The sequence below is a fragment of the Ceratotherium simum genome, chromosome 12 (genome assembly GCF_057802395.1).
Source record: "Ceratotherium simum simum isolate JZ-2026a chromosome 12, ASM5780239v1, whole genome shotgun sequence".
Lineage (NCBI taxonomy): Eukaryota > Metazoa > Chordata > Mammalia > Perissodactyla > Rhinocerotidae > Ceratotherium > Ceratotherium simum.
Genome location: NC_141911.1, coordinates 44,457,798 through 44,601,976, shown reverse-complemented (window position 1 = coordinate 44,601,976; position 144,179 = coordinate 44,457,798). Strand labels below are relative to the sequence as shown.

At 37.5% G+C, this 144,179-nt stretch overlaps 3 protein-coding genes across 8 annotated transcripts; 1 reads left to right on the top strand and 2 right to left on the bottom strand.

The window, feature by feature from the left end:
- Positions 1-31,365: 31,365 nt before the first annotated feature.
- On the bottom strand, positions 31,366-42,387 carry MGARP (mitochondria localized glutamic acid rich protein). Of its 3 annotated transcripts, none has more exons than XM_004426487.3 (4): positions 42,248-42,387; positions 38,115-38,218; positions 34,123-34,216; positions 31,366-32,208 (listed from the first exon to the last, which is right to left on the bottom strand). In XM_004426487.3, exons 1-4 carry the CDS (start codon positions 42,327-42,329, stop codon positions 31,775-31,777), a joined length of 714 nt encoding a protein of 237 aa, XP_004426544.3. In that variant the 5' UTR covers positions 42,330-42,387; the 3' UTR covers positions 31,366-31,774. The 3 variants fall into 3 exon arrangements, with proteins under 3 accessions (XP_004426544.3, XP_087293727.1, XP_087293728.1); XM_087437601.1 differs by lacking the exon at positions 42,248-42,387 and adding an exon at positions 41,965-42,208; XM_087437602.1 differs by lacking the exon at positions 42,248-42,387 and adding an exon at positions 41,626-41,937.
- Positions 42,388-49,638: 7,251 nt separating this feature from the next.
- On the bottom strand, positions 49,639-59,697 carry NDUFC1 (NADH:ubiquinone oxidoreductase subunit C1). Of its 2 annotated transcripts, none has more exons than XM_087437603.1 (5): positions 59,614-59,697; positions 54,238-54,501; positions 53,565-53,668; positions 51,671-51,754; positions 49,639-49,789 (listed from the first exon to the last, which is right to left on the bottom strand). In XM_087437603.1, the coding sequence occupies exons 2-4, from the start codon at positions 54,302-54,304 to the stop codon at positions 51,695-51,697; spliced, it is 231 nt and encodes a 76-aa protein (XP_087293729.1). In that variant the 5' UTR covers positions 54,305-54,501; positions 59,614-59,697; the 3' UTR covers positions 49,639-49,789; positions 51,671-51,694. The 2 variants fall into 2 exon arrangements, with proteins under 2 accessions (XP_087293729.1, XP_004426543.1); XM_004426486.3 differs by having other exon boundaries at positions 51,675-51,754; positions 59,614-59,696.
- Positions 58,704-137,320, top strand: NAA15 (N-alpha-acetyltransferase 15, NatA auxiliary subunit). Of its 3 annotated transcripts, none has more exons than XM_014784510.2 (20): positions 58,704-59,024; positions 87,166-87,250; positions 90,053-90,157; positions 92,373-92,530; positions 93,369-93,503; positions 94,744-94,897; positions 98,803-98,922; positions 100,739-100,834; positions 100,990-101,096; positions 103,633-103,705; positions 106,256-106,425; positions 107,564-107,716; positions 108,476-108,604; positions 109,726-109,939; positions 119,042-119,235; positions 123,857-123,965; positions 125,930-126,028; positions 132,087-132,230; positions 133,227-133,324; positions 134,548-137,320. In XM_014784510.2, the coding sequence occupies exons 1-20, from the start codon at positions 58,971-58,973 to the stop codon at positions 134,746-134,748; spliced, it is 2,598 nt and encodes an 865-aa protein (XP_014639996.1). In that variant the 5' UTR covers positions 58,704-58,970; the 3' UTR covers positions 134,749-137,320. The 3 variants fall into 3 exon arrangements, with proteins under 3 accessions (XP_014639996.1, XP_087293726.1, XP_004426541.1); XM_004426484.3 differs by having other exon boundaries at positions 58,705-59,024; positions 132,084-132,230; XM_087437600.1 differs by lacking the exon at positions 132,087-132,230.
- Positions 137,321-144,179: the final 6,859 nt, after the last annotated feature.

The window sequence follows — 144,179 nt, the reverse complement described above, 5'->3', positions numbered from 1 at the left end:
AGCCAGATGGCCTCAGAGGCAGCTAGCCTCCCTCCTGCCTTATGTTGTTGCCTTGAGCTTGTCTCCAGTCCTCCATCCAGTCTGCTATGACTAGGAGAGAAGGCTTTGTTTCACATGAGGTGCATGCCAAGGGGCAGGATAGCTCAGATAGGAAGCAACCCTTTAGTTCTTGTTCTAGGATGGAGCTCTTGAATGTACAAGTCTATGCCCTATGGAACATATACGTATGTATCCACACTAGTTACATGTCTCCTCCATTCTTCTCTTTAGCACCTTTCATTCATTCATTTATTTATTCACTCATTTATTTGTACTGTCATTCAACAAAAATACATGAGTCCTCTGGTGTCTTTTTTTCATTTTAACAGTTGACTTTTGCATTCTTTGCCTTTACAGTGAAATAATGAAAAGCAATAAAATCTGCTGATTGATACAAACCATCATAAATGTTTGTTTTAATTTGTTTTTTGAACAGACTGAAATGAATGTGATGCAATGTTAAATAAAATGTATGACATTAACTCTGGGCCAACAAATAAATGTCATTTTGAAGAACACTATGATATCAGTTTTGACTCAAAACAAATCTAGTAAATAGGAAAAAATACCTCCTAATCATATTTAAGATAAGACATAAATTAAAGGTGTATTAATACCACATGGAGGACTTTGTTTTTCAGACTGAAAAATACCTAGAATATAGATTTCATAAATTTTAAAAGTCTGACCTTTCACTGTGAATGCTAAAAGGAAATTATAAACCTAGTTATAACTGCTAATGCCATTGGCTTTCCATTAGAAACTAAACTATTATAATCATTTAAAAATAGAAATGTCACCTCTTGGAAATCTAGGTAAAATAGTCTAATGTCTTTCTTTTTTTTAAAGACAAATACTCTAAATTAGGCATAATTTGCATAAATAGAATGATAAATAGCATAAATGGTGCCTTCATTTCCCCCTCCCACCTACCCTCTCAGAGGCCCCGAGGGTACCCTGTGCAGGCAGTATTCATGCTCTGAACCTATTCACGCTGCTTCTCCACATCCAAAATTGGAGGTTCAATGCTTCAACCCTTCAGAGCTCTGCTGTCTTAATTAATTAACACATTAATTAATGTGACAAAATGGGTGTTAACGGGTGTTAAGGTGGTATGCTCTTCAGGTAAATTATTTGCTCTTAAAATAAGGCTCTTCCAAGGACAATGCTTTCACCCAAAGGAGCAAAACTTGCTATATAATTTGTGGGGCCCAGTGCAAAATGAAAATACAAGGGCCCTAGTTCAAAAATTATTGAGAATTTCAAGACAACAACAACAGTAGGACGTTAAACCAAGCACAGGGCCTTTCTAAGTGTGAGGACCCGTGCAACTGCAGTTTGCACGCCCGTGAGACCGGCTCTGCAAAGCAGTGAAGTCAAGTTGGAATTTGAAGCAAGATGGCAGCCCATCAGGGAAGGTGGTTTGGATGGGCAGTTCTCTTACCATCCTTCAGATTATACCACATAGGCAGCTCTGTGTTGAAACCACTTATAAAACTATGTTTACTGGGGTAGAGAAAAGACTAAAGCTCTCTGATCACTAGGATGTAGGAAGAAAGAAGAGTCAAATAATAGAAAAACAGAGAGGCTAAATAGTGTGCCCAAGGTCACATAGTCTGTAGGGTTTGAGCCAAAACTACAGAACCCCTGCTCACTCTTCTCTACCCCTCTGCCTGCCTCCAGCACCTCAGCGTCCACAAGGTTTGGAAACAGGAGAATGGCTTATTTATTTTAGTTTGTTCAGATCGACATTTGGACCCATTGCTTTAGGTGTATCTGAAAAGGTTCCTGAAGGTTGAAAACAACATATTGAACATATTATTTGAAAATGTAACTAACATAGTGTTTGAAAATAAATTTATCTTAGTGAAGATGGTTGCACAACAGTGTGAATATACTTAATGCCACTGCGTTGTAACCTAAAAATAGTTAAAATGGTAAATTTTATGTATATTTTAGAACATTAAAATAAATAAATAAATAAATACCCTAGATTTCCCAACTTTTCAGACACCTACTACGTGTATTGACATTGAAAGACACCCAATGTATTATTGAGTGAAGAATCATATTATTCCACACTATAGATAGAATGTATCATTTTTATACATAAGAATACTAAAATGGAAGGTAGAAAGGAGCAGGCAGTTTCTTTTCAGTTCACACACTTTTGCATTATTTAAATTGTTTACAGTGAGCATATATATTGCTTTAAAAATCATTTTTGAAAAGATATTTCTATTTTGGGGGAAGAAAAGAAGAAACAAATATATCAGAAACAGGCCTCATGGTCAGGAGTGGAGAGAGCCTGAGGTTGCAGGTCTCGGGCTGCCTGACTGGCCGTTGTTGAACACTCTGAGATCTGTTTCATTACTGTGAGCACAGACCAATCCCCTGGGTTCAGAGGCATGCTCTAAAAATAACATGGACCCTTAGGTTTGGAAGGGACCTGACCAATTATCTGGTCTAATTTCCCACCAGATATACAACTTTCTACACCTACTTTATCTCAACTCTGACCCAACAGCTTCCTACCCATCCTGTTGCTATGTTCTAATAATTGTTAGAAATTTCTTTCTTGGCCGGCTCCGTGGCTTGGCGGTTAAGTGCGCGCGCTCTGATGCTGGCGGCCCGGGTTCGGATCCCGGGCGCGCCCCGAGGCACCACTTCTCCGTCCAACGCGAGGCCGAGTCCCACGTACAGCAACTGGAAGGATGTGAACCTATGGCATACAACTATCTACTGGGGCTTTGGGGGGAAAAAAATGAATAAATAAAATCTTTAAAAAAAAAAAAAAAGAAAGAAATTTCTTTCTTATAGTTAAAGAAATCTGCCTCCCTATAGCCAATAATTATTTATTCTAATTCTGCTTTTAAGGGCATAATAGAAAAGAAATTGATTGCATCTTCTATATGCAAGCTTGCTATTTGCCAGCTGCCATGTCTATCCTTTTCTTTTTTTCAAGCCCAATGTCAAATCTTCATGTGATCCTACCCTGTTTTAGTTGCTTTTCTATGGACCCAGTTTATCTCTCTTTAGATGTGGCACTCCTGAGAGTAATACTTTGGATGTAGTCTGAACAAAATCTAGTAAACTGTGCCTCTATTATGCACCATAAGATTATATTAGCTTTTTTAGCAGCCACATCATGCTGCTGGTTCTTGGTTAGTTCACAGTCACCTGAAACTCATGGATTGCTATCCAAGTAGTTTGTTTCCCTTCTGTAAAAATTAAGTTTTTTGAATCTAAATGCAGGCCTTATCTAGTTTTTCTACTTAATGTCTCAGTCTATCAAGTTCATATTTGTAAGAATGTAACAAACTTTGTCGGCTTCTTTCTTATCCCAAAAATTATTAAAACATATTCACTGTGATTTTTTTGAAAACCCATATATATAAATAAAAAGAAGAAACTAAAAATTGCCAGTTAATCCATCATCTTGACCTTATTACTATTAATATTTTGATATAAAGATAAATAAATAAATAAATCCATTCCCACTGCTTTCTATTTTTTCCTAATAATTGGATTATATTATATACATCATTTTATAACTTTGTCTCTTCACCTATTAATATGTTTATAACTCCTTTTCCATGTTAAATATCTTCCCCCAGCAGGTTAAAAGACTGTCTTCCATCATTTATTTATTCATTCAATCTACCTTAATTTATTTATTCAGTGACATGGTCCTGGATATTTGTTTCTATTTTTTTCCATATTGTAAATAGGACTTCAAAGACTATCCCCAAACTTACATTTTTGTGTATATGTGTGATGATTTCTTTAGAAATTATTCCTAGAAGTAGAATTGTGTAAAAAGGTAAGCATTTTTTAAAGTTTTGGTACCCGTATTAGTCTGCTCAGGCCACCATACCACAGACTGAGTGGCTTAAACACAGAACATTCTGGGGCCAGCCCCGAGGCTTAGCGGTTAAGTGCGCACGCTCTGCTACTGGTGGCCCAGGTTCGGATCCTGGGCTCGCACCGATGTACGGCTTCTCTGGCCATGCTGAGGCCGCGTTCCACATACAGCAACTAGAAGGATGTGCAACTATGACATACAACTATCTACTGGGGCTTTGGGGAAAAAAAAAAAAGGAGGAGGATTGGCAATAGATGTTAGCTCAGAGCCAGTCTTCCTCAGCAAAAAGAGGAGGATTAACATGGATGTTAGCTCAGGGCTGATCTTCCTCACAAAATAAATAAATAAATAAAAATAGAACATTCTGGAGGTTAGAAGTTCATAATCAAGGTGCCAGCAAATTTGGTTTCTGACGAGAGTTCTTTTCCTGGCTTGTGGATAGCTGCTGTTTCCCTGTGTCCTCATGTGGCCATTCCTTTGTGCACCTGTGGAGACAGAGAGAGAGTTCTGGTGTCTCTTCCTCTTTTTATAAGGACACCAGCCTTATCAGATTAGGGCCCCACCCTTATGACCTCATTTAACCTTAATTACCTCCCTAAATGTCCTGTCTCCAAATATAGTCACACTGAGGGTTAAGGCTTCAACATACAAATTTGGGGGAACACAATTCAGTCCATAGCAACACTTTTTTTGTCAAATTGTGTTTCAGAAAGAGCGTACAAATTTATACTCCCACTTGCAGTGTTTGAGAGTACCTACATTACACTCTCACCAGGAGTTTAGCGTTTAAAAATCTAGATTATTTTGAAAATGGATTTTAGGGACCTCCAGAGTTTAATAAATGTTCATAATTGTACAAACAGAAGGTTCAACTAAGGGACTTGGGTCAGGATACCCATTTCAATATTAAATGCTTTATAGACTCTCAGATTCATTTCCTTGCCTTTGGGTTCCATAACACCTGCAAACCTTGATGCATCTTAGGGCCTGGGAGGCACCCATACCTCATAACTCAAAAAAAAAGCTTACCTGTGCACATACGTACTTTGCTAAAACCCTGGTGGAAGAAGTGCCTTAGTGCAAGGTTTGGAAAAGATGGAAATGAATTGCTGAGAAGGAACTAAAAAGTATTCTGGTAGATGAATTAGGTGGAATATTGAAAGAATGTGAAGGGAGGGGTCATCTTGAGTGCTGGGATTGAGAAGAATTCTTTGATATTGAGTTCTATAACCTTAGGGCTCTTATCTGATCACACCTGCTTTCCCAATCCCTAGTGGCAGCCAAGCTTTAAAGGGCCCTTTTTTCACTCAAATTGACCAAGGAAATGATGACCCTTTCTCTGTGTGGATCTCCTTGCCAGACAAGAATAGGCCGTATATTCCTAACTTCCAGACAAGAATGCAATAGACTTTTTTGTGTACACTGAAGTCCTGTTACAGACTGCAGAAGCTTAGCCGCTTACAGGAGAGGAGAAAGTACAGCTCTGCTCTGGTCTTTGCTCTGCTCGCGTTCTCTTCACTCCGAGGTACAATGGCTTCACATTTCTCTCCTAATGGACAAAGCCCAGGTGGAAACGGAAGAGCAAAAAGAACTTGGAAGTTACTTTATCATTTACATTTAAGAACAGCTTTACTGTTTTTATTTAAAAAAAAAATCCATGCCCATTTTAACAAATTCAAATACAGAAAAGTGTCAAGTACAAAGTAAAAAATCATCTACAGACTTATTACAGGGATAACCATTGTCATAATCATAGACATATAAAAATAATTTTATATAAATGAGCTCATATATGTATCTGTGACCTAACTTTTATTCAACCATAAGCATGAAATGCTTTTTTTTTTTTTTTTTTTGTGAGGGAGATCAGCCCTGAGGTAACATCCGTGCTAATCCTCCTCTTTTTGCTGAGGAAGACCGGCTCTGAGCTAACATCTGCTGCCAATCCTCCTCCTTTTTTTTTTTTTCTTCCCCAAAGCCCCAGTAGATAGTTGTATGTCATAGCTGCCCTTCCTTCTAGTTGCTCTATGTGGGACACGGCCTCAGCATGGCCAGGGAAGCGGTGCGTCAGTGCGCACCCGGGATCCAAACCCGGGCCGCCAGCAGCGGAGCGCGCACACTTAACCACTAAGCCACCGGGGTGGCCCTGCATGAAATGCTTTTGAGTTAGTAAATTCAGAGGAGCATCATTATTATTAATGATTGCATAGTATTACTCTGAATATATATATCATAATTCACTTAGCCAGTTCTCAACTAGGTCATTTCTAATTTGTGAAGGTACTATAAACAATGCTGAGATAAATGTCCTTGTGCATGTCTTTCACTACCTTTACAAATATTTAAATGATCATGTCTAATGTCTTTGGGGTACACAGCATATTAAAGATTATGAAGTCATACTCAGAAGAAATTGAAAATATGTACAGCTTCTCTATTCTCTATTTACATCTATAGAAAGTTGTCATCTCTACCCTCCTGTAGAATACAAGGACCTTGAAATGCTTTAATTTTGGTCACCCCCTCATTCTCTCTCTTTTCTCTCATGATATTGTGTTCAGAATTTTGAGTCTATCTTGTTATTGTTTTTACTTTAACTTTTTTAATTTGAAAAATTTCAAGCACACAGAAAAGTGAAAAAATAGTTCAAAGAACACCTGTATACACCTCACCTAATTTATCATTGTTAATGTCTTCCCTCCCTCCCTTTCATCTCTCCCTCTTTCTTTCTCTTAGAGATATTTCTTACTTTTATGCAACCTCAGCAATGCATTTAAAAGAACATTTATTATATTTTACCCAAAATTTCTAGATATTACATGGCAAGAAGTTTTTCAGGTTATGTAGTTGGCTGTACTGCCAGAAATGGAAGTCCTATATTTATCAATTTGTTTTCTGCTTTTTTCACAGAGCAATACATAATTTTTTTGTGGTTCCACAGAAATAATTGGATGCAAACTGGCTCTTTATAGTAATCTGAAAAATAATTTAAAATAATTAATAAATCATTTCTTCAAAAGCAATAATTACATTCAACTTTTTCTACATGTGACTTGTGTGGTAATATCATTCATCAGTATTTTGCATGTCTATTTATACTCTATATATTTAATCTTATTTTCATAAAAATTCTGCCCTCTGACCTACATTTTGCTTAATTTTTTTTTCTTTCTTTCTTTTTTTGGTGAGGAAGCTTAGCCCGGAGCTAATATCCATTGCCAATCCTCCTCGTTTTGCTGAGGAAGATTGGCCCTGGGCTAACATCTGTGCCCAGCTTCCTCTATTTTCTGTGGGACGCCACCACAGCATGGCTTGATAAGCAGTGCGTATGTCCGTGCCCAGGATCCGAACCTGCAAACCCCGGGCCACTGAAGTGGAGCAAGCAAACTTAACCACTATGCTACCAGGCCGGCCCCCATGTTGCTTAATTTTTAAAAAGAAATTTGGAGTATGTTGCATAGAAAAAAATAGACAACCCCCAAACTGCATCATGCTGTATTTCTCAGACATGGAAAAGATGCAAGAAGCATCCCAGGCAGAGGTTCTTGCATACACCAAAGGCCTGTGAAAGAAAGAAGCAAGGCACATTTTCTAGGACTGGAAAGAAGGCCACTGTATTGGAGCGTAGTGAATGAAGGGTATGCAATTAAGCTGTAGAGGTAGATGGGGGTGACCCTCAGGACCTTGAAGATGATGTTAAGGATTTAAGTGTGTCTTTTAGGAATAATGCTAAGCTACTTGGGGTTTTAATTAGACTTGTATTTGAAAAGATGACTCTGACTGCAGTGGGAAGAATAGTCTGGAAGGCAGAAGAGTGGGTATGGAAAGACCAGTAGAGATTATTGCAATAATTCTAGCAAGAAATAATGGCTTGGAATGGGGTACTGGCAGTGGTGATGGAAAGAAGTAAAAGAGAAAGAGAATAGTTAAGAGATGATCTTGCTAAAGTGATGAGCAAAACATTTTTGAGGATTCACTTGGTCCTGTAATGGGATGGAAAGTCAGCTGACAAATAGAAAGTTCCCTGCTGTGGGAGCCAAGGAGGCTCCATGCTTGGACCTCCTTTCAAGGAAAAACTTGCTGTTCAGCTGCAAAGAATTATTCACCTTGGCTTCCAAGCTTAGGCCATACTCTTCCTGGGCATCCCCAGTCAATGACTCTGCATGGCATGGCTACTAGATCTGATCACTTCTGCCCAAAGCTGGACTCCTCTAACAGGCAGTCTGAGCTGGATGGGTTGGCTGAGACCTTATCAGATCTGCACTGGCCTGAGGCTCTCTCTGCCCCATCCTGCTTCCTCCTCCTTTTCCTTTTACAAGTGTCAAATCTGTATTATGGTCTGAAGGCTATCTCTACCCAATGCTGTATTCTTCCTCTTTATCTTTCATAGGTTTTATTCACCAATAAATCTCCTAACTCGATCTCATTATCTGCTTTCCTTAGGACCCTACTGATACATGTGCCAAATAATGAGGTTAAGGATATCTGATGAAGGATATCTGATCAACTATGACATTATCTCCACAAAGGCCCTAACAGCTAGGCCATAATTCACTAATTGTCTGCTAAATTTTCTCAGAATATTAAGCAACCAGACTCTCCCACGCGTCTGAGGAGTGCTGCATATTGTTTTGGAGTAGCTGTTTGGAGATGCAGAATTCAGAGGGAGAAGAGTGCAGAAGAGACTTGCAGACATAATATTCTCTTCAGGCAGAAGGAAACCTATGAAAAGAACGAGCTTAGGCTTGATATAGTTCACTGTGAATTGTGTAATCAATTGGTTTACTACTCCTGATATCATTTAACACTATATAACCCAGACTTTGGACAATGTACTTTTGAGCTGCACTGTAAGAACGATGGGGCCAGAATTCACACCTGTGTATGCGGGTCAATTTTCCTCTGAAAGGAAACTATGTTCCCACTGTCACTCAATTTAGGAAAAAGTTGGTTCCAGGACAGAAAGAAGCTGGGGACTTAGAGAGGTGGGCTGTGGCTCAGAGGAGAGAAGGTCTTCCTCCTCCCTTTAAGACTCAACAGTTTCTGGATTCTGAGGCAGAGGTGCAGAGACTAGAGTGGTGAAGCAGGTTTTGGGGGCACAGAGCAAGCTGTCCCAGATCAATTACAGTAGTGCAGGAGCCAGGCAGGGAGCTAAGGTGGCCAGAGACCCCAGGGCAGATCTGGGATTGAGCTGTAGTTATAAGTTATTTTCTGTGTTGCATTCCCTCCTTGAGCCTCCTGTAAAACCATGGCTTAAGTTGTGTTATGGAGAATTAGCTAAAAGTTGTGCCCATATTTGGGCAAGTCTATAAAAGAAGCCCAACGCCCAGATTGTATGCCCATGTGAACCTCATCCCCATTCATGTCAGAATTTAGGGGGCCCAATGAATGATATTTCTGTTTCCTGCCAAAATATGGAACCAACTGAGAGAGAGATGAAAGAGTAAGGCAGCAGGAGAGCAAAAATATCACCTTTATTGCCATTAAAGGCAGTTGAAGGATGTGGATTAGGTGTGTTAGCCAAGTGGGTTACCTAATATTTCACCCCTGAATTGAACTTACCTACCTCATCATAGGCAGTGCTGGACAAGCACGTGGAAAAGCTAGCAGATTGCATGCACCCTGCAGGCAGGCAAAGCTCAAAGAGAAAAGAAGGAGGAAGAACTTGAACATGCTCAGCTTCTTCTCCCAAACTCTCCATTCAAATACCACTCCTTCCCTAGGGACCAGAAAGTGAAGGGGGCAGAGAACAGCTAGGAGTGTTAGACATGCAGCCAGAGCAAAGGAGGTTTTCCACTCCCCAAATGTATGCAACAGTGAGTATCAAGGCTAATCTTCATGAAAATTCTTGATTATAAGAGCATAACTGGTGATTTGCTGAAATGAAGACGAGAGAAATGAATATATAAAAATTTATGAATTATGATTGATTTCATTTTATACTCATCAGTAGAACACCCAATAATATAATATAATGTTATATAATACAATAATTAAATAATAATTAAATTTATCGTTAACATTTTGCCAATTTTTAGTCTTATTAAAAAACATAGCTTGGGCCGGCCCCGTGGCTTAGCGGTTAAGTGCGCGCGCTCTGCTGCTGGTGGCCCAGGTTCGGATCCCGGGCGCGCACCGGCACACCGCTTCTCCGGCCATGCTGAGGCCGCATCCCACATACATCAACTAGAAGGATGTGCAGCTATGACATACAACTATCTACTGGGGCTTTGGGGGAAAAAAATAAATAAATAAAACTATAAACAAAAAAAAAACATAGCTTTACACATATTTTAATTTTATTACTCTGAAGGTATATTTCTCAAGGTTGGAGGATAGAATAGATTTTATTAAACAATTTGTCCACTTGATTTATAATCTATACATATGTAGACATATGGCATATGGGCCTCCATTTAAATTCTTGCTCTACTTTCCTGACTTAGCCTCAGATGCTTGCAGCCCTGTTGGGGCAAGGGATGGAGGGATGGAGCCTGTCCTGGTTAGTTTACCATGTGGGAGTGCTTTTGTACTGACAGGGCTTTCTAGGAAAGAGAATGTACCTATTCCCTGCTTTTGTGGCAAAATAAACAAAATCTGCTATGTGGAACTTGGCCAATCGCATATGTCAGAATTGAGGGGGCGTAAGCATCCCCACTCCCCACAATATCCAAGGAATTCTAAGCTGGCAGGCAGGGCACGTCAGCAGGAGTCTCCTGGTGGGGAGTTGTTATTCACAGTGAGGTAAATGGCAGTGTTGGGTAGTCCATCTAGCCTCCAACAGGACCCCAGATAAGCTAGAGGGGATGGAGGCCCAGTCTAACCCCTTGGAAAGAAAAATGACAAAACCTAAGCATATTATGAGTATCCAGATCCAATAAGTTTGTAGTCAGGAGAGATTCCACTTCCAGCAGAAGATCCTGGTGTCTAAAGCAGACTCTGCCCCAAAAGTTTAGGCACACACACTCCAGGCAGACATAGCAGGTGATTGGGAAGGGTGCAGCTTAGAAGTGGGTACTAGGGTCCCAGAGCTCACCCAGGAAGTGTGGAAGTGGCAGAAGTATAGGGCTAATAACAGTAGAATTAATCCCAGATACCACCCAGGGGTGAAAATGGGCTCTAGATATATAGCCTGTCTTGGTCAGGACTGTCTCCAAAACTGGGAAGTTCCTGGTTATAGTGCTGCATTTGGAATAGCAAGGACTGTCAAGCACCAGTAGTTGGCTGCGGGGGAGCTATTTATGACTAGAAAGTCTTTCAGCACCCATCACATACAGCATTCAAATTACCCACTCCCACAAAACATTAGTTTTGAGCAGAAACAAATAAATTCTGGTTCACATTTTTAAAATACTCAGGTTGCTGAGTGCAAGTACCCTGTAGGGGTAGAAGCAGGGAGACCGATCAGAAGACCGCAGCAATAGTCCCCATTATGACCAGTGCTCGCTGGTGTCTTCACCTACAGAGGCAGTACTGGAGATAGAAGGAAGAGGGACAGCCTGGTAGAGAAAAGAAGAGGAAGTTACAATAGGAGAAAGATGAGAAAATTGCCAAAGCAAAATCCTTGGGAAGAAGGGTGGAGATAACAGCAGAGCACAGGGAAGGGCTGGCTTGGGCATTTTTTGTGGTCAAAATGAAGGCAGAAATGTGGAACAGAAGGATGAGATACATAAGATTTACTCAACTCCTACTATGTGCCAGGACTGTTTAAGGAGTTCCATGCCTCTTAACTCATTCAATCCTCCCAACAATCCCCTGTGGCAGGTATTATTATCATCTTCGTCTTACAGAAGAAGAAACTCAGTCACTGAGAGGGGGCCTTGCCCCAGATCCCATAACTAGCAAGTGACAGAGTTGAGATTTGAACTTGCCCCCACACCTTGTGCTCTTAGCAGCATACCAAATCTCTCGTCACGCGGAGGCTGGTAGATTAGATTTGATAGTGGAAAGAATTGCAGAGAATGATAAATTATGCCTCCCAGGAAATTTGCTTATAATTGGTTATGGGCCTCCAATAAACAAAAAGGAACTGTCTCTCACACGTAATCCCCAAATACAATGCCTCTCATTTAGGAGCATTTGAAGAATCTGGGATATATTGCGACTAACACAATATTCTTTTTTCGTCCTGGCCACTAGGGGGAAGAGTGGAATGTCAAAAAATTTAGATTATCTTCCACCCGTTCTCCATGGCTAATAATTGTCTTAGTTTTTTCCCTAACATTAGCAGTACACAAACCTTCTTTATATTTTTCACTTGTGAGAGATCATTTTCGAATAAGACTCATTAAGCATCTGTAAACATTTTTCTCCACTTTCTAAAAATAATTGTATTATGCTAAGTGAAAGAAAGTAGACACCAGAGACCACGCATTGTATGATTCAATTTATATGAAATGTCCAGAAAAGGCAAAGCTCTAAAGACAGAAAGTAAATTAGTATTTGCCCCTGGGTAGGGACTCAGGGGAATGGAGGTGACAGTAAATGTGCATGAGGGATCTTATCGAGTAAAGAAAATGTTCTGTGGGAGATCAAAATTGGCCACCCTGAAATATATCTCTTTACCTTGATTATTTTCTCTGACGAACATTTGACCTCCCCAAAACTGCCTAAAGGAATTTAACTCTGGGTGTAGACAGACTGGCAGGGTCCTCACTAAGCCCACTCTTAACAAAGTTCTGTTTACCAAATATTTACATTTGTAAAGGTATCTCCTTCTGTGCAGTGGGAAGAGGAAGCGATGACCTTATCTGTGAAAACTCTTATCAGGACGGAAGAAGAAAACTTAAATCTACATACTCTTGATTACTATAATTCCTGTCTCTCCAGCCACATTCTCTGTAGGTGGCCCTGCAAAGCATTGTCTGACAAACATTTACATTTCCCTCTTCGTGTAAATTGTCTTCTTCCCCTCTGAAATCCCAAAACACCACCCAGCCCCAACATCCTCCTTTGTCTTTAGCTGAAGATAGTACTTAAGACGAGAATCTCTGCTATTGTGTTGAGAAACTCAGTGTCCCTGGTTTCTCCCATGTATACATGTTATTAAACTTGGTATTATTTTCTCCTGCTAACCTGTCCTGTTAATTATTTGGCTAGCCAGAAGAACCTTAAGGGAAAGGGCAGAGGGGGATTCTCCCTCTTCCCTGACAGTTCTAAAACTCGTATATGGTGATAGTTGCACATGTAAAATAGTAAAATAATTATACTAAAAATCACTGCCTTGTATGCTTGAAATGAGTGAATTATGTGATATGTAAAATATGCCTCAACAAAGTTGTTGAAAAAAAGAAATGTAATATTTTATAAATCAAACTGAATAAACCCTATGGATTCAAAAACACTGAAAATTTAAGTTTACATATGCATAGAAATGTCTAGGAGGATAGTCACTATTCACAGTGATTAACTCTCAGAAATGCTATTGTGGGCGAAAACTGGGAACTTTTTTATACTCTATGTCTTTCTGTATGATTTTGGGGTCAATAATTAATTAAATATTTAATTAAAAACATTTTTGAGCAATAGGAGGTTCAAATGTATAAAATGCAATGGAATTATAAGCAAGATTACTTTTGGATAGTGAAATATGGCTTATATTTTGTCTTTCTACATTTATTTTCTAATTTAAAAGTGATTATATATTACTTTTACTACAAAAACTGGAAAGAGCTTACTATAAAACAAAAAGCCAGGAAATATTCAGATAGCTTTTTTATTTTTTATTTATTTATTTTTTTAAATAATTTTATTTATTCATTTTTTTCCCCAAAGCCCCAGTGGATAGTTGTACGTCGTAGTTGCACATCCTTCTAGTTGCCGTATGTGGGACGCGGCCTCAGCATGGCCGGAGAAGCAGTATATCAGTGTGCGCCCGGGATCCGAACCCGGGCCGCCAGCAGCGGAGCGCGCGCACTTAACCGCTAAGCCACGGCGCCGGCCCCAGATAGCTTTTTTAAAAGTCATCTTTAGCACAGTGTTTATTGTATTTCATATATAACGGGACATTTTTTAGCTCAGCAAAGGCCTGGAGCTTAGACACTTAGATAAAAAGAGGTAACATCCACTGGCATTTGTGCTTGGATGCTGTCTCGTGAAGCTGGATTGTATTTTATTCTCATTTTTATTTGAATCTACAAATTTATGCTGGGATGGGAGAAAAGTGAGATTAGGAATTGGAACGTAGATCCTTCCTTTTAAGCTTCACTTTTGTTAGCGCATGTCTGATGGCAAAGATAGCTATGGGGAGGCTGGCAAGAATCAGGTAGTTAAAATGACAATGGGAGAGGAAAATCCTGGAGAGGAAATTTACTAAAGGGGAGGAACAATCTGAACCACTGACCCAGGCCTTTCTGCAGGACCTGAATCATTGGAGGCAGATGTTGACCTGGGGCACAGCGTGTAGCTGAAGCAGGAATTTCTCCCTACCTGGATGCTATGGGATGCCTTGAAGAAAATGTCTGCATGTGACGAATTAGAAGAGCATATTGAGAAGGCCACTTCTAAGAGTGACACTAAGCTCCAGTCACACTGGCAGAGACCAGTATCAGTAGCCACGGAAATGGAGAACAGGGCACCAGGACTAACAGAAATGTACCTTAGGATATAAGCCTCTTGAAGAGTAGGACTTTTGTCTCTTTTGGCGTCTGCTTAGAACAATGCCTGACGTACTAGGCACTCCATAACTGCTTACGGAATGATGAATGAATGAAAGAATGAATGTCTGAGTGGGATCCCAGCCAGGCCCTTAGCCTGCGATGCTGTCTGGGTTTCAGCACCACAACAGGTGTCCTGGCAGGGAGGGAAAGGCCCTGGAGGCCACGGGGAAGGGCAGGCGAAGTCTGAAGTCAGTGATCAATGAGTCAAGCATGATTTACACATAAAAGCAAAACTCTTCACTAGCTGATTCTAGAAGGTCAAGGCTAGGGTGCTCTGTTATCCCACTGAGGACCAGGAGTGATTTAACTGACCTCTCTGCTCATGTGTGCCCTCCTGCATATGTGACTCTGCCTAAGAGAGCAATCTTTCAGCACACAGCACAGAGGGGGTTCTAGACAGCATATATATGCCAAGTTTCAGAAACAGAAATGATCACTTTGTGTGGTCCAGAAATGCAGCTGTAATCTTGCTTAGAGTTTTTGGTTTTTGAGGGGAGTGGGGAGGTGGGAAGAATGTCAGGAAATATCCTTTAAAATAATGATATTAAAAAAATTATCTCTTAAATGGGTCACATTTATAATTTAATGGTTAGGCTGTAGATGTATGTATTATTCTTCCTGAAAAATGAGGATTTAAGTTCAAAAAGTCTAATAAAATGCCTTATTATATATTTCTCTCTTCTGAACCAAGAAAATGCCCAAGAATGTCATAATTGTCATAATGTTTTATTGCCTAAAAAAAAAGGGAAACTTTTTCTGATTGAAAAGTAGTACAATGCAATCCAGATGACTTAGCTGAGACAAAGAGTAGCCAATAAAATACTTGACTAATGGCAAGAAAAGTTGTCTCTAGGTACTGGTTGGTGTTCTGATTGCATAACATCCACATTCTAAAAAAAAAAAAATTAGTTCATGTGAAAGCATGGACATGCTTGAGGCATGAAGACAGTAGTAATTGTGTAAAGGGACCAGAAAGGTGATAGTCCTGTTCATACATGTCCCTACTCTGTGATTGTTATGGATATACTCCAAGATGTTAGAGCTTCAGGTAGCACTGAAAATCATTCAGCATACACTGTGGCATACACTCTAAAACAGTAGCAGTGCCTACAGGAATCACCTGCAGACCCCAAACTTCTTAGACTCTGGATGCTCACCCTGACTGCTGCCTTCACCTGGAATACCCACTGACCCAAGTCCCCACTTCTTCATCTGGCTAACCCTACTCATCCTTCACAACTCAGGTGAGTAATTGTCTTCGTCAGGAAGCCCTCTGTAACCATGATTCACTTCCCCGCTTGTCTTACAGGCACTTATAGCTATAAGAATAGCTTTCACATTTCTGTGTCATAACACTTTTTATAGTATATTTTGTTTATTTGTCTTTCTCCCTGACTAGAATGTAAGCTTCTTAGTCTATCCATGCACCTAGTACAATGGCAGTACCATAGTAGGCAATTCAATAAATGTCTATTAATAAATGTTATTCAGAGCCTTGAAAAGTGGTGAATTTGTTTGACCAAATAAAAGCCGTTGCTTAGAGAGCTCTATCAACAACAAACCTCGATGATGCAGTTTTCAGTGGTCATTAAAAGAAGAAAAAATTGAGAAGCACTGTTCAGTTTTCTTTCAGTTTCTTCTTTCCAAAAGGACACTACGAATTCACTATGGCTTAATTTTTATGCTCAGAAAAATCTAAGAATGAGGATAATCACCTTTTTTTTTTCCATTTTCAGCAAGGGTTCTTGCTGTGTGGAAAATGACTAGCAGGAAATTATAACCAGGTACTGCTCTGCAGAATCTGGACCCTTTCTTTCTCTTCCAAGTTCAGGATGGCACATTCCCAATTCCTTCTTGACCACAAAAAATAAGAATCTAGCCTCAAATCTGCAACACCTATGGCTATGGAGAAAAATTGTTCTTAAATTTCCATTTGATGGAGAAATACAGATGCAGAGCAGCATAACCACTGGTTTCTGATCAGTCAGCAAATCACAGAACCTGTAACAGACCCCAGAAGGGAATTGTGGGGAAGACTTTGGTCCTATAGGCCAAGCAACCTCAAAATGGAGCTGAAAGATTTTACCATATTAATTATAAGGCAATCAAGGGACAGATTTTTATTTTTTAGTCCGATCTTTTTTAAGCAATTGTAAAAGATGGCAAGCATGTACTTTTCTTGGGATACTTAGCTAGGGCCTTATATAAGTATTATTTGTCCTAAAGTCAGTTAGATCTTTCTTTATCCCCATCCCACATTTTACATTTCTGAAAATAAAGCAGGAAATTACTTCAAGAAAATGCCTGGAAGAAAATCAAATATTTTCAAACCACGCAGAGAAAAGGAATTTTTTTTTTAATTAAAACTTGCCAAAGGGGAAAAAAAGCAAATAATGTCTAATTCTTAAAATCCCAAAGAGGAAAAACCCAACTCTATTATTGTGATATATATGCCATCATGATTAGACACTCCTTTCATTGAGTTATTTATCGTTTGTATCTGGGAACACACCAGGACCCTCTCTGACCTCCTACATCCCAGCAGTCCAAGGAGGGGGAAAGGCAACTTCTCGTCTGTGTTTTCTGGCCATGGAGAATACTTTGGCTGTTACTTACAGCTCTGCTTCCAAGTCTGTAGTGACTGGGGAAGTGCCTGGCTGGTTTTATCTTTTCTGAGTGTGGAGGATGCAACAGATATCCAGAAATACCTTCCAGAAAATGCCATTTATTCCTGTTTTCTGGGTCTCCTACAGAGTTCTCTGGGACTCAATGCAGGGAGGCAGAAAAGGATTCTGTCTATGATTTTTCCTAAGTCCTAGGATTTCAAGATGTAGAAGTGAGGCTCCTTCTCATCGTAATTGAATGAATTCTCATTTTCTGCATTTCTTTTTCATGTTAAAGAAACATAATATTTGTGCTCCTTTAAAACTAAAATTACGACTGAAATCAGTGTAGTGAGTGGTTAACTTTGAGTGGAAGGTTTAAAGTACTAGAAGAGTTTATATTTAATAAAATTACTCATGAATTAATTATTGCTTCTTCTTTCTACCTGTTTTTACCTTTTCCTATATTCATTTTCACAGAGTACAAATGTGATTTATTGCAAGTTACTGTAAATACCTTTTGTAGTCCAGATAAGTAAATACTAGAAGTGAATAACAACAAATATAAAATTACATTTCTTTAATCATCATTAACTAACTTTGAGTGCATATGTGTCCTGACACTATTCCGTATACTGCGGAGGAAGGCTAAGGAGACCTTTTCTGTCCCATGTAGATTGTAACCCAGAGACTCACATAAGGACTGATATCCTATTATACTATTTATCCACCATAAGTCAGGCATTACCTTTGAGATGTTTTTCCAGTAGTACTCATGAGTTTGTGCTGCACCAACCACCTTCTCCTAAGTGGCCCTTTCTTTGACTAAGGGCGTACATTTTTCTTGAAGTCTTATAGTTGGGAATTTGAGTTTTGTTCTTGGAGCAGAGCAGAGATAACTAGAAGATAGGGGGTACTAATTCACAAGCCTGACCTGATTTCCATCACCCTCTACCTGCTGGAAGGGAGCTGCATGCAGAGAGTAACATGTTTTCCAGTTTTAATTGTGACAATTATATATCAGCGTGTGACACTAAGCTCTAACGAATTGACAAAGATCAAATCAACAAATACATAGTGCAATATATGATGGTATATGATAAATATATAATGCAAGTTTATTTTATTTCTTTTGGGGATAATGGTGAAAGGAAGAACAGAAATAGATTCAAGGGAGAAAATAATTTATTTTCAAATATACAGAATGGCCTCTGAAAAGGCCAAGAGATGGAAAGGAAATGGAAACTATGGAAATGATTTTTTAAAAATAAGGAAACAAAAGTACCTGATAGAATCATAGATTGTGAATCAGCAAAGAAATGATGGATAATGAAGGCCATTAGGACAGAGCCCACTGGGGGAAAATGCTGGAGCCTCAGTCAACACCTTTAACTTTTTTAGAAGGGTATTGTAGAATTTTTGAAGCCTAAAAGACAATAGATGTGGCATTCGAGAGAAGGATTTTAAAATCAGTAAGAAAATAAACCACCTAGAATCAACTAGATTGATAGATAAGGGTAACACTCTATTTATGGAAGAAGACCTATGGGAAGTTAAGAGAAAGAAACAGTGTAATTTAATTATTAATTGTAGGGCAAGGGGCAGAGAATAAGTCAAAATTCCTCAGACATGAAGTCCATGACTTGCCTTACTCTTCAGTAGGACTCTGGGCACTGTAGCATTACAGAGATTTTAGATCAGATGCCATGTCTGCCTTTAAGACAAACATGGGTTCCCAGCCTGCTGGCAGCCATTTACTGTCAGACTAGGTCCCTTATGACAGCAAGGATTCTTCCTTCCACCCATTCTCAGAGGCACAGTGATAATCTCAACTCTTTAGAGTCAGAGGAAACTTAGAAGACATTCTAGTTCAATCTTCTCACTAACAAGTTAGGAAACTGAGGTCCGAGAGAGGATACATGATTCGTTCAAGGTCACACAGTCAGGACAGTGCTGAAGAAGAGTGAAACCCAGGCTTCCAAGTTCACCATGTGCTATACGCCAAATGCATTCTTTTTTCTGTTTCAGGAGGGCAAATTAGCTAATATTCTTCTTGATTTTGAAAAGAGATAAAAAGTACAGTGTTAAACATAAACCAGTAAGGTTTTCTCACTTTTACCTAACATTTTTGTTTCAAAATATTTCAAACATGCAGAAAAGGATAGAGAATAGTATAATGAATACACATGTACCCACCATCTTGCTTTGGAATAACAACATTTTGCAATTTTTGCTTTACTTTTTTTTGGGGGGGGGGGAAGATTGGCCCTGAGCCAACATCTGCCAATCCTCCTCTTTTTGCTGAGGAAGACAGGCCCTGGACTAACATCCATGCCCATCTTCCTCCACTTTATATGGGATGCCGCCACAGCATGGCCCGACGAGCGGTGCCTCAGTGCGCGCCTGGGATCTGAACCGGCAAACCCTGGGCCTCCACTTCGGAGGGCGCGCACTTAACCACTTGAGCCACCGGGCCAGCCCCGCTTTACATTTTTTTAAAGAAATAAAGCAATAAAAATATAAAATCCCTTGTGTATCTTTCTCCGAGCTCATTCCTCTCCCTTCCTCCCCGGAGGTAACCACTACTCTGAAATTGTATGCATCACCTCCATGCATATATTTATAATTTTATAATATGCATAGGTATCTACAAACAACAGAATATTTTTCTTACCTTTTTTTGGGGGGGAGGAAGATTTGCCCTGAGCTAATATCTGTTTGCAATCTTCCTCTTTTTTTGCTTGAGGAAGATTAGCCCTGAACTAATGTCTGTGCCAGTCTTCCTCCACTTCATAGGTGGGATGCTGCCACAGCACGGCTGACGAATGGTGTATGTCCACGCCCAGGATCTGAACTCATGACTCCCGGGCCGCCAAAGTGGAGCGTGCTGAACTTAATCACTACACCATGGGGCCAATCCCTCTTATTTTTAAGTATAAGGCATCATACACTACATACAACTTGCGTTTTCCACTCAATATTAGATTTCTGAGATTTATCCATGTTGATACAGGTAGTTCTATTTCTCTCATTTTCACTGCCTTATACTACTCCCATTCTTTTTTTTCCCCACTGCTTTTCTGCTTATACAAATAAAAATGTATAGGGCCAGCCCCGTGGCTTAGCGGTTAAGTGCTCGTGCTCCGCTACTGGCGCCCAGTTCGGATCCCTGACACGCACTGACTCACCACTTCTCCGCCATGCTGAGGCCGCGTCCCACAGACAGCAACTAGAAGGATGTGCAACTACAACATACAACTATCTACTGGGGCTTTGGGGGATGAAAAGGAGGAGGATTGGCAATAGATGTTAGCTCAGAGCCGGTCTTCCTCAGCAAAAAGAGGAGGATTAGCACGGATGTTAGCTCAGGGCTGATCTTCCTCACACACACAAAAAAAGTATAAACCTCCAATTTTTTAATTCATTATTGATTACAAGAAAAGTTGAAATAATAGGTCCTAAATTTCCATGGCACTTAATGAAAAATGTTAAGAAGCTATTGAAACAAGAGATTTTGAGAACTTCAAACACCAAATTAACAAGTATCCTAAAAGGATAATATCTAAAAGAAAAAAATATAAAGATGAATATTATATTTGCATACCAGTTACCAAAACTTTAAATGAAATCTATATATTTTTCTTATCTTGTCAATGGAAAATTGGTATTCTTCGTTTGTTTACTAAAAATGGCCGAAAAAAACCTTTCCAGTAATATTTCAAGGTTTATTTCAATCAGCAAGTACATTGGTTAAAATGTTTGCTGTGATAAACTGTTTACTTCAAATTATAAATTATGTTTGTTATAGGAGGTTGATTTTGCTCAATAACTTTGTCATGTTTAACCACTGACTATCACCTAACTGATAATGTAAAACATTAAACTTTTCTTATTAATGTAACTATATAATTAATATGTAATGTATATATAATATATAGGGGTATTTCTCTTTATAAATAAGTTCTTTTCCTAGAAAAATAAATAAGGGACTCAAATAGATTAACTTTAATATCCATGCAAAATCTCAAGTTTTCAGGAGACAACTGTATCAACAAACCATGAATTATTTCTCCACTTTCTATTGATACTCATTTAGATCATTTCCAATTTTTTCACTATTACAAACAGTGTTTCTGTGACCATTCTGGTACATATCATCTTGAGCACATGTGAGAGTTTCCGTCGGATATATACCTAGGAATGGAATTGCTGGGTCACAGGATGTGAGTATCTTCATCTTTACTAGATACTATCAAATTCCTTTCCAAATTGAATCTACCAATAAGCATTAAATATACAAACACATCACTTAATATTATGAGATTTTTGAAAATTTTGCAATTCTGATGGGTATAAAATTTTTGCATATTATTGTTTTTTTTGTGTTTCATTGGTTACCAGTGAAGTTGAGGATCTTTTCATATATTTATTAGCTATTCAGCTTTCTTCTTCTATGAATTCTTATCCTGTGTGAATTTCTACTTAGGGTGTCTCTCTTTTTCTTCTTTATTATTAGAAATTCTTCAAATATTCTGGATTCTTATACTTTGTTGGTTTTATATCTTGCAAATATCTTCTGCCTGTGGTTTATCTTTTCACTTTCATCATAGTTATTTTTGTCATATAGAAGTTTTTTACATTAATCAAATTTATCAGTCTTTTCCTTCTGTTTTGTAATTTTGTGTCTTGAGCTATCCTTCCCTTTTCTGAAGTCATAGAAATATTTTTTTCTAAAAATTTTAGAATTTTTATTCTCATTTTTAAATTGTTAACCATTTGGAATTTTGTGTGTGTATATTATGAGGTAAGAGGCTAATTTCATTTTATTTTTCATATGGATACCCAATAGTCCCTGCACCACTTACTAAAGAGTCATCATTTCCTCAATGATTTCTCATCAGTCACAACACTCCTTTCCACATATGTTCCGGCTTGTTTCTCAGCTCCCTACTCTTTTCCATTGGCTATTTGTTTATCCTTCCACCTATACCAGCTCTCTTAGTTGCTATAGCTTTATAAGTCTTTATATTTAGTAGAGTAATTTCATAGACACACACATAACTTCCTTCATTTTTTAACCATATATTTTTAGCCATATATTTATATTAGACTGAAAACTATGGGGACTTGACTAGATGAAACTCATCCACACAAAGATATTCCACAGAGTCCTGATGATGGGCAACTGCATGCACTGACAAGAGTATGAGAGATTCTGCTTCCAATTAATACTGAGTTGTAAGGAAACAGGAAATTGACTTTTAGGGAGAGGCAGGAAATATTACTATAATCAAAATAGCCAATAGGTAAAAAAGAATTAAGATGACACTGGGAACCCTGCCTCACTACTGCTGTTTTCATGGAAAAATCTTTTGAAGTGAGTTATTGTCAGACAAGAAATGCCTTTGCAAGAACTTATATAAGTTTTCATATCAACTTTATTATATTGGCTTGATTTATGAATGAGTTTTAAGGAATAGTATGAAGATATTGGGTGTTTCTGTTCAACTTTCAGCTTAGGAGAAAGACAGTCACTGGTATGAAGAGTCATGTTTAAATACTTGGGACACAATCTCTTCAGGAACAGTGAAGCTAAAATAATGTGAGATGGCACATGTAATTGCACTGGAATCTGCCTGCAGCTACAGTTCTCATGTAAATTGGTTAACGTGGTGATGCTTGTTCTAAAGCTGAAAAGGCTTCCCAGAGCACTGTTGAACCAAAACTGTATGTTTGCTCTCTTTAGCTTATTAACAAAGACCTGAGCGAGATATCTATAAATGTAATGCTTTCTAAAAAAAAAAAAAGTAAAATGGCAGGAAAATTCCATTCAGAATAACAAGTGGGCTTTGTACTAAGAGAAGAAAAATATAGGCTGATTTTTTATGGAAAAAACACATTTATATTTGGGAATTTCTTTAGTTCAGTTTCCATACAATCTAAGAAAATTCTATGTTTACATTAGAAGTTATAATTATTTTAGTGAAGTTAACAATCTGAACTTTTCTCAAGATTTACCTCTTGGAATATATTTAGGTTGAACCCCGTGAAATTGCTGTTTTTGTAGGTCAAAAATGGCCAAATACCAGAGTTTCATAGAGTTCAACTCGATAAAACAGGCCATAACTCCCTGTACCTCATAATTTCATTAAACAAATGTTTATTGAGAGTCCTAATATGGTCTTTCTTCTCAGGCAGCTCCTATTCTATTTGGTGATTCTAAAATATAAACAAATAATTGGAAAACAGAATGATAAATGCAATAATAGAGTAAGGTAAAGAATGACACAAAGGAAGATGTGATAGATTCAGCTCGGTCAGGTGAGGAAGGCTTTTGCAAAGCAGATGAGGTTTGAGCTGAGTGAATAGAAAGAAGTTGAGCCAGTTGAGGGATTGGGAGTGTCTTTCCAAGTGGAGTAAACTCTATGTACAAGATCTATGAGGCATAAAACAGAACGGCAAGTCCAAGTAATGAAGCTGTTAAATCATTTAGGCTGTGTGGATCATATGGGAGGGAAGGTGGCTGGAGGCTACAGGAAAATAGGAGTAAGAACAGAAAATAAGTTTGGAGGGAGTTTGGCCAGTTGTGGTTTGTGGAGAGCCTTGAATGTTGTCCTACAGACTAAGAATTTTGGCTATAAAGTAACAACAAATTTAAATATCCTCAATCAGATAATGGTGGGCCAGTGAAGAGTTTTAAACTGGGAGGTAACATGATCAAGTACCATTTTAGAAGGATAACTCTGTGAATTGAACAATTAGGGGGATTTGCTAAGTTGCTACAGATGTGAGAAATTGAACCAAGGTAGCAGTTTGGAGATTGAGAGGACTGTGAGGAGAGAGAGATGGTGGTAAATTCAAAAGGGCTTAGTTCCAGAATATTTTGCTAATATTTGAGTTCTTTTTAAAAACGTAACATTTTCTTTATTGAAAGTTTATATGACTAAAATAACTGGGTTGAGGCTTACATAAAACCTGTTATTCTAAATATCTTAATAATAGAATAAAATCACTGCATGATTAATTCAATTATCATCTAACCTAAAGATGAATTTTAAAAAATCAGTTTAGAGGCCGGCCAAGTGGCGCAAGCGGTTAAGTGTGCGCGCTCTGCTGCGGTGGCCCAGGGTTTGCTGGTTCAGATCCCAGGCGCGCACTGAGGCACTGCTTGTAGAGCCATGCTGTGGCAGCGTCTCATATAAAGTAGAGGAAGATGGTCACAGATGTTAGCTCAGGGCCAATCTTCCTCAGCAAAAAAATGAGGATTGGCCTCAGATGTTAGCTCAGTGCTGATCTTCCTCACAAAAAAAAAAAAAAAGAAAAAATCAGTTTAATTAGTTATTCTATTTGGTTTCTGGTTGAGACATAATAGACATAACCGCAGTCTTCATAGACTCTTCCACTCCAAAGGAAGATTCCTTTTCCTAGTTCTAAATGAAAGCATTTCTGATATGTGAGGAGAAAGTCTCTCTTTTTTTTTTTTTCTTTTGAGAAGGATTAGCCATGAGCTAACATCCATTGCCAATCCTCCTCTTTTTGCTGAGGAAGATTGGCCCTGGGCTAACATCCCATCTTCCTCTGCTTTATGTGGGATGCCACCACAGCATGGCTTTGATAAGCAGTACAAAGGTCCATGCCTGGGATCTGAACGCATGAACCCCAGGCCACTGAAGCAGAGCCATGAACTTAACCCCTATGCCACCTGGCTGGCCCCAGGACTTCTCATTCTTAAAGGGGGAGTAATAATACCCACAATCTTCTCATCTTCATGTCACTTGATAAATGAAAAAGCTAATTTTCTCTTCAATCTTCCCCACCCCAGAAATCACTATCCATAAGAAATAATTTCAAAAAATAAAAGTTAAGATTTTATATTAGTTTAATCATTAATTTGGGCAATGATGGATTAAAATTATATCCATCTGAAAAATTCAAATAATAATATTTAACTTTCCAAATTCCTCCAACTTGTCCACTAAAAACTTACCACAAAAGTTAAATAAAATAAATCTTTTTCTAGAAATTGCTTTACAGGTATTTGTTACTAAAGAAAAACATTATATAATGTGCTTTATTATAATGGACAGCATTGCCTCTGGTCAACAGATGCTATCTGATGGGACAAATACTTGGCACAGAAATTACTAACACATTCAGAAACTAATCTTGTCTGAATCCAGCTTCAACTCTCAAAGGCTGGCTGTGGAATACACTGTACTTTGTAATAGAAAATTCACGTTAAAAAAAAATAGACAGAGTAGTTATCTCAGATCCATTGTTCAAGACTACTCCATACAGTTCTTTCAATATTAAAGGAATATTTAAATTTCATGGGCATGAAAAGAATTGAGCTGGTTGAGGGATTGGGAATGTCTTTCCAGGTGGAGTAAACAGTCATTGATTGAAGGTGTAGTGCATTTTTCTAAACTTCGTCTTTCTTTGTATCCCTGTCTACATCAAAGAGAAGTAACTTGGATATCTGATTCTGCTGCCAATTTTTATCTTTTGCAATGGGTTTTACATTCTACGCCCCGTACTCTATTTATCCCACTTTGACTATTTAAACGTACATTTTTTATTTTATTAAAATCAGTCAATGGTGTAATAATAAAAATGCTGCTTATTGAATACTGTTGTTAAACTTTCATTACATTGGTTGTTAAAGTCGAAAAAGGTTAAAAAAATATAGGTTGCTTTTGGACTTGATAGCTGCTGCTTCTAAAGTTTGTTTTAAATAAATATTGAATTTTAAAAGGAGAAGAAATCCCTCTGTATGTATGCAGTCACATTTGGCATTTAGTAGTTCTAAAAAAATTTCGGAAAAGTCAACAATTGGCCGGGAAGTTAAGCCAGACAAGTTCTGGATCTGCTGAACTAGAAGAACTAGCACAGCTAATTCTTTCTTCATCCCTGTTGAGGAAGGTGAAGTGCAACACCACCAAAGCTAGTCTGCACCAAAGTCGAAGTTAAGTTTTATTTCCTAACTATCTTAACTACATATTGCTGCTTACACTACCCCAACTTCATGGCTTAATACACAGCCATCTTATTTGCTTACAATTTTGTGGATCAGCAATTTGGTCTGTGTTCAGCTGGGTGGTTCTTTTCTGATTTTGCCTGGGGTCACTCATACGGCTGCAGTTATCTGGCATCGAGGCTGGAGTTGGATGGTCTAGGATGGCCTCACTCACATGTCTGGGATTAGTGCTAGCTGTAGGTGGGGCCTCTCTCTCCATATAGTTTGTCATTCTCATGGAGGTTACCCCAGGCTTCTTCACACGCCGGTCTCAGGATCCCAAAAGGGTGAGAACTCTCACAAAGTCACTTCCACGGCGTTCTACCAGTCAAAGCAAAGTACAAAGCAAGCCCATATTCGAGGAGACAGAAAAACAGTTTCCATCTCTTGATGGGAAGAGATATAAAGTCACACTTCACAGGAGTGTGCATACAAAGGTGGGAAGAATTTGTGGCTATTTTTTCCCCTCTACTACACAAACAATGGCCCCAAATTCAGAAACAAAGAGAAAAAGATTGATCAATTTGATTGCATAAAAATAAAAAATCTCTTGTATTACAAAAACACCATAAATAATGTAAAAAGATAAATGACAAAATTGAAAAAATATTTTTAATTTATATCATAGACAACAGTTTACTATTTCTATTATATAAAGAGCTTCCAAAAAACTGAAAAGGGAAGGACTGACAATACTATGAAAAATGTGCTAGAGATATGAACAGTTTGCAGAAAAAGAAATATATGTGGCCCTTAACCATATGAAAAAATGTTCAACCTCACTCTAATAAAGGAAATGCAAATTAAAACTACACTGAGATATTTTTCGTTTATCACATGAGCAAAAATCCAAACGTTTGACCATATGCTCTAACAAGAAACAAGCAATCACACACATCGCTATTTTGGGAATGCAAATAGTATGACTTCTATGGAAGGCCTTTTGCAATAGCTGGCAAAATTACATATGTATTTGAGCTAGCAATCCCTCTTTCAGAAATCTATCCCAATGATACACTGGCAAAAATACAAAAAGACATATGCGTGAAGCTATTCATTGCAATGTTATTCGTAATGGCAAATACTAGAAACAACTCAAATGTCCATCAATAGGAGACTGGTTGAGTAAACTCTGGTACCCACACATGGAGTTCTATGCAACTGTGAAAGGTAGTGAGGAGTATCTCTGTGTACTACAATCAAGTGATCTCCAGGTGCATAGTTAAATGAAAAAAGCAAGGTGGAGAAATGTATGTCTAGTATACTACTGTTTATCTAAGAGGGAAGGGTAACAAACATATATATAGCTTATACAAAAAAAAAGGAAGGAAAAGCAAACCATAAAGTTTTATAGTTTTTATAGGGAGATGGAAGGAATAAAGACAGAAGGTAGATTTCTCTGTATATGTCTTGTTTCATAGATTTGACTTCAGAACCAAGGAAGTACTTTACATCGTTACTAAGAAATTTGAAATAGTTTAAAAAGGCAATCCCTCAAAAGCAATATGAAACTGCGATTTAAGTTGTGGCGTAACTGCACAGAGAGGAACAGTTCCAAGTGACTTTAAATCACAGTAATTTAACTGTATGTACACTACAGATAACAAGTACTCCCCAAAACAATCCTGAAGTGTTTTTAATAAGTATATTATTAATGATAGAATTTGTTATTTTGGGATTGCTATTTGTGTTTTGTGGGATAAATCACTTGAGTAATTATGTTGGTGTCTTTGAGATCCAAATTTTGGAGTGGAATAGGAGATCGATCAGGTTAAATAAAAACCCTGTGGTGCTAACTTTGAATTGGAAGTATCAGCATGAATTCCCAATATATCTTATCTTTAAAAAAAAAAAAAAGTACTTCTTAGCTCTGTCTACTAAAAGGCCTTAATACAATGACCCACCAAGTAGCAATGGGCACCCCATAAACACCCAGATTGTACTTTAAGTACTTAAATCCTTAGATACTTAAGTACTTAAATCCTTAAATACTACTACAAATACATTAAAAAAGAAGCAGGGGTCCTTGAAGAAAGTGCTGATCCCAGGTCTAGGGTAGGATATTTACATCTTATCACACCAGAAAGCAAGGAAGCTACCCAAGACTACTAGGGTTATGTCAAAAGGAATCAGAAGCCCACTTGAAGAATCTCCCATTTGTCAAAGATGGAAAATTTGAGCGTTAATAAGGATAATAACTGCAATTGGACTGAAGCACATAAATCATGTTTAAATTGCTGAGTTCACAATGATACAAAAAAATAATGTATTGGTCGTCTACGGAGGATGCTAGGGAGCTATCTCATTATTTTGAAAACTGGAAATAAAAGGAAAAATCCAAGTATTTATTTTGTCTTTCCTATAAGAACTGTACCTCCGTGCAACCAAATAGTTGGTGAAAGAGGTTCCTCTTTATAGAATTAGTCCAGGTAATAAATAAACAATGATAAAATTACAATATCACTATTTTACAACTCCTAATGAAATAAGATCAACGGATCAACGACTTCTAACGTCACAAAGAGAAAGACAGTCAGATATTGTGTGTCTCTTGATGGAAGTGTGAATACCACCTATTAAGTATTCCTGCCAAAATAATAAAACTAAATCTGATCAAAACTCTAGATCTCAATACCAGCTTATAGGCAGTACAGGGGAGAGGAACACGTTAAAATTAAACAAAAAATTACACGTGGTTGCAATAAGCAAAACCCAGACTGTGAAAAATTCTACAGATCAAATGACCCGGTTTATTCAAAAAATAGAAGACAGATCGAGGGGGAACCTATAGAAAAAGAACTTAAGGATATATTGACCAATTGCAATTTGTGGACTTTAATTGGATTCTGATTCAAAAAACAAACTAAAGGGAAAAAGAAACCCTTTATGAGACAGTAGAGGAAATTTGAGCCCCGAGTAGTTAGTAATACTAAAGAATAATTATTATTATTATAATTATAATAATAATTATTATTATTATACATACAGGGAGTGAAGGTGGTAGAAGTTAAGTGGGTGGGACTACGAATACAAGATTTGCCAAGAGTTGATAATTGGCAAATCTGTGTGTAGGGCACATGAAAATTCCTTATACTGTTCTCTCTACTTTTGTTTGAAATTTTCCACAATAAAAAATTAAAAAGAAAAAACAATGTATTTAAATTATTTTTTTAAGACGAGGAAATTCTTCTTTTTGAAAGACTTCTAGTGGACGTTATTGTGGCTGAATAAAATACCTAGAATTGTGGTGATTCATCCTGTGTTTATGAACCCTTGGCTTATCCTGCCAAGGATAAAGCCAAAACATTCCTGATTGTAGAGCAGAATAATACAAATAACCTGGTTCTTGACAACCCAGCTACAGAATAAATCAGCCCTGGAGCTGCCCGACCTCTGGATATCTAGTTAGATAATAACTCTCTCTGTTGTTTAATCCATTTTGAATTTGTTTCTGTTATTTGCAACAGAAACTATCCTAACCAAAACAATGGAGAAAAATACATTTTTTGGTATGTATTAAGATCATAAGAGTGGTACTGTATAATGTTTCTGCTCTGTTTTACAGAGTGTTTAGTAAAACAGCATCCCTTAATAGACTTCATAACAGACTTATGAGTCTATTGCAACATCGGTATTGAGACAAATTCAAAACAAATCCAAAGAACCATCCTGTACCTTCGTCACCCTGTTCTGCAATGATTAAGTACTTGTAATTACTGTTTTTCTGTACCTTTCAAATTCCAGAGGCATTGAGCCAGCTGGTGTATCACCATCCACCTATATTCAGTCCCAGTTTACCATGGGTGAAAATCTTAGCAATCACGCTGCTACAGAAAGCCAGGGACTAGCAATCCTCCACCTACCACCAGTGATGGGTCCTTGTTGCCTTGTAGCTGGAGAGGGATACAATTCCACAATCCAATTCTTAGAGTCTGCTTCCTAGGACCACATCCAGTACCAATGATATTAGGTGGAGTTCCCTTGAAACAGGAATTTTTGGGCAAGTGATTTATTGAAGGAGGGCCTCAGGAGAATAGGAGGAGGAAAGCAGGATAGAGCAGGGGAGAAAAGCTAAGCAAGGATGTAATTGCAGCTGGAAACCAGCTTCAACTTAAACCCTGGGGAGCTCTGGAGCAGGAGCTGTCCCACAGAGTTGGCCTCACCTGTACCACTATGGCAGTCAGTCATGGTTGTGAGTGGCCTGCGGTAAGGGTGGGGATGGGGTGTGTGTGTAACACTCACAGCAGCTAGAAGTAAATGTACTGGCTCAGTTAAGGGCATCTAGGCAGAGTATTGACAGCATCCACTACAACTTCCCAACTTACTCCAAGTAATAGCCCAAAGCTTACTAGACCCTGCATGATCTATCCCTGCATAACCATTCTCTCTCTCTCTGAAATCATCTCCAACTACTCTCCCTCTTTTTCACTCCACTTTAGGCACACAGGCCAATTCTCAAATTGCAATTCTCAAATTGCAATTTCTCAAATTCTCCAGCATATTCATGCTTCAGATCCTTGCACTTCTCAGTTCCCTCATCTGGAATGATCCCCACCCCTACCCCACCCACCCATGTCCTCATGACTGGGTCCCTTATGCATCCTTCAGGTTTTTACTGACAAGACATCTTCGTAGTAAGGCCTTCTCTGTCTGCCCTATCTAAAATCACAACTTCCACCCCTAGCCACACTTATAATCCCTTTACTTTCATTACATTCTTTTTAAGCACTTATCAGTACTTAACATACTATATAGTTTTCCTATTTATCTTGTTTATTATTTGGTCCTACTCTAGAACATAAGCTAAAAAGGGTAACAATTTTTATCTTTTTTTTTTTTTTTTTTAAATCTCAGCACTTAAAACAGTGCCTGCTAGGTTACAGGTACTCAGTTAATATTTGTTGAATACATGAAGGAATGAATGAATGAATGATTCCTAGCACAAAGTGAAGTCCTCAATAAACATTGCTTGAATTGAACTACACTGAAATGGAAAATATCAGCACAGCCCCCATGTAATAGAGATGGGAGAAAAGACATATATCACTATATGCAGAGTTCTCCATAGATTATATGTTTTCTTTGATAATGCTGCAGTGGTCATGTGATGTTATGTATGTGTATGCTAATATATATAATATGTTATTTATATATATAAATATTAGCAAATAAAAATAGAAACACTAAAGATTTTCCAATTTTATTTGTTGGTTCAAATCAAAACATAGGAATATAGATTTACATACATTAAAGTAACGTAAAGGTATAGCAAAATTAAAGTGAATGCAGGTTGTATAGATAACTCAATTCCTATGATATAACATTTAAATCCAAAGATGAAACTCTTTAAGCTCTTTACTGCAATGTCATATTCTGATCTCAGAGAGTAGAAAACTATTCAGACATGTAAAATCTCAAACCTCTCAATCCTGAACTCTATCAGTAGATACCAAAAATCTTCAAGGCACATTAACATTTTCTAGAAAAAAAAGCCTTTTTAAAAACTAAGATTACCAAAACTACAAAAGCATCTCTCAGAAGCTCTGTGGCATTTTTTGCTGAAGCGTCAATCAGCATGAGATTAGCCTTGAACCTAAGCGGCCTCAGAACCAACACCGGCTTCTTCCTGTAAATCATCCCCAGCAGAGGATTCTGACTCAATTGGAGAAGTTTCTTCTTCTAGTTCAGCATATTCACCAGAGCTTTCGTTCTCTGTCGTACCTTTATCATTATTGATAGCAACAGCTTCATCCGGAGCTGCACTCATAACCTCTGAGGCCGGTTCAGCGCTGACGTCTGCGGTTTCCCGGGTCGCTGCATCTGTAACCTCTGGCCCAGTTTCGGCGCTGACTGCGGCGGTCTCCGCCGGAGCAGCCTCCACATTATGTGGACAGGCTGAAGCCTCTTTCATGACTGCAACCGTAGCATCTGGAATATCTTCAGCATCTACCACCTGAGCTTCCACTAAAGACACTTCAGGGGCTTCTGCACGTGCTTCCTTGACTCCTGCAGGGTTCTCTTCTTCACCTTTAAGATTTAGTCCATTAAGCAAAGTATTAATTTAAAGAGCATAGGAATACAGTGGAACACTGTGCAGTCATTTAAAGAAATGAGACAGATCTATATGTACTGATATGACATAGTCTTCAAGGTAGACTAAGTGAAAAAAGCAAGGAAAAGAGCAATGTATACAGTATGGAACTATTTGTGTTTAGGACAAAAGGAGGGTAACATATACCTAGATAGTTATATTTGCAAAGACTCTCTTCAGGAGGATACAAAGAAACTGGTATTATTGGCTGCCTCTGGGGAGGGAAAATGGGGAATCTGCTTTTCTGTAAGCCCTTTTGAACCTGTTGAACTTTAAAAAAAAATAATTTACATATATTATTTATTCAAATACGAAGAACATGAAAATAAACAGCCAATCTGTCATGAGAAATAGCATGGAAAAATAGCCAACTTAGCTGATAACTCTGATGAATCACTAATCCTCTCTCAACCTCAGTTTTGTCATCTGCAAAATGGAGATATTGACAATATTTACCTCACAGAACTATTGTGAGGATTGATTAAAATAATGTGTTTGAAAAGGAGTTTAAAACCAATGAAATGCTATATTTTATTGTTATTATAATCAGCCTTCTCATAATTATATTTAATAACATTTATTGATGATATTCTGTTTCTTATTGTTGTCATGACTAAAAGGTTAAAACCGGTCCAACATTATCTCTGTCCCTAAATAGTGATCATAGTAACTGATAATAATGGCATTTATAGTTGAGATGGAAAAAAGTATGGTTTAAAGCAAGCATTTTAAGGCAAGAAATATACATTAGGGTGAAAATGTAAAGTTTCTCTTCCTGTAGTTGTCATTTTATCAGTTAGATTAACTGAGAGACTCAATAGACTTAACTGATTCTAGTAATGTCAAATGTACTTTGGGCAAAGACATACAGGTGGTCTTAGCCAAAACTGAAAGAAAAAATAGTTTTATGATTTTAAAGACTAATGAGGGGGGCCAGCCCCATGGCTTAGCAGTTAAGTGCGCGTGCTCCACTACTGGCGGCCCTGGTTCGGATCCCGGGCGCGCCCCGACTCACCGCTTCTCCGGCCATGCTGAGGCCGCGTCCCACATACAGCAACTAGAAGGGTGTGCAACTATGACATACAACTATCCACTGGGGCTTTGGGGAGGAAAAAAGGAGGAGGATTGGAAATAGATGTTAGCTCAGAGCCGGTCTTCCTCAGCAAAAAGAGGAGGATTAGCATGGATGTTAGCTCAGGGCTGATCTTCCTCACACACACACACACACACAAAAACTAATGAGGGGGGCCGGCCCCGTGGCTTGGTGGTTAAGTGAGCGCGCTCCACTGCTGGCGACCCTGGTTCGGATCCCGGGCTCGCACCGACGCGCTGCTTCTCCGGCCATGCTGAGGCCGCGTCCCACATACAGCAACTAGAAGGATGTGCAGCTATGACACACAACTATCTACTGGGGCTTTGGGGGGAAAAAATAAATAAATAAAATCTTTAAAAAAATAAATAAATAAATAAAAATAGAAAAAAAAAAAAAAACTAATGAGGGAAATGAAATGTCAAGCTGCTGAGAGAGAGACATACTAAAATTATGCCTGCATGAATGGAAGCCTGAGGAGGGGGAAAGTAATATCACCACACAAAGAACTCAAAGCCACTGGTCAGCAGTACAAATGTAAAATGTTTTCATCTATCAGATGCACTCATCCAAAACGTATAACAATATTCTTTAGGTTTTGGTTAGGCTTTTTTTTTCTGAAGGAACTCCTATCCAGAGCCATTCTGGATTAAGTTAGTAAAAAAGCCAAAAGCAAATAATAGTCATTGACTAAAATGAACTAAGACTAAGATGATGGAAATCAGTGCCACAAGGGAAGAAAATAATAAATTCACTTTACCTTGAAGTGGATGTAACTCTGCTTTGGTTTTTTCTTTCAGATTTGTTATATGTTCCGTGTGTTTGGCTTGCTCTGATTTAACTGTCTTGTAAGTCTGAAAGTAAATGTGTGCTTAAGTTTATTTCTTGAGCTCTGAGGTTCATGATAAAAGGTATATACAATTCAAAGAGGAGAAATCAACGCACACCATCTACTCTTTTGCTTCCCCTTTGGAAACCTTTGTCATTAAGTAAAATACTTAAAAAGGGAAAGAAACAAATGCTCAAATAGAGTTCCAAGATAACTAAAAACACACACAGCAGAGAGAAAGATGAAGACAAAGAAGAAAAAAATAAATTATTCTAGAATCAAAATATTTTGACAGGCATTTACAAATATCCTCCAGCTTTTATCCCAGAGAAAAGGAAATTTATGTGCACATGAAAACCTGTACACAAATGTTCATGGTAGCTTTATTTGTAATAGCCAAAAACTGGAATCAGCCCCGATGTCCTACAACAGGTGAATGGTTAAACAAACTGTGGTACATCCATAATGTGGAACATTACTCAGCAATAAAAAGGAATGAACTGTAACAATTTGGACGAGTCTCCAGGTAATTATGCTGAATGAAAAAGCCAGTCTCAAAAGGTTATATACCTTATGATTCCATTTATATAACATTCTTGAAATGACAAAATTATAGAAATAGAGGACAGATTAGTGGTTGCCAGTGTCTAGGAGGAAGGGAGGGGAGGGCAGGAGAGAAGTGAGTGCAATTATAAAAGGGCAGCACAAGGGATACTTGCGGTGATGGAACTGTCCTGTATCTTGACAGTGGTGGTGAATATGGAAATCTACACATGTGATAAAATTGCCTAGAACTAAATACACACACACACAAGTGCATGTAAAACTGGTGAAATCTGAATAAGGTCAATGGATTGTATCAATGTCAATTACTTGGTTGTGATATTGCATTATAGTTATGAAATACATTATCACTGGGAGAAATGAGGTGAAGGGTATATGAGATCTCTCTGTATTAGTTCTTATAACTGTATGCGAAACTCAATTATCTTACAATAAAAATTTTTTTAAAAATCTTCCAATATGACATATTTATAGACCCTAATGAAGATTCCTTAAGTAAGTAAGTCATTAAAAGCAACAATATGACCTGATCATGGGTTACTTGAGAAACAGAATTGGAAATAAAGCTGTCTTAGTCATAGATACAATGTAGGCTTCCTTTTATTTCATATCCAAGTAATCGTCTCTGGCCTGTATTCATATTAGCCAATGGTATTTTAAAAATGAAAATCTCACTAGCTAGATAATATTGTTTATATTATCTCACCTTTAAAAAAATGTTGGTAGTGATTTATCTCTTAGTGGTAGGTTTACAGATTTTTAAAATTTGTATATTTATATATAGTATTTCCTAAATTTTTAATAAGCATAAACCAAGCACCTTATTAAAAAATTGTACTATGCAAACTACAAACCATTTTATAGTATGTTAAAATTAGACTCTGGAAATGGAAAATCCATAACCTCAGGGGTGGATGCAAAAGTGGCCCTTTAATAAACCCCTCAGGGTTTGGTGAATTCAGTCTTGAATCATCTGACTTTGAAACCTGCAGGGCAAACAGGATCAGGAGGAATGACAATCAACACTTTCGTATCAAAGCAGGGAATATTTTCCTAGTAGGGTGGGAGCTCCTGACAGCTTGCAGGACCAATATGCGAAGTCAGCATCCTCAGATCTCAGTACACTAAAGCCAAACCTGTTCACATTCCTGAAATGACCATCCCAGCACAACATCCCAAGGGACATCAGTCTTATTGTTCAAGGGGCTAAAACACAAGGTGAGAAAAAGGACTGCTTTAGGCAGAATCAAAGAGATGACAATATTAGAATAGTTCACATTCACTTGTGGCCCAGAGAATCTAGCTTTTCCAAACCTAACATAGTCAAGCACAGAGTAGAAGAAAGGCCTATTAGAAGAGACGGTCTCAAATTCAGACGTTGGAAGTTATTTCCAAATGACATTATTTATTAAATGTAAGCATTTAAAATATACCACAACTTTTATAAACCAATCTGAGATTACATTTTAAATATACTCAGACACTCAAAAAATTGAAGTGACCTGGGCTTTCCTCAGATTCTAAGAGGCCCCAGTAATAAAAGATTTTACGTGGAAATGAAAAACTGCTCTTGGCTACTGAGCATCTATGGATTCAATTCAGGTAAATCTAATACAGAGCTTATTTTAGTACAGGACGAGGAAGGGAAGGGGACTAGAATACAGGTTTTCAAATGCCCCACATTCTGTATTTCCTCCTATAAGTAGCCTAAAATTCCTGGGAATTAAGGCTTCCAATATTCAAAATTAAAACTACTTAATCTTAGAGGTAGAAGGGGACTTAGAGATCATCACCCGTCCAACTTCCACTCTCAGCGTGAGAGAATGATGCCAGATAGGGCTCTCAGGAGGAGCCAGTTTAAGATTGCTTTTGCAAAGAAAGATTTAGCAGACTGGAGAGTTTCATGTCTGGCACCGTAAACACAATTAGGGGTATAGTGATGTCCAGATGCAATTCAGTCTTCCAGTGTCCCACATAATCACATGGCCTAGTCCAGTCTCTGTTTTTCCAGTGGCCTATATCCAACTGTCATAGCCCTGGGCAGCGAATTCAACAGTAAGCAATAGAAAGCTGCTAGAAGCAAAGAAAGCTGGGTAGGCTCATAGATTAGTGGAGGACCAGCAAAGGAAGGCCGGTAGATTAGTGGAAGACCATAAAATGTGACATGTTTGAAGTTTCTTGGCTTCTTGAGGCTCTCAAAATTCTGAAGATTAGAATGTGTATTTTGGTTTGGCCACCTACATAGTCCTACAAACTGCTCCTAGTTATGACTAAAAATCCCTTCATGCATATTTCTGTAGGGTCAAACCAAAATGCAGTGATTGTGTACTCTTATGGTTTCTGAAGAATTTATACTTATTCTACTTTTATTCATAATGAAGATTAGATTTTGATTGAGAAAGATTATGGCAAAATGGGGAATGATTTAATAGGCTTATCTTATTTAACTCACAAATGTTCCGTTGTTTTTCTCCAAAATCAGACTATTAAAAACTTTGTTTTATAGTGATTACCTGGGGGGGAGCTGGATAGGGGGACCAGGGAGGAAAAAATTCCTTTAATTTTATATATGTCTATTTTGAATTTTAAAAAAATTATGAATAAATATTACTTTTAAAAAATAATAAATGTATATAAAGATATAAAAGTAATAAAAACTATGGCCACACTAAAAAGATCGGGGGGAGGGAGGGAGGAATGAATGGGTGGAGCACAGGGGATTTTTAGGGCAGTGAAACTATTCTGTATGATACTATAATGGTGGATACATGTCATTATACATTTGTCCAAACCCATAGAATGTACAACACAAAGAGTGAGCCCTAATGTAAACTATGGACTTTAGTTAATAATAATATATCAATATTGGCTCATCATTTATAACAAATGTACCACATTAATTCAAGATTGTTGACAGGGGAAAGGAGGAGAAAGGCTAAGAGAAGGTATATGGTAACTCTGTACTTTCTGCTCATTTTTCTGTAAACCTAAAATTGCTCTAAAAAATAAAATCTATTAATTTTTTTAAAAGTTAATCTTTCAAAAACAATTCTTATTAAATGTCAATAACAGTACCTACCTTACAGAATTGTTGTAATTATTAAATGAGCCATGAGTCTGTCATATGATAAACACTCAAATGTCAGCTGTTATTATTTGTATATATAATAACATCGTTTTTACCGAAAATCACCCATACTTAGTGGTATTAAGAAATGCTGATTTTATACTTAAAAAGAAATCTTCATAATCTTGTATATTTAATTAATCCCATGTCCCAACCTTGACATTGCTTTGAGTTTTACCACAGGTTGTAAAATATATGAATTCCTGAACACTACGGTTATTTAAACACTTACATAATATCCACCAGCACTGACTGTGACACCTACAACCAGATAATAGATCATATTTGATCCAGATGATCCAGGGAATTTGTTAGATGATATCCAGCGAAGAGATGCTAGGAAAACAAGTTGAAACACAGTTAGCTCCACCACTTAAAACTATTTTAAATAATTACACCTTTAAAAAATTTTCCCTTGAGGGAACCTAGAATCTAGTAACATCAAGTGATTTTAGCTTAAGGGAATGCAGTATTACAAGGGAGGGTAATAATTCCGCTTGACATTTTCCCAATCTAATTTGATATGTACTTATGAAACCTGTCATCTTGATGCTTAGCATCATGCTTCTCTTGGAAGGAGTGCAGATGTGGGTAAGGAGAAACGACAAAAGCATTAAACAATTTTAACAGTCAAATGAGATGCATATTAGCAAAAGAAATCCATTTACTGTATGTACTGACCACAAAATTCAGTGGAAAAGATTATTTTTCCAAAAGATGAATTAAACACATTTGTACTTAAAATTTGTATGTTAAATAAAACATTTGTGTTGAAACCCAACACATTTCTATAAATCTATATTACAAGTGTAGATATAGGAAGAAACTTTAATTTTTCTAATATAAAACCTTTAAAAAGGTGCAGATATACACTTTTTTAAGACAAATGGTTGCAAAAAGGTCATATCTGAAATAGAAGTACAATTCTGTACAAACTAATAGAAATAGATAAAAGTACTGTGTTATTATATTTAAATATATGTACTCTGTAGTGCTAGAATTTGTATATAGCATGTGCCCTAGAATTGAAATTTTTCTAATAGACTAAAAGTTAGAAAGAGCTTAAAGTTCATATAGCTCAATTCTTTATTTTAAAGAAAAAAAAGTAGAGACATTTATTCATTCAATAAATATAGTCGACCACCTACTCCATGTTTGGCATTGTTAGAAGCATCAAGAATGTAACTGTGAACAAGACACACGAGGTTCCTAACCTCAAGTAGCTCACAGTCTGGAAGGAGGGAACAGACGTACAAATAATTGTAGACAAATAATTGCAATGCAGTATGACAAATGCTGTAATAGATGTAAGTAGAAGCTGCAACAATAGCGTGAAAATACTCTGCTAGTTGGCTCAAGGTAGCTGTCACAATTGAAGAGACATGACCTGGGTTTTGAAGGAACGTAGCAGTTCGTCAGATAAATAAGGGAAGGGAAAATTGCACTGGAGGCAGAAGGCACAACAGGTGCAAAAGCAAGAGAGTTGTGTGACTGGGAAAGTGCAAAGTAATTTGATGTGGCCTGACATAGTATGGGTGCGGGGACTAGTGAGAAGTTATGATTTGCAGAGGGCAAATCTTAAGATATTTGCACTGATTACAAACCTTTGTAGTAGTAATATTGGAAAGATTTCATATATATGTTCTTAGTTTGGATATAAATGACCATCTCTTGGAAAAAATATTTTTTCCCTACAAATGTGCCCAAAGAGGCTATGCTAAGAGGTTATGGCTTTGACTTATAGTGGGGCTTTTGTGGGTTTAAAAATACATCTGTTATTAAATAGGGAATATGTAGCTTTCATAGTTGTCAACCAGACATAAATATCAAAAAGACTTTTTTAATAGGAAGAAATAAAGAAAACTATCAGAGATTTAAGTAAAGACGTACATACAAATACAATTATGGCAAAATTATTTAAAAGAGCAATGAAATGGGAAATATTCAGTAAAGATTAATTAGACAAATTTTAGCATATTCATACAATGTGAAACAAATAGACAAGATAATTTTTGCAGAATATTTACTTACGAGAGAAAATATTTACAATATATTAAGTGAAAAGTTACAGCAAAATAATCTATATGGGACTAGCCTAGATTTGTGGAAGCAATGTGTATAAGGAAAAAAAAATGCACGAAGGAAAACAAAAGTCTGGAACACTATATATACTAAAATGTAAATGGTGGTATTCACTGGGCGGTAGGATAACGGATGACTTCTGTTTTGCCATTCTGTGTTTTTTCCAATGATCTACTATGAACCTAAATTATTTTTTCACAAAAAAGTTACATTTTAAAAGCAAAAACCAGGGAACATTTGACGAGGCACAGTTAAAATTTTATCCTTCAATAAAACTGAAACAATTTTATTTTTCATCAAAGTAGAAAGTACCAATAAAAGGTTAATTAATGCCCATTACTGAAGCCAAATTTCCAGTCAGTCACAGTTTTTAAAATACATAAATCAGCGCTACAAAAAAAGTAATTAGGGGGTGGACCCGGTGGTGCAAGCGGTTAAGTGCGGGCTCCGCTGCCGTGGCCCAGAGTTTGCCAGTTCGGATCTCCGGCCTGCACAGACAAACCGATTGTCAGGGCATGCTGTGGCGGAGTCCCATATAAAGTGGAGGAAGATGGGCATGGATGTTAGCCCAGGGCCAGTCTTCCTCAGCAAAAAAAGAGGAGGATGGGTAGATGTTAGCTTAGGGCTGATCTTCTCCACGGAAAAAAAAAAAAAGTAATTAGATGAAAATTAGAGAAAGACCAGTATTGCTACAACCAGTATTGCTAACTGTTTGAAATTTTAAACTACTTTTCTTTTGCCCCAAGTTGGGGAGGAAATTATTTGAAACACGTGCAGCTACAAAAAAAAGTGTGTCTGTTTGTGCGTGATGACTGGGGCGGGTGGGGGGGGGCGGGATGCGGACAGATAAGGCGAAAGGTCACGGTCAGGGGGCTCATCTTTCTCCCCACCCCGCCCCCAGTAGCAACAGCTCCGTTATTTTCAGAAATTTAAAATGAATGGCTTCTACCTGTCCCATCAGTGAAAAATTTGCTCTATCTTACTCGGTATAAAGACCAAGGAAAAAGAAGACGCCTCATTTCTGTTACTTGTGAGGCAACTTCTTCCCACCAGCATTTTAAGAGAAATATATAAGCTAGTTGGACAGACCTTCCTTCCCTCCCAGCACCACCATCACCCCCACAGGCCTAATCAAAGTGAAAAAGACTGCCCATGGAATTTTCCGCAGGAGTCTTTCTCTCTCTCCGGCTCAAAAGCACGAACTGGGCTAAAGATACATCACAAGCTTTAGGAAGTGAGGCGAAGTGAAGGGAGACCTCCATGAGGCTGTCTAAGAGCCGCCCCCCTAATCAGGAACAGACGAGAGAGGAGAGACGGACGAGGACTAGAAAAGAAAGGGCTGGGGCAGAACTGCACCGGCGGCGAAACCCCGTCCCAGGGCGCGGGCCGCGGGGATGGAAAATACCCTCATGCTCACACTGTAGCACCTACGATGTTCCAAGCACTACGCCAGGCGCTTTCGCACATGTCAAGATTTATTTAATAAGCTTCCAGCTCATACTGCAACTTCTCCTCTAGAAAATTTCTTAATGCGCTCCCTTTTCCCCATGCATTCGCAAATCTAAAGGTGATAGATACGCGGACGACAGAGCCAAGCAACTGGAGAGCTCCAAGTGTATCTGCAGCCCCTCAGGAAGGAGCTTCGAAGGCCGCTTCCTCACCGGGGCACGCCAGGGCTCAGGCTTGTGGGCTTCAGGCTGCTGAGCCTTGGCCGATTCCTGAGTTTATTTACTCAAGAGCATGTACCCAGCGTCTGCTGGGCGGGCACTCCCTCCTGCACCTCGCCTCGCTCGCTGATCAGTGTCCATCTTCCCACCCATTCCTCTGCTTCCTCACGAAGCTGGAGAGCGCATTAGTCCCTATGATATAAAAGTGGTAAGATACACGTATGTTAGCCAGGCACTTTCCTAAGCGCTTTTAACTACATATTAACTCATTACAACTCACAGCTATTATTGTCCCCATTTTACAGATGAGGAAACTGAGGTGAAATCACTTGCCCAAGATCAAGATTCGAACTCAGGAAATCTAGTCCGGATTCAGAAGCCGCGCTGGAAAGGTTCCTACTTCCAAAGTCTCCAAGAACTTGGGCGCGTCTTCCCACGCGACTCTTCCGCATTTCTCCCCCCGCTCCCCAATTTCAGGCTTCTGCTGCTCCGGGTCGAGTTTGCCCCACCGGGTGAGGGCGGGGACAGGGGCGCCCGCGGGATCCGCGCGCGAGGCGCCCGTCATCGTCAGGCTGGGACGGCGGGAGAGGCGCCCGGTCCAGCGCCTGGCACTCACCGTCATTCCGCAGCGGCGCGGGGCTGAGGGGCGCCCTCAGAGGCAGCGCCAGGGTCTTGGAGACCGCCCTGCGGAGATACATCGCGCCGGCTTCCCGCAGCGCAGCAGCCTCTGTAGCCCCGCGCGGCGGCGGGGCGCGGTGAGCCCGGGCGAGCCCCGCCCCGGGGAGGGGCGCCGACCCCCGCCCAGCCCCGCCCGGGCGGCCCGGGGGAGGTGGGTAGGAGTTGGTCGTCCTCACCATCCTCGGCAATCCAACCTCCAGGCTCTGTTGCTTTCTCCCGGGTCCAAGAAGCTGATGGCGGCATCTCAGAAAAGAGATGGAGAACCGAGGAGGCGCCGTCACCTGCCTGTCCCGTACTGTTCCACTGAGTGGAACTCCTCAGTGTAGGGCTGGAAATGTTTCGGGATTCGCATCCGGAATAAGACATAGACATGATTTATCATGCCGTGTGAAATGTGAACCCAGTTTATCTCACGCACTCCGTTAGCTTTCCAAGGAGCGGAATGGGTAGCTGGAAGTTTTCTGGAGATGGAGCCAGGAGAGGGTTATCCTCAGCCTTACATTAGTGCACTGGGTGATGTTCAGAATCGTAAGAAAATCCCCAGGCAATGGTTGAATCTCTAGGCAATTCACTGCTACAATGACTTTAAATATAAACCCCCAACTGCTGAATAATCCTTTTTTTTTTTTTTTAAAGATTTATTTATTTATTTTCCCCCCAAAGCCCCAGTAGATAGTTGTATGTCGTAGTTGCACAGCCTTCTAGTTGCGGTATGTGGGATGCAGCCTCAGCGTGGCCGGAGAAGCGGTGCGCCGGTGTGCGCCCGGGATCTGAACCCGGGCCGCCAGCATCAGAGAGCACGCACTTAACCGCTAAGCCACAGGGCCGGGCCGGCCCCCTGAATAATCCTTAATGGGATGTGAAACTAGTATTTCCACATCAACTAAAAATGCTAAACTATTGGTTTCTTCTCCTAGATTTCAATTACTTGCCTCATTGTGGCTACAAGAATTTGTCATGGTTTGAATATGGAAACCAATAATTTATGCTTATAACATTTTCTGAATGATTAATCTTTGAAAGGGACCGTTTCCTATTATAATAGTCCCTCATGTGTGTTTGGCACTTGACAGTTCATAAAGCCCTTTCACAGATACTATCTCCTTTAATTCTCATTTCAACCCTGTGAGGGAGGTGGCAATTCTTCCCTTTAGCAAAGGACCAGGTGGTGGGGAGGAACGTCCAGGGACTGATAGTCATGATTTTTTTCTAAAAGACATGAACATAGTTCTTCTAGTTCCAAGTTCTCCCGACATGTTAGAGGCAAAATATTTGCTCATTTGCTATATGACTCAACATTCCTCAGGGGTTCTAGTACTGAACCCAATTCTAATAATATTTAACATATTCTCATTTGAAGGTACAAACCAATGGTCAGGACTGGTTTTTTGATACTCAGAGTTGCTTGCTATTCCTAGTGATTAAACACTTAACAAGAGCAATTAGGTAATCTGTAGTAAATGAGAGGTCATGTTCAGACTTCCAAGCAGCACAAGAAGGGGCTAAACCCAGACCCTCCACCAAGAAGTCAGGTAGTCCTGAAAGTAACAAAACACTCATTAGTACACTTGCTACTTTTGACCAGCATCCAGTACACCTCCCCGGCAATTTACCATTACCTGTCTCACTGGTTGTGTAGAACATTTAAGGAACTGCTAGCAGCTAGGGCAGATTGACAAATCAAACCAAACCTGTCTGGAGCACTCCTAACCACTTCCCGTTTGGCGCTACCCGATTTAAAATTTAAGAACAAACAAACAAATCTGTATACTGCTAGGCTCATTCTTTCCCAGATGTACTTAGGGCTGCATTTTGTCTTGGTTGCCAGGGAGAGGAAATAGTCAAAGGCAGTAAATGCATTTAAATGAATTAATGTATGCATTATGCTGTTATTTAATGTGTTGGAAGCTCCCCTAAAAAGGATTCTTTTGAGTAAACATTTGTAAATGATGATGGCTCCCAGGACACTGTTTTAGGCTCCTCTTCGGAATTTAGTTGTAGACTCAGGGTCTTCTGGGTCACGCCAGGTTCCATAGCAGCCACCTAATCTCAAATTGTCTGTAAGTATCTGTCAAAATGCCTACAATATGCTGGGGACCGTGCTGTATGCTGGGATTGGTTATAATTTATTTCACAAATATTTATCAAGCATCTAATGTGTTAGGCACTGTTCCAGGGCATTCTTCAATGAACAAGATAGGGATTTCTGCTATCACTCACAGAGGTGATAGTTTCAGGTTAAAGAGACATGGAACCAACATCTTTTCTCAGGGGTAGCTGCCAAGCCCACCATCAATGGAGTCAATGATCACAAAGAAATCTCTGACTAGATATTAATAATTAATGTAATTTAAGGGTTTTAGTTAAAACCAAACTGGTTTAAACAATGCAAAAATAACACACATGTATATAGGGCTTTAAAAACTTTTCCCAAAGTATTGTCACATCTATTTTTGTACTTCACCCTCTTAACAATCCTGAGGAATAGGCAGAGGAATGGTTATTATCCCTATACTACATATGAAAAAAATTGAAGTAGTATAATATTGTGGTTAAGAGCATTAGTTTGGGAGTCAGATACCTGGTCTGAGTAAAATGTCGATGATTCCTTTATTGATGGGGTTGTTTTGAGCTCTAAAGCACATTAGGTATGAAATGTGCTCAGCTAGTTGGAGGAGGTAGTGCTGGATTCTGCCTTTCAGCCTAAGCCAAAATCAAGTCTCCCTTACTAGGCTCTGCTGCCTTTCAGTGTGCACATGACAGGATCCATTATATTCCACCATCTTTTCAGATGGCAGGGTCCAGTGGGGAGCTTATCAGGTCCCCTGGATGTGGCCATTCCAGCTGGGAGAGGCAAGAACTGTGAGATAAATAGTGCCACTTCTCCAGATCCCTTTTCATCATGCCTCTTGGATCAAAGGGAATTTTCTACCTGTTCTACTGCACCTGTAGGATATGTGTCTTGCCATTTTGATGGCAAACTCTTTTCACATCTTGATGAAACATTTTCCAAGAGAGGACATGCCTGTGGGTTGTCAATTCACTCTGTAGCAAGCTGTTTCTCCCGAACCCGAGAGAATTTTAACATTAGGTCCCTGCTATGAAAGACTGTGAGGCCCCAACAATCGTTTCCCAGCTGTGAGTCATATTGTTTATAATGCTGCCCTTGAGCACATCCTTGACATTTTTCTTGGTTTTGTCAGGAAAACAAGAATCTAGGGTCAGAGGTTTCTTGGCTTGCCTATGATGACCTCCACCTAATTTTGATTGTTGACAAAGATGATATTAATTTTGAAAACATATTGTAAGGGTCCTCTACTGGCAGTATTAATTATACTTATTCAAAGCTTAAGTGCTATATAATTAAAAGCAATTTTTAAAGATTGAGTGATTTCCTAGGCTCCACAGAAAGCTAGAAACAGCTTTGTTTTTCTTAACACTACGTTCTTAGGCTATAACCTGTACTTTCAACAGATAAATATGGATATAAAGTGAAACAATTTAGAAGAGTATCTAGGAAGACAAATTGGCAAGCAATTAAGAAAGTCCTGATAGGCATCCTTTTGATGACCTAAAATATTTAGATAAAATGAAGGGGAAAGGGTAATCAGGATGGTAAATTATTAAACTATTTTTGGAGGTCACTAAGTACTCTCCCCATCTATTCACTTTCCCTTCTGTAGTAAAACAAACATGATATTCCCTAACACTTCTATATTATTTCCTAAGGCTACCATGACAAATTACTACCAACTTGGATGGCTTAAAGCAACAGAAATTTATCCTCTCACAGTTCTGGAGGCTAGAAGTCTGAAATCAAGGTGTTGGCAGGGCCACGCCTGCCCTGAAACCTGTAGGGGAGAATCCTTCCTCGCCTCTTCTCCGGTGTTTGCAGGTAATCCTTGGCTTGTGGATGCATCACTCCAACCTCTGCCTCCATCATTACATGGTTGTCTTCTCTGTGTGTCTCAGTGTCTCTTCTCTTCCTATAACTATACCAGTCATATGGGATTAACGGCCAACCCTACTCCAGTATAAACTCATCTTAACTAACTACATCTGCAACTGCCCTGTTTCCAAATAAGGTCACATTCTGAGATACTGGGGGTTAGGATTTCAACATATCTTTTTGGGGGACACAATTCAACCCATAACAACTTCTTATACTTGAAACTGAGTTCATATAGCCTGTTTTCTTCCATGGCAGAAAGAAAATAATTCAAATGACTACCTCACAGACACTAAATCTGAAAGAAGGTCTGCCTGATATTGACCTAACAAAAACCTTGACTGTAGGGGCCGGCCCACTGGTGAAGCGGTTAAGTTTGCTTGATCCGCTTCGGTGGCCCGGTTCGAGCGCCTGGATCCCGGGTGCAGACCCACGCACCGCTTGTCAAGCCATGCTGTCGTGGCGTCCCATATAAAATAGAGGAAGATGGGCATGGATGTTAGCCCAGGGCCAATCTTCCTCAGCAAAAAGAGGAGGATTGGCATCAGATGTTAGCTCAGGGCTGATCTTCTTCACCCATACAAAAAATTGACTGTATTTGATATGAAATTTTGCCTGCATCCTCTTTTTCATGGAAACTCTTCATCATTTGACCACAGTTCCTCTTGGGAATTCAGAATCAGAATGATTCTTGTTCAGTACGGCTACTTTCTTGAACTGATATCAACTCAGGAACTATTGACTGCAGCCTTCTCTTTACAATGTGGACTGGGGAAGAGGCCTGTGTGCAAAGGAAATAAAGCAGATACACAGACAGCAGAGCCAAGAGCAAAAGTCTTGATGACATTTGAGTTCTAGGACCCAATTATTCCTGGGCCCAGGTACACTCCTGTTCTTGGGGTCTGTGAGTCACTCCATATCCTCCAAACCTCTTTTTAGCTTAACATAGTTTCAGTTAGGTTTCAATATTTAATTTCGAAAGCATTTTTTACCAGTGCCACAACTCTATGAGGTGTTACTCATAGAATGAATCTACGTCTGTGCTGTCCAATATAGCAGCCACCAGCCCCATGTGGCTATTTAAATTAATTAAAATTAAGTAATATTAAAAATCCAGTCACATTAATCACATTCCAAATGCTCAATAGCCACATAGGAGTAGGGTCTACTGTATTGGATAGCACAGACAGAACATTTCCATCACTGCAGAAAGTTCTTTTGGACAGCCTTGGTCTTCACGAATGGCTCCCCCTGGAGTTATACACGAAAAATCAAGATGAAAGTCCACACAGGGTAACTATAAGCTTAAGGCCTGACACACAGTAGAAATTGTTTATTAAAGTTATATTTTATTTCCAACTGAGGCTATGAGTTTCCAGAATTTCAAGTGTCTCAGAGTTTTCTGTTCCCTTTTGGGATATGAATTTTTAAGTGTTTCTTTTAGTGGAAAGTGCCTTGAACTGGGAGTTGATACCTGACTTCTTGGTCTCTATTACCATGTGACAATATTAGTTTCCTACTGCTGCTGTAACAAACTTAATGGTTTAAACCAACACAAATTCACCATCTTACTGCTTTGTAGGTGAGAAATCCGACACGGGTCTCACTGGGTTAAAATCAGGGTGTCAGCAGGCCTATGTTCCTTTCCAGAGACTCCAGGGGAGAATTTGTTTCTTTGACTTTTCCATTCCTTGGCTTTTGGCCCGCTTCCATCTTCAAAGCTAGCGATGGTCAGTTGAGTTTCTCTCACATTGCCTCACTCTGACACACTCTTGCGCCTTCCTATTTCACTTAAAAGGACCCTTGTGATTACATCAGGCCCAACAAGATAATCTAGGATAATCTCCCCATCTCAATGTCAACTGATTAGCAGACTTAATTCCATCTGCAACCTTAATTCCCCTTTGCCATATAACCTAACATATACACAGATTCCAGGCAGTAGGACATGGTCATCTTTGGGGGTTCATTATTATACCTACCACAGTGATCTCAGGCAATTCACTCTTCACCTCAGGTTTTGCATTTGTGAAATTACGAGATTGGTCTATATGACCCCTAAGGTCCCTTCCAGCTCTATCAGCTAGGACTCCAAATTGAAAACATTAACAGTTACTATTTATCTAGTCTTTCAATGAATTTGGATTACGTTATTATTCTGAAATAATGTAACTCTGAACTTATGTTCAGAAGTGACTTCCGAAGACAGTGGCTCATGAATCTCCCAGAGTAAGTGCTGGCCACAGCCCAAAACACACACAAAATCAATTATAAGGTAATGAGCTTTTCCACTTAACATCTGAATGGAGACCAAATAATGAATTTTTAAATGTATGGTACACTAACAGTTTAAACTACAAGTTAATGAAGTGGCATATAAATAAGTTTTAACTGATTCATAAAAAAGGGTTTTGATGAGGGATAAATGAAGCGTATTCTAATTTGTGTCTATTAACTCTCATGCTCCTCCCCTCTTTTTAAATTTTTATTTATTTTTTTGTGAGGAAGATTAGCCCTGAGTTAACATCCATTGTCAATCCTCCTTTTTTTGCTGAGGAAGACTGGCCCTCCTTTGCTGAGAAGACACATGCCCATCTTTTTCTACTTTATATGTGGGACGCCTGCCACAGTATGGCTTCATAAGCAGTGTGTAGGTCCACACCCTGGATCAGAACCTGTGAACCCTGGGCCGCCGAAGTGGAGCATGCGAACTTAACCACTACGCCACTGGGCTGGCCCCCTCCCTTCTTTTTTTAATTTTTTTTTATTTTTATGTTTTGTGAGGAAGATCAGCCCTGAGCTAACATGGTGCATCGGTGTGCATCTGGGATCCGAGCCCTGGCCGCCAGTAGCGGAGCTTGAGCACTTAACCACTACGCCATGGGGCCGGCCCCCCGCCTTTTTTTAAATAGTCAGGAGTTTGCTGATCATTGGGTGAAAGTCATACTAGCAAAAAAGGACAACAAACTTCGTGTTGCCATAACCAGTGAGTAAAAACAGTCACCCAAATGAAAATCGTTCAAATTCAAGGAAATGGAGTCAGAAGAAACTGTGGTAATAGGATTCATCTTTACTTTCTGACTTACCAAAACGCCTCCTCTAGCGGAAACAGTATTTGGACTCTTTTGTATTTTGAGTAATAAAGTAGTTCTATCACACCAATACACTAAAGAATAAGTGTTTTCATTAGACATTAAAAGTTGATATAAAGAGTAAATTCTTCAGCAGTGATTTTTTAATATGTCTCCTTCACAAATTTTCTTACCATGTTCTTAATTACCACTGACCCTATTATCAGATGATATCTCCCACATTGAAATATATCTAATAATGTACCTTAAAATTGACATTTTCTATACATTGTCACAATATACAAAATCTGAAGAATACAGAAGTATTTTTATTTTTTAATTTAATGATGCAAAACAAATGCTGACTGACATATATTCACATAACTTTCTCTTTCACATTTACAACTCAACAGATTGGTGAATCGAGAGGAACTGCTATAATCACTTACATGGAGCACACCTATAACGAAGAGAAAAAAATTAAAACTATAGCATTAACCAGTGGAAATAATATTAAAATTAGACCATTCTGAATAATTCACCTTAGAGCATCAAAAAAAGTCTAAAAAACAAATCCACAAAGAGTATCAACCCCTTATTTTACTTAAGTTTTAGCAAAAAATATTTTATCTGATCTATAAAAGGGGAGCAAAAGCATCTGGTTTTGATTTAAATACCTATTTTATTTTTATCTTTTGATTGGCTGAAGGAAGTAGTGAAATGGGCAAGGTGATATTAATAGAAAAAAAGAAGCAAAAAATTTGGATAATCAAACCCAAAAGAGCTGAGTTTGAGAGTTGTTAAATATGAAAAAAAGTGTACATTAGTGATTACTATTTTATTATCCAGCAGATATAAATTACCTACTTTAATCAGCTTAATCCATGAAAGCTGACATTTGGAGGAGTGATTTTTCACTTTACAAAAGGATTAATATAGGATTTCTTTAAAAGGATTTTCAGAAATACACCATATACATACATATAAAATAAACTCACTCACTCTCTTAAATCACAGACCATGCAGAGTATGCTATCTTGTTCACAGCTAGGTTTTACCAGAAATTGTCAAATTGGGTGTTAGTTGTAGTGACAACCATAATCAAATGAAAATGCAGTAAAAAATTTAACGACCTACTACATTTATCCATTCTACAAATATTAAACTCCCAGTTGGGCCAGGCACTGGGCAAGTTGCTGAGTACATGATGATTAACACAACAGACAGGATTCCTGCTCTCATGGAATTTACACTCAAGTGTGGTATATGACAAACAGGTATTAAGAAATACATACACAAATAATGATAACTTGTCATAAGTGCTATGAAGACACTGTGTACAGCACCACTAGATTTAAGAAAATATGATTTGGGTTTCATTCTTTCTTTTTGTTTGTTCTTTTCTTTTCTTTTTTTTTTGGTGAGGAAGATTGGCCCTGAACTAACATCTGTTGCCAATCTTCCTCTATTTTGTACGTGGGACACTGCCACAGCATAGCTTGATGAGCGATATGTATGTCCGCACCCAGGATCTGAACCTGTGAACCCTAGGCCGCCGAAGCAGAGCCATGAACTTAACCACTATGCCACTGGGCTGGCCCCTGGGTCTCATTTTTTTTTTTGTCGTTGTTAGGAGATCAGCCCTATGCTAACATCTGCCAATCCTCCTCTTTTTTTTTGCTGAGGAAGGCAGGCCCTGGGCTAACATCCATGCTCATCTTCCTCCACTTTATATGGGACGCCACCACAGCATGGCTCGCCAAGCAGTGCGTCGGTGCATGCCCCGGATCTGAATTGGCGAACCCCGGGCCACCGCAGCAGAGCACACGCACTTAACTGCTTGGCGACCGAGCCGGCCCCTGGGCTTCATTCTTAAACACAACTTTCTTTGAACATAGTCCAAGTATAATGATCAAAAATGATTATGCTGGGGCCTCCGGTGGCGTAGTGGTTAAGTTCTCGAACTCCACCTTGGTGGCCCGGGGTTTGTGCGTTTGGATCCCCAGGGGCAGACCTATACACTACTTGTCAGGCCACACTGTGGCAGGTGTCCCATGTATGGGGTGGAGGAAGATGGGCACGGATGTTGGCCTGGGGCCAATCTTCCTCAGCAAAAAGAGGAAGATTGGCAATGGATGTTAGCTTAGGACTAATCTTCCTCACACACACAAAAAAAGATCATGCTAAAAGATGCTTGAGCCAAGGTATTAAAAATTCATAATTTGTCACAGGAATATAGGTGCTAAAAAGTACAAACCTAATTAAAAAAAACTCAAAATACATTATTTAAAAAAAGGCCAAATTAACTTGCATAATTTATTCATCCTATAAAATTACATACTTACTATATTAGTATTTCAAAAGTTTATTCCAACCCATTTCTTCTTTTATACTCTAAAACATCTTCATTATGTTGTTTGATGAGCTAGAAATAGGTAACAGTTAAAATTAGAAATGTAATCTTCCCGGCAAGTTAAAGAGGAGGAGGCTAACTAATGATATTTATATTTTGCAAGAGGAATAAGGATAGATTAAAAGCATTACAACTATTCTAGTTAGAAATAAAATGCTAAGAGATGCAAAAGTCCAAAAAACTATGAATAGTATATACTTGTTCACCACAATCTGACATACTAAATTTGAGACGGCAATCCTTAAAAGTTTAAATTCAACTTCTGCCAAATAAATTATTTCATTCAGTGGGTAATTAATGTAATGGAACGCCTTACCACAGAGGGGCTAAACCAACACAAAAAGGCAGAACTTGGTTATTAAATGGGGTCCAGGCTGGTTGGTGGGTGTGTATTATACTTCTAACGTTAGAAGTTTGATACTGTGAGTGAATGACGAACCCCACCGCCGAACTATATGTGTATTAATTAGATGTCATGGAGGACAGCCACTTTCTTGGAACCACTGTCTGACAGAATATGCAACCGGAACAATGGTTGATATAGAGTGACATTTGTTGCAATCAAAGATCCAATTTCAATCAGAGTTCTCAGTAGGAATCAAGATTTTCTTCAGGAAATCTTGAAATTAAGAACATATAAAATTTCACTATAACAAACATTTTGAAAAAGAATTAGCTAACTGTTCTTAAGTTGTAAGTGACTTTGAACGTTTCTTAGTCCTTCCCACGTCAAAGAGCTGACCACTTTAATGAGAAAATCCAAAATAAGAGATCCAAGAGTTGGAGGTGGGGGGCAGTGGAGGAAGCCTCAAACCCATTAGATACAAAACAAAAATTTTAAATACTAATGTAGCACAAATAACTTTGAGTCAATTTTTTTAAAACGTAGATAAAAAAACGTATCTGCAGGCAGTATTCCACAGTGGTCTATAGTGTAGCTCTGAAGTGAGGGAGAACCAGGTTCAGCAAACTAATTTCTGCAAGTGTTTTTTTTTTTTTTTGTGAGGAGGACCAGCCCTGAGCTAACATGCCATGCCAATCCTCCCCTTTTTTCTTGAGGAAGACTGGCCTTGGGCTAACATCCGTGCCCCTCCTCCTCTACTTTATATGGGAGGCCGCCACAGCATGGCTTAGCAACCGGTGAGAGCCCAGGATCTGAACCTGCGAACCCAGGGCTGCAGCGGCTGCGCTCCTAACCGCTACGCCACCGGGCCAAATCCTTCTCCAATGTGTTTTCTTCCTCTGCACAAGGTTAACTTGTACAAATACCGTTAACTTGTACAGACACATACCGTCGTTGAAAAGCTTAAATGAGTTTTTACATGTAAAGTATTTGGCATACCATAAAGACAAAAAAAAAAAAAAAAAGGCTGCTACACACTAACTACAATTCCAACAATGTATTTATACAACATTGATTAAAATCTTATGTTCTGTAAGTCTAATGGGATTTAATTCGTATAGCTTGTTCATTGATGGTTTGTCCCTATGGTATCTGAAAAAAGTGCCTTCATAAAACCCCAACCAGCCTCCATCTTCATTAAGAAATGAAATAAATGATAATTAATCCGTAGTAAAACTGCCCTTCATGACAAACCCATGCTAAGTAATAATGAATGACAGAAATTCCAGTCTCATCATGTTTTACCGATGCTGCTGAAATCTTAATATTTTTTAGACCCTGGGATTTCCCTCATGGAGAAATATTAGCAATTATATAAATATCCTATTGTATGGGAGATCGGCTCAGCAATATTCACTGTCACACGTATTTCTCCTCCCCACTGTGCTGGGGTCGCACGACATAAGGGAGTAGACTTACATAGATCCACAAGAAGATGGAGGTGCCCAAGGTCAGTCCAACTTTCAGCCAGTCAGGTTGGCCATGCGGCGGCTCCCGAATGTAAAACTTGGACCGCGCTGAAGCTGGAAGAGGACAGAGTCTGTAAATCTATAACTTATCGCCTCGTAGGAAAAACCTAACGTGTATTATCGCTTTTAATTCTCTCTGCAACACTCTCTTCCTTAAACAGCCAAGGAAACAGAGGTTCAGAGAGGTCAAGTAAGTCGTCCTGGGCCACCGGCAGAGCCTGGCCGGTCGTCCCTGTCCTCCAGGACGACTTCAAAGCCTCGCATCCAGGCTCCTGGGGACCCTCTAGACGACTCGCGAGTGGGCGCGTAGGAAGCGCCCCCGGAGGGTCTCCCTTCCGCAGGTCTGCAGGACCCAACCTGCAGAGGGGGGGGTGGAGGAGGGACCCAAAGACCATTCGCAGAGACTAAGAGGAGTCGGGTGGCATTTGGCGGAGGGTCGGTGGCGGGTGATGGGGAGCTGGGAGTCGGGGGTGGGGGCAGGCGTGGGCTCGGGGACGCGGGCCGGCGAAGGTCACTGCAGGACGAGCCCAGGCCGCAGTCGCTCCCTGGCCCCCCGGGCTGGGTTCGCCCTGGGAGGGGCAGGCTGGGATGTTGGGTCGGCCTGCTCGAGGAGGGACACTCACAGCCGCTCGGGAGCCTGGCCGGGGCCAGCAGCTTGGACAAGGGGCGCACCAACGCGGACGGCGCCATCTTGCCGGGCCGGGCTCCGCCTCCCCGCAGCCCTGCCCCTCCGGTGTCGGCGCCCGGCCGAGCGCCCCCTGGCGGCCGGAGGCACGGGACTCGCCGGCTCCGCAGCCGCGCTCGTGGGGGTGTTAACTCCAAGAATCGCAGTCAGGGCGAGGTACTCGAGCTCCCCTGGTCTCAGTCCTCAGTCTCTTAAGTGGGGTCTGGAAGGAAATGATTAAAAGAAAAAAAGAAAAGGTCGTTTATCCACTTCTCTGTCCTCTAATAGTTTATTTCAGATCCCCTTCCCAGGGGCTCGCCTGAAGAGATTTACTAAAATCTTCCTACATGAGCCAGAAAACTGAAAATGCAGTGTCGTGTTGTATAATAACTAGCATTTTGATTGGATTCTGTGTTCCAGGCACTGAGCACTAATGTCTCATATGGTTTATATGCATTGTCTCATTTCATTTTCACAACGACCGCGTGACATGCCGTGATTATCCTCACTTTACAGATGAAGCTCAAAGTAGACAAACCATTCATCCAAAGTGATATATTATACGTTATATTTGAAAAGATCGCTTACAGATCCCAAAGTCTGTTTACACACACTACTCATAGTAAAGCCTCACAACCCTGTGAGGAAAAGAGAATCCTCGTCTGTATTTTAGAAGTGCCCTGACTGGCTCACGATCACACAGCTGGGGGCGGTGGGATTCAGACGGAGGTCTTCTGACCCCAGATCTAGTGATCCCCGTTAGTCCACCCAACAGGCTTGGACAGTCCCCTGAGGGACAGTCCCATGAGTTGTAGAGCAGGGTTCAAAGTGCCAAGCTCAAAGCACCATTCCTGCTCACCACTTTTTAGCTGTATGATTTTTAGGCAAATCACTTAACCTGTCTATGCCTCAGTTTTATATCTGTAACATAAAACCTATCCTGTAGGGTTTTGGGGAAGCTTAGAAACTGTCTGGTAGTTGTAAACAACTTGTTTTTGCCTGTCAAAGACATTGTACTGGCCAATAGATTTTATCTTTCACGCCTGAGCCAGATTTTTGTGCATTCAATTCTCAATTCAATCTGATGTCTAAAGACCATGTAAAAATATGTATAGATAAAAGAGATAATAAATTGTAATACTTGAACTCTCATCCTTTAAACATAATGCAGTTTAGGTTTATTTTAAAAGCAAAATAAATGTCAGCAAATCTCTTTTTCCTTCTTTATTTTTTTTAGCAATGTTATTGAAAAAAAATTTTGACCAAAAATTATTGGCCAAAGAGTGAAATAATTGTATTATGCTTTCTGGTTCACTTTTTATGTAACTAATAATAGATTGCTAAACCGTGAGTCACTTTATAGTTGGTAACCTAGTTTAAGCCTCCTCGACTCAAGCTCAAGTAAGCAAACCACCCACTAATAAGCTGACTCAGTTGTTGGTTCTCAACTTCTTGGCTTCTCATCCACTCAGCAACCTGTCAGTTGTATATCCTTTCTACACCATCCCTTGGAAGATTGTCCTGACACAGCTTTTGCTAGTATCCAACAAGTTGGAACAGAAGCCACATTTAGTCAGAGCATACAGAGCCAGTAAGCAAATTACTAATTTCAGTACTGCTGTTGGAAAAGTGTGTTTTGTTCTTTTGGTCTCTGTATCCTTTTACTAGTGTATATTTTGGGAAAGTGATGAAGTATAAGCACGTTTCTCTCAGCATGTTAGAGCTGATGGAACCCTACACTTGGAGTAGGCAGCTGTAGGTGAAACTCCATCTTGAAAAGAATCCTGATGAAGCAATTCCAGCCAGGAGCTAACAGCTATGATATTTGGTAGAAGTTACTACATGACATTCATTTATGCATCTCCAGAATTCAAATGAAAAAACCTTATTTATGACCTAGGCAAAGGGAGAGGGATTTGAGTTAGCAGCTAGAAAACTAAAGTTTTAAGCCCCAGATTTTTCAAAACATCTTACTCAACCCACACCTCCCAGGGAGGGTTAAAGAAGAGCAAGAGTTGAAAACAGTATAAAATGTACTACATCTATGTCTATTGATTTATGATGCATGAGAATACCATACATCAAATTCAGGATCTGGAGAGGGATGGAGCTCCTGATATACATGCAAATTTTTATTAAAAAAAACAGAAGCAATCACAAAATGTTAACATTTGTTAAATCTGAGTGGCAAATAGATTTCTTTTTTGTTGTATTTCTATAAAATTTAAATATTTAATAATTAAGACGTAAAAGTGTCAATAGAGAACATCTTACATATATGAAGATGGAGAAATTTCACTCTACATATCCCTTTTGTAGAATTAAAGTTTGCAAGGTAAATGACTGATTGATTGACTGATTGATTTTTGGTTAATTTTTTCTGGAAGAGCCATTTTGACAATAGTGGTATGCAAATACATCATCATCATCATCTAGCCTTGCATATGTTAACTTCCTGCATAGCTGTCATTCATAGCATGTCATTAAATGAGATCTTCATTTGTCAAACAGTGGTGACCTGTCAGAGTAGACATTTTATTGTTGAGTTCAGGCTATAAAGTCACTGACTGTGTGGTCCAACTGTTATCTGTAGGTGCATTTTTACTAGCATATAACTCAGATAAATGTTGAATCAAACTAGTATTCACTGAGTCTTAAAAATTGCTATTTACTCATTATCAGCCAAAAAGAACAGAACATTTGACAAATTATATTGCTTGCTCATCTATTCAGGTACTCAGTTTCTGGTGGAAACTATTGTTTGTTTCAAAGACCAGAAATTTTCTTCCCCTAAGGGGAAAATAGTGTATTATTTATAGGAGAAATTTAGAAAACCATAGCAAATAATATTGCTGTAGGGAATTTTGGATATGAAGCCAGAGATTTGGAAAGCTAAGTTAGTAGCTAAGCTAAAATTATCACCTGAAGTTAGACAATTTTTCTACCTTTTAATAGTTCAGATAGTTATAAGACCTCTTGGGAGCAGTGAAGTTCAAGGTTCTCTCTAAATAACTATTTTTATGAATTCTAAGTTTGCTCTTAGTTTTATTTTTTGTAAAGTTAAGTTAAAAAACTGGCCATATTCCAAAACTCAAATGGTTTCCTGTGGATACAATTTTCTTAGTGAAACTTTTGAAGAGAGATTACAGAATTTGAGGCGATTCCAGGATTTGACTGCTAAAACCTTATTTACCACCCAGGCAAAAGGAGAAGGCATTCGAGATGGCAGCTGGAAGACCCAAGGATTAGTCCCAGATTTTTCCACTGGGAAACATCTTACTCATCTCACACCTTCCAGGGAGGGTTAAAGAAGAGCAAGCTGAAAACGGAAAATAACTGTCAATAAATTTAAAAGAGCAAAGCTACTGCACATATTATTTAATGATTCATGATGCAAAGAATGTTACAGACGGAATTCAGGATCTGGAGAGAGATCAACAAAAATAATCGAAGGTAAAAATGGGTCATATGATGTGAAAAATCGTAGGTCACCAATGGAGTGCCATTTTTAACACGGTTTTACTGTCGGTTGTTAATGAAATGACATATAGGCGGAAGAGGCCCTATTCGGCATCTAGTCTGACCTTGCCTACTGCAGCAGGTCTCTAGTATTCTTGCCAAATACTTCTTCAGCTTCTAAGACTTGAGGATTTCTGGTGATGGGGAGTTGAACGAGTCTTGAAGCCAGCACCAGGAGAGTCAGTGTCCCTGAACTCTCCACTTCCCCAAGGTGACTCATGCAGTTGTCAACCCTGCATGTACGGACTCAACGATGAAATAAAAAACACACACTTTAACCTTCAGATGCTTCTTTGGCAGTGCAAATATGACATTTTTTAGATCTGGCTAAGCACCTTTCCAGGTTCATCTTAAGTAATAAATTAAATCACCAATATCCCAGCCACGCACATTTAATTGGTCAAGGTCTTTCACGCTTTTCAGATTCCATTAAGCCCCCCTCCTCTCCATATCTGTTTACAAGTCCCCACTGGGGGGAAGCCTTCGTTTCCCCTCCGCCTCTGCCGCTTAATGAGGCACTTGGTCCACGATCAAACACAAGGCTTCTTGAACACCTGCTTTTTAGCACTTCAGGCTCGATCTATGATCCTACAGTCTTGAGAGAATCTACTCAATGAATGAAAGGCCAATCTAGCAGGAAGGAACAAAAAAGCTATTTTTAATGCGCAGGCGGTCAGACGACCACAGACGACCACCACCCCCTCGCTACCCGGGCGCCTCCAAGATACTCTGCGCCGACAGAATGGGCGGGACATGCCCCGACGCTCGCGGCCTCCGCCGGCCGGCCGGCCTCCAGATTTCCCAGCAAGCTTCAGGACAGAGGAGGCGGGGAAAGGAGGTCACCGCGCCTGCGTGCTAGGAAGTGTGACCCGGGTGGGAAAGCCCTCCGCGTCCGCCATTTTGGCTGCTTCTGTCGGTCTGTTCAGTTACCACGTGAACCGCCGACGGAGACCCGTGGGGGGGTAGGCGGCGGTAGCGTTAAGTGAAAAAGGAAAAAAGACAACGAAGGGAAGGGGGTTTCGGGGTTGGGCAACGCGGTGACACCCGAGGCTTGGTGGCGGCGGTGGATCGGGCAATCAAGGCTGAAGCAGCCAGGGAACGGCGGCGGCGGCGGTCGGACAAACAGACTGACGGAGCCGGGCGGTGGCGGGAGCAGCGGGAGGAGCCGGAACGATGCCGGCCGTGAGCCTCCCGCCCAAGGAGAACGCGCTCTTCAAGCGGATCTTGGTAAGTCTGAGCCTCCGGGCAAGCAGTGGGGAGGATTTAGCCGGTACCCAGGCCTGTCATTCCTAACCTCGGCCCGGTGGGCACTGAGCCGCCCCCGCCCGGGACCCCGCCTTCGTACTCCTCGTCAGGCCGAATGCACTCCCTCGTCCCCTTCCTGTGCTTTCCACTCGGCCCGCGCGCCGAGGACCACAGGCTTCCCCCTCCCGTCCCCACGCTTCGGAGGCCGTGGTTCTGGATTAGGCCCTGTTATCCTAGCTTCTAGACTGTGGGTTTTCATCCGCCCTGAGCGAAGGGAGGAGAGGCCGGCCTTTAGCAGGGTAGCGGGCAACACGGGCAGGAGTCGCGGCCCGGATGGTGCGGGAACCCTGCCGGCAGGCCGGGGTAGCACCCTTGGAAGGAACAGGTGGTGCGGCTGCGGCACAGCTCATTCATTGCTCAAGCGCGGCTCTCCCTCCATCGTCCGTCCCTCCCTCTTCCTCTCCTCTTGGGATTCACCTGTCTCCGCCCGGCCCGGGGTCACTGAATGACCTGGGAGGAGGGAAGGAAGGAAGGAGTTCAGAAGAGGAAAGGAGGCTTTCTAAACGACTACCTCCTTGTAGTAAGTTGCATACTTGAGTCTGCAACTTCTCGTCCTCTCTTTTTTCCTCGGTTCTGGAGTAGGGAAGAGACATCTATTTCTTAGTTTCCGAGCGGGAAACAGCCCCACCCCACCACCCTCCTCGGGAGGTGGAGCGCATTGCGAGGGGGCGGTCCCATAGGAAGTGAAAAGTTAAGAGCTTTTAGTTGAGTCGTTGTAGACACGGATTTTCTTGTAGACTAAAGTGTATTAACACTGATGCAAAAATTTACCAGCAGAGAAAAGAGAATATAAGAACTTTTGAGATGGATCTTTTTGACACTAGCTCAAGCTCACTTGTTCCCTACATTTCAAATGTGTGCAGTTTGCATTTTTTTAATATCATAAATGATATTGGAGGGACTGTTTACATTGTAATATATGTCTTGTAGCCTTGGCGCTATAATTAATACATTGTAGCACAGTTTTTGTTTGGCATTTAGTGTGTGAGTTGCCCCTATCCTGCATACATTTCTTTGTGAAAGAATTAACTGTTTGCCAAACTTAAGACTTAAAATTTGGAGTGTGGGTTGGAAGTGTTAGCTTTTTCCCTTGCTAGTTTAAATTTATTTCACTTGTTTGGAAAGTAGAACAACTCTGGGGATCCAGTTTTTCTAGAAATAAGAAAGAGTAATCTATGTTGAACTAACTTTGATTTTACAAAAATATCTATATGCCCTACAGATTTAGTCAATTCGTGTTGAAAAACGTATTAGAAAGTTACATCCAATCTCTTAAGATTGTAACTTAGTTACAGTCCAACCCTTAGTTACCTTGAAATCCATATTGCCATTTTTTTGTTTTGTGTTAAGACTAATTGGAGTGTGGGTGGGACAATAGCATAGTTTTACCAGAACAATTTATTTAATTTTAAACATTTTAAAAGACTAATTGGTGGGTAGGTTCGAGGGTAACATAGTTTTGGAATAGCAATTTCTCTTTATTCTTACCCTCAACCCCCCCCCACTCTTTATTTTGAAAAAATTCAAACTGAAAAGTAGAGAGAAGAGTACAAGGAGGGCTCTTTACCTAAGTTTAATATTTAACCTTTTGCCAGATTTGCTTTCTCTGTCTCTTCATTCGTGTAAAAGAGTTACAAGTAAGTTGCAGACATGATACTTCATCCCCAAATGCTTCAACAAGCATCTCCTAAGAATAAGGACATTGTCTTGTCCATAGTACTGTTAACAATCCTTCTCTAATATTGTCTAATACACAGTTCATATTTATATCCCCCCAGCTGCTACAGTAGCACTTTTAAAAAAATCAAACTTTTTATTGAGATAACTGTAGAGTCACATGTAGTTTTAAGAAATAATACAGAGAGATCCTTTGTACCCTTTACCCAGTTTCCCCAATGCTACTGCCTTGCAGAACTGTAGTTCAATATCATAACATTGATATGATCTACCAATCTTATTCAGATTTCTCCATTTTACCTGTACTAATTTGTGTATTTAGTTTTATGCAGTGTTATCACATGTGTAGTTTACATAACCACCACTACAGTCAGTATGTAGAACAGTTCCATGAGCACAAGGATCCCTCTGTTGCCTTTTTAGAACCACACTCTCCCACCTTCCTCCCATCCCTTCTACCCCAAACCTGACAACCACTGCTAATCTGTTCTCTGTTTCTATAATTTTGTTATTTCAAGAATGTTTACTAAAGAGAATCATACAATATATAACTTTTTGGAATCGTCTTTTCTTTATGCAACATAATTCCTTTGAAATTCATCCAAGTTGTTGGGTGTATCAATAGTTTGTTCCTTTTTATTGCTGAGTAGAATTCTGTGATATGGACTAGCCACAGTTTGTTTAACCATTCATAGAATAGCAATTTTTGATTAAGCATCTTTTTTTTTTTTTTTTTTTTTTTGAGGACTATTGACCCTGAGCTAACATCTGTTGCCAGTCTTCCTCCTTTTTTCTCCCCAAAGTCCCAGTGGGTAGTTCTATGTCATAGTTGTACATCCTTCTAGTTGCTCTATGTGGGACGCCGCCTCAGCATGGCTTGATGAGCAGGGTGTAGGTCCGCGCCCAGGATCCGAACCAGCAAACCCCAAGCCACCGAAGTGGAGTGCACAAACTTAACTGCTATGCCACCAGGCCAGCCCCATGATTAAACATCTTAATTTTTTTGGTTGGTGATAGTGGGGCAGAACCTTTAAGTTCATTGCTAAAATCAAAGTGCTAAAGGATTTATTGTGACAAGGTGTATGTAGAAGAAATGTGAAAATCCTCAATGAAAGAAAAGGGGATGTAATGTCCTTATTTGTCTCTTCCATTAGGAAAGAAGATATTACTAAGCAAAATTATATTTAGTATTTGCTTTTTCAAAGTTGCTTCTGCTTCCTCAGTTTCGTAATAGTTAGCTCATTTGATTTTAAGCTTTCTTTTTTTCTCCTGTCCAATAAGGTAAAAGTTTGGCATACTCTAATGCCTTATAATTAAGTGTTGCTAGATTGGTAATTGTTAAATCATTCCAGCAGCATTCAGTTTTTGAGCTGTTACTTTGTTAGTTGTACCATACTTATTTGTAGTAAACTTGGTTAGGAAATGAAGTGAGTTTGTATTTTTTTTAAATTTGAAACCTCAATTTCAAAATAATGAAGTATGTTTTTGCCTCAGTTTTTCAAAGGAAACCTGGCTTACATATCAGTTTGCAAAAAATTTCAGAGTTTCTGTGGTGGATTTGCCTGGCTTGTTCTAGTCTAGTTGATACCTAAAATTCAATTTTGTTACATATTTGGCCCATATTTTTTTCCACGTTGCTCTCCTGTTTTCTGACTAAAGCATTGTCATAAGTTAGTCAAAATGTCTGCAAAATGGGTTTTGTCGATAATTTGTCTAGAGAAAGGTTGGGGGATGAATTTAATGTGATATATATTATGTGGGAGTTTGGTTTAAAAAAAAGTTATTTGTGTTTGCCATAAGCTTTTTTGTTGTTGTAATTACACACTATTTTAACAATTTGGAAAAAACTAAGTCATTAGAAAATTGTGGCTTTACTTACTCTTGATGCTATTTATCTAAATAGTTTGAAGGGGTGTTACCAGGTCTCTACATCACTTTCTTAGGATATAGGTTAAGGGTAGGAGAAATGAGATTGCCAGGGTAGAACAAAATCCACACCTTTTTAGATTTTAGTCCACTTGGAAAAGTTGGATGTACCCTAATGCCTTGCAGTCAAGGTTGCTACTGCTGCTTTCTTCTCTTTTCTCTTCAGATGTTAATGTGAGCTATAAGAAAAAAATCTAAGTTGGGAGTACTTAAAATATTGTACGTCGTTAATCTATTTTTGGACTTTTGCCTTAATGATTTATGTTGTTAGTTAAAAGTCTAAAGGACAGAATTTTCCTTTCCTAGAAAAATGGTAAGAGAAGTTAGTTTAGGGCTGGCCCCGTGGCTTAGCGGTTAAGTGCGCGCGCTCCACTACCGGCGGCCTGGGTTCGGGTCCTGGGCGTGCACTGACACACCACTTCTCCGGCCATGCTGAGGCCGTGTCCCACATACAGCAACTAGAAGGTTGTGCAACTATGACATACAACTATCTACTGGGGCTTTGGGGGAAAATAAGGAGGAGTATTGGCAATAGATGTTAGCTCAGGGCCGGTCTTCCTCAGCAAAAAGAGGAGGATTAGCACGGATGTTAGCTCAGGGCTGATCTTCCTCACACACAAAAAAAAGAGAAGTTAGTTTAGCCTAGTGGTAATATTTGTGATTTACTGAAAATTTACCACTTGTACTGCACAATAGAACTTTGCAGTGATGGAAATGTTCTGTATCTGTTGTGTCCAGTATGATAGCCATTAGCCATATATGACTGTTGTACACTTGAAATATGGCTAGTGCAATTGAGGAACTGAATTTTTAATTTTAATTAATTTAAATTTAAATTCAAATAGCTGCATGTGAATGGTTACCATTTTGGACAGTGCACTTTGTACAATTCTTTTTTCTCAAAACTTCTCAAGGTGGGGACATTTTTGTTAAGGAACAGACTGAGATTAAGGTTAACAGCTAGTGGTCGTGTCAGGAATCAACCTTTTTTTTCACAGCATTTACACCACACCTACCTACTGTTTATCTAGTTTTGAGGGGAGAGGTGTAGGTGGAGTGAGTTCTTTGTTAGTAAAGGAGTTATAATAACTGTTAGGTAGCTATACATATTGTAGATACCTACACATGTTGTAGGTAAATTATTTCATATGATTTATTGCTTTTGGAAAAAGTGCTGTTTCTACAGCTAATGATACTTAGGTTGGATTTAGTTGTAGATGAAATTAAAATTAGGAATTGTAAACAAGTAGATTCCCGTATGCACATGGAAGGTCAGCTGACTTAAATTTCTATGTGACAATTCTAGCTTTGCAACTGAGTGTGGACAGTAATCTTGAAATTGGTTTTAATATACTTTTGCCTGTACTGCCTGTGTTTAGACTATAACAAAGAAAAAAACAAGAAAAGGAAACAAAGTTTTACCTGTTCTAAAGCCCCCTTTCTTCTGTACACAGTAGGTAATCAAATGTTTAAACTAGAATAAATTGCTGTTTAAAAGTGTACTAGAGGGGCCGGCCCGGTGGCGCAAGCGGTTGAGTGCGCGCGCTCCACTGCGGCGGCCCGGGGTTCGCTGGTTCGGATCCTGGGCGTGCACCGACGCACTCCTTGGCAAGCCATGCTGTGGCGGCGCCCCGTATAAAGTGGAGGAAGATGGGCACAGATGTTAGCCCAGGGCCGTCTTCCTCAGCAAAAAAAGGAGGAGGATTGGCGGATGTTAGCACAGGGCTGATCTCCTCACACAAAAAATAAATAAATAAATAAATAAAAGTGTGCTAGAAAATGAAATGCAATTTTGCTATAAGGTAAATATACTATATTCTTATAAAACTCACAAAATACTTTTTTTAAAAGTCTAAAAATCTTAGGAGAGGAAAAAACCTTTTGATAATGTGGTAAATTCACTGTTTTTGTTTTATTTTTCATTTCTGCCCTAAATCCTTTCTGGAGTGGAGAGTAGTATGAATGAACAAATAAATATGTTTTTATTTAAATTGACAAAAGCATATATATTTTTGTAAATGCTTTATTTTGTTAGATACCTGAAATGTTTCAAAAATGATTCTTTTGGGTTAAGAGAGTAGGTTAAAATACTTGTTTGTGCAGAAAAACGTAATAGGGAACTGAATTTGAATGATCAATTCTGCAGGTATTTCAAAGCCTTGAAGTCGTGGGTCATTATTGGGGAATACAGAGACTAAGTTATTTGATGATAATAGAGTTGCCATCCCAACTATTACTTTGAAGCACTGGTTAAAAGTTTCCACAGAGGCAGACATGGTGCCCTGTATGATGGGAGGACTGGAGAGCTAATGGCCAACTGGCGTTGACTGAAGGGGTCTCTTTGCTTAGTGTGCATTCTTATTTCCTTTAATTTTTCTGTTTCTGATAATGCAGTTCTCACAGAGCATTGATTCAAATATATCTTTGTTCATAAAAGTGGTTTTGGACATAAAAAGCTAGGACATTTAAGGGATCATATGCAAAGGGCTGTTTGTACAGAACTTTTTCCCCCAGATACCTGCATGGCTCATTTCTTCTTCCTTTTTTTTTTTTTTTAGAATTCTGCTCAGATGTCCTGTAAATGTTATATAGAGGCCTTCTGTGACCAGAAGTCCACCTCAGCTCAAACTTTTTATTTTCTTCCTTGCTTTATTTTTCTCCATATCACTTAGCACCATCTGACATATCTTTATAAGTAATTTGTTTATCACATGTCTTCCACAATTAAAATGTAGGTTTTATGAGGATAGGGACTTTGTTCTGTTAATTGCTGTACCCTCATTGGTTAGAATAATGTACCATAATAGATATTTAATAAATATTTGTTGCATGAAATGGGTGTTGAAACAGTGTAGGGCAAGAGAGAAAGATCTTTGGATTGTGTGCTTGCATAAAGATTTTTGGAGAAGTTGGTTAAGGTGGGCCTTGGCATCGTAGAGTACATTATTATATGAGGTAATTGTAGGATATCAGGCAGAACCTGTATTACCTGGTAAGACCTTGGAGGTTTCATTTATGAATGACTCATAGTATTTCTTTGTTTATATGGCCTTTCTCCTTTTACAAAAGCATAGTAAGAGGAAAATTTTATTGTTTCTTTTTTGGTTGTTTTAGCATTGAAGGAAAAATGGCATCTGGATTAAAGGAGGAGATTTGTCATGAGAATCCTGCTAAATCAGATAGTAAGGCTCAGTCATTGGTAGTTTGATAAAGCTCCACAACTGATTCTGACATAAAATCAGGGGTGAGAACCACTGCATATGATATTATGAAACAGGAATATAAAATATTAGAAGGGAAAAAATTTGTGGTTTAGAGTTGTTTTGTGACTGTTTTTCAGAAAACTTAAAAATCAAGTTGAGGGGCCGGCCTCGTGGCTTAGCGGTTAAGTGTGCGCGCTCTGCTGCTGGCGGCCCGGGTTCGGATCCCGGGCGCGCGCTGACGTACCGCTTCTCCGGCCATGCTGAGGCCGCGTCCCACATACAGCAACTAGAAGGATGTGCAGCTATGACGTACAACTATCTACTGGGGCTTTGGGGGGAAAAAGAGGAGGATTGGCAATAGATGTTAGCTCAGGGCTGATCTTCCTCACACACACACAAAAAATCAAGTTGAATTCTTGGAATTTGGAAAGGTATGCTGCTAGGAAGCTGGTGGCAGAGCAAGCCACTTAACTAATCATTGAGCCTAGCCAACCATCAGCTTTCACATCTAAATACAACTTTGCTCTCTATTTATAGGCAATAGCTCTATTGAAGAGAGAAAAAACTTAAAATTCTTTGTGAAAAATGGTTTTGAATGTCTATTGCCAGTGCTGATGGTAAGAAGAGCAAGTGAAGAGGTTTAAAAGAGTGATGGTTCTTAGTATTAATATTAGGGTATGGAGGGGAGGGAACTTCATGCTATGATTGTATTATTGACTTTTGGGAACTTCCCCTGGAATGTCAGCTGTATACTTACATCTAAGCTGTTTTATGATGCATGCTGTACAAACTTGTATTGAAGTTGTAACTTTAAAAAAACTAGTTTAACTTGTTGCGTGTGGTTTTTCCCCTAGGTAAGATATGAATTATATTGTTCACTACTTAATTTAGTATTAAAGTAATTCCTTAAAATTTTAATTTAATAAAAGCAATCTTTTTGGTTATTTAAAAGTAAAATAAAAATTGCAGTATAGAGATAAATGATGGAGAGGTTAATGTTTTTGTTACCTGGTATGCTTTATTCCACTGAGATTTTCTTTGGTTAGTATAATAGGAACACATTTTCAGTTGAGATAATTTGAAATTTCTAAAACCTACTGGGGAAATTATAATTTTATTTGAAGCTAGTGATATTTTTAGTGTTAAAGGTTTCATTTGATTTTATTACTTAATTTTTTTTTTCTACTTAATGTTTTTTTTGTGTGTGTGTATGAGGAAGATCACCCCTGAGCTAACATCCATTGCCAATCCTCCTCCTTTTTTTTCCCCCAGAGCCCCAGTAGTTACTTGTAAGTCATAGTTGCACATCCTTCTAGTTGCTGTATGTGGGACGCGGCCTCAACATGGCCGGAGAAGTGGTGCATCAGTGCGCGCCCAGGATCCGAACCTGGGCCACCAGTAGCAGAGCGTGCGCACTTAACCGCTAAGCCACGGGGCTGGCCCTCATTTGATTTTATTATAGAGATTATTTAAACATTCCTGTGTGTCATCTGTAAGAGTTGTTTTATCTGATTGTACATAAAAAGAGAAATTAAAGTTTACTTTTAAAAATATAGACCTGGAGGGCCAGCCCCGGTGGCCTAGTGGTTAAGTTTGGTGCACTCTACTTCAGTGGCCCAGGTTCGGTTCCCCGGGCACAGACCTATACCTGTCATCTGTCAGTGGCCATGCTGTGGCAGCGGCTCTGTACAAAAAGAGGAAGATTGGCAACAGATGTTAGCTCAGGGTGGATCTTCCTTAGCAGAAAAGTAAAAAATAAAAATAAATAAAAATAAAAATATAGACCTGGAAAAAAAAGCCTTAGGGTTGGTTGTCTACTTCCACACATGGTGATTGTTCCAATTAAAAATTTTTTTTTCCACTTATGATAATAGCTTCCATATTTAATATGATACTCTTTATTTTTCAGAGAGATCTCATTGGAGATTACAAGATCATCTTTGATTATCAGTGCTTGGAAACTGAATCAGAATCTTTAAGAAGGGGGAAATCTAGTAAATTGGCATTTATTGAGCATCTATTTTGTGCCAGATTTTATATTAGGCTTTTTACACATTAACTGATATAAACATTGCATCACTACTTTAAGGAAATTATATGTATAGCCAATACTTATGATTACATTGTTAAAAGTATATTTCTAATTGCTCTATATACCGTCAGTCATGCTATATCAGGACATATGGGTTCCTGAAAGTCATTGCACTATGCAGAGTCACGCAATGAAAAACCACAGGGCTTGTGGGAAAAATGGGGTTGGGTACAACACTCAAAAACTTTGTTAGTGACAAATTAAAAACAAAGATAAGAACCTAATAAAAATGATAGCAAGTTTTGCATATGTCAAGTGGTTGACAAATACGTAAATACTACCATGTAAATACTGCACTTTACCTTGGGAAAGACCTGAAGTTTGCTTGTGGAAATGGGTGTCAGAAGGATTGCGTGAAGTGATGGAAGGAAAATGATCTGAAACCTGAGGGAAAGTAGTAATACCAGATGTGGATGAGTGTGGCTCATAACACACAAGGTGAACTGAGTGGCTGGTAGATGTTTCAGGTGTGTGTTTGTGCTGTGTATGCCTATGATGTGGCTCGTTTCGGCTGGGTGCAGTTTTCTGTGTTCACCTAGTATTTCTGTAGTACAAAATTGCAGAGAAGCAAACATGAAATTTGAAATTTAGTATGCTCAAATGTTCCCTAATATATCAGTCATGTTGGAGCAAATGTGTGTTTTCAAAACAAGCATTATATAGCCTGACTGACTGTACGTTATCTAACTTAGTGATGTAAAGATCACACAGCCTGGGTTTGGGTAGCTCATCCTTTACTCTGAAGTGTGACTCTTTATTAAGCCAGAATGTCTTGCATCTAGTACCTGAGATAGTGTTACATTCTTTGCTATCTTATTGCCACTGCCTCTAAGGAGACTTAAACTTCTTTCGATGTTTTGTTTATTAGAAGCAGCTTTGTACCTAGAGTATCAAAAGTTTCAGGCTGATTCATTCTAAAGATTTTTGTGGGGAGACTAAGTAATGTTTTAAAAACAAGGAAATAAAATAGTACACATTTCTTCAGTTTGTGTTCTGAGACAGTTTTGATGCTCAACGGGGAAACCTGGCATGGAAAGAACAATAGAAAGATTCCAGATTTGAATGCTGACTCTGCTTTACTTTATCCCTTACCATTTTAAGACTCTGTAAATCTGAGTCAAAAGGGAAAAAGAATAGTTTTCTGACCTACCTCACTGGTCAGGTAGTGAAATATGTATGAAAGTGCCTGGCAAATAGTAAAGCATGTGTATTAGTAGTACTTGGTCTATTATAGGTGTAGTGTAGTCTCTTAAGAACTTTAGCTTTTTCATTGAATTGATCTCATTATTTTATGTTATCCTTACCATGTGTCCTGTATTCTGTTTGATAATTTTATTTTGTTTTGTATACTTTTTTGTATTTTGGAAGGTTTATATTTTTGTTCTGGTTAGTTACCTTTATTTTTATTTATTTATTTATTTATTTTTTTAAAGATTTATTTATTTATTTTCGCCCCAAAGCCCCAGTAGATAGTTGTATGTCATAGTTGCACAGCTTTCTAGTTGCCGTATGTGGGACGCGGCCTCAGCGTGGCCGGAGAAGCGGTGCGTCGGTGCGCGCCCGGGATCCGAACCCGGGCCGTCAGCATCAGAGAGCACGCACTTAACCGCTAAGCCACAGGGCCGGCCCGAGTTACCTTTATTTTTATACCTTTAAAAAATTCCCTTAAACCTCTGTTTTTCTTTTTTCTTTTTTTTTTTTGTGAGGAAGATCGGCCCTGAGCCAGCATCTGCCAATCTTCCTCTTTTTTTGCTGAGGAAGACTGGCCCTGGGCTAACATCCATGCCCATCTTCCTCTACTTTATATGGGATGCCGCCACAGTGTGGCTTGCCAAGTGGTGCGTTGGTGCGCGCCTGGGATCTGAACTGGTGAACCCCGGGCCGCCGCAGTGGAGCGTGCACACGTAACCGCTTGTGCCACCGGGCCAGCCCATCTTTTCTTTTCTTTTTTTTTTTTTTAAATTTTATTTATTTATTTATTTTCCCCCCAAAGCCCCAGTAGATAGTTGTATGTCATAGTTGCACATCCTTTTAGTTGCTGTATGTGGGACGCGGCCTCAGCGTGGCCAGAGAAGTGGTGCGTTGGTGCGGACGCAGCCTCAGCGTGGCCAGAGAAGTGGTGCATTGGTGCGCGCCCAGGATCCAAACCCGAGCCGCCAGCAGCGGAGCACACGCACTTAACCACTAAGCCACGGGGCCGGCCCTTTTCTTTCTTTTTTTTTTTTTTTTGATGAGGAAGATTGGCTCTGAGCTAACATCTGTTGCCAATCTTCCTCTTTTTTTTTTTTTGCTTCAGGAAGATTAGCCCTGAGCTAACACCTGTGCCTATCTTCCTCTGTTTTGTATGTAGGCACAGCATCATGGCTTGACAGGTGGTGTAGGTCCTCGCCCAGGATCCAAACCTGCAAACCTGGGCCACTGAAGTGGAGCACACCAGACTTAACCACTATACCATGGAACCAGCATCGTCTTTTTTTCTTATTTATGCTTCTGCTATTTGATTTGTCAGCTTTAAATTAAATCTGTTGAGTCTTATTTTCTTATGTGTGAAGCAGTGAATGAGCTTATTCTACTTTACTTTTTCTCCTATGTCTCTTTTCCTTTGACTTTTTAAAGTTATTTTTACTTTGTGAGAGCATGTCATTTTACATAATATTCTTCCACACTCATTGATACTTTTGTTTTAAATTTAGTTCTATAATAAAGTATAGTTAATATTCACCAGCAGACCTTTTGCTAAAGTTTACCCAGTCATCTCTTGGTTGGATGAAGCTCATTGTATGGTAGAGATTCCTCAGTAATGCTTGTGGAAATCTCTTAAGTTCTTACATGTTAAAACTGTTTTCGTATAGCCTTGATATTTGAAGGACAGCTTGGCTGAATATAAAATTCTTGACTCACGTCTTAAGTTTCTTGAAAATATTGCCTTGCTGTTGTCTTGCTTATATGTTGCTGATGCCAATCTGATTTTCTTTTCTTTATGGAAGGCTTAGTCTGTCTTTCTGGAGATCTGAGGGGTTTTTCTTTATCTGTAAAATTGAATTGTTTTATTAGGATATGTCCCTGTCAACTATACTGGATAAATTTTCCCTGGTATGTGGTTTCAGAATGTAGATTGATATTTTCTTTTAATTCAAAAATTATAGCTTTGAGTATTCTGTTCTGTTGTTTCTTTCTTCAGTGATCTTTGCCTGTTGAATCTTTTTGGCCTCACTTTTATATCCATTACTTTTCCTTCGATTCTTTTCACCTCTGTTTCTTTTCCATTTGTTTGAGAAGTATTCCTGTTTTCTCTTTAGATCATATATCGTGTAATTTAGTCTTCATTTCTGGGATAGTTTTGTGGGGGTTTTTTTCTGTTTCTTAAGTTCAATCTGTTCCTGTTTTATATCTTCCTATTGTTTGTCCTCTCTATTTTAAAATTTGAATATCTGATTTGAGGTGTTCTTTTATGTCTGCATTTGTTATTTAGTTATTTTTAATTTGTGTTGGGGCTTTGTGTTACATCTTTCCTCTGTTTTATTGCTAGGGTTTTTGGTGTGTTCTCATCTGCCAAAAAGTTTTTCACTTTTTTAATTCCATATAAGTAACTTGGTATGGATGCTGGGTTCTTTTTTTTGTTCAGGTTAGTTGTAATGGATTTTACTGGACCAATGATATAGAATGAGGTTTGGATGGCTTCTTTAGTCTCTTTGTTCAAGAGCACCCTCTTTTGTTGCTACTGTGAAATGGAATTTTTTAAGTAAATGCCAGCATCCTCCTTACCCATTGTTCTATCTTGTTTCAGTAGGGCCTTTATCTTCAGTTGCTTCCTTCTCTGACAAGCCTTTAAGTGACACTACCTCCTTCTAAGGTGCCTCCAAAGGTTCTCCTTCTAAGGTTCTCCTCCAAAGATGTACCTTTTTAAAACTGCCACCTTTGGTCTTAGCCTCTTCTTTTTGACTCCCCAGTAGCCATTGCTCTCATTCATCATGTCTCTCAGTACTTCCTCTCCGCCAGGAGTCCTCTGCTTCTGAGGGTGAACCTAGTTAATATTACGTGTCTTCAGTCACCACTAGGCCCCTGCTGTATTGCTCTTTTTGAACAGTTCCCATTGGAGCTTCTGGTCTTGGATGCTTATGCACTTACATGTAAAGTGGAGTTTTTAATTGTCTCATCTCCTTATAATGCTGTGGATGATTTTATTTACTCTATTTCTTGGCCTGTATGGTTTTTAATGAGGATTTGTGGAGTGCTTAGAAATTAGGGGGCAGCCATTATCCTATAAGGAATTCATTTTTGTTTTTATGTGCTATGCTTGAAAATAACAGAGCTTGCTTTAAAATAATTTCCAATTCAGGTTTTATATAATTGAATAATTGGTTATATTTCTGTTTTTGTGTCCCCATGGCCCCTCCAATGTTCTCTTCAGACTCTTCTGGGAGTATTTATCATTGAAATAATTATGAGGTTCTATTATATAGCTGACTCTCAATCATATGCACATACGTTGAGATTGAATTTTGTCCTATCCTTGGCATCAGAGTTCATAGCTTATAGCATTCCTTTAGCAGAGTTATACTCACATTAAGCAGGAATCCTGAATCTTACTTCAACTTTTCTTTTCTCAAGTGACATAATTTAATGCTGCAAAATAAAAGAGAGAAGAAGAAAGGTAAGATAAAATCTGGCACATTTTACAATGCATTAATAGGGGTATAGTAGCCAGAAAGCAGTTGGTGATTGTCACCGTCAATTCTGCGCCTAGTAAGACCATATCTGTAATTTAACTTCTTGGCTCAAAACTTGGAGAGAGATAGACCAATGACTTTCTAATGCTGATACATTACAAAAATATTGGTGTAAATTTCCCACAGACCTTTCTTGTCTGTTTTATTCTGAGACTGTATACTTAGTACTTTCAGAATATTGAAATGCATTTTGTTTTGTGAAATACTAATGACAGATTTTTAAAAAAATGGTTTATTTAGAAAAATAAAAAATTAACAACCTTATTTATTTATTTTTCTCCCAAAGCCCCACTAGATAGTTGTATGTCATAGCTGCACATCCTTCTAGTTGCTGTATGTGGGACGCGGCCTCAGCGTGGCCGGAGAAGCGGTGCGTCAGTGCGCACCCGGGATCCGAACCCGGGCAGCCAGCAGCAGAGCGCGAGCACTTAACCGCTAAGCCACGGGGCCGGCCCAACAACCTTATTTAAATTATCCAATTTCTTTTGAAATTTTACTAGTTTTAAAAAATATACAAATATGGGAACAATATTGTATCAACTTCACTGAGTGGCCCAGAGTGTCAAAGAACTTAAAACTTTGTTATAAGGAACAGCTGAAAGAACAAATGTGTTGGGGCCGGCCTGGTGGCGTAGCGGTTAAGTGCGCAAGCTCCACTTCTCCGCTGGGGGGTTTGCGGGCCGGGATCCCCGGTTGCGCACCGATGCACTGCTTGTCAAGCCATGCTGTGGCGGCATCCCATATAAAGTAGAGGAAGATAGGCACGGATGTTAGCCCAGGGCCAATCTTCCTCAGTAAAAAAGAGGAGGATTGGCATTGGATGTTAGCTCAGGACTAATCTTCCTCACCAAAACAAAAAAAAAGAGAGAGAACAAAGGAGTTTAGCTTGAATGAGAAAACTGAACTCTTACAGAGCTAGAATCAATAACAGAAGTTAGAGGGAGATAGAGTTTGGCTCAGAATACCTAAAAACATTTTAGTAAAGAATGAGCAGGCACCAGACATGAGCTGTGTGACCACTTGCACCAGATGACATTAAGGTTTCTTCTGACTAAGAGATTCTATAAAATGCCCTTGATTTGTTGTCTTATCTCAATGGATCTTTTTTTTTTAATTTTTTATTTATTTATTTTTTCCCCCCAAAGCCCCAGTGGATAGTTGTATGTCATAGCTGCACATCCTTCTAGTTGCTGTACGTGGGACGCGGCCTCAGCATGGCCGGAGAAGTGGTGCACTGGTGCGCGCCAAGGACGCGAACCCGGGCCCCAGCAGTGGGTCGCGCGCACATAACCGCTAAGCCACAGGGCTGGCCCATCTCAGTGATCTTATTTTGTCTTTTTATTATAGAAGGCAAACTTATTTTTAAAAATAGTATAAAACTAGAAGGAGAAAAATCATCTTAGAATTTGTTTTCGTGGTTCTAGTAGTTTGCCAGAAATCGTATGGTATGAAAAGGACAACATATGTATTGTCTGCAAATGGAAGCTCTAACTAAAAGAATTTTAGGAAAGGGAGGATAAAGGTAGTTCTTCTGAGATTGTATGTTTTCTCTTCAAAAAACATTTAAAGAAATTAAAGTAGAATTTACCTACAGTAAAATGCACAGGTCTTGAGTATACTGTTCTGTTAGTTTTGACAAATGCATACACCCACACAACCTATACTCCTTTCAAGGTGTAGAACATTTTCATCATCTCAGAAAGACCCCATGTTCCCCTTGATTGTATATTTTAATTCAGTTTCTGCTTTCATATTTCTCTATAATCAGTCAAGCTGGGTTGAGTCTAAATATTGTAAGCTGTAACTGATATCATAGTGTTTTATTTAAACATTTTTATTGGGCCGGCCCTGTGGCTTGGTGGTTGAGTGCGTGCGCTGCGATGCTGGCGGCCCGGGTTCGGATCCCGGGTGCGCATCGAGGCACCACTTCTCTGTCCATCCTGAGGCCGAGTCCCACGTACAGCAACTAGAAGGGTGTGCAGCTATGGCATACAACTATCTACTGGGGCTTTGGGGGCAAAAAATAAAATAAATAAAATCTTTAAAAAAAAAAAAAAAAAAACATTTTTATTGAGTGCTTACTCAGGTTCTTTATGTACATCTGCATTTAATTCTCACCTAAACTCTGCAAGGTTGTTAATGTCCACATTTTGCAGGTGACACAATTGAGGCTCTAATACCTTTAGTTCTAGGCCAGCAATAACAAAGCTGTTTATTAAGTTGTTGCTAAGATTTGAGCTCTATGCTGGTGTTGTCCAATAGAATTTTTTGTGATAATGGAAGAGTTCTGCATCTGAGTTTCCAGTACATGAGCTACTAGTCACGTGTGGCTATTGAACACTTGAGATGTGGGTAGTGTGAGTGAGGAACTTCAGTGAAGAATTTTAAATTTTATTTAATATTAATTAAAATATTAAATAGCTATAGCTCTAGACTCGCTGACTCTTAAGGCTGTATGTATGCCTAATCCATACCTTTCTGTTCTACAGAAGTAGAATTACTAAAGTAGTTCCAATACACTGGGACTACTAAGTGCCAGCAAGGCTCCTGGTAAGTTCTTAATGCTTCTTGATTTGATTTTGGCATACCTAAGGCTCATTTTCTTTTTAACTTTTTAATTATGAAAAATTTCACACATATGAAAATAAAGAGATTAATATAATGAACCTATCTCTTAGATTTGACAGGTAACAACTTTGGTTCATTCTTTTTCATCTGTGATCCTTACAGTGGGTTATTTGGAAGAAATCCCAGGCATCGTTTCAACATGGCTAATTTTTAAAGCCAAGTTTGGCTTTTTCATTTAGCTTGATTTGAGGCTGCATTCCTTTTAATCAGTTTTGAAGAATGAAATGTTTTTTGCTTTAGCTGAAAGAAAATGATGGAAAGGTATATTTAATACTAAAGAAAATTATGTAATCTTAATGCCAAATCTAAATTGTATGTATTTTATTTAAATCTCTTGTGTCACTATCTTCTGTTGATGTAAATAGCCTAGTTTCTTTATTTCCCACTTCTAAGGGATGTGTTTTTTCTGTAACAAGGTTTTGAAAAATTTCTTTTTCCAAATGGATGATGAACTTTGTTTCTGCAATAAATCATCTTATGTAGTTTTTCTGGGCTTTTCACAGCTTGTCCAACTGTTCTATTTATATAAGCAGCCAACTGTTTTGGAGATTTCTTAACCTCTTTCAAATTGTTATTAGAAATCCTCTTTCTAGGAAGATCAATGGAATGATTTTCAATGTTATGACAGAAGTTCTGTCTCTTAACATTGTGAGTTTCAGATGCTATGATCTTATGGTACTATAGTGCATGCCTCAGCGCTGCCACAGTGTTGATGGACCGCGTTGGGACACCTAGAGGGTACCTTCTGGCATTCCTTTGGCACAGGTGCCTAAGGCTCTGTTCATTTTTTTAAAAATCTCTTCTCTCTCGTCGTTCACATTGGGTAAATTTTATTGATCTGTTTTCCAGTACACTGATCCTTTTCTGTTATCTCTGTTCTGGTATTGAGCCCATACAATGAGTCCCTCCCCCTCCTCAAAAAGTATTGCAAAGGGTTCACTAATTGCTTCCTCCAGCGTTTTTATAATAGCTAATTTAAAGTCTTAACTTGGTCTCTCATCTCTACAGTGGTTTCTGTTGATTGTCTTTTCCCAAACACGTTGAGATTTTTCCATTTCTTCCCATGCCACATAATTTTGGATTTTATCCTAGCCTTTTTTTTTTTAATTTATTTTATTGAGGTCATATTGGCTTACAACATTGTGTACATTTCAAGTATTCATCATATTTCAGTTTCTGTATAGACTGCATCGTGTTCACCACCAATAGACTAGTTTTTATCTGTCACCATGTATATGTGCCTCTTTACCCCTTTTGCCCTCCTCCCACCCCCTTTGTCTCTGGTAACCATCAATCTGTTCTCCTTATCTATGTGTTTATCTTCCACATGTGAGTGAACTCATATGGTATTTGTCTTTCTCTGTCTGACTTATTTTGCTTAGCCTAATACCCTCAAGGTCCATCTATGTTGTTGCAAATGGCACGATTTTGTCTTTTTTATGGCTGAGTAGTATTCCATTATATATATATGTATGTATTTATATACATATATATACACCACATCTTCTTTATCCATCCATCCATTGGGGCACTTGGGTTGCTTCCATGCTGGACATTTTGAATATTAGGTTATCAGACTCTGTTTAAATCCCATGGAGAATGTTAGTTTGTTTTAGCAAATCTGGTTAGGTTCAAGCTGTAAGCCCCAATTTATTCTGTGGGCTGTGGTTATAATATCAGTTCAGTTTTCAAAATCTTTGTAGTCCTATTTGGATGTGTCCTGCTTATGTGTCACCCAGTAGCTAGTCTGGAGCCTGGACGGTGTATCTGTTAGTTCAGTTCTCAAAGTCTTTGGTATTGTAAATAGGATCAGATCATACGTATGCAGTTGGGAGTGAACCCTAGAGTTCATAAACAACTTTGTGGGGTTGCTTTCCCTAGTTCCTCCTTTTCTGTGATCTTCCTGATAACTTTCTGTTTCCCTGGGGCTCCCCTTTTCATCCTCTAGCTAGAAAGCTGGGGCTCTTGTTATTTCACTGTGTTGTGCACTTTTGTGATTATGCCTGTGTAGAGGTTTATCAATTTTATTGATCTTTTTAAAGAGCCAGCTTTTGGTTTCACTGATTTCCTCTATTTTTCTTTTTTCTATTTCATTGATTCTGCTCTTACTACTTTAAATTTCCTTTCTTCTGATTACTTTGAATTTAATTTGTGCACATTTTTCTAATTTCTTAAGGTGGAAGCTGAAATGATAGTTGGAGACCTTTTATTATACAGGCTCTTTTCTGACTACGACAATTGTCTCTTTTGTTGTTATTTTTAAGTAATTGGATTGTGATGTGCCTCTGTTTTTTGTTTCCTATGTTTTTTTTTAGTTTATTCTGCTTGGGATTTATTGAGATTCTTGGATTTGTGAGTTTAGAATTTTCATCAAATTTGCAATTTTTTGTATTTTTCCCATTTTGATCTTTTCTATCCACTCTTTCTGATACTCCTGTTACAACTATGTATTAGACCATTAGACCACTTGATATTGTTCCACAGGTCACTGAGTTTCTTTGTTCTCTCTCTCTCTGTCTATCATTTTACTTGTTTAGCTTCCATTTTGGATCATTTCTATTATATCTTTTCAAGTTCACTGCAGCCACTTTAAGTTCTCTGCAGTGATTTTACATTCACTGCACTAGCTTCAAATTCACTGCTGTGTGTAATATTTTAAGCCCATATGGTTAACTTTTCATTTTTGGTATTGTATTTTTCTATTCTACAATTTCCATATTTTTAATCATTTCCATTTCTCTATTGAGATTTCCTATTAGTTTTCTGATTGTGTCCATGATTTCCTTTGAGTCCTTTAATATTAAATAATAGTAACTGTTTTGAAGTCTTTGCTGTTTCTGTCATTATTATTTCTGATTCTGTTTCTGTTGATTGATTTTTTTTTTCCCCCTGTAGATCATGGGTCAGAATTTCCTGCTTCACATTTCTAGTAATTTTTGTTTTTTTATAATATTGGATATTATGGACACTGGGATCCATGAGTGTCTGGATCCTGTTGTCTTTCTTTCTTTTCTTTTTTTTCCTGAGTCAGGTTCGTCCTGAGCTAACATCTGTTGCCAGTCTTCCTGTGGTGTAGGTCTGTGCCCAGGAACTGAAGCTGGGCTGCTAAAGCAGAGTGCACTGAACTTAACCATTAGGCCATGGAGCTGGCCCCGTGGATCCTGTTGTCCTTCTTAATAGAGTTTTGTTTTGGCAGATAGTTAATTTGTTGTGTATCGGCTTTTCTTTTCAGGGCTTGTTTTTAAGCTTTAATAAAAGTGGGTCTAGATTAGCCTTGCCAGCCCTGGTGGTCTAGTGGTTGAGATTTGGCCCTCTCACTGCCATGGCCCAGTTTCGCTTCCCAATCAGGGAACCACACCACCTGTCTGTCTGTTGTCAATACTGTTGTGGCTGCATGTTGCTGTGATGCTGAAAGTCTGTGCCACTGGTATTTCAAATACCAGCAGAGTCACCCGTGGTAAATAGGTTTCAGCGGAGCTTCCAGACTAAGACACGGTAGGAAGAAGGACCTGGCCACCCACTTCTGAAAGAATTGGCCATGAAAACTCTATGAATAGCAGTGGAGTATTGTCTGATACAAGTCCAGAAGGTGAGAGGATGGTGCAAAAAGACCCAGCAGGGTTCTGCTTTGCTGTTCACAGGGTCACTAGGAGTTGGAATTGACTTCGCCAGTAACAACAACAAACATTAGCCTCATTCCTAAAGTGTGGTCTTTCTGGGTCTCTGTTAAATCCTAAAGGGTTTAATGAAGTCTCTAACTGGATGTTTGGAACTCAGATGTCTCCCAGCTATATATCAGCACCGATAGTTGTTCAGCTCCTGCTGCTTGGTAGTTGTTCTTTGCCCAGCTTCAGTAGAATCTTGCAGTGTAGCTGCTCAGCTTAATATTTGACCAAAGATTCCTAGCAAAATTCCAAGCTTCATCTCTGTACAGTTCTCTCTGATGCCCTGCCCCATAAATTCTAGCCATTCGAGCAGTTTCTAACTCAGTTATCTACTTAGATCAGTGAGACTGCCATGCTGTTTGGGTTCCCCCTCTCTATTCTATATAGTCTGGAAAATGCTTCTAGGCAAAAAGAAAAAAAGGATTTTCTTGGGATTTACCTTGTTTTCCTTCTGAGATCACAGTCCTGTGTTGGCTCTTGTCCAATGGCTGAAAATAGTTGTTTCATATTTACTTACCAGGTTTATGCTTGGCAGGAGCATGATCTGGTGTCAGTTATTCCTATATATTTGGAAGCAGGAGTCTCAGAGTGTATGGTACCAGCATTTAGCACATGGGATTTTTTATCTACTAGAACAATTCATTTTGTTTTAATTATATCCTGTTTTACTTTACTGTTTCCATAGCACAGTGTTAATATTTTAAAATTTAACTGCTGGTGAAAGATAATAATCACAGAATTTTAATATTTTTGAAACTGTGTATTATATTTAATTTTGAATTATCATGTGCCCATGTTATAGGCAAGAGGACAAATAGCGTACTATGGCATTCATTCCATACGAAGGGAAATCCTTATTCACAATTCTGAAATTTCAAGAACTCCCCAAATATAAGAGTTTCGGAGACAGGATTGTAGACTTGTATTTTTATTTAATTTGATGATTCTCCTGTGGAGAACTTAATATGTCTGTCTACCATGCCATTATATAAAACCCGTTTTAAACGAATTGAATATGAAACCTTTGCTCAAAGTAGACCATAAGTAATATTTTGCATCTCTCCCTAAATAAAAGTAACATAAGTTCCCTGAAAACTTACTTTAAGCCTACGGGTTTGGTTAAGGCAGCATTAAGAATCTTGTCATGATAGCTTTCTTCTCATGTAGTTGTGTAGAATGAACGTTAGTTATAGTGTTACATGGGATTTTAAAAAACAAGCAAATAAGGGCCGGCCTGGTGGCGCAAGTGGTTAAGTGCGCAGGCTCCACTGCCGTGGCCCAGGGTTCGCCAGTTCGGATCCCGATTGCGCACCCACACACCGCTTGGCAAGCCATGCTGTGGTGGCGGCCCATGCAAAAGTAGAGGAAGATGGTCGCGGATGTTAGCTCAGGGCCAGTCTCCCTCAGCAAAGAAGAAGAGGATTGGCATTGGATATTAGCTCAGGGCTGGTCTTCCTCACACACACACACATACACACACACACACACACACACAAAGCAAGCAAATAAACCTATTTTTTTCATTTTGTACATTTATACCTTTTGAATGGTTCAAAAGAGGACTCCTTGTGGTTATGTCTCCCTATTATAAGACTGCTTATAAGTTTCCATTTAATTAGACAAAGACCTTTGAGCTGAATTGTACATAGGTCTGGCCTGGCCTTAATGTTTGGAGGAAAGAGAAATTGTTGAATGAAATATGATACATTATTTCCTATTTTTCTTGTTAATCCTGTTTGCTTCTAGAGTTTATCCTAGGGCAAGAGCAGACATTTTAAGGAAAATGTATGGGATAAATTAAGTTGAATGTTTATTACTTTTTCCATTAAACTGAGAATACTACTGAGTATTTGTAATGAGTCACCTATTGTAGAAGTAGTGCTTTTAGGAAAAAAAGAGATTGAGATCCATTTCCTTAAACACTCACTGATTCTTCTTGGTGAGGGAGAAATTAATTCTTAGCAGTTATTTGGAGGGGTATGCCATTCTGAGTTATTTTTACAGGTAACATTGACAGGAGATAATTGGGTTAATGGCATTGAGTATAATTTCAATATGGAAGACTGCCAAATTTCATTAATTGGGAACATAATCTTTAGGAACTGAAACTTAATTACTGTTCTGAAGTGTGATAAAATAAGAGGCTAAGTGCTGTGGTAATATAAGATCTCATTCAAAGAAAGTGGAGTTTGGTTTTTAATTTTCATTTGGTAAACTCAGTTATTTGGGGGATTTATCCAACTGATTAATTATTCTGTATGTGTGTGTGTTCATTTTCTCACTTTATTTTTGGTATTTTTATTGCCCATTTGGTAATAATACTGATTACGCAAAACAAAAGGTAAGATAACTGTTGAATGTGTTGATTAGAAGATCTGTTAAATGATTAAAACTCTTGGCTTTAATAACATATGTTAATAAAATTTAATAAAATTTCCGTATATCGTGGAAAGAACTCTCGGCTGGTACTCAGAGGGCTTGGACTTTAGTCTAAATTTTGCCACTCACTAGGTCTGTAATCTCTGGCAAATTGCTTGTTTTCTAAATCTTACCTATACAGTAAGGATTGAACCTTTTGTGCTGAGTTTACAGGAGTATCATGAAGATTAAATGAGATGTTAGTGTGAAATCCTTTTGAAAAATGTGGTGCTGTAAACAATGTAAGGTATTTCCAGTAAGACCAAGAAAAAAACAACTGAAATCCTGATTATTTTAAGTGTAACTACAAAGTAAAGTCACATTGTGCATGTCAAATAAGAATATTGTCTATGATTTTTATATGCTAGTTATGAATTATATTTATACAGGTTCACATTTATACCATGGGATAGTAGACTGTTCTGTAATTTTGGATTAAAACTTTGTTAAAAAAATCAGTGTTAATAGCAGTTGTCTCTGTAATGGGAATATGGATTAATTTTTTTCTCTATTTCTCTCTCTCTTTCTGCTTTCTACAATGACTTTATGGTATCTGTGTTAGTGGTTTTATTTTTTTGAAAACACCTTTCTCTTTCTTTCTTTTTTTATTGTGCTAGGCTACTCTACTGTAGTGGAGAGGTATTATAATAGTTAACTGTAGTTGTTCTGAATCCAGATTGTCTGAGTTTAAATCGTTTTTCCATTACTTAGTAGCTTTGTGACCTTGGCCAAATTATATAACTTCTCTGGACCTCAGTTATGTCATCTAAAATAAAGATAAAAAGAGTACCTATTGCATACCGTTGTTAGGATTAAATGAGTTTTCCCTTTAAAGCACTTTTAGCACAGTGCCTGGCACACAATAAATGCTCAGTAAATATTAGCTATTATTACTGAGTGTTTTACATGTCTTTTTCTGATGATTTATCTCCATGATTTAAGGATTTTTTTTGATACTCAGTGAAGTACTTAAGATTACAAAACTTATTTTATTGTCTGAAGTCATTGTTTGAAACCAGAGCTATTTGATTCCAAAGGCAGCTCTGTTTCCTGCTTGACTAATTCCTGGAAGTGGATTTTTCCATTCATAGTGTTTCTGGTATGTAAAAATTACCTAGGAATATAATGCTAGAATTATGGCACAGTGATGACACTTTATGATTTGTATATCCTCATGTTTTGCATGACGACATTTCAGTCAGTGATGTACTACATGTATGATGATGGTCCTGTACGATTAGTACCATATAGCCCAAGTGTGCAGTGGCTTATACTAACTAGGTTTGTGTAAGTACTCTATGATGTTCGCATCATGACAAAATCACCTAACGATGCATTTCTTAGAATGTAAGAAATGTGCCCGTTGTTAAGCAGTGCATGACTGTACTTTAGTAGAGAAAACCTAGACTCCCTTTGTATTGTGTTTACTGTATTGGCTTTGGTAAATTTAAGCCTTAGGTATAAAAGCAGTTTTTAATAAGTAAATTAAAAGAGACTAAATAATTATTAAGTTTTTGATGGCCTGCTACTATTAGTTCAGGTATGTTATTAACTTTATGTCTTCTTTCTTGTCACTTTCATGTTTTTTTTTTGTAATCTCAGCTATTAATAAATGCTGTTCACATTTTTTCTGTCTTTTGGTAAATTTATGTTTGTATTTCTGTTGGGTATATACCTAAAATTGGAATTGCTGGGTCAGTGTTTGTGTATGGTTAGTTTTATGAGATAGTGCGAAACAGTATTTTTAAAAATCTGATTTGTTGAGGTATAATTTTTATACCATGAAATTCCTTCTGCCAAACAGTTGAACCAATTGGTTAACCAGTTTTCCCTTCTACCAGAAATGTAGGCAAGTTCCAGTTGTTCCAAAACTTCATCAGTTGATATTGTCTGATTTATTTTAATTAAATTTAATGGCATGGCATTGTGGTTTGGATGTAATTAAGTGCCTTATGTGTGTTTATTGGCCATTTGGGTGCATTTTTTCAAAGCTCTTGCCCAATTTTTTAATGAGCTATCTGTCTTACAGGAGTTCTTTACATACTCTGTATATAAGAGCTTTATTGGACATATTTTTTGCAGATACCTTTTCTGGCTTGTCTTTTCTTACACTAACTTGAGCATTTAAAATTTCCTGGTTAAGGGATCTTGTCTACCCAACATTATGAAGATATTTTAAAATATTTTCTTTTAGAAGTTTTATTGTGTTACCTTTCACATTTAGACCTGTGATGCTTTTAGAATTTATTTTTCTGTTTTAAGAAGGGTCATTGTGGCTCTGCTAATTTATTTTTTCTTTTTTCTCTCTGTACTTCAGTTTGGGTAGTTTCTATTGCTTTGTCTTTCAGTTCACTGATCTTTTCTTCTGCAGTGTCATAATTGCTTTAATCTTGTCTGATGATGTTTTCATGATAGATATTATATTTTTCATCTCTAGAAGTACTATTTGGTTCTTTTCTGTATGTTCCATTTCTCTCTTCGTATGTTTGTATTTTCTTTAAATTCTTGAGCATATTGAAAACAATTGTTTTGAAATCCTTATCTCATGATTCCATTATTTCTCTCTTTTATTTCTCTTGGTTATGGGTCATGTTTTCTTGCTTCTTAGCTCATTTAGTAATTTTTTATTGGATGTTGGGCATTATGAATTTCACATTGTTTTACTGGATTTAACTGTCTTGAAAGAGTGTTGGACTTGGTTGTAGCAGGCAGTGAAGGTACTTGTACATCAGTCTAGGTCTTTGTTAGGGTGGATCTATGTACACTTACTCTAGGGCTAGTTTTTGTCTACTATTGAATAGACCTTTCTGCAGTATTTACTGAATTCTGCAGCTGTTCATTTCCATTCTAGCTACTTGGAACTCTCAGTGCCATGTGAGCCCTGAGAATTGTTGAACTTGCTGCTTCCTGGTCATACTTTGTTTGGCCTCATGAAGTTTCACCCTATGTATGTATGTATTAAGACTTAGTACTTAATTTTCAGTGTGGGAACACCATGCAGATTTTATCTGCTTCTCTGAATAGTTCCATCATTTTTAGTACTGTGCCTTGCAGAGTACCTCAGCCTCACTGAACTTAAATCTTTGTCTCTTCAACTCTAGGGACTGTTGTGCTGTGCTTGAGATCCTTCTCCTCATGCTGTGATCTATAAAGCAATGGCATTTCTAGAGTTCATCCTATTTTTTCCCTCTCTCATGGTTCACAATTCTGCACTGCCTGTCGTCCAATGTCTGACCACAGTTATTTCATAAATTTTGTCCAGGTTTATGGTTTATGGTAGAACAGCTCTCCCCTCCTACTTATCCCCCAGATCACTCTGCCTTCTGAGTACATAGTTGACTGTGGGAGGGGCAGAGAGTTAGGAAGCTATTGCAGAGAAACTGGGACTGATGGGACCTGCTATAGGATGGAAGTGTGAGGGCAGGAAAGCACCAAGAATAATTAGGTTTTTTGCTTCATCATCTGGTTGGGTGAGTTGAGGGGAGTGCATCTACTAAGATGGTGAAGACTTGGGGAAGAGAATCAGGTGTGTTTTGGATATATTAGGTCTGAGATGTGAAACAAAGTAGAGATGGTAAGTACGTAACTGGTTATAGAACAACTCTGTGGTCAGCTGTAGCATTGAGCTTAAGTAATTGATTACTTGATGCAAAATGTTTCACTGCTTTGTTTCTACACATTTTTCTACTATGATTTTGTTATAATTTGCATTAACTATCCCTCCCAGATTTTGAATATATTGTTTCAAAAGTTGGGAGTAAAATCTGTTTAAATTTATGGCGGTGAATTCTGGCACAGATTATCTTTTAAAGATTTTATTTATTTATTTTTTTCCCCCCAAAGCCCCAGTAGATAGTTGTATGTCATAGCTGCACATCCTTCTAGTTGCTGTATGTGGGACGCGGCCTCAGCATGGCCGGAGAAGTGGTGCGTCAGTGCGCGCCCGGGATCCGAACCCGGGCTGCCAGCAGCGGAGCGTGCGCGCTTAACTGCTAAGCCACGGGGCCGGCCCTGGCACAGATTATCTTTTAGATGCATGGTTTTTTTTTTTTTTTTCTTGTAAAAAATATAACACTTTAAAAATGATTATTATTATGAAAGCACGTGTTGATACCTGAAAGTCAAATAGCACTAAAAGGTCTATGATGAAAAAGATATCTCCCCCCAACACCTTCACACTGCAGAATCAAACATCCTCAATCCTTCTAGCCATTATCTCGGGTATCTGCTTTCTTGTTGCTTAATATATCACTGTTTCTTGATACATGACTTTTAGACATTTATTGACTTCTGGATATAAAAAATGAGGACTAAGCACTTCATGAGTCACACATTTGCCCATTTTCCTTTTCCTCATTCTCCTCATCATAGTTGTATCACAATTTTTTTATAAACTAGCACTGAATATTTACATTTTTATAATTATGCATGTATTGTTCACTGTTAAGTCAAATATTACACTAAAACCACACTTCCTGTCTTATACTAGCCTTTATTTCTCCTGGAGTTAATACCTATTTTATTTATTCTGTTGCCTGGTTTTGTGTAGACATATTGCTCATTTTCCCCAAATGTACCTGTATTTCTGTCATGTGCTTATAAATAATATTTTCCGTATTCTGAAGTACGTCAGTTCCGTTTTTGCCCTTGCTGGAAACCTATTCCTTGGTGGGTTTTGGCTTCCTGTTTCATTTTGGAGTGGCTGTTCTCCAGTCCTTTTTTTCTGCATTAGATTCTTTGTTTACTAAGTCCCATGTTGTCTTTTTATTTGTTTTGATTCCTTTTAATAGCTTCCTAAGGAAGAATACATAGAGATAAAATTTTAGCTTTCTGAGAAGCCTTAAAATGTCGTTTTCTTCATATACTTGATTGATACTTTGGCTAGGTATAGACTTCTAGGTTGAAACTTAATTTCACTCAGAATTTTGAAGGCTGTGTTGTTTTCTAGCTTTCAGCAACATTCCATTATTACTTCAAAATAAAAGTTCAGTGCCATTCTGATTACAGATCCTTTTTATGTGACTTGTTTTTTCCCCCTCTGGAAGTTTTTAAGAACCTTTTATTTCCAGGCTTTGAAATTTCATTATGATGTGCCATGGTCTGGGTCTTTTTTTTTTTCCTTCATTATTTTGCATGTACTTAATTGTCTCTTTTGGCTTGAGAGATTTCTTTCCTTCAGTAAAAAGAAAATGTTATTTTAAAGATTTTATTTATTTTTATTTTTTCCCCCCAAAGCCCCAGTAGATAGTTGTATGTCATAGCTGCACATCCTTCTAGTTGCTGTATGTGGGACGCGGCCTCAGCATGGCCGGAGAAGTGGTGTGTCGGTGCGCGCCTGGGATCCGAACCCGGGCCGCCAGCAGCAGAGCGTGCGCACTTAACCGCTAAGCCACGGGGCCGGCCCAGAAAATGTTACTTTAAAATATAATTTTTCCCCTTTATTATTTTCCGTTTTCACTTTCTCTAACACTTCTTGGACCTTCTGGAGTGAACAAATGATTTTCTTCATTTTCCTAATTTATATTCTGTCCCTTTGTCTTGCTTTTACTTTTTGTGTTCGAACCTTCCGTATTTATTTTTTACTGGCATTTTGGTGTGATTTAGAAGAGTATGGAAATAACACTGGCTCTTTCTATTGTATTTAACAGAATCAAAAATTTAGCACTGAATTTAAAATTGTTTGCATTTCTTGTTAAATCAAATTTTTCTTTTTTGTTTTGACAGAGATGTTATGAACATAAACAATATAGAAATGGATTGAAATTCTGTAAACAAATCCTCTCTAATCCCAAATTTGCAGAGCATGGAGGTAAGTGTAAATACTGTACACTTACTTGTAAGTGTAAGTAGATAAGGCTTTGCTTACTTGTCTGGCTTCACTTATTTGGGTTCTGTTACTCCCAGCTGCCGTAAATATTTTCCAGATAGAATGGACCTTCTTATCTTTGACTCCTTTGAGAAGTTTAATACTGTATTTTGAATTTAATATCAAGAGAATGATAACACATTCTAATTGAGTTCTGATTTATTCCTATTTTGAATATTAGCACCATAAGTAAGGCAGAAGAACCTACTAGGACAAATATGCTTAAGTTAATAAATAAATTTATTTAAGGTGTTATAAGAAAAATTTGCTTTAGACCTTTGGTTGAGTTGGAGAAATTTTTTTCTTTACAATAAGCTTATTCAGAAAGTGCCCATTTGGTCCTTGGCTCATGAACCAGCATCTTTTTATTTAGCATTGCATCTTAGTTAGTTTTTCAAGACAGTCATGTTTAAGACATGATTTGTATATTGTAAGATTCTGCAAGTTTGCATAGCTCTTGCCTGTGTGAGGTAGAAGATTGGATCGTGAGATGTTTGTAGAGTAAGGGGAGAGTGTATAGCTAAACTTGAGAAGAGACAAAGGAAAAATAAGTTTTCATAGGTCTGATTTGTACAGTTAGGAAATATGGCTCTTTGGTAATTATTTGATAATGTTATCTTAATATTGAAAAGGGAGAGAGTAGTAGTTCTCTATTAGCTTTCTTTATTCTTGCATACTTTCACCGTAATAATAAAACTATTTGGAGATGGAAAACAATGGGAATAAAAGTATCTAAATCTCTCTCTCTTCTTTTCCTTGTTAAAAAATATTTCTTTTTGTTGGCCAGCTGGATATTGGATTGTTTTATATTTATTTCTAAAGTATGCAGGGCTTGCCCCATGGCCTAGCGGTTAAGTGCGCGCGCTCCACTGCTGGCAGCCGGGGTACGGATCCCGGGTGCGCACCAAGGCACTGCTTGTCAGGCCATGCAGTGGCAGCGTCCCATATAAAGTGGAGGAAGATAGGCACAGATGTTAGCCCAGGGCCGGTCTTCTTCAGCAAAAAGAGGAGGCTTGGCATGGATGTTACCTCAGGGCTGATCTTCCTCATAAATAAATGAATAAATAAATAAATAAATAAAAGTAAGTAAATAAATAAATAAAAATAAAAAGTACCCATACTGGTAATGTAGCTTTTAGTAATGTAATCATTATAGAGTTTCGGTACAGCAGAGTACCAAATTTCATTGTTTCTACAATGCAATTTCCCCCATATTGTAACATATCTGAAATCAGGTTGTATATGAAGTGTCATAATTTAATTGAAAATATTTTTTAACAGTACATAAAATGATTGTTTGCCTTAAACTGAATGGCAACCGAGGGTTTCGTTAATTTAGGCACTTTAAGATGTTTGGTAGGGCCGGCCCCATGGCTTAGCGGTTAAGTGCTCGCGCTCCGCTGCTGGCGGCCAGGGTTTGAATCCCGGGCGCGCACCGACACACCTCTTCTCCGGCCATGCTGAGGCTGCGTCCCACATACAGCAACTAGAAGGATGTGCAGCTATGACACAACTATCCACTGGGGCTTTGGGGGGAAAAAAATAAATAAAATTATTAAAAAAAAAAGAAAAAGATGTTGGGTAAAACCTGTAAGAATAGATTTTACCTGTTTGATAACAAAGGGCTGCTTTCTATGGTACCTTGCTAATTTGGTGACTTCCAAACATATTTTTTTGTTTACTTCCTTTTCCTTTAAGTTTATACATGATTTATAATGATTTGTACATGATTTCCCCCCCCACCTTTTTTTTTTTTGGTGAGGATGATCAGCCCTGAGCTAACATCTATTGCCAATCCTCCTCCTTTTTTCCCCCAAAGCCCCAGTAGATAGTAGTATGTCATAGTTGCACATCCTTCTAGTTGCTGTATGTGGGATGCGGCCTCAGCATGGCTGGAGAAACACTGCGTCGGTGCGTGCCCAGGATCCGAACCCAGGCCACCAGTAGCAGAGCGCGCACACTTAACTGCCAAGCCATGGGGCCGGGCCCACCCCCCCTTTTTTTTAGTTCTAGTTCTTTATCTGTATTTTCCTATAAATGTTGACTCTTCCTCAGGATAATGTCTTTAGTCCTTATCTTATATTCCTAATTAATTTTTCTATAAATTCTAAATTTTAGCCCTAAAAGTTAGGCAAATAAATAGTAATGAACATTTTTTATTCCTTTATGCTTCATGCATTATAAAATTAAAAATCTTTTTTTTCCTTTTCTGAAAATGTGCTGATTGTGAATGACAGGTGTCTGACATCTTCTTTTATTTGTATATTTAATAGTAATCCCAAAGAATCATTTTAAAATACATTTATGAAAATCAGAAATATAGATACTAATTTATGTGTATGTCTTAATCGTTGAACAGTGAATTTAATCTTTATGTAACTTGGGTTTACAGAAATAAAGTCTGTTTCAAGATAAAGTTTTGTAGACTTCAAAGGAGTGATTATATAAGGTCATCCCATGGAATTCTCCTGAAGAACAATAGTAGAGTCATTATATCTTGTTAGCCTCTGAATTACTAGATATTCATTCATTTTTTATCTTTTTATCTAAAAAAAATCTAGGGAGGCCTGGAGTATAGAAATGTGTGTTTACTTGGTTTGTCAGTTTTTAAAATATTTTAATTCTGTATAAATCCAGAAAATTTCCCAGTAATCTTGAAGTTTTAAATTCTTAGGATGATGTAACAAATTATTTTTAATACTTAATTCCTTTTTTTTTCTTCTTTTCTTCTTTTTTTTTAAATAGAAACCCTGGCTATGAAGGGATTAACATTGAACTGTTTGGGAAAAAAGGAGGAAGCTTATGAATTGGTTCGTAGAGGTTTGAGAAATGACTTGAAGAGTCATGTGTGTATCCTTTTTGAGATATATTTAAGGATTGGATTGGGATATTTTGAGCTAAGGCAGCAATTTGGGAGTCAGAAGTTTTAGATTCCTCTTACCATGTAACTCCAGAGGAGATGATTCTTTCTTAAATTGAAGAACAGCAACTGCCTTTGTTCAGGGAATGTTTTTATATACCTACCATGTTCTAACATTATATCTATTCACAGATAAATGGGACTTGCTTTTTAAAATATCTAGGAAAGCTCTTTCCATGCTTAAAGAAGAGGTACCCTGCATATTTCCTCATGATCATAAATTTAGGGAAGGATATATTTATTATAAGGAATATTGGAGAGACAATATAGTGTACTGATAATAGCACAGGTTTTGGAGTATGCTTTACTTAGGTTAGAATGCCAGCCCAGCATCTTTCTAACTGTGATCTTAGGGCATAGTTTCCTCATGTGTAACATGAGGATAATCATACCCACCTCGTTGTGGGGTTGCAAAGATTTAATGAGGCATAGTCCCTGATAATGCTAAGTACTATACTAGATAAATTTTTTCTTATTAAGGGAAGTGTGAGGATAGGAGCAAGTACAAATGTCTGAGGGAAGATTGAGAAAAAATTGTGGGTTGCTATTATTTAAATAGTTTTCTAACAAATTTTTCTTTACCTGTTTTGTGGGCTAACAGAATCGTAAGTGCTGAGATACTTAGCAAATTTTCAAGTGTTTACCAGGCCCCTGGCATAGTATAGACTAAGAAAAGATAGGGATTTTTGCTGTCAAGGAACTTACAATCTAGTGAAGGAAGATACTTATAAGAAGCATATACAGAACACTTCCGAGCATTACATAAAATGTTACAGCTTGTTCAAAAATTATCACTAACACAGTAAAGCAGGAGTGAGTTGAGAGTAACCGAAACTAAAAAGTAAGCAAAGGATTAATTAATAAGACTATTGTAGATATCTTTTCATCACTTTTAATGATTGCATACTGTTCTCTACATATTTGCCACTATTTATTTAATTAGGTTTCTCTTGATGGATATAAGTTTCTTTAAATTTTTAGCAATGTTAAACTCCTCGAGGATAGATTTTTAGGAGGTGAAGATTAGAGGAAGGGTGTGTGTGTCTTAGGTTTTTAAAAATCATTTTCCAACCAACTGAGAAGATTTATTACTTTGTCATTTATATTATGAAAACAGATTATTTTTCAAATAAAATTTATAATATTAAATATGTATTTTCAGTTATACCTGCCATCCTAGATAGTCTGTATTTTACTGACTCTTTTGAGGATCCCTGGGGTAGAAGTTATTAGATTGAATGTTTGAACTTGATCTGAGAGAGAAACATTGTAAGTTTCTGGAAAAGGAAGTGGACTTTTTTCCTTTGATTATGTGTGTTTTAGAAACGTTACTGTGGCAGGAGAAATTAAAAGCAGAGAGACTGAAGATAGGAGGACGGGTGACTATTGCAGTAATCAAGATCTAAAGTGAAAAGGACGTGTATTAGGGGAGTGGAATTATTTATATATTTTTCCCCTTTATAGCATTTTTTACAACTACTGTAACTTTGCTTACTTATCTGTGTCCCTTACTAGACTTGAAGTTCTTTGAAAGCAGAAGGCTGTCCATTTTGGTCACCTATACCCTAATTATTAAGAAATTTTAATAATTATTTGTTAAATGAATGTATGTTTTTATTTTATATATGGTTGATTTTTAGGAACTTTGTAGTGCACTAAGAGTTCTGTTCTAAGGATCTTGTTAGCTAAAGCAAAGCAAATACACGATTTAAAATAATTATATGTTATGGACACCCATTCCCTCTTTTTTCTTCGAAAAATAAAGATAATTCCTAACATTTATTGAGCATTTATTTTGTGCCAGCCAGTGAGCACTCTATATATGTTATTCCATTTAGTTACCAAACTACTGTGCTTTGTTGTATAGGCTTTCTGTTTACATTTTATAATTGAAGAAACATAAGAAGACTAAATAACTTGTCCAAGGTCGCAGAGCTAATAAGTCAGGCTAGACTTATTTCTTTGTTATGGCTCAGAAAGCTGTGCTGTTTTCCACTGTATTAAACTACCTTCTATCTTTATATTCTCTCCTTTTTTTTAAGCTTGTAATTTTATAAATAGCTAAAGTTCTCCGAGTTTCCTGGGGAATGTTATTGGAATATTATTTCTTGACTTGCAGGTTGTATCCTTAACTAAATCCTTTAGGTTGGCATGTTTATGGCCTTCTCCAGAGGTCAGACAAGAAATACGATGAAGCCATTAAATGTTACAGAAATGCTCTAAAATGGGATAAAGACAATCTTCAAATCTTAAGGGACCTTTCTTTACTACAGATTCAAATGCGAGATCTGGAGGGTTACAGGGTAAGTAAAATAGAGAATTTTTTTATTCTGTGGGAAAAATATTGTTAAAATATTTAAAACTTTTTGGAGTACTTTCTGATAACAAAATTTTCCATTTTTAAAAAAGAATTTAATTTAATCTTACCCGCCTTGTCCCAATAGTGATTGTGTTTATGACTGGACTAATCAGATTTTAAAAATAAATTGTTTTTCTGTGAGGCAGAGTTGGATTACTGTATAGGATTGAGTTAATCAATTCAGTGAAAATTAACATTAATACTTGTCAAATAGGCAATGCCATTGTCTGTTATTAACATGTAAATACAACCTTTAGTTCTCACATTTTTCTGGAAAGCAAATTTTTTTGTTTCTTCTTTTTACCTCCATCGAGACTAATATTCTGTCTTTGTAGCTAGCTACATTTTAACCCTTAAGTAAGTCTATTAAATCAGATCTATTTAGTTTCCCTTTTTCTTTTTCTCCATGTACTGCCAGCTGAGTTGTTTTCTATGGATCTTAACTCAGTAATTTGGCACTGTATTAAAAAATGTTTTCCTTTGTACTATCTTTTCCATTTTGTCTCTTTTCTTAGAGTAAGAAGATCAGGAAATAACAAAGGGTACTTGGTCTTAACCTTTTAAAAAATGACAAGATTACCTTGGAGGCTTCATTGTGCTTCTTAAATATTTTTTTGATTCTGTAAAGCTACAAAGTATGAATGTTTGAAACTATTTTCTATTATTATTCCTAGCATTGTGTTCCAAATTGCTCAGTATTGTGGGGTAAATTAATATGATCTTTTTAAGGAGCATTTGCTTTCACTGTAAACCTAAGAAAAAGTGGTCTTTTCCCATTAAAGGAAACGAGATACCAATTACTTCAGCTTCGACCTGCACAAAGAGCATCATGGATTGGTTATGCTATTGCTTATCATTTATTAGAAGATTATGAAATGGCAGCAAAGATTTTAGAAGAATTTAGGAAAACACAACAGGTAACAACCAGAAGTCAGACCTAGTAAACTAGGTCTGATTCTAAGTATAACTAAAAGAAAGAAATGTACATGGACTTGGTAACCTTTTTTTTTGAAATAGTTTCAAATTTATAGAAAAGTTGCAAAAATAGTACAAAGAACTCCATATAGGAGTTCACTCACATTAACTAGTTATTAATATTTGACACATTTACTGTGCAATTTGTAGATCTGCTTATCTATTTAAATTTTCTTCTTGAAACATTTGAAAGTAATTGCAGACACCATATTCTTTTACTCCTAAATGCTTCAGTGTGATATTTCCTAAGAATAACTCTATAGTCGTCAACTTTATAGATAGTGTATAGATTATCAAAACATTAGAAAATTTAACCTTGATAGATTATTATTATCTAATCCACAGCCCTTATTCAAAATTTTCTAATTGTTCTATTTATATTCTTTCTAGGATTTTTTTTTTTTAATTTCAGGATCCAGTTTAGAATCATACTTTGCATTTAGTTATCATTTCTCTTCAGTCTCTTTTAATCTGGAAGTTTCAAAGACTTCCTTTGTATTTCATGACATTGATATTTGTGAAGAGTATAGGGCAGTGCTTTTGTCGACTGTCTGTCAATTTGGATTTGTTTGATGTTTCCTCATTATTAGATATGGTTATGCATTTTTGGCAGGAAACCACAGGGGTGATGTTGAGCCCTTCTCAGTTCATCTTATTAAGAGGCACATGATGTCTGTCTGTTCCATTCGATTACTTGGTTAAGGTGGTGTCTGTCAGATTTCTTCACTGTAAACTTATTCTTTTCTCTTTGTATTTAATAAACATTTTGAGACTTTATGAATAGCCTGTTCCTCATTAAACTTTAACCACTAGTTTTAGCATTCATTATGATTCTTGCCTGAATCAACTATTCCTATGATAGTTGCAAAATGGTGGTTCTCTAATGCTCTTATTCCTTCTAGATTTATTATTTGACATTCTACTGTTAAGTAAGAGCTTTCCTTTCTCCTCTATTTATTGATGTAAGGACTTATGGATTCTTATTTTATTCAGTGAGTTTTAAGTTAATATTGTCATCATTTACTTAGTTGCTCCCTAGACAGATATTTAGGAATTTTTAAAAAATGAGTTTTATCAATAAGATATTATCCTTTGACTTCTTGTATATATTTGAGTGTGTAAACAATTTTCTAATATGCAAACAAAATTCTTACTGTTAGTATTCCTTATATCCACATATAGACATCCCCTGATAAAGTGGATTATGAATATAGTGAACTCCTTTTATATCAGAATCAAGTTCTTCGGGAAGCAGGTCTCTATAGAGAAGCCCTGGAACATCTTTGTACCTATGAAAAGCAGATTTGTGATAAACTTGCTGTAGAAGAAACCAAAGGTATTTTTTTAAATAATATCATTCATTCTAGTATTTAATTATGACAAAGAGCAAGGCTGAGAAGTCTAGTTGTTGCTGATAATTGTGTATAATTCAACTTTTTGATGATAGAAAATCTGTTTCTTACTCATGTACATTGAATAATTTGTAATGTGGAAAAATACACATTTAAACAATGAATATTGTTGATATAGGAAAAAATAATCATGAACAATAAAATTATTGAAGTGTCGCAAATATGTTTTCTTTTAAATAAAATATCTTTCATCTGAAAATATAGAGTTTGATCAAAACCAGGAGGCGATTGCTTAATTTTATAAGACAGAGGATTAAATTTCTTAGAAACATATTATTAGCAAAACTGAATGTGTACACCAGATTTCTTTATTGCCAGTAATATATATGGATAAATCACTCTTTAGTAAAGTGCATATGCGACATTCCTAGGGGTCTTTATAGTTTATCTAAATGTCTTTCTGGACATAGAAATAATATCAATTGAAATGAGAGATTTGCGTTTATATGTGTGGATTGTGATAGGAGGGGTAGATCCCTAAATAAAGATCTCTAATGCTGCTATTTATTAGAGGGCTGAGAAAAAGGAGTCTTATAGTTTTAAAAGTTGAAGGACTGATTATGGAAATTGAAAGAAAAATAACAAGTAATTGAAAATACAAGTACTTTCTAAGAATTATCATCTGAGTAATTTATTTGCCCTTGTTAGTCCAGGGAACTGAAGTTTGTTGGTTTTGGATTCCTTTGGCTCCCCTTGAAGTTGAACACTAGAAAAGCATGGTATCTGTATGGATAGTGGTTATAGCCGTTATTTGCTAGGTGAACTTTTGGCAGAGGATAATGCTACTGGCAAGAAAAAATGGAAGGCTAAGGCTCCTGGAGCTCAGTTGTGAGCTATGGATCAAGGACAGCCCTCTTTTGTTTGAGTTGAACATCCCTTGGCAGTCTGTTAGTTATAAAGAGAGATTTCTGACTTAATGGAAAGATCACAAGATTGGAAAAAACTAGTTTGGGTTCTTTCGTTGGCTACTAACTAGCTATATGACCAGGGGCAAGGCGTGGGCCTCAGTTTCTTTATAGAAATACATGCCAGTTTTCAAAATACTCTCAAGTGCATTATTTCATTTGATCCTTTTGATAACTTTATTAGTGAGGAAGAATGAAAGATCAAGTTTGTTGAGACTCAGAATTGACCAGTGGATTTTAGCCATTTGGAAGTCATTGGTGACCTTAACAAAAGCTCTCTCTGAACATTTGGAAGGAGAGTGGAAAAAGCCCAAACAAATCAAGTAGATTTAAATGGGATTAGGAGTAGACAAATTGAACATAGCATGCATAAATGACTCATACAAGGCGTTTTGCTATGTAGGGAAACAGATATGGGATGGTGGTGGATGAAATGTGATACAGGGTCAAAAGATTTTTTATAGTATGTGCTTATGCTCACTGGAGAATGATCCAGTAGACAAAAAATATTTGATATGGTAGAGGGGATGTGATCTAGTGGACAAGCTGAAGGATTAGCCTTAGATAGCAACATGAATAGTTCATCCACAGTAACAAGAGATGGTAGAGTATATGGGCAAGTAGGTGTGTAGATATAGTGGGTATTTGGGAGTTCTCTTCTAATTGCTTCCATTTTCTCAGTGAAATAGGAAACAGAGCCATCAGTTCATTCCACAAAATGTGTATTGAATACCTACAGTGAGTCTGGTATTGGGGACAGGGTATTTAAAGAGAACAGAAAGGAACTGAGAGTAGAATCATCAGTCTCTGGAAATTCTAGTAATAAAGGCATTGTTGTTAGTTGTGGATGGTCAAAATAATTTGGAAACTTCCTGGTGTGGGTGAGTGGGCATACTTAGGCAGAAAGTTTTATTGTTAATTCTTGTACCACCAGTTCCTTCTGCAAAGAAAAGATAGGAGGGCCGGCCCTGAGGCTTAGCGGTTAAGTGCGCGCGCTCCGCTGCTGGCGGCCTGGGTTCGGATCCTGGGCATGCACCAACGCACCGCTTCTCTGGCCATGCTGAGGCCGCGTCCCACATACAGCAACTGGAAGGATGTGCAACTGTGACGTACAGCTATCTACTGGGGCTTTGGGGGAAAAAAATAAATAAATAAAATTAAAAAAAAAAAAGAAAAGATAGGATAAGGTTAAGGGAAGGAAATGTGGGTTGGGTGTAGTATAGGGGAGAAAGATTGCAGGATATTTTTTATGTTCTTAGTGAAGTAGGCTTTTGGTTAGTATAGAGCAGGCTGTCAACCTCAGCACTGTGGACATTTTGGCACCGAGATGTTGGGGACGGAAGTCTCCAGTATGTTGCAGAATGTTTAGCAGCATCCCTAGCTTTGACCCATCAGGTGCCAGTAGCACCACCACCCCCCTTACTGTGACAACCAGAAATGTCTCCAGATATTGCCACATGTCCCCTGGGTGGCAGAAGTGACCCTCTCTGGTTGAGAACCACTGGTATAGACATTAAGAATATGGGCTCTTGGGGCCGGCCCGGTGGCGCAAGCGGTTAAGTGCGTGCACTCCGTTGCAACGGCCCAGGGTTCGCTGGTTCGGATCCTGGGCGCACACCAACACGCCGCTTGTTAAGCCATGCTGTGGCGGAGTCCCATATAAAGTAGAGGAAGATGGGCGCGGATATTAGCTCAAGGCCACTCTTCCTCAGCAAAAATAGAGGATGATTGGCATCGGATGTTAGCTCAGGGCTGGTCTTCCTCACAAAAAAAAAAAAAAAAAAGAATATGGGCTCTTTTAGCCAAATTGCTTGGGTTCAAATCCTGACTCCAACAATTAGGCATCTGGATATGTATATTGACCTTTGGCAAGTTTACTTAAGTTCTCTCTGCTTTAAAATGATGAAAATAATAGTAACCCATCTGATAGAGTTTTGAGAATTGAATTAGTTAATGCACGTGAAACATTTAAGAGTCATTGGCCCACAGTTAGCACTCAGTAAGTGTTCATATTTATTATCTGATGGGAGCAAAGCATGCAAGGGTAAAGTCGTGGTTTGAAAATAATACCTTTGGTGAATGGAAGCCCATTAAGAATAAGGAAAAGGATTTCTGAACAGTGTTTGAGGCTTTATGTGAGTTTGGAGCTCATGTTTCTAGTGAAACCAGTGCCTCTGTCCATTCATCTGACGACTTGCTTCCTTTTGTGAGCAGATGTAGCAAACAAACAATCGGGATGACCCAGGCCTTAAAATAGGTAAACAAAGGAGCCTAGGTTTTGAGATTGATTTTGATATTTGGGGCTGCTAATGTCATCAGAGATGAGATTGGTCATGCAGCCCAGAGGAGACAAGCAATGAGTCTACTGAAAGGCCTGAAGAAAAGGGAATAATTTTTCTCTAAGGTTGAAGGGTAGAGTTAGTGACACAAGAAGAAGAAAGACAAGACAGTTAAGCTTAAAGCAAGATGCCTATTTGGTAGTTGGAAGAGATAGAAAAAGCAGCCATGATTATGGGCTGCTACAGCAAAATCATTTTATAGTTAATTAAGGGATCATAAGGTTAGGGTCTTGGATTGGGTCATTAATTTGGATGTTGAAATTGTCCATATCATGTCAGGGATAATTAAGTAGTAGATAATGGCTTGGTGATTGTGTTCAGTGAATTCTGGAAAGTAGCCTGGAGTTAGACAAATACCTGAATACATTGAGAATTTGAAGACAATGGCATTTCTAAATATGAACTCCAAAAAACGAGAGACAATAAAATAACATGGTAAACAGTCTTGTTGAAGGGAATTGGGAACTCAGGAGAATACCACATCCATCTACTTCCCAACGTTGAAGAGGTTTTAAGAGAAAGTTTGAGGAAAAGTGAAAGTTATAATCAGAAGATATTTAGTTAATTTGATTTGACTTTTATCAGGGGAACTTCTGTTGCAATTATGTCGTTTGGAAGATGCAGCTGATGTTTATAGAGGATTACAAGAGAGAAATCCTGAGAATTGGGCCTATTACAAAGGCTTGGAAAAGGCACTCAAGCCAGGTAGTATTGTTTAAAACTTACTTTCTAAATTTTAATTGCTTCTTGTGTTAATATATATTTTATTAACTCATTGAAAGGCATAACTAGAAAAACAGTGGTTAAGACAATAACAACAACAAACAGACACATAGAGACAGAGATTGGTTTGGTGGTTACCAGAGGGGAAGGGGGGGGAGGGAGGAGGGTGAAAGGGATAATTCAGCACATGTGTGTGGTGATGGGTTGTAATTAGTATTTGGGTGGTGAACATGATGTAATCTATGCAGAAATAGAAGTATAATAATGTACACCTGAAATTTATACAATGTTATAAACCAATGTTACTGCAATAAACAAAAAATTAGAAAACAAAATCTGAATACAAAAGTACATTTGCAAACTTCCATTTAATATGGCTGACTGAGCATTTTCTGAAACCTCTTTTCTACTACAAATTCGTAGAAATAGTTGAAAAGAATTTTAGAAACAACTTTTAAAAATTCACAAATGCATAGCAGCATCAAAAACAGGAAAGGGAGGGGCCGGCCAGGTCGTATAAACGGTTAAGTGCGTGTGCTCTGCTGTGGCTGCCCAGTGTTTGCAGGTTCGGATCCTGGGTGTGCACTGGCGCACTGCTTGTCATGCTATGCTGTGGCGGTGTCCCAGATAAAGTAGAAGAAGATGGGCACGGATGTTAGCTCAGGGCCAGTCTTCCTCAGCAAAGAAAAAAAAACGTGAAAGGGAAATTTCCACTGACAGAAGTGGAGGTGTCACCCTAAAGGAAAGAAGTAAGCATAACTTCCGTGGTAACCTGTGGGTACAGCAGAGTAGCCTTCTAGGGGCACATGAATGTAGCCAAGCAGAAAGAGCAGCACTGTTTCCTATGTGAGGACTAAATTTTGGTCACTCAAATACACTTGGGTCCAGAGACTCTATTCTCCTCCCCGTCTCCCTCCAGCACCCTTTCCTGTGAATGGGACCCACTTGTGAGGACAGGCCCAGAAACATGTCTTCTACAAATAGGCAGAGTCCTTAGCCAAGATGATCTGATTTGCAGCTATGTTTCCCTCAAGACTGGTAGTAAGCCATTCCTGATACACTGATATATGTATATGCAAGAGAAACCTTGTAGCAAAGAATATCATACTACCTAGGAACACCAGCACAAGAATGATAATCATCAGTGCCAGCAAAAGGGAGATTAGAGATGATGGAGGAATCTAAGATGAAGAGAGGAAATTGCAGCCATGAAATATGAATAGTTATGAGAAAGTACCAATTAAGAATCTGGAAATGAAAAACCTACTTATGGACATAAAAATCTTAATAGATTGAATAGAAGAGAGGCAACAGCTGAGGAAAAATTAATGAAGTAGAAGATTGATTGAACTGAGAAAAGCTCTCAACTGAGAGTAAAAGATAAAGTATAAAAGAAATATGGAGAAATGGAAGATAGGAGATAGATCCAGAAGCTCCAAAATAAATCAAATGAGAGGAGTTAGAAAAGGAGAGACTGAAGAGAATAGTGGAGAAGCCATATATGGAAACATAATAACTGTGCCTTTCTCAGAAGTAAAGGAAGGGAGTCAGATTTTGAAAGGCTACCTAAAGCAGAAAATTATCTATTTTATATGATTATAGGTATTTAAATATGAAAATATTAGAAGGAAATATTCTAAAATAATTATTGATATATTTAGGTGGTTAGAGTATAAATAATTTTTTCCCATCTTCAAATTTTTCTTTAATATGATCATTTTATATACTTTGATAAATTTGTAATTTGCTAGAAAAATATACTTTATAATTAATGTAAAAATAATTTTTTTGTCTACAGCTAATATGTTAGAACGATTAAAAATTTTTGAGGAGGCCTGGACTAAATATCCCAGAGGACTTGTGCCAAGAAGATTGCCATTAAACTTTTTATCTGGTAAGTGAGAATAATTGCAAAGGAATGAAAATGATGTTTTGATTTACAGTTTCTTTCCTTGGTTTTGAATATATGAGTATGCATATTAAGATTGAAATGTGCATTATTTGAGTTGTCCGGGTAAATGTAAGTCAATAGGATTTTTTTCTTCCAAGGTGAGAAGTTTAAAGAATGTTTGGATAAGTTCCTAAGGATGAACTTCAGCAAGGGTTGTCCACCAGTCTTCAATACTTTGAGGTCATTATACAAAGATAAAGAAAAGGTAAAGCAAAATAAGATTTTCTTTTGACTGTCATTTCTTTGTGCAGTATTTGGAATAGTTGATTCTTGATTATCTGTGCGCATATTATATGTGATATCAGTCTTCCTAGCTTACAGTTGAAATGCTTCTGTGCCTCTTACTTCCCTTTCATCCTCTTCTCTCATTAGCTAAATAACTTATTGATTATTTGTTTTCTCTGGCTTTTGTTTCTGCTGTATACTTTAAAGTCATTGTGTATGAAAAGTTAGTAAGGTAGTGATTTCTTCAATATTTTTTCTAATCCCTGCTCATGGTGAAAGTCAGGAGTGACTTTCTTTTTTTTTTTTTTTTTTGCTGAGCAAGATCTGCCCTGAGCTAACATCTGTTGCCAGTCTTCCTCTATTTTGTATGTGGGTCGCCACCCTAGCATGGCCACAAGTGGTATAGGTCCACACCCAGGAATTGAACCCCCGGCAGCGAAGCGGAGAGCATCAAACTTAACCACTAGGCCACCAGCGCTGGCCCAGGAGCCACTTTTTTTTTTTTAACTAAGTTTTAGCTTAGTAATCTTTCTGCTTTTTTGTTTGCTAGAATAAAAATTCTGTCAGGAGAGTTTGCTGTGGGAGTAAATCAACTTACTCTTTCAGTTATATATTATATTCAAAATGCTTGTTAAGAGGGTGTTTTAATCTTTTTTTTTTTTTTAAAGATTTTATTTATTTATTTATTTTTTTCCCCCAAAGCCCCAGTAGATAGTTGTATGTCATAGCTGTACATCCTTCTAGTTGCTGTACGTGGGACGCGGCCTCAGCATGGCCGGAGAATCGGTGCGTCGGTGCGTGCCCGGGATCCGAACCCCTGGCCGCCGGCAGGGGAGCGCGCGCACTTAACCACTAAGCCACGGGGCCGGCCCAAGGGGTGTTTTAATCTTAATTTAGATTATTTTGCTTCCAAGTACAGTGACATCAAGACGTTGGTTGGATTAAAAAAAAATCAGTTACAATGAAGAATCAGAAAGATGGGACAAATTAAACACGATAAAAACACTTTAACCTAAAGCATGTAAGGTGCACTTATTTGCCAGTCTTTTGTTGAGAGGCCCAAGGTTTGGGCTTTGTTGATGACTGTTTCACTTTTTTTTTTCTTTCCTAAATCACATTCATAATGTAATCCATTATTTCCAGTTTTGGTAGAGAATTTGATGCTTGCAAAACAGTGTTTTGTTTTGTTTAGTGAGGAAGATTGGCCCTGACCTAGCATTTGTTACCAGTCTTCTTATTTGCTTGAGGAATATTGTCCCTGAGCTAACATCTGTGCCAGTCTCCCTCTATTTTGTATGTGGGACACCCACAGCATGGCTTGACAAGCAGTGTGTACGTCTGTGCCTGGGATCCGAACCCACGAACCCCGGGCCACTGAAGCGGAGCCTGCGAACTTAACCGCTACGCCACTGTAGCAGTTGCAGGCTGGCCCTGCAAAACAGTCTTGATTGTAGAATCCTATCTATTTTTATGATTTTCATATTGATGGCTGTCTCATTTAAATCTAAATTGGTTAAAAATATCTAATTTATCCTTGAGTCTTTCCACGTTATTCAACTTAGAGAAACAGTTCTTTCTTTTCTCATTTCTTAAGTTTACATAATATTGAATTAAATTCCACAATGATGCTAATAAATGCAACTGATTCAAACAGGTTTGGGAAAACAAAACTCTTAGTAAGCATGTAGCTCAACTTGTGGGAGCAGAAGAACGTGGGCGCACCAGAATAACCTAGCTGTGACCGTTCAGTCCTCACAATTTTCTGAGGTGATGGAGAGAGCTGGTATTAATCTGTTGAGTCAGTTAAGTTGAAGTCATTTAAGAGAGCTTCTATAGTAACAGAAATTCAGTATAGATGCATTAAGCAAATAAGAGAATTAATAAATTAAAAGTATTCACAGATCTCTTACAAAGCCAGAAGCAAGTAGTATAGTCATGACTCAGGAGAAACCAGAACCTGGACAGCCACTCATTCTCCTGGACCTCAGAAACCCACCCACCGTTCCATGTTTCAGTTTTACTAATGCTTTCCCTTGGATTGTGAAATTGAGAGTTGATGCTGTCATCTACTTGTGGAATTTCTCTTTTTATATAGTATTTAATTCTTGATTCCTGAAGAGCAAATGTTAACTGTGGTTATCTATGTGAATTGAGATAAAAATGAACCAAGATAAAAATCATCCACAACATTACCTCTTTTTGTCCAGCCTTTTCAGGATTTCTAGTTCAGCTTGGTGCTTTATTTTCTAGCAGGGAAGAGAGTTGCCAGTAAGTTTTTAGCAAGTTATGTCTTAATACACACCCTCAAAAATGTATGGTTTACTTGCTTTTAAATTTTTATCCCTAGGTTAAGAGATTTATAAAAGTGTGTGTATATGTGGTGGAATGTTTATTTAGCCCTTTAATAGTAAATAACACATTTTGCACAAGAATAGTAACAGTGTGTATATATATATATGTGTGTGTGTGTATGTATATATTTTTTATTAAAGTCTGCTTATATGGTTGTACTCTAGGTGGCAATCATAGAAGAATTAGTAGTAGGTTATGAAACCTCTCTAAAAAGCTGCCGGTTATTTAACCCCAGTGGTAAGTGCTCAAGTTTTATGTTTTAAAAACATCTTGAAAATTTTAATATATTTATGAAATTCTTAATCAGAAGGTCAGTTTTGTTCATTATTTAGGCAGTAAGCTTAGTATATCTAAACTTCTTTTCCCCTTTAAGATGGAGATGCATTAATTTGCACATTTTACGAAAATATTTGGTAAGAAGAAAATCACATTAGCTTATTGAAAAAAATTTTATGTAAAATAGAAAACATCTACAAAACTAGATGTAATAATATAATGATCCTCCAGTTAACCACCACCCAGCTTCAATAATTCTTAACTCATGGCCAAACTTTTCATCTACGTTCTTACCTACTTTACTCTACTCCCATGTTATTCTGAGGCAAATCCCAAACACATCATTTCATCCATGCATATTTCAATATTTTAAAGATCATAACCATAATATCACCACACCTGAACATTAATACTATCTTAATATCAAAGAAAAAAAGTCCATGGTTACATTTCCAGTTATCTTAGAAATGTCCTTTTTTCTTGTTTTTGAAGTTTAAATGAAGATCCAGGTAAAATCTATAATTTTGAGTTTGGTTGATATGTCTCTTAACTCTCTTAGTCTATAGATTTGACCTCCGTCTCCTACTCTTCCTGCAATTTATTTGTTAAAGAAATTAGGTTTTTTTTTCTTTAGTTTTTCTACAGTCTGGGTTTTGCTGAATGCACCCCATGGTGTTACTTAACACGTTAGTCCTCCGAATTTATTATAAATTGGTAGTTGGATGTAGAGCTGTGCTGTCTAGTATGATAGCCATTAGCTACATGTGGCTATTAAATTTTTTAAAATCAAATCAAATAAAAAATTCAGTTTCTCAGTTGTAGTAGCTGCATTTCAGGTGCTGCTCAATAGCCATGTAAAACTAATGCCTACCATATTGGTCAGGGCAGATACAGAACATTTCTTTCATTTCAGAAACTTCTAATGGACAGATCTGACTGGAGGCTTGATGAGATTCAATTCTTTCTTTTTTTGGTCGTTTGCTTTTTGATTTGTTTTAAATAAAAGAAAGGTGAGCAAGATTATTTCATGGGTCCTGGTGTGTTCTTCCTTGAGGAGGCTTGTAGTGTTTGTTTTATATGTTAGCAAGTGTTACGAATTACAAACTGGGGATACTCTATCATTCATTTTTTGTTGTCTTAAAAGAGAAATTTCCCTTCATCTATTATTTGGTTATCTAGTTTATATAGGAAAAGGAAAATAAATGCTGCTTTTTCTCCCCTGCATCTCCTACTACTCTTTTTGTTCTTTACCAGTTTTCAAAGTAATGAATTGGTTTAGTAGCATCCTTCAAAGATGGCCAATACACATTTTAAAGGTTTTATGAATTCGTGGATTTAAACATATTTGATACCAGTTTTGGTATGCAGTTCATCTTGTACAGTGCCCATAGCAGACGTGGGATCAATTGTTTTTCCCAAGGAGCCCTGGTTCCTACAGTGGGAAAGCCCAGTATGGGACCTGGGGTGCTCATTGCTGTTGGGTTGATCATTGTTTCTAGGTCTCAGGTTAATTTTAATAGTACTTTTTAGAAGGCGTTACCATAGTTTCATTGGTTAATCATCATGATGTTCCTTTGATTATCAGCATTTTCCTACATATTTTACAAATGTGGAAGAGGTTCAATGACATGCCCAAGAATATGCAGCACTTTAGTTGCAGATCTATCAGATCGGGAGTTGGTGAGTTCCACTCCTATTGTTTGTCCACTGAGCCATCCTACTTTTACTAGGATAAAAATAAGCAATCTGTTGCTTTCTTTGAAAGCAAATAACAGTTGTTAGGTTTTAGAAACTTGTATTAAAAAAACATTTTTTGATGTTAACTTACACATTTTCTTGTAAGCACTATATAAAAATTAAATTATGAACTAAAATATGAAATAAACATTTTTACTTATCTCAGTTTTTTTGGGATAGTTTTTATTTAACTTAAATTATGCATCATTGCATATTAAGCATAATATTAAAATATATTAAGAATATTATAATCACCAAAATTCAAAATAACCACATCACAAGTATATTTATGTATAGTTTAGTGCATTAGCTAGAAACCCACTTAAGTGGTTGGGCCTTTTTTTTTTAACCTCACATTAATAGAAAATTTCTTTTGATTCTTCTTTTTTTTTTTCCCCTTCATAAATAACATCCTGATCAGTATACTCTCATAGTTCTAGTACAACTTGATTCCCCTCACTCCTTTCAGTTTCCTTTTTAGGTAATTCGTTATATCTTTGATCTTATTTATCTGCCATATTTATTATATAAAGTTCTTACTAGATGCAAGGCATTGTGCTAGGGCCTATAGTGATACAGAACAGAAAGCCTAGTCCCTTCCAAAGATCTTAAAAATTTAGGGGTAGTTTTATAGTTAGATACATAAATAATGTGGTCCAAACTACTTTCCTTATTAAATAAAGATAGACATTTTGAGGTGGGTACTCTCTTAATATATGTAATAACTAATCTTGGTTTCTTTCCTCTCCCACCTCCCTCCCCCACTTTTTAAAGATGATGGAAAAGAGGAACCACCAACCACATTACTTTGGGTCCAGTACTACTTGGCACAACATTATGACAAAATTGGTCAGCCATCTATTGCTCTGGAATACATAAATACCGCTATTGAAAGTACACCTACATTGATAGAACTCTTTCTTGTGAAAGCTAAAATCTATAAGGTAAAAATCTCACCCCCCCTTTTTTTATAAAGTAGTGACACTTATCCTAAAAATTTTTTCTATATTTTATAGATTCTAAATGCCATAAGAAAAATGACATTTGATGGCTCATAAAACATGGAATAACAAGTATAGTACATTTCTCAGTTTGATTACTTTTAGACTTGTCATAGTCATGCTAATTTGATCATTCATTGCTCTCTCTGTATGTACACACACATACATACACATATATACATACATGTGGTTATTCATATTATACATTCACACATACACATACCTGGTTATTCTCTTGGTTTTAAGTAGTATAAGTATAGATAAAAGAATTACATTTGCTGTGAAATACTTGTTTCTGTTAACATTTGAGTATGATCGTAATCAGTATCTGGTAATCTTAATGAAATGAAACTGACGATTCTACTATGAATTCTACATATTATTATCTCTTTTGGCTCTCAACTCCTGGGTCCTGCTTGAGAATCTTTAGTCATATGTTTTAGCGTCATCTTAAAATAAAGTTGGCTCTTCTCTATCTTAATACAAATACAATTTAGTAATAAAAGCTCTTGGGGAAGACATTGTAAACCAATTATTTATCAGAAAATAATGAAATTAAGTGATGTTTTCAAAGCACTTTTCAGAGCCAGGTTGTGCTCATTAATTTTGTGGTTGCCAGATGGACTAGTTAGGCGAATTAGAATAAGGATCATAGTAGAATGTCTACTAATGTTTCCATGGTTCCTTTGGAATAGAAATTTGTCTATCCTTTTGCCTTTTATGACCTTTACATTGAGTTATGTTTTTATGACTTAAAGATTTCCATTATTATTTATTCTTTGATTCAACCATTATTTTTGAGTATTCACTGTGTGTTGGCACTGATGTAGACAATGAGGTTATGACAATAGACAAATTGTTAAAACAAGTCTTTCCTGTCAGAGAGCCTATATTCTACATGGCCAGAAAGACATCAGAACTTGTATTATGGTAGAATGTATGCATCTACATTGGTTAGGGTCTTAAGAGACAGAAGAATGCCTTTTATTCCACTTGTGTTTCAGTTATCTACAGGTAACTAATGACCTACATAGTAAAATTAGCATACTGACCGGTTTATTTTGCTTTTGTACCCTGTAAGCATGCTGGGAATATTAAAGAAGCTGCAAGGTGGATGGATGAGGCCCAGGCCTTGGACACAGCAGACAGATTTATCAACTCCAAGTGTGCAAAATACATGCTAAAAGCCAATCTGATAAAGGAGGCTGAAGAAATGTGCTCAAAGTTTACAAGGGTTTGTACAGCTAGTGCTCTTACTTATGAATAAACAATTTATACTTGTATACCTTCCTTATTTTCCAAAGTTGGTTTTTAATATTTTTAATATCAAAATAGTCAAGATTTCAATTAAGTAACCTTATCAGGAAAAAAATGAAATCAGTATTAGCATTAAACATTATTTTCTTTTTAGACAGTTATACAATAGGTTTTTAAAGTCTGATGTATTCCAATGTATGTTCAGATGAATTTTTAGAGGTGAAGGGAACTAATATTGATTGAGAACCTGTTATGTGCTAGTGTTCTATTTCTTATGTTACTCTCCAACCCCAATTATGTAGATCTTTTGATTAATCAGTTACCAAAGTTATGTATTTTTTTAGTGGTTAGAAATATTCCAATTTCTTTCACATATTAACTATTCTCTTACTCTGAGAGTGGTTAAAAAAATAGAAAATGATTTTTAAAAAATTCAAATCAATTGACTATCTTTTCCTTCTTAAATCCTATGGTGGAATAATATATTTGGTAAGAAATGATCTTGGGGGCTGGCCCGGTGGCATAACAGTTAAGTTCACGTGTTCTGCTTCAGCGGCTTGGGTTTTGCCGGTTCAGATCCCGGGCACAGACCTACTCACCGCTCATCAAGCCATGCTGAAGTGGCGTCCCACATAGAAGAACTAGAAAGACCTACAACTATGTACTGGGGCGTTGGGGAGAAAAAAGAAATAATTAAAAAAGAAGATGATCTTGAATATATGTGATTCTCATATAGGAAGGAACATCAGCAGTAGAGAATTTGAATGAAATGCAGTGCATGTGGTTCCAGACAGAATGTGCCCAGGCTTATAAGGCAATGAATAAATTTGGTGAAGCACTGAAGAAGTGTCATGAGATTGAGAGAGTAAGTACCCTATACATTTGAGTTTCTCATTCTGTTATATATTTAAGGCTCTGGGCAAGTGCTATAGTTTTTTCTTTTCTCTCTTTTTATAATTCACAGTAAGTGATTTGTAGAAATCAGTATTGACATTTTTCAATTTTTATAATGGAAATATTATAGACTATATTTTCAGCAGACTTCCCCATTGTCTACTCTTCCTGTGAGAATTCATGTAAAAAACTTTATGCAAAGTTTGTATCTTGGCTATGTTTTCATTGATTTTGAATGTTCCTTTCAAATTACTGCTGCTTTTTCAGTAATACATACAATGCTTACTCAGTTATCCTAGAAACCTGTTTTTTGTGGGGTTGATTGGTGATGCTATGCCATATACCTTTGATATTTATAAGATATAAGCTTTGAAGCCTTTTCACAATATTTCTGTGGCCTATGTAATTCCTCATTTTCTGATAAATTTATTGTTTTCTTAGTCCTCTTTACTTTTGATTCATTTCATCACGAGTAGTTGGCTTTCCTTTTTTGTGGTTTTCTCAAATTAGTTTATATAATTTCACGCTTATTCTGTTATCAAGTGGTGAACCCCAGAGCTTAGTTGAAATGTGTTAGTTTCTGGTTGCTTGCCTTACTTGCTAATTGATTTCTCTCCCACATACCAGCATTACATTGAGTAGCGTTCAGATTTGTATTCTCAGAAAAATTTCCAAATACTACATATATTAATCCTTTGCAAATTGTTCTAAATATAAAAACTGCATGTTTTATGTATAAATCTACTGTACCTCACCTGATGTATACTAATAAATGTTTGATTTGTCATGATAGCTTTATTTAAGTATGATTAAGGAAGGAATAAATATATATATTTTAAAACATTGTGTTTCCTTTTCATTCGCCAAATAATTCAGTGCCTGCTGTACGCCATATGCTGTGGTAGGTGATGGCCAATTGTATTTGCATTTTTGATATGCAAAGTATTTATATTCAATGATTGTCATTTTTTATATTGTTTTGTTTTACTAATTTCTTCATGCCTAAGAAACAAGTAATTCCAAGGCTTTGATTTTTGTAGTTTTCTTTGACATTGCTATACTTCAGTATAATAAAAAAGGTAATTTTGTTAGCATTTTATAGAAATCACTGACGACCAGTTTGACTTTCATACATACTGTATGAGGAAGATTACCCTTAGATCATATGTGGACTTATTAAAACTAGAAGATGTACTTCGGCAGCATCCATTTTACTTCAAGGCAGCCAGAATTGCTATAGAGATCTATTTGAAGCTTCACGATAACCCTCTTACAGATGAGAATAAAGAACACGAAGCTGATACAGGTATAATATTCTAAGATTTCTTATTGTTTGCTATGATGTGTGTATGTTTATTTATGTTTTTGTGTAATATAGATTTTTCCTGAGCTTTTTATTAAGCACCTTTTGGGAAGGTGTTATATATGTTTAGAAAATGATTGGGCCGGCCCCGTGGGTTAGCGGTTAAGTGCACACGCTCTGCTGCTGGCGGCCCGGGTTTGATCCCGGGCGCGCACCGACACACGGCTTCCCCGGCCATGCTGAGGCCGAGTCCCACATACAGCAACTAGAATGATGTGCAGCTATGACATACAACTATCTACTGGGGCTTTGGGGGAAAAAAATAAATAAAATTAAAAAAAAAAAAAAAAGAAGATGATGGTCATTTTGTTAATTTCTCTAAGCAACAAAAGAAAAATATTGTCTATTTTATACTTTCAAAAGGTAAGCAAGAATTTACTTTGTAACTGATCATTAGCTTTTAAGAAGTTGGATTTCATGAGTTTTACATTTAATATCTGGTTTACCCAATACTGTAAATTGCTAACTATACAATACTACAATTGCGAACTATATAATTAATGTTGAACTCTGCGTCAGTGTTGGCGCTCTACATTAGTGTTGGCTGTCAGTATATGTAGTTATTCCTTTTTAATAATAATTTATAATTAACCTACTCAAAGATGAATATTGCTTGAACATTACAAGTCAGCTTGGAATTAAGCTGGTAAAATTGCCCAGTGACTTTATCATTTGACCAGTTTTTTATTTTTTTTTATTTTTTTTTTTATTTTTATTTATTTTTTTTTTTAAAGATTTATTTATTTATTTTCGCCCCAAAGCCCCAGTAGATAGTTGTATGTCATAGTTGCACAGCTTTCCAGTTGCCGTATGTGGGACACGGCCTCAGCGTGGCCGGAGAAGCGGTGCGTCCGTGTGCGCCCGGGATCCGAACCCGGGCCGCCAGCATCAGAGAGCACACACTTAACCGCTAAGCCACAGGGCCGGCCCATGACCAGTTTTTTAATGTACCATTTTTGTAGCAGGATGTCAGGATGTGTAGAGAGAAGTCTTTCTTCAATAATTATTTGGGAAAGGATCTCAGAATGAAAGTGATCTAAACATATAGGATATAAATTAATCATATATCCAAATATTTTGTGACTTATTCATAGCAAAAATGTTACAGGAGTTGGGGCATTAAAAAATGGGTCAGAGCTTTTTTTATTCCTCTTCTGAGGTTGTGGTTAGTTACTTTCTGTATCCTTCCTCCTGCTAAAGACTTTCGAATCATTTTGTTAATTTGTTATTAAATTTTACTTCCAGTCACCTCAGAACAGTTTAGAACTTTCTAAGATCACACATTGAAACCTTGTACAGATTTCACTTGAATCTCTCTATACCTGTTGCTTCTCCAACTAGAAAGAAAATGCTGGTAAGAATATACAGGACAATTTACAGTTGAGACTGAGTTGTGATCCTCTGGCTGCTTTTGTTTACCTTTCTATTTACTCCTCCTGCCTTCCTCTTCTTCAGATTTTACAAATAATACCCAATTAAGTCTAATTATATAAAGTTGAAACAATTCAGAAATATATCTGGCAAATTTGAAAATCCCCTTTCACTTCTCTCCTACTCAGAAGTTGTCTCCTTTCAAAGGGTTATCCCTATGAAAGGTTCAGTTTCATTTGTGCACAGTTACAATTTTCAGAGTTTTATGTGAACATATACTCGACACACAGTTCAGGGTAGTTCTTTGTAGTTGTTCAGTTTTGCTTTGTTTTACTTTTTAGCCCATAAATGGGATGACCCAGTGTTTTGCAACTTGCACTTTTTTTTCTCATTTCATAGTATTGCTCTGTGTCTGCACATAGCTTATCATCATCAGTCATTTTAATGGCTTTGTAGGAATCCATGTGGATTTTTTTTTTTTTCACCATTGCAGTGCTGTGGTAAATGTCCTTGTACATCATATGTTTATTTAGCATGGATTGTTAGAAGTGGAAATTGCTGGGTTAAAGAGGATGAGAATTTCAAATAGTGTCAAATCACCTTCCATAAAAGATTTATCAGTTTTTATTGCCACCAACACTGTCTTGAGATTGTCTGTCTTTTTTTTTTTGGTGAGGAAGATTGGCCCTGAGCTAACATCTGTTGCCAGTCTTCCTCATCTTCCTCTTTTTGCTTGAGGAAGATTGGCCCGGAGCTAACACCTGTGCCAGTCTTCTTCTACTTTACATGGGACGCTGCCACAGCATGACTTGATGAGCAGTATGTAGGTCGTTGCCCGGGATCCGAACGGCCAAACCCCGGGCTGCTGAAGCGGAGCATGCAAATTTAACCACTATGCCGCCAGGCCCACCCTGAGATTGTCTTTTAATTTATTGCCAACGTGGAAAATTACCTGTCCTTTACATTTTTGTTATTTTGGGGAAAATATCTAATTTATAATTCCTAGATTTTTAAGAGTGGAGCATCTGCATATGTTTTCATGTGGCCTTTGGATTTCTTCTGTGAATTGCCTATTCATATTTTTTGCCCATTTTACTTTTAAACTTTTTGATTTGTAGGAGTTCTGTACATGTTCAGGACTTTAATCCTTGTTTAACAGGTATTGCAAATATTTTCTTCCTGTCACTTAGATCTTACCTTTATTTATGGTGGGTATCTTTCATTATGTAAAAGTTTTAATTTTTATGAGATAAAAGTTGTAGTCTTTTATGGCTCCTGGGTCTTGCTTAGAAAGGCTTTTCTGCTTCAAAATTTAAAATATATATATTTTTTATTTTTATTTTTTCTGTGAGGAAGATCAGCCCTGAGCTAACATCCGTGCCAGTCCTCTTTTTGCTGAGGAAGACCCGCTCCTAACATCTATTGCCAATCCTCCTCCTTTTGTTTTTTTTTCCCCCCCAAAGCCCCAGTAGATAGTTGTATGTCATAGTTGCACATCCTTCTAGTTGCTGTATGTGGGACGTGGCCTCAGCATGGCCGGACAAGTGGTGGGTCGCTGCGCGCCCGGGATCCAAACCCGGGCGGCCAGCAGCGGAGCGCATGCACTTAACCGCTAAGCCACGGGGCCAGGCCTAAAATATATTTATAAATATCTTCTATGTTTTGTTATAATATTTGTTTCATTATTTTTACGCTTGGCTATTTAATCATCTGGAGTTAATTTTTATATGTTATGTGAGGTGGCAGGTGGGCTTTTTTACCCCTAAATAGACTGCTGAGTCCTCAACAGTAGTTATTGAATAGGTCGTCATATTCCTTACTGATTTAATATATCACCTTTATCATGAACCAGACTCTGAAAAAGTAATGTGATGGGTTGTGGGCATGATGTCTTGTTCTAATATATGTCAAAACTTGTTGTAAAGACATATTAAAACTGTATAATATTGACATCAATATAGGTTTCTGTTCTTATGATCTGTTTTTCTCTTCTTAATCTAATACTATGTCTTTAGAATTTTCTTGGTTTTACATGCAAATTTTGCTTATGTATGAACTGTAGAATTAGCTTGTCTTCTAGAAAGTTTCTTTTTGAGTTTTTAATTTGAATTACATTTAATGTACAGATTACTATTTGGGGTGGGGAAATCTTAAACAATATTGAGACTTTGTGTACTAGAATGCATGTATCTCCTATTGTTTAGTGTAATTGTTGTCACATAACTTTGGCAAATTTGCTATTAGCACTATCCCTATGTATCCTTTTTTTCCATTACAATATTCTAAGTGAATATAGTTTTTGTATGTCAAGTTAGTATCCTTATTGAACTCTGATATTAGGTTTAGTAGTTTTTTCAGTTGATTTTTAAAAATTTTTTATGTAAGCCATTATATTAATCTGTAAACAACAGTAGTTTTGTTTCTTTCAGTATTTATACCTCTTTTTCTTTTCCATGCCTTATTACATTGATTAGAGTTGCTAAAACAGTGCTGATTAATAGGAACAGTAGTATGCTTGCTGCCTTTTTATCTTTAAACACAGTGCTTCTAATGGTTCACCATAAAGCTTGATATTTATAGTTAATATCTAGTAGTTACCCTTTATTTGGTTGAGAGTTATCTTTTGCTTTTTATGTTTTTATCTTTTCAGTAAACTTAAGAGTCTTTATATGGCCAGATTTCTTTTATTTTGCCTTGTATGGATGTTAGTTTGGCTGAAAAGAGTAGTCTAGGTTCAGATATTATTTCCTATCTATACACGTATAAATACGCATACACATATATACACAGATGCACAGACTTTTTTATTTTAAAGATAGTGCAATATTACCTTCTAACATAGTAGATTTTCCTCTGGTTCCTCCTAAGCTAAAATTCTCAGCCACTCTTATGTTCACACAAGTAATAGCTAATTCATGTAAAGTTGAGACAGTGCTTATCCAGATAATTAGTGCTAAATTAAGTGAAACAGGATTTGAAATCTTAATTTCTGTATTAATTTCCTATCTGATTTTTTTTTCTCTATTTTTGTATGGCAACTCTATTATTATGAACTGACGTGAGTCCTTTTAAGGCAGTGGCAGGTATTATAGAATAGGGTAACAAACTAGCCAATGGGCCAAATCCATACTGCAGTTTGTTTTGGTAAATAAAGTTTTATTGGGACACAGCTGAGCCCATTCGTTTACATATTATCTCTGGCTGTTTTCGTGCTGCAACAGCTGAGTTTCGTTGCAGCTGAGACCTATGGCTTGCCACGCTGAAAATATTTAGTATCTGGCCCATTATAGAAAAACTTTGCTGACCCCAGGTGTAGCATAGTGAAAGGAAAGCCTAGATTTTGGAGTCAGAGTGAAATGGATTTAAATCTTTGCTCTGCCTTTTACTGTCACTGAGTCATTATTTTTCCTCTGAAACCTCAGTTTTCTTATACATAGAATATTACACTCGAATACGTGAAGCTGTTGAGAATATTAAATGAAATAATGTATGTATTTAACATGTAGTAAGGATGCAAGCAGCAGCAATTCTTTTACACGTCATTGAAAGATCAGTTCATGTGGCCGCTCATTCATAGACTTGTGTTTCCAGGATATAATTTTTGGTTGTTTGAAATTTTCTTTTAGTAGTAAGGGATTCTTTACCAGGAAAAAGAGAAACACATATGTATTTGTTTTTGATGGTTGTTACCTATTGCTGCTTAATATATTACTCCCCAACTTAGCAGCTTAAAACAACCATTTCCATAGGTCAGGAATTCAGAAGCATCTAGGTGGTTCTGGCTCAGCGTCTCTTATAAAGTTGTAGTCAGGGTATTGACTGGGGCTACGGTCATCTGAAGGCTTGTCTAGGGATGTTGGATCCATTTCCGACTTGGCTTACTCACATGGCTTTTGGGAGGAGGCCTTAATTCCTTAGTCTTTCCAGAGGGCTTCTTGAGTTCCTCAAGACTTGGTGGCTAGCCATGAGAGAGATCAAGGAAGAAGCCACAACATCTTTAATGTTCTGTTCTCTTGGCATAACACCCTGTTCACTTCCTTCACGTTCTGATTTGTAGAACTGAATCACCAAGTGCAACCTATACTTGAGTGGGGGGTAGAATCAAAGAATTTGTGGACATATTTTTAACTGGCATGTTCTGCATTTTGGATACAAATTATTTATGTTATTCTTACACAAAATACACTTGCCCTTCCCAAGGCCTCCAAAAATTTCATCCCATTACAGCATTAGCTCAGAGCCCAGAATGTTATCTTGTAAATGAGGTGCAAGTGCTGATGAGGTTTCTTGAATATGATTCTTTACTATAGCTCAAGTATAGTTCTTCTTGGTATGAAATCCTGTGAACTAAAGAGACAAGTTACCTACTGGCTACACTGTTGTTGTTAGTGCTGTCAAGTCGATCAGACTCCTAGCGACCCTGTGTATAGCAGAGCAGAACCCTGCCCAGTTTTTTTGTGCCATCCTCTCACCTTCTGGTGCTATATCAGACAGTGCTTTGCTGCTATTCGTAGGGTTACATGGCCAATTTTTTTCAGAAGTGAGTGGCCATGGCCTTCTTCCTAATCTATCTTAATGTCTAAGCTCCACTGAAACCTCTCCACCATGGATGACCCTGCTGGTACAGCTTTCAGCATCATAGCAACACGCAGCTGCAACAGTAAGGACAACCAACAGACAGATGGTATGGTTTCCTGACAGGGAACCCAGGCCATGGCGGTGAGAGCACCAGATCTTAACCACTAGATCACCAGCGCTGGCTGCCAACTACAAATCCAATATAAAATGATGGGAGAGGAATAGAACACCCACTGTAGACATTCTCGTTCAACAGGGGTGGTAAGGGGAGAACGGGAGGCACAAAGGAGTTGCTGGTTCATGTTAATTCTCAAGTCCACATGGGTACAGGTTTGCAGTTCTTTGATTAGGACTCAAGACCTAGGAATAATTCTCCATGGCTCTTGACTCTGCCCTCTGGGTTCTTGGTTCTACCTTCTGACTCATCCTTTCTTTTTCTTGCAAGTTAGCATTTGTTTGCAACTGAGTAGTTTTTTAATCTGCTCCCAAAATTTAGGGGATCTAAAGGCCTCTTTTCATTTTATACTGTCTCTTTTCCTTTTAGTCAAAATTTGCTGTGTTTCTGCTCATATAATTCCCTTAAAAACTTTATGGATCTTTTGTGAATCTTTTTTTTTTTTTTTGCAGATGGTGAATAGAATGTAGGATGCAAGAGTGGAGAATAGACTGTAAGGGAAAATGAGTAGAAGCAGACTTTTTTTTTTTTGCTGAGGAAGATTCCCTGAACTAACATCTGTTGCCAGTCTTCCTCTATTTTGTATGTGATCCGCTGTCACAGCATGGCCACTCACAGATGAGTGGTGTAGGTCCACGCCTGGGAACCAAACCTGGGCCGCCAAAGTGGAGTGTGCCGAGCTTAACCACTAGGCCGCCAGGGCTGGCCCTAGATCTTTTGTGAATCTTACTGGAATCCACATGCACAAATATCTTTGTCTGCCTTGAGCTTTTGCTGAGAGGACAACACCCTTAAGTTTCTTACAAGGGCTGTTGTTTAACTGAGAGGAGCTGTGAGTCACACCCTTAAGAGAGCCTTTTGTTTCACTAGTAACTGAGGTACCATCTTGCTGAGTTCTGAGTCTTAACAAAAGATTTTAAAGCCAAACTCTCTGCTTTCCCTCGTGACATGTTTTCTGACAATGCCCTGGATTTGATCTCTGCTCAGTAGCCATTTCTGGAGAGGCTGAGAATTTTCAAAACCGTCAAGTCCCTGCTTCTTCCTTTAGTTTCTCTCTTGCATTTTTACTACAAGCAGCAAGTTGCCACCTTTAACACTTTCTTCTTTTTTTTTTTTTGGCTTAGAAATCCCCCTAGCTAGATAACCCAGTTTGATACATTTTATGAGTGTTGCTAAACTTTCTGCCTCTACATGATTATAACATGTTCCTCACTTCACTTTAAGTCCTCACTTGCAGACTCTTCAAAATCCAGACTTCTGTTAATAGTCTAAAGCTCTTTAAGCTTCCATTTATGCTCTTCTCCAAGTCTTTCCACCTTTTGCCACTCCCTGGTTCCAAAGTCACTCCCACATTTTAGGTTTTTATTGCAGCAGCGCCCCACTTCTAGGTGCCGGAATCTATGTTGCTTACAACATAACAAATTGCTTACACTTAGCAGTTTTAGATAACAAAACATTATCTCAGAGTTACTATAGGGCAAGAATTCAGAAGTCACTTAACTGTATGATTTTGAAAGACTTAGGGTCTTTCAGGAGTCAAGATGTCAGCCAAGGCATCTGAAGGATTGACTTGGGTTGGAGAATCTGCTTCCAAGATGGCTTACTTTCATGGCTGGAGGCCTGTTCTTGGCCACATGGGTCTTTTCATAAGGTAGTTTGGTTTTCTTCACAACATGGCAGCTGGCTTCCTCTGAGTGATCCAAGAGAAAGCAAGGAGGAAAGCATAGTGCTTTTATGTCCTAATTGTGGATGTCATACACTTTGATTTCTAACACATTCTATTTGTTAGAAGTGAGTCAGTAAGTATAGCTCATATTTAAGGGAAGGGGAAATGGGCTTTACCTTTTGGAGGGAAGAATTTGTGGGTATATTTTAAAATCACCACAGTGGTGGTGTATTTTAGAATGACTTTTTTCATTCTCAGTATTAACAGATGTTATCTAAATAAATACTGATCGAACATGTAGCTTTCAGATTTATTGCTTGAAGTCTAAATAAGATAGATTTTTCGTTTTATTATAGCATATTTGTCAGTGATTCCCAGTCTTTGTTTTGAGACATTCCATAGTTTGTACCACAAGGGATATTGTTAATTTTGTGTCAGATTTTTAATTTACCATTTAGTTATGCATTAGTCCATCAACAAATATTTGAGTGTTTTTTGTGTGTTTTGGTATGCTGCTAGGCCCTGAGAATACAAAGATGTTGACTAAGACAATGTCTCTTCCACCAAGGAGCTCACAGTCTAAGGGGGAAACAGATGTATAAACAAAGTATTCTTTTTTTTTTTTTCTTTTGGTGAGGAAGATTGGCTCTGAGCTAACATCTGTGCCAGTCTTCCTCTGTTTTGTGTGTGGGACGCTGCCACAGCATGGCTTGATGAGTGATGTGTAGGTCTGTGCCCGGGATCCAAACCCACAAACTTGGGCCACCAAAGCAGAGCGTGTGAACTTAACCACTACGCCACCGGGCCAGCCTTAAACAAAGTATTCTGACAAGCAAAATATATAAGGCATAGTGGCAGCACAGAGTAGAGAATGAATAACTGTTTGACAAAGTTAGAGAAGGTATAACTAAGAGAAAGCATAGTCCAAAGCCATAGAGATATGAAACAGCTTCTTATATTCCTAGAATTGCAAGTAGTTTAATATTGCTGGAGGAAGTCATATGCTTTTATGCTTTGCTGTAGTTGCAGCACCAGGTCACCATCTGGTTTCAAAAAAGTTTTTTGAAGAGGGTACAGTGTTCTCTATCAAATGTGGAACCATTTAAAGGCTAGGCACACATAGGCACATGAACATGCATAATGTAATATTTTTAATGGGAGTTTGTATGGGAATATTAAATAGTAGTAATTGATCATTACTAATCTGATTAACATTATGCTTATAATTTCATTAATTAACATTTATTGCCTACAGCAAACATGTCTGACAAAGAGCTAAAGAAGCTACGTAATAAACAAAGGAGAGCTCAAAAGAAAGCCCAGATAGAAGAAGAGAAAAAAAATGCAGAAAAAGAAAAGCAGCAGAGAAATCAGAAAAAGAAGAAGGATGATGATGATGAGGAAATTGGAGGTCCAAAAGAAGAACTTATCCCTGAGAAACTAGCCAAGGTACTTACTAATAGTGTTTAGCACAATTGGGTGAAATTTCATGACCAGCTATTATCATTTTATACTGTCTTATTCAACCAATTTGATTATATATTTTAGAACGAAAAATCATTTTAAGTTTTAGTCTTCCTTGTTTGTTTGTTTCTGATCATATTTCACGTTTAAAACTTGAAATAATGATCCTGGTCCAGAATAATCTAGTATGGTATAGTGGAAGGTTTTGGCGTTTGAGTCATTCTGATCTGGGTCCACATATCAGCTCTTACAGTTCACTGTGTGTCTTGGACACTTTGTCTAACCTCTCTGATGGTTTTCTCATCTATAAAATGGGAGTAGGGAAAATCCTTAATAGGCAGAGATGTTAGGACTAGAGTAAATATATGTGTAAAGCATGTAGTGTCTATTAAAAGTGGTAACATACAAGTTTTTATATCTAGGCTAAATTGAGCTTGTTAAAAATTGAGTTCTAGTTGTGTATCTCCCACTTACCCATGTTGTCAGTTTACCATATTTCTTTATTGGACTTTGCTATTTGAACCTAATATCTTAAAAGTCCCTAGATATTTTCCCCCAAGCCAAAATCTTACCTACCATTTTTAACCATTAAGCTGAAAACCAAGGTATTCATCGTTATATGAACCATTTTGATTAAAAACATACCTTTGCACTTTTCTTCTGGCCCTTGACATCCTCCTACTCCATGTGAAAATAATTCATAACTTATTATGTTAAACCAAAATAGTAAGCACATTGCCCTAGAGTTCAGTTCTAGCCTCACTAGTAACTAAATATTCAAAATCATTGCTTTATAACTAAGGAAAATTATAATACCTAACAAATAGAGTTGGCAAATATCTTTAGAATTATACCAGAGCAGATGGATGGTAATGTCTCATAGCAATATTGCTATTTAAGAACTATAGAGAAATCTAACTTGGATTTCACAAGGATGTATTGACATTTTTCCACAAATAATTGTGTACTTTATAGGAACAAAGATACTAGCTTTTTATTGTTGTTGGGAGTTTATTGGAAGAAGATACAGGGAAGTGAGGAAGCACAGAAAATGACCTTTTAGGCCTCCTGGAGAATTGCAAAGTTATTCAGGGATAATATCAACTTTTAGGGGCCTTCCATCTTTATGCCTCAGCTTTTTTTATTACTACCGTTTTTACCACCATCACTGACTGCCTGCCACCATCATTCTTTCTGCTTGCTTTTTCTCTATCCCATGACTTTCCTTAGTAACTTTTTTCTTGTAACTCTTCATGTCATGCATTATAGTTCTTAAAGAGAGGATCTGTTTGGATTGTTTAGTCACGGTCTAGTAAAGAGTACCCCCCACAGAACAGAATTCTTGTACCAGGCCTCCGCATAGACTCTATTGTGACCAGCCTATAATGGCTGCTTTTGGGCCAGATGTTAAGTTGTAGTCTAATCATTTGTAGCTAGAGGTTGTAGAGTCTCAGAACAAAATAATGCCTATAGAAAGTGCTTCTGACTGCTGTATTTGGAAGGAGCCTCGTGGAAGGCACCCAGTTTCATGCATTGCTCTTCATATACTATTCTTACCTGTTAGGCACTTAACACCCCTCTTTTCCTAGGATAACTGCCTCCAAGATGCCCCCATCTAATAGCATCCACACCTACCCATATTTCCAATGTAGTGGCAGTGCCAAGTTATACCAAGCCGTCATAACCAGGAGAGGCATAGTAGGCTATTTTAAAAGCTGCCTGCCAAGTCTGGATCTACAATCTATAGTTGCCTATTTTGTGATCCTATATGTCAGCATTCTTCCATGAGGTAAATGGTAAATTTAGTGTCACCAGTGCCAGATAGTATGTATAAAATAAAATAAAAGCATTATTTAAGTTAGCAGAAATTCCAGTTAAGAAAGAGAAAAGGAAACTAGGAAGAGGTTGAGTTAGTTTAATAGTCAGTTAACTGAATATAAATCTGAAGTCTTGGTGGAAGCTGTGTTGCTTGTTTCTCCAACTTACCTTGCATGAGGCAGTAGTTGGTATTTATTATGAGTTCTCTCATGTACCACCCATCCTATTATGTTCCTCCTTGCCTTCAGTTAGCATTTATCGCAACCTGATTTTTTTTTCCCTGTTTTGCACCCCCATATTCCTTATCAAGGGTAATGAGTCCTTAGTACTCTGTTTGTATAATGTTTTAATCTTTTTGTTGCTATGCTGGGAGTATAGGTTGATATACTCCTATACAACATATCTTAACATGTGGATTAGATTTCAGGTCAGTTTATAAATTAAAATATGGCATATGATCAAAACTGCCCTTGCAAATGTCTTAAATTGCTCATCAGCTGTCCCATTCTACATCTGTTTAACTTAGGTAAATTCAAATCTTCATGACTGGATGCAATTTATTTATTTATTTATTTATTTATTTTTGAGAGAAAGGAGTATGCATAATGCTGGCAATTCCATCCAATACTCCACTCGATGAACATAGGACCCTAACTAAGTTTGAGATGAGGGAGGTATGACTACCATTTGTTTGGTCCATATCAGTTCTTGTGTGCCTCTCATAGTGTGAATATCTTTCTACAATGATTGTGATTTTGGTACTTAAATATATGGTTTTCATACACACAGTGCAAACTAGTGATATTATATATTTACATCTGTCTGTCTATGTGTCTGTCTTTACGACTTCAGGGATTTTCAAGGGTAGTTTTGATGATATTATTTTTCTTTTTTTCTTTCTTTGGTCTTAAGCACTGATTTTAGAACCTCGTTCCTGTTTATATGCTTTAGTATATATAACCCTGTACTGCATTATGTATATATAAATGAAAAATGTAGTTAGCTTTATTGTGGTTATGTGTGTATATTTAAACACTTAGATTTAGCCTGACAAAATCTTACGTGACAGAACACACAGAAACAGGGACAGCAGATCCAGATCTCCTTTGGGGGCATATGTTCTCATTAGAATTGCAGACAGAATTAATTTCTCTCTTTTCTCTTTCCAAGTTCAAATACTTGATTTCAGTAAGTATAATGCTTGTATTGATTCAACTTCCCTATATTCCTTATTGTTACCATTTTGTAATAGCAGCCGTATCTCCCTGGTAGTAAATTATCCTGGTCAGTAGAGTGACCCTTATTTCAGTCTGTACCCCTAGAGGCATGAAAAGCTTGATATAGCTGGGTGGCAATTGCAGTTTCCAGTTTTCTGCCTTCCCTGGTAAGCCTTTCTCCCCTATATACCATAAGTTCCAACTCAGTAGAACATAGAGCCATGGGAATAAGAAGCAAAATATTTATAAATGTGTGAGAAAAGCATACTTATGAGGGCCCCTATTTTCTCCTCTATCTCTTGGTATCTACAGCTATTAGAAAGTCAGTGCCATACACTGATTTCTGGTTTAGAGCCTGTATCTTTCAGACTGATGCTAGCTGCTTTACACGCTAGTACAAGATAAATCCCATAGACATCACTTCATTGCTTTCCTTTTTTTTTTAATGCTCTGAAATAATTTTCTTGGCCAGAATCTGTATTGGTGAAACCATAATTACCATACTGGCAGAGGCATGCTGGACAGATACGGCAAATCCAAATTCGATTGAGGGTAAATTGTTATTGCCTCTCTGATGGGAGAAGGTGAATAAAACCCAGATGTTCAGTGCCCTTCTGATAAACATGCTATTGTTTTCCACCACTACCCCAGTGTACAGAAAATAATCTTGTCTCAATACTCAGTCTAGGAATATAACAATAGCACAGTTATGTAGCAGACCTTACACCTGCCCAATAATGATTACAAATATGTAATTAGTATGATTTTTATATAATTAATAAAGGGTAGTAGAGACAGAGTTCTATAAATATAAATCTTTTCAAATGCCATCTCACCATTAGTATGACATTTGAATGAATATGGATTTCTATAGAATTTGTAGTGGAAGAAGCAACACAGAATGGATACTGTACTATTTTTTTTTTTTTAATTTTATTTATTTATTTTTCCCCCCAAAGCCCCAGTAGATAGTTGTATGTCATAGTTGCACATCCTTCTAGTTGCTGTATGTGGGACGCGGCCTCAGCATGGCCGGAGAAGCGGTGTGTCGGTGCGCGCCCGGGATCTGAACCCTGAGCCGCCAGCAGCGGAGCGCGTGCACTTAACCGCTAAGCCACGGGGCCGGCCCATACTGTACTATTTTTTAATAGCTTGAATATACTTTGTTTGAATTTAAAAAGAACATTCACTCATTCTATAATGTTCTCTATAGTTTCCTTCTTACCCCTCTTCATCCTGTTTCACATCCCTGCTCTGTCTTTTTTTTTCCCTCTTGGCTATCTTAACTGTTTCTCTTACTGTTTTTCCCTGGTTCCATTTTATCTTCTTCCTTACTTGTTGGATAGATCTATCCAGAGATAATGTAATCTCTGTGGTTAAAAACCAGTGAAGAGTTCTAGAGTTCAAAATCCCCTTCCTTTAGATTATGGGAGGTTGAAATATGACAGTATATTTCTGGGAGACTGGTAAGTGATTTTTACAAAAAAAAAAGGTGTTTTTAATAGAAAGAGTAAAATCACATCCCTGAAAAATCTTGCTTCCATTTGTATAATATCTTTTATTTTTGTTAGGTTGAAACTCCATTGGAAGAAGCTATTAAATTTTTAACACCGTTGAAGAACTTGGTGAAGAACAAGATAGAAACTCATCTTTTTGCCTTTGAGATTTACTTTAGGAAAGGTAGGCACTTAGGGTGTAGTGGCCCTGATATAATTGATCACTGTATTTCTTAGATATAGTCGGCCGACTCTGATAGCCTCACCACTGTAGGATTTTTTGGCAAATGCCAATGCAGCTTCCTCACAGAAATGCCTGCTATGTACAAAATGTTGTAGGGAAGTATGATACAGTTATCTCTTCTAGGACATTAAAATCAACAATAGATGTACATACATAACTAGGATTAAGGTCAAATACAGTAATTAGCATGTACATGTGTGGATAAAATTAGTTAATAAATAGATGGAGCTTAGAATAGTGCCTGATACACAGTAAGCATTAAACAAATGTTAGCTATTATTAGCTGTCGTTATAAATAGAAGATGTGATGTTTGAGGTGTATCTTGAAGGATGGATTGTATTTCTAAAAGAAAAGATACATAGAAGGGAAAAATGTCCGTTAAGAAAACACCAGTGTGTGTAAGTAATGTTGAGCTTATTGCCTGAGCCAGGTAAAAAGATAAATGAAGGATCTTGGTTGCCGGGTTTAGAATGCTTAGACTGTATACAGTAGATAGTAAGAAGATTTTATTGTATTGAATTGATGTAATCCAAGTGGTTCATTGAAAAAAAAGCATATTGAAGGGAAGAGAAGCTGGTTAGTAAGATCCGACGGAAGGTTATTGTTCCAAACAGTGTTGTATCTGTCCTACTAAAAGAGATTGAATAAAATGGTATCTCTATAGAATATCCATTAAAAAATCATGTTTATCAAAAGTAATAATGTTGGAGAAAGGTGGCCATATAATATTGTTTCAAAATAGGATGCAAAACTATAGTGTGATTTTAATTTTTATTAAGATATTTACATAATTTTATTAAGATATTAAGAAAAGTGGCTGGGAAGAAATAGATCAAAAGATAGAGATTGTCTCTTGATGGAATTTGAGTGATTAAAATGTTTTCTATTTTCCACAGTGATTATAATTTGGAAAATAAGTTTAATAAATAGTTTAGTAATTTAAAAACTTTTAACAGTTAATACCACTCCCTTTTTACCAAATATTCTTAAATGGAACCCCAAAGTATAAAATACAAAAGCCATTCTGCTTAAAGTGGGGAAGGGCAATCTAAATTCCATTTGGTTGGCTTCTTGGTTATGTTCTACCCTCTAAAGTGCTCTCCAGCATTTGGAATCCATTGCAGTAGAGTGAAATGGGTAGTGACAAAAGGGCATGGCAGTATTTTAGCTTTCTGAGTGTTGGGGGTTAGGGAAAAGGAGTTGTCAGAGGAGCCTGGGATTTTGCATTTTCATATTTGGAGAATGGTACCAAATTAGGGCAGTCTTAACAAAGAGGTGGTTATAGATGAGACTTGGAAGTGTGGTGAGTATTCAGGTGCAAATTTACATTCAACAGGTGAAACACTGCTGAAGCTTGGGAAGCATAAGTGATATAGGTGGAGGCATAGCATAGAGAGAGATTAGAAAATGACTGAAAACATAACCTTGGTGAATACTCTACATTTCAAGGGGGAAGAGGAGCCAAGTATTGACAGGAGAGGAATAGTCAGGTAGGAGGGAAACCATTTCACATTGTCACAAAACACAAGAAAGGAGATAGTTTCAAGCATAAACAAGGAAGTTTTCTAAGTAGTGGGGAAGGTCCCTTTATTTTGATTAAAGAAGGTTAAGAAATGAAATGCCTTCACATTTTGTTTCTTTGTTTATATAGCATTAGTTTAAATATTGTTGAATGCTATCTAAATTTTTTATGCTTTGTGAAACCTTTTTTCTTAAAGATTGTTGTGTGGAAAATATTAGCTAACGTTGCTAATTTGAGGAAATTGTTTGCTTCAGTCATATGTTGCAGTTCAGATGTAATTGACTCTAAATTAGTTTTTCTATTTGTAAGGACTTAGTCCTCCAAAGGAGGGCATCTTATTCTATCAAATGATCAAATATATCTTACTTTTTCTTTTTATAGAAAAGTTTCTTTTGATGCTACAATCAGTAAAGAGGGCATTTGCTATTGATTCTAGTCATCCCTGGCTTCATGAGTGTATGATTCGACTCTTTAGTACTGGTATGTTTTTGTTTTCCATTACTTCAGTATTTGATTGCAGTAGTTGATAGTGACTGTAAGTCACCTGTACAAGTTTATCATAAACTCAGTCATTTTAAAGCTACTGTGTATTAAATTAGCTGGGGGCAAAAGCAGGGTTCTTTTCTTTGTGATGAAGGTCTTTATTTTAAGGCTAGAAACATTACCTGATTTTGACAGAATTGTTAGTCCAGATATTTGAGAATCAGCTTTGTTTCTGTTTCTGAAAAGTTACATGTAAGTTGAAATTTTGAATCATATTTCATTATGTAAAGCTTCTTAGTAAATTGTTCTAAAATTGAAGAATCTCTTTGAAATTGATGTTATCTCATTTATCTGTCTTTAGCACAATTGAGTCATAAAATTTTTGTTACTAAATATAGCTTAAAAAGAACTTTAAAACAATCTTTGTACTTTTCAAATATTTTGACAATAAGATCCATACATTAGTTTCAATGTGAAATAGAATACAGAATTTTAGAGAGTGAAAGGTGGAATTTTATGCTAATTGTCTCTCATTTTATAGTTGAGAAATATGGGACCTTAAAAGATTAAATTACTTATTCAAGGTAACATATATAATTAGCAATGAGAGCCCAGGTCTTCATATTGTTTTTTCTACTACAAGAGCTTTCAATTAGAAAAAAGTACTCCTGTAGTCAAGTAGTATTGTTGTTGTTTTGATTTTTAAGTGACTAGAGAAGGAGAAATTGAATCTTTAATAGAACAGACTGTAGAATTTGGAAATACAATAGATACTATTAAATTACTTATCTCATTGCTAAATACTAGGGCCCATATGGACCCATAAATTATATAAACATAATGAGATTAAACCAAGCATCTCAATCATTCTTTTGAAAAATGCTAAATTGTCCCAATTAAGAACACTGTTTTGATTTCTAAGAAAAAGTAAAACCTTAAGTTATATTTATTATATTTAAACATTTCTATGATTCACTTTCTATAACAGGGATTATAAATATATTTATATACTTTACATTTATAATTAATTATATTTATAATCCCTGTTATAGAAAGTGAATCATAGAAATGTTTTTCCTCAATTTTTTAAAATTCTGAAAGTATTATATAAGCACATTATAAAAAATAGAAGAAAGAATTGCTGTATTTAGAGAAAATGAATAAGTTTCCTTTTAGTTTCTTTTTTATCTTAAAAAAACTTTGAAATCATGGATCAGAAAATTAAGGCTAGAAATAATAGTGTGGTTTATTTATTTATTTTTTTTGGTGAGGAAGATTGGCTCTGAGCTAACATCTGTGCCAATCTTCCTCTATTTTGTATGTGGGTTGCTGCCTCAGCATGGCTGACGAGTGGTGTATGTCCACACCCCGGATCCAAACCTGCCATCCCGGACCACTGAAGCAGAGCGTGCCGAACTTAACCACTATGCCACGAGGCTGGCCCCTAGAAATAATAGTTTTAATCTATTCTGACTTAGGATGGAGTGCACTTAAACTGTTTTCAAAACTAACATACACACTTTGTTTTATACTTTTATACTATCAATTCTTTCCTGAAAGGTAGTAAAATAATACATATAATCCTATGGAATTAGAGACTTTTCTTTGAAATATGAATTAAAGTGGCATATTTAAGTGTATTTGCTTGTAATGATTGTGTAGATTGTGAACATATGACTATTTTCTTGGATCAGTTGTTTCAGAAAAATAAAATGCTCATGGACTTCAGAGGAACAAAGGCAGAATGGTCCTGACATAAAAGTTAGAATTATTGAGTGTCCATGTTAGCTATGCCCATTGCTCCAGGTGTTGAGCTGACATCATTGTCAGGAAGAGCTTTACAAAGTGATCCTTATTTTGATTAAGTTTAGGGAATGAAAGCAGTGATAATTTGTAGTTAAAGATGCACTGGCTCTTTAAAAAGCTTTTGTGGGGCCAGCCTGGTGGTATAGTAGTTAAGTTCACAAGCTCTACTTCGGCGGCCTGGGGTTCACAGGTTTGGATCCTAGGCGAGGACCTATGCACCGCTTATCAAGCCATGCTGTGGCAGACGTCCCACATATAAAGGAGAGGAAGATGGGCACGGATGTTAGCCCAGGGCTAATCTTCGTCAGCAAAAAAAGAAAAAAAAAAAAAGCTTTTACGAAGATAGGTAGACTGCTTATTACCTTTGTTAAGAACTGGTGTGTACTATAAACGCATTTGTGAAACTACAGAGACACACGTACCTCACAGGGTTCCTTCCCTTAACTAATATATTTGGTACTTTAAAAAACGATTTAACTTTGAAGTAACGTTTCAGGAACATATTTGTCATGTTAAGTTATGTTGTAGTAACTCCTCCTTTGCAAAGAAATCCTCACAAATAATACCTTTCTGGGGAGTATAGAGAGAAAAAACAATACCTCTACATCTGTTTTATCAGTTGGAGAAACTTCTCTAAAGTGAATATGCATTTTAACATGGTTATGGGTACCCTCCAAATCTCCAGAATGTTGTTATACTACTGATGTAATTAATATCTGCTACATATATGGAGTAATTTACCATAAAGGACATCCTCTTCCCCCTTTTTTATGAGGATGATTTGGTACCCTTTTCAAGTTTTTTTTTTTAAGTTGTAGGACTTAAAGCAATTTAAATTACATTTCTGGTCAGTGCTAAGTAAAAGATAGGAGCTTAGGTATTCAGTTGTGTTGTTATTCTGTTACGTGTTTATATTCCATTACATACTTTTATAAAATAGCATTTGGTCACTTTAATCTGCAATGAATCTTATGTATCATTTTCCTCTCATTGTTACAAACTCATTTCTTTCTTTCTTTTTTTTTTTTTTTGGTGAGGGAGATTGGCCCTGAGCTAACACCTGTTGCCAGTCTTCCTCTTTTTGCTTGAGGAAGAGTGGCCCTGAGCTAACATCTGTGCCAGTCTTCCTCTATTTTGTATATGGGATGCTTCCACAGCGTGGCTTGATGAGCAGTGTGTAGGTCTGCGCCTGGGATCTGAACCTGTGAACCCTGGGCTGCCAAAGCAGAGCATGCGAACTTAACCACTATGCCACCAGGCTGGCCCCAGTACAAACTCATTTCTTTTCTTTTATCTGCAGATTATTTTCTTCTGTACTTATGTATTTCCCCAAAAAAGCCTGTTCTTAATATTCTCCTTTATCTATTTTGCCATTTTCAGTGGTAATCCCTTAGTAGGTTGTGCTATAACCTAGCAGTGAGTAGTCATTACTGTCTCATGCAAAATATGAACATTTTCTACTCATATTAACAAAAATGCCAGCTAGCCTGGGAACCCAGGGAAAATCCTTTTGCTAAAAATCAGCCCCCTCTTCAATGTAACTTTTAACGGTTAGTTGATTACTAAATTTGTTCAATCTGCTAATAAGCTAATAGCATGAATCAAACATTATTTTAATTTGAAAATGTCAGAAGACTCAAACCAAAAGGCCTTTACCAAAGGTTTTATTCCCCTACCCCCAATCATTACTTTTCCTTGATTTCATAAGACTTATTATTATATCATGGAAGGTAATTAAGTAGTCTGAGATATTTTACTTTCCTGAGACCTCAATATTTCCTTGTTAGTTTTTATCACTTTCAAAGATTTTTAGATTGATTTCTTTTCCCCCCACTAGTCTTTAGCAATAAAAGGTTAGCTAATAACCTGTGACATTTGAGGATGCTCCTTTCCCTAAAAGTACAGGTAAAATTTCATTATACAGAATTCCACAGGACATTCTAAGTTTTATTTGAAGTAGAATTTTTTTTTTTTATAATATCTTCCTGGAAATTACAGTTCCGATCTACATGATTTAGAGAAGAAAACCAAATTGGCTTCAAACAAGCCTCTTGTGAATTGTGAGGAAATGTTTTTGGAAACAGCTATTAGTGGAAGTTGGGAGTTATTTAATTATTTCCTCTTTATACATGCTGAACACCACAGATATATATTTATATATTTGTTTTTGTTTTTTGTTTTTTGTTTTTAATTTATTTTTATTTATTTTTTTTGTGAGGAAGATCAGCCCTGAGCTAACATCCATGCTAATCCTCCTCTTTTTGCTGAGGAAGACTGGCTCTGAGCTAACATCTATTGCCAATCCTTCTCCTTTTTTTTCCCCAAAGCCCCAGTAGATAGTTGTATGTCATAGTTGCACATCCTTCTAGTTGCTGTATGTGGGACACGGCCTCAGCATGGCTGGAGAAGCGGTGCGTCGGTGTACGCCCGGGATCCGAACCCGGGCCGCCAGCAGCGGAGCGTGCGCACTTAACCGCTAAGCCACAGGGCCGGCCCAATATATATTTGTTTTTAATTGTGTGGGCTTTTTTTAAAGCAGTTTATTTTTCTGGGGAGTTGTTTAATCTGAGGAAAACAACTTAATGAAGATAATGAAAAACATGAAAAGCTTAGCTTCCACCTATAACCAACTATAATGCAAACTATACAGTTACTTTCCCATCCGCATATAAAGTGTCCCGAAAGTATTTCAGGCAAACCAACAAGGCCTATGGAAATAACATATTTTATAGAAGCCCTATGTTTTTTGATATAATTTTGATTTATTGTAATCAGCTATAACCTATTTTAACAACTTGTCTTCCTATTCTCTCTGTGCTCCTGTGCCCCCTGAAAAACAAATATTGATAAATTGCCAAAACCAAGTTGAAAGTACAGTCATAATGGAGGTTAAGCTAAATTCTTTAACTAGTAGCTTATTTATTTGAACACTTAATTCTGTAGAATGATAGAAGAAACACTATTTACCCAGCAAAGGGCATATCGATCAATTATTCAGTTAGTAATTATGTGTAGAATATTTCACTTGGATGTTTACTACTCAAGAGTTAAGTGTGTTTTAAACTTAGGGTAGTGACACCTTAGTGAGACAATGAAAGCGGTTTAGTGGGTCATTACCAGCGTTTGGAAACCTAAAATAGAAGAGAGTAGAAAATACCAGCATGTGTTGCACAAAAGTAAGGATCAGTGAGTGTTTTGCGAAGCTTTTTTGCTTCACATACTAAGTTATGTATATGGGATACATATTCATCAGAGTACAAATACTTGGTTGTAGTCAGAGTTTGAAAGCCACCACCATAGTTCCTAACCATAAGAAAAATCTATTTACGTTTTTAATCTGTGACAAAAATAGTAACTACAGTATATTGAATACCTATTATATAGTTAGCTCTTTTATACGTAGCTTTTCCTTACTGTGATCCTTCTAGGTTAGATATCACCTCAGTTTTTACAAGTCAAGAAATAGATTCAGAGAGGTTATGATTTGTCCAAGCCTAGATCCATACCCAGGTCTGTCTGGCTCAAAGCTCCAGACTGTCTCTCTATACTAAAATAATAATGAAACTAAGCAAAACTAGGATTCTATCCAGAGAGGTTGGGGGTCAGCTTTTCCATCTCCAAATCTCAAAGCCTGGAAATATGATGACGACAGTGTACCCATTACAGGAAAGTACTTTGGTGTTCCTTTGGAGTTTGCTGTATAGTGATAGCTCAGTTCACATAGCCCCTGAAAATAAAGGTCAATGAAGTCAACCATGTTTTTTTTTTTAATTGATAAATTTATAATGCCTTTCTTGGGTGTAGAAGAGGATGGAGAGGGTGAGGAAAATTCTGTTGTCTTCAGCACTACATGTTTGCTGTGACATTTACCAGGTAGGTGCCATCAAGCCCCTGCTTTGCAGACTCCCTTGAAGGTTGAGGCAGGCAGTCCTTGGGGGCTTAGAAGGCCATGGAACTACATCTTTCATCATCTGTTTTGCTTTCTGTTCTTTTCTGGAAATGAATCATCTGTCAATGAAATATCTTTGAGTGCCTTTAGAAAATCATTAGATTATTCTGCTGACACACATTCTTTAAATTTATATAGGTAAACTCTTCTTTAAATGTCGAATTATCAATAGGCTTATCTAGTCTTTGTTTATAATTGCTTTGTTTCATTGGCCTCATCAAGTAGATAAGTTTTTAACTTCTACACACACTATCAGAGTATCTGACTCCTAATAGAGTTTGTTTTTAATTTGTTCAGCAGTGTGTGAAAGTAAAGATTTACCTGATACAGTTAGAACAGTATTAAAACAAGAAATGAATCGTCTTTTTGGAGCAACGAATCCAAAGAATTTTAATGAAACTTTTCTGAAAAGGAATTCTGATTCATTGCCACACAGGTTATCAGGTAATCACTTTGTTTTGTGCTTATCTTAGCCTTCTAAAACAACTTCAGTTTCTATTTTAATGACTCAATGACAAGGTTACACATTTTTCACGTGGAAGAGGCGATGTCTATTTGTCATATTTTAATCCCATGGAAACAGGCAGCTTAAATATGCTTCCTATAAATTTTTAAGTTTCTTAGACAAAATTATTACTATGAATCAAGGTCAGTAGTTTCTCCTGGTTCAACATAGGCAATACGAAGAAGCAAGTATAACTGAATTTAGCTATTTATTACATACAACTAAGGAGGAGCTTTCTTTCTGTTTCTTTTCTTTTTCCCATCAACATGCTCTTAAAATTCACTTGGATGTGACTGTTAATCTTCCATTTCTCGTGCTTATGTAAGCACATATGTAAAATATCAAACTTGACAATGCTAAACACCTGAAACCATCTCACAGGCAAGAGTGATCTGGGAAGGGTCTGTGCTAGTGAGGCAAAGTCTGGACTTGATGGAACCACATGGGTAGTGCTTTTAAAATACCTGGCTAAGAAGCACAGCAGCTTTGTATGCCTTTGTGAAATTCTGAATTCAGCTTTTTGGCTCATACCATCAAGGTTGGGTCCCGTCCCGTCCCGTCGTCGTCCGCCCCCCGCCACACACACACACTCTCTCTCTCTCAATGAAGTATTCCCGTCAACCTCATTTTAGAAAGAAGAAAACTATCCGTAGTCCAACCACACAAAGACAAGTATTATAATATTTGTATTTCTTCATAGTCTCTCTTACCTTAATAATTCTCCTAGTTTGGACAATTAGGCTATTTCTGGTTTATCCTCTCAGGATTATTTTTTTTTTAAATAACGGTGTTTCAAAATGGCTTTTCCCATTTTCCTAATAAAGTGCCACACACCATGTGCACACATACCTTGCATTTAATATTTGAATGGATTGAGGACAAGATGCTGGTTTTAACGTGAAATAAAACAACTTTCCTTTTTCCTTCTCATTTAGCTGCCAAAATGGTATATTATTTAGATCCTTCTAGTCAGAAGCGAGCTATAGAGTTGGCAACAACACTTGATGAATCCCTCACTAACAGAAACCTCCAGGTAAAGTTTTTCATAATCTCTCTTTTAGAGTACCTGACTGCTTTTTGTTTCTCTTTCCACCAAGAGAATAATTTTCACCAAATAATTTTTTTTTGTAATTTATGCATACTATTCTCCAAATCATTATGAATCCAGGTCAGAAACTTACCTTATCTTAAATTTATTTAGGATTGTGTGTGTGTGCACACATGCACAGCAGGCTACTTGTCATTCAATAACTATTTTCACATCTGTTACTTAGAATAATTTTTTTAGAAATATGTTTTAGAAAAATCATGTATACATTCCATAGATAATTTTTGATTTCAGTTCATATAGACAAAAATAATATGGGTGTGTTGCAAAATACAGATTCTAGTTTAGACTAAAAAACAAAGGATAGCTACTTAGTGTGATAATCTGCCAGATAAAAAAGCACTTGCTGAAAGATAGTTAAATATATTCCTCTAATAGCAAATGAAGGAAATATCTTTAAGAAAGAAAAATTTGACTTGTTGGATGCTAATTAATGCATCATTTAGATTAGAACCTTTCTACACTGGCAAAGTTTGTGGAGTATTATATATCTGGAAACGTAGTGTTTTTAAGCGAAAAGATGAAGAAAGAAAACATAAGAAATGCAGGTCAACATGAATTATTTAAGAATATAAGCAGCAGAACTACTTAGGGGTTTGGTTTTTCATGAACAGATTTTTCTTGCATGTATGTACTTTGTTTTGGAGACCCCCTTTCCTGCTTTCTTGCATATACCTTAAGATTCTCTTTAATTTGAATACAAAGTTGAAAAAAAGATGTTTAATTTTGCCAACTGGCTCTAAGCCTCCAAAAAAACTTAAAGGCTTAAGTGTAGTAATTGACAACAGCATGTAAATTTCCACATTTTTACACAGGGCTAGGCTAGGCTGAGGCAAGGTTGGCGCCTGGAGTCAGGCATTTGCTGAAAGCAAATTGTCTCTTTAAATGTAGCACCCTACACAATTTGCTTGCCCCACCTTAGTTCTGGCCCTGTTTATACATCCATCTTTTTGTATAAACCCTACAATTCTGAAGAAACTAATTCTAATGAAATGTATATGTGGGAGTAAATGCTTTTGTTTTGTTTATCTTAAATGTGTACATTTGCCTCTTATTTTGGAAATCTGTTGATAATGAAATGTCTAATTAAGTTCACAGTAAAACATTTTTTTGGACAAGTTATAACGTGACCTTTTTCCTTTCTTTAGACATGTATGGAGGTATTGGAAGCCTTGTGTGATGGTAGCCTAGGAGACTGTAAAGAAGCTGCTGAAGTTTACAGAGCAAATTGTCATAAGCTTTTCCCTTACGCTTTGGCTTTCATGCCTCCTGGGTATGAAGAGGATATGAAGATCACAGTTAATGGAGATAGTTCTGCAGAAACTGAAGAACTGGCCAATGAAATTTGAACATCATTAAACAAGCAAATGGAATGACTTTGGACCATATCTATTATATAATATTTTTGTCACGCACCTGCTGCATTGCTCTAACTTACACAGAATGAGAAGAGTAAATGTTCTTGCCTTCAAATAGTGTTTTACGTTTTTTATCCTGCTGAAAAAATATATATAAAGTATCTAACATATTACAGGATATAGGTTCAGTTTCTTAAAAAATTAAAAGCTGCTAAAATTGAAGGGTTAAAAAAAGATACCTTATCCTATTCCTACCTACCCACCTATGTTTTTAAACTAATTTATATAAAATCTGGAGGCTGTTACAGCTAACAAAGCAGGTGTGTGGCAGAAATATTACTTTAAATTTGTCTTGTGAGATTTTACTATATCTCAGACAGCATAAATGCTGTTTTAGCACTGGATTCTTTCACTGAGCACAAAGAGTTGTTGGGGCTTTAGCATCTGACTGATTTTGTTACGGGGTTGATTCTGACCATAGGAAGTATGCAATGTGAATCACTATTTACAGAGAAACCTACAACGGATGCTTGATGTTGTAGAAGCTGGGACATATAGATACCAAGCAGAATTAGAAGAAACCTAGAGGGTGTTCAATACGCTTGTTGTGTTTCCAAAATTCACTGTACATGATCAGTTTGGTGTTCTTGTACCACAGTTTTTAACTGAAGGAACCAGTTGGAACAATCTCAGTTTTAACTAAAACTTGAAGAACTAAAATAATAATGCAAAACTTTCAGCATTGGTTTGGCCAAACTTGTTAAAACTGTAATGCAAGAACCAAATGCACTGTGATGTGGCACCAACTAATTAGCAAGCATGAATTTTTTTCACCCAGGAGTGAAAAAAGAAAATCTACCATGGCTTGAAGTTAAAGAGCAGAACTCCTGACTACCATTCTATGACTGATCAAGAGACTAATAGTTAAAAACCTCAGCAGGCCTTGTTCATGATATGCAGAAAAAAAGTGCTGCAGTTTAGATACCTCTGGAATTTTTCCACAGTGTCACAGGTTTGTAATACTTGAAGCCCTACATTTCTAAGAATATATTTCTTGCTCAGTTGTTTCAGGCAAGCCCAGACTTTGTAATTTTTAAAGGGCCCAAGATTTTTTTTTTCAATAACAGACCAGCTTCTTTTTCCTGCAGTTACAGATGTAATTTCCTTTTTGTTGTCAAACATAAGGTACCAAATATGATGCAATAAATTGTTTTGAAAAACAGTTGTGTGAATATTTCAACTAATCTGTGTTGGGCTTCTGTGAAAATACACAGGTGGAAACAGAGGTGCAAGCCAGAGGCAGTATAATGTGCTGTAAGGCGAGTGCAGCTGGGAGCTGTATAGAATGGGCTAAGTGCTGGTGTCAGAGAAATTCCATAAAGCAAGTGTAGTGCTGCTCCTGCATTAAGATTTCATTGAGGGCTAGGATGGTAGCAGGTACTATGAATGTAATTCATAATTTGAAAGGAAAACTGAAAATTGCTATTTTGATTGAGAAAATAAGCCTTAAAATGTTAAACCTGTACATTGAGAACTAGTCTCAGGCTCAGTATTCTCATTGCATTTGTAAGATCTGAGCAAATAAGATTAGGTAAAATGAATCGACTGAATATATAATTGACCTTTTTGTGTTACTGTTGGTTCATAGACAGTGTATTCTAAAGGGAATTTCCAGGAAACCTGATCTTTTTACTGATTGAACAGTTGTGCTAAACTTAACCTTTCATAGTACATGACCTGCATTCCACATCCTAGTCTAACAATTTAGTGATGTAAAGAGAAGTACAAACAACTCCAGTGCTTTGTTATGTTTTATTAACTGGCCCTGTCTCAGGAACATCTTAACAGATGGCAAAAAAAAAAACAAAACTTTTTTTCCAACTTCTCCTATGAGTGGCAACTGAAGTTCTTATTGTTGGGAAAGAACACTAGTGCTACCTCTGCCACTAATGAGGTGTTTGGAGGAGGCACCAGCCATATAATAGGGGGTGTACGTGTGAATTATGTTTAAACTCTACTGTATATTAAAATGAAATTCATATATTTGTCTTGACAATGTTCAAATGATGTAGATTGTCTTAGAATGAATATTCATAAGTATTCAGAACTCTTGATGCAGATGCCACCCGTGAGGAGCTAAATTCCTAACATGTATATTGTATTCCAACCCAATTTTACTGGAACTATTGAATAAATATTTTATTTTCTTTCAGGTTTACTTGATAGTGGATACATTGTCTGGTGTCAGAGGACCTTGACGGGGTTCATTTTATGTCCAGACATCACCCCTAAAACATTGTACTGTGCCATCTTGCTCTGAGTAGTATCAACTGGATCATCTCACATTTGCCTCATTCACTCTATTAATTCCAAATGATACTGTGGGGGAAAAACAGGGTTAGAAAAACAAGTGGGAAAAAAAATGTAGTGATGTTGTAATCTAAACAAGTGCCTTATGTTTATTGCTAAGAACTGGTGTTATCAACCCTTTTGAGAAGAAAGGGTCCCTTGACCTGTATTAACATAGGAAAGTAAAGTTCTTTTTGTTTTTCTTTATATTTACTACTCTTGTCATTTCTCATTTAAAAATTAAAATCTGACTAGGTTAGTTTATTCAGCTTTAATAAGATAGTTGCCATACATTTTCAACATTTTTCTGTGTCTATTATGTACAAGAATAAAGTGTGATTTATAATAGTATGACTAAAAGTAGTCCCAATATAAGTGAACAGCTTTTCTGTGGGTTTTTTAAGGCCCTGGTTTTTCACAATAGCAATAATTTTATTGCTATTAGAGCTGTGAAATGAAAGCTGTGATTATAAGAAGAGGCCAGAAAAGTGTGGTCTAGTTTCAGGTACGCTGTGATAAATTCAGGGAAGTCTCTCTTCTGCACAATTTCTAGGAATATTTCAGTTGCCATGTGTAGCTTCTGTTTGGAAAAACGTAAAAAGTGGTGTTGGATTTTCTTACGAGATGTGTATATACTTGTCTTAGTAATTACCAGCCTTAAATTTTGAAATTACTCTTATTAAGAGAATTCAAAGAAAAACTGACCTTTCAGATGGAAGGTAATCTTCCTCTTCTAGCTCACGCTCCACTTCAAGGTACAAAGTTTCTTGATACCATTCTGCTATCATCTAAACTTTGCTGAATCCACTGCCAAACCTAAATTAAAAACAAAGCCCCATAAAATGGCTATGTTGTACTACATAGGGAGCTGAAACCTTAAGTTTTGTTCTGATTTTGATGATTGGAAATCTCACAACTTGTAGCAATAAAACATTTTTGGAAAAGGTTATTTATTGAATTGCACTTTTGCCTTTTCAGTATGCAACCTACAAGATGGATGTTGAAATAAAAATATTGATAGTGTGCAGGAGGTTTGGAGAAAAGAATGCTCTTGTTTTGATAAAGCAGAGGAGTATCTGTTAATACTGTGGGTTATACAGCCTATTTAACCCTGCTACCTCCATCAGGACATACCCCGACTCATGATAACATAAAAATGGGCAGAAGGAAAGGGAGCAGCATGTGGTAGGAAAAAGGGTCTGAAGGTTTCCAGCCTCCATTTATCCAGTTGTCATTGAAGTAATGCCATTTGGGATTGTAGCAAGAAGAAAGAAAAAATTGGTAGTATTTTAAATTAGAACTTTCACTAAATTGTCAACTGTAGACAAGCTTGGAATCTTAGTCTTCAGTGCTCTTTACAGAGTTCCATGTGCCAAAAACAGAATATAGACTTTGTTTCAAGGCTGCCTGTAGCAAAAGTAAAGTTGATACTTGGCAATCTAACAAGACTATAATGTAGTTCTTACATTTTTTATATCAGGCCTTTCTTTGTGTCTATTTTAAGGGTCTACATTACCTCATACAAGTAGTACAATTCTTCCTAACTGAAAAAATATTGATGGTGATAAATGTACGATGGAAATTTTCTTATCTGTGATATAAAGATTTCTGCTGTTGCTAAATCTTCAACTTGGCCTCAATAAGTACAAATTATCTTCTCATTTAGTAACAATATAGGAGTGAAGAGGTTTTTGGAATATGTTCTGGATCCCATGGCTGGCTTTCAGCTAATAATTACATTTGCCTTCTAGATCTAGTTATCTGTGCATTGTCTAACAAACAAGAAGCCTCTCCATACTGTTCTGTGGCTGTCTTTCCAATCTACCATGGTTTTCTAACATTGGGCTTTTCTAAAAACTTGCCACTTGTTTACTTTGAGCTGCAAGTTTATCGGGTCCACTGTCTAGTGCTTGATGGCTCATCACAACTGGGATAGGAACTGGCTTTTCTAAAGTGTTCTCCCAAAACTCTGGTGTTTCTTCATTAATAGTGAATAACTAAATTAGCAACTACCTCTCTTCTTTCAAACTACTTATTTGCTTTCAAGTAGACATAATGCTGTTTAATGCCTTTAAAAATGAAAAAGGGGCCATTTAAAGAAGTAGATAATAACAAACCTGTCTCCCAGACCCTTCCCTTCTTTAAGTTCTGAACTATGGAATACTAAATACTAATTCTTCCCTTCATTAGTAAAAAAAATTTACGCATTAAAACAGTAATAGAGGGCCGGACCCGTGATGTAGCTATTAAGTGCGTGCACTCCACTGCTGGTGGCCCGGGTTCGGATCCCGGGTGTGCACCGATGCACTGCTTGTCAGGCCATGCTGTGGTGGCTTCCTATATAAACTGGAGGAAGACAGGCACAGATGTTAGCCCAGGGCCAGTCTTCCTCAGCAAAAAGAGGAGGATTGGCATGGATGTTAGCTCAGGGCTAATCTTCCTCATAAAAGAAAAAAAAAACTAATAGAAGTGTTCAGCAACATGTATTTAGCTGGTGGTGGTGTACTGTTAACATTATTTGCTCAGATGTTCATTGAAAAGGACCTGAGAGTAAGTCAACTCCTTCACTTGTAATTTTTTTTAATAACTTAAAAGTTTTATTCCAAGAGACTACTTGTTATTTCAAGCATTCCTTTTTGCATAGCATTTTTCACTCACCTGCTAGGATGCTTTTTATTTGGAGAAATGTCTAATTACAATATGAAGTTAAATAATTAATGCTTTGGTTCAGACTCATGTAAATCCATTTCTAATGTGATGCATGAAATCTTAAGGATTTACACTGGGTACATTTTAGTATAAAGGTATAGTGACTAGGACAGTACATAGTAGTAGATATTGAAATCCTTGTTAAATTTGCTGTGAATATTAATATTGCCCTACAGATTGTAGAAAATAGCAATAAAGTACTATTAACTTTCAGGTCACTTGCAAAGGCTCACAGATTTTTTATCTCTTGTCTGTTGATTTAGAGTATTTCCATTCATCTTCCCCTTATCCTTCTCTGTTGGTCTTAAGGAATTTCCTCAAAATACCACAGATCCATTGTATTTTATATATGTTGAATGGATTTCTTACATCTAATTTTTGGGTTTTTTCCTATAGTTTGTCAGAGGAATGGTCATGACTGGTTTTGTAGGAAGCAGATGACTGAAGGACCATCCTCTAACTTTCTCAGTTGCCTGTTCATTGTGGGATTAGTTGCCAGTGAATCTACTCATCCTTCATGTCTTTAGCAACCAGCCACCCAGGTAACATGTCCAGTGGAATTAAGTTACTACAAAGATTGTCACTCAGTAGTTGTTTTTCATCTTTCAAACAGTGTGAAGGGACTGGTAACAGACACCACCTACCTGGAAGGCTCTGTTTTCTACAGCTTAGTGTCTCCACTTTTAATCATTACAAGTAAGGAGACACTAGGTAGGGATCTGCAATGATTATTTCTAGACACTTGACCTACAGTCAGTGTTCATCACAATGAACAGCTGTGGTCCACAGTTAGTCTCTACTTAGGATAGGCAATTGAATCCTTTTAAGTCATAAACTCAACCCTGTTTGTATATTAGAATCCCAGGGGAACTATTTAAAAAACACACAAACCTCAATGCCCAGGCCCACCTGCAAAGATTCTAATTTAAATGATCAGGAGTCAGGCCTGGGCATTGTTCCTTCTTTCTTTTCTTTTTTTCAAAGACTACTCCAGTGACTCTAAGGTACATCCAAAGTTGAGAACCACTGTTGTTAATGAGGAAGAAGTTTTAAATATTTTATAGTATTGGGTTTCTTCCTTAAAGGGGCAAGCAACTATGTGAGTACAAAATGATTAACCTTCCCCCATCTTACAGTAGGGGAAGAACTTGAAGTTTTCTGTCAAGAGCTTTCTGGTTTTTTTCACGTCTATGCTTTTCTCTAAATCATGCTGCTACTGTACTACCTGAGATGCTGATATTCAAAGGGAAAAAAACCACCTCTCCATAGTTTTGTTAGATGTCATGGTAACTTGTCTCCATTGAAGCAACTTTAGAATATAATTGCCATAGATAGATGCTTGAGTTTTTGAGTGGATGAGTACCAAAGCAAAGCACAGAGTGGCACGCTTTTAAATAAGGATAGGTGGTAGATACTACTCCCTGAAAATCCATACACACCTAACCCCCAAATACATATTTTTTTTCCTCCCCAAAAGACTGCATTTTCCATAAACAAGTGAATTACCATTATAAATCTCAGATGTGAAAGGAACCATTATTCTAGGACAGACAATTCAAAGTTAAATGTTGGCCTGTTAGTGTAGAACCTGGAAAGGAGGTTTATATGCTACAAAATCATATTTCAAACTAAAACCTGCTTTATGAGATGTTGAAATAGTAACATTCTGGATAAATCTCCCTAATCTATCCATTCTAGTATTTTTTGTAATAAAATAGGAATTGCTTTATAGACTAACCCTCAATTCTACCTAGTTTGTTCTTGACTGGTTAAGGAATTTGACAAATGAGTCTGGTTGTGTTGAGACTGTTCATCGCCATTCTCGAGTTTATAGACATGGATGATTTTCTCTCACCTTCGCAACCTGGAAAGTCTAAGTCATTTTAGTCTCTTCACATGGAAGGCTTGCCTTATGCTTTAGTACTTTTCTCTGATCTTTGTGGCTAAATACCAAATTTCTTATATAAACAATATGTGGCTTGGTACAACAATGGTGTGAGGTAATTAAAACATAAGCTTTTAAGTCAGACAGAAGTAGGTTTAAATCCTGGCTCAGGTCCCTTAGGCAAGATACTAAGAATTTCTAATTCATATAGTTGTTGAAAGTATTAAGTAACACTGTATATAAAGTGATTACCACAAGGCCTGACACACAGTAAGCATTCATTACAAATATTAGTACTATTTGCAAAAGGATGTTCTTTCCTGTTTAAGTGTTAATATTCTACTTGATTATCCTTATTTGTCTATGCAGTACACTGGGCCAGCATATTCAGGAAATGGCTTATAATCTTTTCCTAGATACTAATGGCTCAAATTTTAATTTTCCTAGTGTTTTACTTTATACATGCTAGTGCTTTACACTGTTTTGCCTTTTTACACAGTAGAGAAAACCACTGGTAACACCTCCATCCTCCATCATCATTTTCACATTCATGGAAACTATAACTAGAGTTAGTGAACTTGGCAGATTTCTTGATGCTGCTGTTTAAAATTATGGAGAAAATGTGAAATAAGGCCAGTGCCAGTGTCCTTCCTTCCATCCATCCATTTGTTACTGAGAGCCTACCCACTCCAGGAGCTATGTTTCATATTGGGGATATATGACATAGTCTTTGCTCTCACCTTTTTCACAGGCTACTGAAGGAGACAGACAAATCAAGAAATGATTGCAACAGCAATCTATAAACCCCTAGGAGTCAGTACTCATTTCTCTTTGGATGGACTGGGAAAAGCTTAACAGAGAAAGAATGTTCACTTGAGTTTGGAAAGATAAAGATGAGTTTCCTAGACAGACAAAAGTTGATAGCATGTGCTGGAAACACAGATACATGAAACAAGATATATTGTCATGTGCTGCATAACGACATTTTGGTCAACGACAGACTGCATATTGATGGTGGTCCCATGAGATTAGTACCATATAGTCTAGGTGTGTAGTAGGCTATACCATTTAGGTTTGTGTAAGTACACTCTATCGTGTTCCCACAACAATGAAATCATGTAATAATGCATTTCTCAGAATGTGTCGCCATCGTTAAGTGACACATGACTGTAGTGTATTCAGGGACTTGATGTATACTAGTGTGAATAGAATCTAGGAAATGAGGCTGGGGCTCAGATTAAAAAGAGACTTACATGACTTACTAAAAGACTGGATTTGTCTTTGTGTAAGCAAAGGACAGTTATTGAAGAATTAGAGAAAGATGATAAGTGCTTCAGAGAATTTGGTTAGCATTGTGATGGTGGGATGGGGAGCAAGATTGGAGGCACCAAGACTAATCAGGAGACTCAAGCTGAACTAATGAATAATAGCTATCACTCACTGAGCTCATACTATGTGCCAGGCAATGTAGTAAACATTTTGCATCTGTTAGCTCTCTGAATCCTTGAAAAAGCCATATGAGGTAGTTATCATTCCCATTTAACAGAAAACTTGAGGATCATAATTTGCTCATGGTCACACAGCCTATAAGTGATAAAAATGTGCACTCAAGCCCAGGTATGTATAAATCCAAAGTGCTTGCTTCTGATAAATATAATCTCTGGCAAGAAGTGGTAAGGACAACCACAGTAAGTATGGAGAGGAGAGCAAGTATATGAGAAATGTTAAGAAGGTAGGACCTAGATCAGCTGACTCTGTTGGAGGGAAGAGGGTAGTGCATAGAGAAGTAATAGTTAACGATGATGCCAGGGTTTGGTGTAAAACTATCTTTGATGATATGATTAACAGAGTAAGAATTGGGAAGAAGAAATTGAGAGAAGAGAGGTTTTTTTCAGACATGAATTTTAGGCGCTTATGGGACATGTCAGTCTCTTAAGATGTGTAGTAGGCAGGTAGGTATATGGGTCTGGAACTTAGAAGAAAAGTGACTTGAAGAGTGAGTTGTGGGTGGTGTGGCTTGGACAAGACTGCTCAAAGAGAATGAACAAAGATGATGACTCGCAAATACCAAGAGAAGGGGGTAGAGAAGGAGAAGCGAGCAAAAGAGACCAAGAAAGAGTCAAAAAGCTAGGAGAGGAGAAGGTAATGGTGTTGAGGAATCAAAGTTTTTCAAGGATTGGGGTCAACAGGGTCAAAATCTAGATAGTATAATTCACATCTATCAAGTTGATAACATTTTAAAAGTCAATATCAAATGTTGAAAAGGATGTTGGAAAACACATAGGAACCCTCAGGCACTGTTTTTGGGACTATAAATTGGTATAATCATTATGAAGGCAATTGGCAATATTCATTTACTAATATTAAACGTGTGCATATCCTATGAACCAGCAATTCCACTAGGGTATATATATTTGCCCTGTAAACATTCCTACACATTTGCCAGAGAAACATGAAAGAATGTTCATCGCAGAATTGT

Coding starts and splice junctions, on each gene's coding strand:
- MGARP (XM_004426487.3), bottom strand. CDS start 42,329: ATGTATCTCCGCAGGGCGGTCTCCAAGACCCTGGCGCTGCCTCTGAGG. Junction 38,219..42,247: donor CGCGCCGCTGCGGAATGACG/GTGAGTGCCAGG, acceptor TTGTTTTCCTAG/CATCTCTTCGCTGGATATCA. Junction 32,209..34,122: donor AGAGTTACATCCACTTCAAG/GTAAAGTGAATT, acceptor TAAATCTTAAAG/GTGAAGAAGAGAACCCTGCA.
- NDUFC1 (XM_087437603.1), bottom strand. CDS start 54,304: ATGGCGCCGTCCGCGTTGGTGCGCCCCTTGTCCAAGCTGCTGGCCCCG. Junction 53,669..54,237: donor GGCCAGGCTCCCGAGCGGCT/GTGAGTGTCCCT, acceptor GTCCTCTTCCAG/CTTCAGCGCGGTCCAAGTTT. Junction 51,755..53,564: donor CCATCTTCTTGTGGATCTAT/GTAAGTCTACTC, acceptor ACCTATTTCTAG/CTCATCAAACAACATAATGA.
- NAA15 (XM_004426484.3), top strand. CDS start 58,971: ATGCCGGCCGTGAGCCTCCCGCCCAAGGAGAACGCGCTCTTCAAGCGG. Junction 106,426..107,563: donor TGAAAGCTAAAATCTATAAG/GTAAAAATCTCA, acceptor GTACCCTGTAAG/CATGCTGGGAATATTAAAGA. Junction 126,029..132,083: donor GATTCGACTCTTTAGTACTG/GTATGTTTTTGT, acceptor TAATTTGTTCAG/CAGTGTGTGAAAGTAAAGAT.